Source organism: Sminthopsis crassicaudata, chromosome 2 (assembly GCF_048593235.1).
Source record: "Sminthopsis crassicaudata isolate SCR6 chromosome 2, ASM4859323v1, whole genome shotgun sequence".
Classification (NCBI taxonomy): Eukaryota; Metazoa; Chordata; class Mammalia; order Dasyuromorphia; family Dasyuridae; genus Sminthopsis; species Sminthopsis crassicaudata.
Genome location: NC_133618.1, coordinates 258378849 through 258517165, shown reverse-complemented (window position 1 = coordinate 258517165; position 138317 = coordinate 258378849). Strand labels below are relative to the sequence as shown.

The 138317-nt window shown below is 43.7% G+C and overlaps 5 protein-coding genes and 1 long non-coding RNA gene across 11 annotated transcripts in view; 1 reads left to right on the top strand and 5 right to left on the bottom strand.

Annotated features, from left to right (window-relative positions):
- Positions 1 to 32120, bottom strand: part of ABCA2 (ATP binding cassette subfamily A member 2) — a 64654-nt gene extending 32534 nt beyond the window's left edge. Inside the window, 11 exon segments of the mRNA XM_074284758.1 lie at positions 218 to 688; positions 690 to 713; positions 1714 to 1932; positions 2016 to 2201; positions 2740 to 2853; positions 3530 to 3657; positions 4125 to 4288; positions 4489 to 4600; positions 6376 to 6378; positions 7124 to 7217; positions 31547 to 32120. Coding sequence (XP_074140859.1) covers positions 218 to 688; positions 690 to 713; positions 1714 to 1932; positions 2016 to 2201; positions 2740 to 2853; positions 3530 to 3657; positions 4125 to 4288; positions 4489 to 4600; positions 6376 to 6378; positions 7124 to 7217; positions 31547 to 31612 — 1581 coding nt within the window. The 5' untranslated portion in view covers positions 31613 to 32120.
- Positions 32121 to 50713: 18593 nt separating this feature from the next.
- FUT7 (fucosyltransferase 7) lies at positions 50714 to 53847 on the bottom strand. 2 transcript variants are annotated; one of them, XM_074289090.1, is made up of 3 exons: positions 53763 to 53847; positions 52968 to 53129; positions 50714 to 52385 (listed from the first exon to the last, which is right to left on the bottom strand). In XM_074289090.1, exon 3 carries the CDS (start codon positions 52328 to 52330, stop codon positions 51305 to 51307), a length of 1026 nt encoding a protein of 341 aa, XP_074145191.1. In that variant the 5' UTR covers positions 52331 to 52385; positions 52968 to 53129; positions 53763 to 53847; the 3' UTR covers positions 50714 to 51304. The 2 variants fall into 2 exon arrangements, with proteins under 2 accessions (XP_074145191.1, XP_074145190.1); XM_074289089.1 differs by lacking the exon at positions 53763 to 53847 and having other exon boundaries at positions 52968 to 53169.
- Positions 53848 to 64021: 10174 nt separating this feature from the next.
- Positions 64022 to 68385, bottom strand: LOC141555824 (uncharacterized). Of its 3 annotated transcripts, none has more exons than XM_074289085.1 (5): positions 66626 to 68385; positions 65449 to 65560; positions 65043 to 65173; positions 64671 to 64835; positions 64022 to 64547 (listed from the first exon to the last, which is right to left on the bottom strand). In XM_074289085.1, the coding sequence occupies exons 1-5, from the start codon at positions 67367 to 67369 to the stop codon at positions 64302 to 64304; spliced, it is 1398 nt and encodes a 465-aa protein (XP_074145186.1). In that variant the 5' UTR covers positions 67370 to 68385; the 3' UTR covers positions 64022 to 64301. The 3 variants fall into 3 exon arrangements, with proteins under 3 accessions (XP_074145186.1, XP_074145187.1, XP_074145185.1); XM_074289084.1 differs by having other exon boundaries at positions 64167 to 64547; positions 64671 to 64862; positions 66626 to 67515; XM_074289086.1 differs by lacking the exon at positions 64671 to 64835 and having other exon boundaries at positions 66626 to 68052.
- Positions 68386 to 71862: 3477 nt separating this feature from the next.
- On the bottom strand, positions 71863 to 91625 carry NPDC1 (neural proliferation, differentiation and control 1). Of its 2 annotated transcripts, XM_074289087.1 has the most exons (9): positions 91317 to 91625; positions 79021 to 79164; positions 75099 to 75218; positions 74796 to 74948; positions 74498 to 74564; positions 74160 to 74250; positions 73534 to 73613; positions 72841 to 72949; positions 71863 to 72241 (listed from the first exon to the last, which is right to left on the bottom strand). In XM_074289087.1, exons 1-9 carry the CDS (start codon positions 91396 to 91398, stop codon positions 72035 to 72037), a joined length of 1053 nt encoding a protein of 350 aa, XP_074145188.1. In that variant the 5' UTR covers positions 91399 to 91625; the 3' UTR covers positions 71863 to 72034. The 2 variants fall into 2 exon arrangements, with proteins under 2 accessions (XP_074145188.1, XP_074145189.1); XM_074289088.1 differs by lacking the exon at positions 75099 to 75218.
- A 61-nt stretch (positions 91626 to 91686) lies between these two features.
- LOC141555822 (uncharacterized) lies at positions 91687 to 106134 on the top strand. Of its 2 annotated transcripts, none has more exons than XR_012486348.1 (3): positions 91687 to 91849; positions 97645 to 97710; positions 105668 to 106134. It is a non-coding gene; the product is annotated as an uncharacterized LOC141555822 (long non-coding RNA). The 2 variants fall into 2 exon arrangements; XR_012486347.1 differs by lacking the exon at positions 105668 to 106134 and adding an exon at positions 101088 to 101523.
- Positions 95641 to 123637, bottom strand: ENTPD2 (ectonucleoside triphosphate diphosphohydrolase 2). The gene is made up of 9 exons (XM_074289083.1): positions 123327 to 123637; positions 120819 to 120936; positions 113852 to 114002; positions 111988 to 112147; positions 111080 to 111307; positions 109216 to 109470; positions 108586 to 108705; positions 97319 to 97453; positions 95641 to 96862 (listed from the first exon to the last, which is right to left on the bottom strand). The coding sequence occupies exons 1-9, from the start codon at positions 123441 to 123443 to the stop codon at positions 96659 to 96661; spliced, it is 1488 nt and encodes a 495-aa protein (XP_074145184.1). The 5' UTR covers positions 123444 to 123637; the 3' UTR covers positions 95641 to 96658.
- Positions 123638 to 138317: the final 14680 nt, after the last annotated feature.

Here is a 138317-nt window from a genome sequence, read left to right as displayed (position 1 = left end):
GGGGAGATGAAAGGAGACAAACCGGCTCCTTGCCCGTTTCCCCTGGCCCCATTCCAGCCCCAGCCGGACTCTGTCCTAGTCCCCATCCTGGGGCCTTCCCTCTCCCTGGGCTGGCAACAGGGGACCCCACTCTCACCCCGCTTCTTGCCAAGCCCTGCTGCCATCGTAGAGAATCGGAACATTAACACTGAAAGGTTCTAGATTAAAGAATGCCCACCAACCTTCTCACTGCACAGATTGGGAAGGCCAGACTCCGGGGAGCTCCGGGGGCCTCAGGCCAGTTTCCTTGCCCCTCTGGCTTTAATACTTGGGCCTGCCTTATCTGTGGGTACCCAGGGCCCTCCCCCAGCCCCCGTCCGGCCTCATACCGGTTGTTCCCGCAGAGGATGGGCTGCAAGCCGGCCCAGAGCTGCACAAAGGCAGAGCACTTTCCGTGCAGGCCGTCCCCTCCCAGCTCGCCCTCGCCTTCCCCATCCTCCGCCGTGCTGTTGCCGTTGCTGCCGCCGCCGGTGGCGTTGGTGGCCCAGCTGGTGCCGTTGGTAGTCTGGGGGGGGGCCCGGCTGGCGCAGGCCCCCTGGGGGAGCAGGCGAGCCAGGGAAGACAGAACATCCACATCCCGAAGCACCTTCTCCACGCCGAGCAGGTCCCCAAGCAGCACCTGAAGCCTGGACCTCCTCTGAGAGGTGGGGGCCGTTCACTGCCTCCAGGTGGAGCTGTGGGGAAGGAGAGGGAGCGGAGAAAAATATGAACGAAAAGGAGGAAATGCTTGGGACTACATACCAGCCTCTCCCCACACTGTGAGGGAGTCCCTATAAATCAGGTCCCTCACAGCAACTTCCCCTAGCTCCTCCCTCCAGGCCATTCTGTGCTGCGGGTAAATGTTTAACTACCCAGCTCTCTGGAAAAAACACAACAAAACAAATCAAACTGTTACCAGGAAGTACTCTGCATTTAACCTGCCTTATTCCCATTTTCCTCCATCACTTTCTTCAGTCCGGCCAATCAGTGAAACAATATATCAAGAAGCCCTGGTTTGCAGCATTTGCCGATTTTTAAGGTGTCAATGCTCACACTTTCCAACCTCTGCAGTTGTCAAAATCCCCAGCTCGTTCCCAGTCCCCATCCAGGTTCTCTTCTACCGCCAGCAAGGCCCCCACCCCAGCGCAACTTCCCGGCCCCCTCCCCAGCATGATAAACATGGACATTTGTTTAGAAGGATTGCACATGTTTAACCTATATTGGATGACTTGCTACGGGAAGGGGCAAGAATTAGGAAAAGCATATGGAACACAAGATTTTGCGAGGATGAATGTTAAAAAACTATCTTGGCGTGTATTCTGAAAAATAAAAAGCTATTATAAAAAATAAATAAAGTCAAAGCCTTTAGTTTGGCTGCCAAAGGCTTCTCATGATCGAGTTCCAATATGTTGATTTCAGCTTTACTCCCTCAATATTTCCCCTGCAACCAAATTCATCTCTTGGTGGTCACACCGGTATCTTCCCCCAGTAAAAGAAGGGGAAAAGGTTCCCCACAGGAATTCCAAAGATATTTGACCTCAAATTTCTAAACATTAAAAACCCACGGGGACTTTTAGATAAGAATGGTGGCGACGAGGCAAGAGGAGGCGGGCTCAGAGAAGAGCTCCCCATCCGTGCCTCCCGCCGGGGGGGCTTCGGGGAGGGCAGGAAGTCGCTGAGCCCCTCGGCGCTCACCTGGCTGACAATCTTGTGCACATCCAGCTGGTCCTGGAGCTCGGAGGCCAGGCGGGAGAAGCGCTGGGCCCGCGCTCCGGCCTGCCCGCTGCACACTGCCGCTCGATAAGCCTGCAGCCGTTCCCTCTGGCTCTCGGACACTGTCAGAATCTGGCCCAGCTCCTCCGAGCCCCGAGCGCAGGTCAACTGCTCGAGTAATTTAGGGGCCAGCAACAATTCCTGAAGGGGGAGAGGGCGGGGTTGGTGGCTCCCACCGACCCCCAATTCTCCTTCTGCCCCCTACTTTCACCTTTGCCCCTCACCTCCATCTCTCTGACCAGGGCTTGGGGGCTGGAGGCCTCGGGGTGCTCCAGGGGAGGACCGGCCAGGCCCAGGGCCTGGGACAAGAGGCGGAAAACAGCTTGCTTGTTGGCGTGGCGGGTAGGTTCCTGTAGAGCATGGGGCACTAATCCTTCCTCAAGGTCTCGCCAGCTGCCTGAGATGCCATCCTGGGGGAAGAGAAATCCCAGAACAGAGGGGAGCACAGGGATTCAAAGAACTGCCCCCCTAGCAAGCACATCTCCTCTCTACCCCCAGATTCTCTGTATTCCATCCTCTTCCTCTCCCGTGCCTTTCTCCCATACTCCACTTTCCTGACCTTTTCCCTAACTCCCTTTCCCCCCCAGGTTGGGGTTAAGTGACTTGCCCAGGGTCACACAGCCAGGAAGTGTTAAGAGTCTGAGACCAGATTTGAACTCGGGTCCAGTCCGAGCTGGTGCCCACTGAGCCACCTAGCTGCCCCCTTTTCCCCTCACTCTTAATAGTTTTATCTGTTCCTGTTGCTCCAGCTTCCTCTGACCTCCCCCCACCCTTACCTGAAGTGATACCTAAATAAGCCCACACCGGCCAGTCACACTTGCTGATACAACCCTGTTCCTCACCATGCCCATTAATCCCTGCACCAACGCCCTGGGGCACTGACAGGATTTCCTCATATCTCTTACTCCTTCCCACTTCTCAGACTTGATCTTGATGTGGAAACCTCACCTCTAGCCGGAACTTCTTCTCACCAACCCCTGAGCGGACCCAGGGTTCCTTCCCCTTCTTTGACAACATGCCCTCGGAAAGGGTGGGTAAAGGACCAAAAAGTAGCCTATAAACCTGCAATTGTGGGGAAGGGAAGGAGGAAGGGAGGGAGGGAAGAAAGGAGGGAAGGAAGAAAGGAGGGAAGGAAAGAAGGAAGGAAGGAAGGAAGGAAGGAAGGAAGGAAGGAAGGAAGGAAGGAAGGAAGGAAGGAAGGAAGGAAGGAAGGAAGGAAGGAAGGAAGGAAGGAAGGAAGGAAGGAAGGAAGGAAGGAAGGAAGGAAGGAAGGAAGGAAGGAAGGAAGGAAGGAAGGAAGGAAGGAAGGAAGGAAGGAAGGAAGGAAGGGAGGGAGGGAGGGAGGGAGGGAGGGAGGGAGGGAAGGGAAGAAGGAAATATTTATTAAGCACAATACATGATGCACTGGGCTAAGAAGGGGGTCCAGACCTAAAGTACAGCCTCACATTGAAGCCCTGGGGCTAGCCACATGAAAGCCGTAGCCCAGGCTGGGAATACTTCCACACTGCCCACTTTCTCTAGGCTGGGCTGTTCCATGTGGGATGACTGTAAGGGGGCTGGGAAAAGATCTTCCTAAAAATAGACTCCACATCTTGCTCCCATACGTTCCTTGAAAGCAAGCACCTCACTTTCTGCTTCTTTCTCCCCACGAAGAGGCAAATCAGTCTATGCTGAGAGAGCAGCTCAGACCAGCACCTTGCCAGCCCTCGGCCCCCACTGCTCTCCACAAGCCACTCACCTCATGCAGGTTGACCTTGGAACCCAACAGCATCTCCGTGGTATCATTGGACAGGGACAAATTCTGGGAAAGGAAATGGTAGAACTCCTGCCTGTCCTTGGCTGCTGAGCCCAGAGTGAAGTCAGGCACTAAACAGAGTGGGGAGAAGACAGGGCTGTTCTGTGAGAAGGCCCATCATCCTGGAGAGGGGAGCTAGAGATGAAGGCGTGTCCTCAGAACCTGGGAGCTCTGGGGGGGCTTCCATTTCAGTCACACCTCCAACTCTGAGGGTTCTCTTTGACCAGGCCACCCCCTGCATTTTACAGTTGAAGAAACCGAAGCCCAGAGAAAATCTGACCAGTGTCATCCAGGTGATCTTGTCAGACTGCTCAAAGTTATGCTGGGAAGGGCTGGGATTCTTCTCCAGGCTTTCTAAATCTACGTTCAATGTTCCTTCTATCATACCACATTTCTCTCAGCATCTCTAAGTACAATGGGGAAACTGAGGCACCCAGCACGGAAAAGGTTAATTCTCCTTTCCCTGAGTTGCGAGTTTGGGTCTAAGAACCCAGAAATCGTACTTCTACTCCCCATGTCCACAGGCTCAGAGGCCCACCTGTTTGGCTGTCAAAATGGCTTTCCAAGGTCCCAGGGCCACTGCTAAGGGATTCCAGATGACTCCGGACAGACTCCAACTCCTCCTCGAGGCTGGGTCTCGCAGGATCGAACAGGTTGCTCTCCTCCACCACCCGGTTCAGCTGCTCTAGGAGCTGGGTCACCCTGTGGGAACAGCACCTGGCTGGTTACCCATCTTTTTCTTGATCAGGCCTCGGATATAAAACGTGGGAGAGGAAAAATGACACGGGGACATTTCCTGGGCAGGTGCCCTCCGAGGAGAGGCTGTCAAAGGCCAATGGAAACGGGTACCCTCTGGGGGCTCGCCTCTAGGGGCACAGACTCCGTCTGCAAGGAGTACTCACGTGGAGTTTGAATACTGGAGGAAGCCAAATTCATCCCGCTGACCATCGGGGCAAAGCGACTGCATAACAGGCAGGATGCCCGCGGAGGTGAGGGGCGATGCTGTGTAATATGCTAGGAAGGGAGGAGAGAGATGAGGAGGACAGGGGAGAAGTGAGAGTTTGTAGAAAAGAGAAAGGGAGACACACAGAAGGAAACAGAAAGAACAGAGAGGGACAGAGACACCAGGAAAGAGAGCTAGACACAGAGGAAAGAGTCACAGAGTGAAAGACGGAGGAAAGGAGAAGACAGAGACAGGGGCAAAGAGACAGAATGCCCAGCCCAGAGCGGTACAGCGGGTTAAGTCACAAGATTGGGGCCGGGAAGTTGTTTCAGGCACAGCCGGTACAAGTCAGAAGTCAGGGGGCTTACGGCCCAAGGGGATCCCTTACCTGCAGGTATAAGTGCGGGCTCACCCTCCCCGGGAAGTCAGGGGTGACCCTGCTGCTTTTAGCATGGCCAATGTGAAACACAAGGCTCTTGGGGGCCGGGCCAGTGGACGCGTTCTAGGGGTACACAGTGACTTCTAACTTCTCTGGCTGACTAATTAGCTGAGCAGTGAGTGCAGTTTGTCAATGGAAGCCCATGTCCCCTCCCCCAGCCAAGCCCCTCGGTTTATAGGGAAGAAGAATTGGGGGTAGAAAATTGGAAGGAAAAGCTGCCTCCCTTTAGCACTAGGATACTGTGTAAAGGATATAACCAGGGCCCCTCTCTCTTCCCCCAGGATTCCTGTTTCTACCCTGCCCTCCCCCTTCTGGAAATTGCTCTATACCTGTATCCCCATTGGGGGAGGCTGGGAAAAGGATGAATAATAATCTTATCTCTCCTGAAGTTTGGATTCCAATTTTTTTCTCTCTCATGAGAAATGCAGCTATTTCAAATAAGCTCCTCAGGAAGCCCATGATTATGGGGACTAGGGACCCAGACGGGGATACTCTCATGGAAACTGGGCTGAGTAGGAAAGGGGTGAGGAGAGAAGGCTCTGGTGGACTCCAGCCCCAGGGCAACTCTTCCTGAGAGGGAGTCGGCTCTTCCAGGATGTTTGCCAGACTGACCCGAATAAATGGCTCATGTCCCTTCTCAAGCACAGAAGTTGTCACTTGGCGTATAATGATGTCCAAGGGCACGCCCCTTCCCCTCCCTACCTCTGTGTAGAACTTCTACACGTTACCTGGCAGGAGGGAAAAAGGAACCAGTCTAGTTTAGGGGCATATCTGGAGAGTGCCTGGTCTGGCTAGTTCTGTGGATGATTTATGGCTCCAATATAAAGGGAGGCTCCCCCAGGAGGAAGAATGGAAACAGCAATGGGACGTCCCAGGGTAGGATTTTTAAACAACCCCAAAGGCTTTCCCATAGTCCTACAATACCATTCCTGGGGCTCCTGCAACAAACTAAAGAAACCCTCAAATCTCAAATTTTCTTCGGTGTATTCCCTACTTCATCACTTTTGCTGGGGAAAGATCCAGCTCCCCTAAATCTGACATTTGCACAGAGCTGGAGCCTAACCCAGAGAAGGCTTAGAACTGGGTCTGCATCCCCAAAGCCTGCCTTCCTTAGATCTTGGGGAGAACTGTGAATAATCAAGGAGTTAACAAAGAAACTGTACAAACCAGGAAGCAAAGGTGAGACCGTGCAAGCAGCAGAAATGCCCAGGCTAAACTGTAGAGTAATATGCCAGCTTCCCAAGAGTATATCCCACCTAGCCCCCCATAACCATCCCAGAGCCCTAAAGAGGGGGGAGCAAACAGAAGGGGGAGGTATCAGAGAAGCAGCCCAGAATCTACCAGCATTTCCCAGACTAGTTAGGGGGTCATTGGAAGGGAAGGGGGCAGAAAGAGGTTGGAACTTACAGACTGGTCATGCAAGGGATTCAGACGGGCACAGAAATGCAGAGGAAGAAAAGAAGAGAACATGCATGAGAGAATGGAGGTGGGGAGGGAGAAGAGAACCAAAAACACAAAAAAAAATGGTGAATGGGAGGTGAGGAAGCTGAGGCAGGGGCGTCTTGGCCCTGAATGCAAAGCAAATGGTGGTGACCCGAAGACAGCTCCTCCGGCACGCAGCCTGGCTGGCCATGTCCACTTCATTACCTGGGCCCAGGCTGAGGAGATGCTGAAACACAAGTTCCTGTGTGCACACACATGCACACATGTGCATGCATGGAAAACACGTGCAAATACACCGTTATGTGAATAGACATGAAGAGGACATTTCTCCCCACCTCCTGGGCCTTCCTGGAGCTCCTCCCATCTTGATTATTTTTCCCTCCCCCATCCCTCCCTTCTTTCCCTATTCCGAATCCTTCCCCCTTGTCTTCCCCCTTTTCAACACCCCCCAACCCTCTCAGATATGCACCCTGGGCTGAATTATGAGTGGGGTAGAAGCACACTTTCTCCTTCCTACTGATAAGATGCCTTGGACTTTGAGGGCTGGAGGGGAGTCTTAATAATTCACCCAATTCAATCATCTTATCTTACAAATGAGGAACCCAAGAGTGCTTCAATAACTCACCTAAAGTCACCTAGGTGACAAATGACTGAAGCAGGATGTGAAGTCTCCAGCGCCCCCCCCACCCCCAGCCAATGGCTTCTACCTCACCTTCTTTCACCGAGATGGTCGGTTTCTTTTGCCGCAGCCCAAGGAGGATGAAGAAGAGCACGAGGGGGATGAAAATCTCGAAGGCCAGAACCCACTGTGGACAGAGAGATAGGGGGAGTGAGAACCAGGGATCCGGGACGTCCCAAGGCACAGAATTCCGATAAGAAAGGGGAAAGGCCGGCTAGAACAAAAGCTTCCCGGGATTGTTACACTGAGGGCCAAGGGGGATCTGGGAAGCAGTTCTGGAACCAGAGCTTAGCTTCAATGTAGCCAGGGACAGAGCGCTGATACTTGAAAATTCCCTCTCCACCCCCTGGCTGTTATTAATATTTTCCCATCGCCAGTTGGATGAACAGAGCTAGAGAAGGGAAAGATGTTCCAGGATGGCCAGTCATGGGAAACAGAATAGGATTCAGGAATTCTGACAGGCAGGTGAGCTTCCCTCCGACCTGACCTCCAGAAGTGTTCTATCTAAATACCATTGGCCCCTCCCCCCGAGATGGGTTCTCTTCCAAGATACAAATAAAGAAGCTAAGAGGCTCAAATCTCTAAATATCCAGCAGTAGAGTAGAAAAGATTGATTGGAGTCAAAGGACCTTAGTTCAAATCCCACTCCCAATGCTTACTCCCTGTGTGACAAATCATGTAACTTTCCTGACTCAATTTCCAATTTCCTCATCTATACAATGAGAATATTAAATGGCTTTTGGGGAGTCCCTTCTAGCTACAGATCTATTAGCTGAGGGAATGGACCAAGACTCAAGTTCTCTGCCTCCAAGTTTTTGTTTTTGTTTTTTCTGAAGCAATTCGCTTTATGTGACTTGCTCAGGGTCACATAGCCAGGAAGTGTTAAGTGTCTGAGGTCAGATTTGAACATCTAGCTGCCCCCAAGTATACTTCTGTACTCAGCAGGGAAGAGTTAAGGGCCTTTACCTTGTAAGTTTCTTATAATACTTTCACCTTTTTTGTTGTTGTTTGTTTTTTCCCTTTTTTGTGTTTTTCCCCTTTGAGCTGATTTTTCTTGTGCAATAAACGAATATGAAAACCTTTAGAAGATTTGTACATGTTTAACCTATGTCAGATTGCCTGCTTTCTTGGGGAGGGAAGAGGGAGAAGAATTTGGAGCACAAAGTTTTGCAAAAGTGAATGCATGTATTTGGAAAAATAAAATACTATTAAAAAAAAAAAAAAAAAAAAAGAAGGAGGTGGGGGACAAGTTTCTCTTTAGAATGGAAGTTCCTTGAAGGCAGAAACTGTTTAACTTTTGCATTTTTATCTCCAAGCCATGCTCATTAACGGGTACTTGGCAAATATAAACGAAATGCTTATGGAAGTTAATTAATTTGAATCGAGGGCAGTTGAGGTTGGGCTCCCACTGGGACCCAAGCAGATGGATCGGAGAGATGGTGCTCAGGCCTTAGGTTTTCCCCTCAGCCTCTGCCCTTTCCTTTTGCTCAAATTTGTCCTCATTCTATTCTCTGTGCTCTCTACATTGCCCTCTGTCCCTGACACACCCAGTGCTAGCCAATGCTCCCCCTGCCAAGATGCACTCCACAACAGAAAGCTCTTTACCAGCCCTGACAGCATAGACAGTTAAACCATAAATCACTTTCTGATAGGTAGCTTCCAATAACAAAGTTCCTGGCCCGAACTCTACTATTTCCCTATCAGAGGGAAACCTCTGTTCTTCTCCAGGCCTGGGGAACTGTTCCAGGCCGAGGAACAGATGCCTTTAAAGACCAGAGAGTCAGCTGGGGGAAACTGTAAAGGGAGTTACAGAAGGAGCTAATAGAAGAGGCCACAGCTGCCTGGTGACCCAGGATATGTACTGTGGGCAAAACTTAGTTATTGGTGGGCAGTGCCCTGCTATTTAGATTGGCACCTGACCAAGGAATGCCAGGGCCAGCTGAGACAGTCTGGAGAACACAATGAGAGCAGTGCTTGGCACACGAAGGAAATCCACAGGAATGGGGGTTTTGAAGGAATACAGGGCTGTACTGGACAGAGGAGATGGACATTCCCAACCACGGCCTTGGGCAGTCTGGTGTTAGTTCCCATTCTTGGGACCGCCCATGTCCACCTTCCTCTTAGGGAGCCGCGAGGAGTGCATACCTGGCTCCTGGTCACAGACAGACCCAGTTTTCTCTGCCAGGGCACAAGGCAGGTGCTGGCCACACTCCTGGCAGTGCCAGGAGACAATGCTCCCAGCCCTGCATGGGTAACCAAAGATCAGCTGCTTCATGCTGAATGCGACTGAGTGCCCTGGGGCAGAGGCCCAGAGATGGTCAGCAGTGACCACTGACCTTGACATGGAGGGGGAGGAGTCCCAAGACAAAACCAAGATTTCTCCTCCAGTTTCCTCAGCATTAAGAAGTAAAGTGTGACATGTATTGTATCTAGACTATATTGTAACACATGTAAAATGTATGGTATTGCCGTCGTCGGGGGGAGGGAATGGAGGGAGGGGGGGTAATTTGGAAAAATGAATACAAGGGATAATATTATAAAATATATATATATATATAATAAAAAAAAAAAAAAAAAAAAAAAAGAAGTAAAGTGTGTTTGTTGGCAGCGAAGACCCATACCTGAGATGGAGACCAGGACATCTTTTTTTTTTTTTTAAACTTTAAAAAAAACATTAATTTAAAGGAATTATTCAAGGTTAGTGTAAAAGCTGGAACCGGAAGCCAAAATTAATAACATCTAGGTATTTGCTCATTTTGGTACCCCACACTGCTCTTGGCCAAATGAGAGTGTCAAATACCTGTCTCAAGAACAGTGAGATGGGAACCAAGTCTCTAGTGATAACTTTTTGTTGGTGGTGGTGTTTATTTTAATTTTTTAACATTTGTGTGTGGTTTGTTTTTTTTTTTGAGTTCCAAGTTTACCTCCTGTCCCTCCTCCTCCTTGAGAAGGCAAGCAACATGATACCAATTAATCATATGAAATCAAGTAAAATATTTCTGTATCAGCCATGTTGAAAAACAAAAACAAAATAAGATAGAAAAAAGCATTCTTCAATCTATATGCAAATTTCATCAGTTCTATGGAGATTGGTAGCATTTTTCATCATGAGTCTCTTTGAAATTATCTTGGATCACTAACTTGGTTAGCAAATTCTTTCACTGGTATTTAACCATTCTTACAAAACTGCTCTATGTTCTGTTTCTGCTCACTTCACTTTGCTTCAGTTCATGTAAATCTTTCTAGGTTTTTCTGCTCACCATTTCTTAAAACACAGTAGTATTCCATCACCAATTATATGCTATAGCTTGTTCTGCCATTTCCCAACCAATGGGCATCCCCTCAATTTCCATTTCTTTGCCATCACAAAAAGAGCTGTTAGAAACATTTTTTGTAATCTTTCCCCCTTATCTTTGATTTCTTTGGGATATAGACCTAATTATGGTACTGCTGGGTCAAAAGTTGTACACAGTTTTATTGCCCTTTAGGTATTATTCTAAATTATTCTCCAGAATAGTTGGACTTCCAATTCCATCAGCAGTGCATCCCCTTTAACATTTGTCATGTTCCTTTTCTGTCATGTTAGCCAATCAGATAGGTATCTGACGGTATTTCAAAATTGTTTTAATTTGTACTTCTTGAATTACTAGTGACTTAAAACATTTTAGGTAACTATTGATAATTTGGATTTCTTCTTCTGAAAACTACCTGTTTGTATCTTTTGATTATTTATCAGCTGGAGAATAACTCTTATTTTTATAAATTTGACTCAGTTCTCTATATATTTGAGAAAAGAGTACTTTATCAGAGGAACTTAGTGTAAAATTATTTTCCCAGTTTCCTGTTTTCCTTTTAATTTTGGCTGCATCAATTTAGTTTGTGCAAAAACTTTTTCATTACATGTAATCAAAATTATCTACTTTATTTCCCATGAACATCTATTATTTAGTCATAAACTCTTCCTTTTTCCATAGATCTTACAGGTAACTTTTTCCATGCTCTCCTTACTTGCTAATGACATCATCCTTTATGTCTTAATCATATACCTATTTTGATTTGATAAACAGTGGGAAATGTTATAGACCAAGGATTCTTAACTCTTTGTATTTGGCAGTCTGATGAAGCCTACAGATCTTTCAGAATAACTTTTTAAGAGCATAAAATAAGACATAGAAATACAAAAGAAACCAATGATATTGATATATAGTTATGAAAAAAATATTTTAAAAGTTCACATATTCCTGGTTAGGAACCCTGTTCTCTGCCCTTCCTGGGCCAGAAAGTTCACTGCATATAGATCCCCCCTCACTCATTTAAGTACTTCATAGTTACCAAATCTTAGTCAAATAATGTCAGAGTTGCAAAGGACCTCAGAGACCATCTGGTCCAATTTTATAAATTGAGTCTCAAAGAGCAGCAACTTATCCAAAGTCTCATAACTTCAATCATGAGTGACACAGCTAGGATCAGAATCCATTCATCTGACTCCTAATCTAAAGCCAAATCTTGAATGTTGTTTTTTTATGATTATCAATTTTTGATCCCACAGCCTCAATTCCAGGAACATGTAAGGTTTTGTTTTTTTTTTTAAGACTTTTTTTTAACCCCTAAAGATAAGAAAGAAATTTGGAATTATGCTAGAAAAAAAGGCAATAACATATCCATACCTTTTGATCCAGAGATCATCCCACTCCAGTGCATGTACTTGAGAAGGCCAAAGACAGAAAGAAACATCCTACTTCTACCAAAATGTATAAAGCAGCCCTTTTAGTGGAAGCAAAGAACTGGAGAATGGTAAAAAAAAAAAAAATCATGCTACATAAACATAATAAATGGGCTATTAGTAATACTCCATAAGAAATCGATAAACGTGAAAAATTCAGAGGAACACAGGACGACTTAAAAGAAATGTAGAATGAAGTAAACAGAACCAAGATAACAATATACCCAGATGATTACAACAATGTAAATAGGGGAAAATGAGAGGGAGGGAAGGAGAAAGGAAGGAAAAGAGAGAGAGATATTAGTAATTACAATCATCAAAGAAGAGATGAGAAACTATTACCACAGAGGTGGGAGACTATAGATATGGAATTAACATTCTGTCAGATATGATCAATGATTTTGTTAAACTGCTTTTTTTCTCTTTGTTTTTTTAATCTGTCACAAACCCTGTTAGATAGGGAATGAATAAGGGTATGTTGAGAAAGAATTATAACAAATGTTAAAATATCAAGAATAAATTTGGTTGTTTTTTTTTCTTTAACTGAAAGCTAGCAAGTTGAATGAAACTGGTTTCCAAAACAAGTCTGATCAGGTTCAAACAATCAGCCAAATCTAACATGCTGAAAGTTAACTATAAGAACAGGATAGGTGAGATACAGGTGGGCCAAAATTTGTGTGGAAAAGACCTGGGGGTTTAAAGGAGAGCCAACTCAATAGGATACAATAAGATGAAGGCGATGATGATGATGATGATGATGATGATGATGATGATGATGATGATGATGATGATGATGAAATTTGAGAGGAAGAGAAAGGGGGAAGGGAAGGGAGAAAGGAGGCGAGGAAGTCTTCTAACCCAGAGTTTGGGCAGGACAAGCTGTTGCACACTGCAGAAGCAGCTGTGGTGGTCTAGGAACCTGAAATCAGACCACATAAAAAGAAGACTCAGAGTAGAAGAAGGGGAGGAATGGTTAAGACTTTGAAAGACTGTCAGATAGAAGGGGGTTAGCCTTGTTTCGCTGGGACCTAGAGGGCAGAACTAGGAATAAGAAGTAGATGTGTTAGAAAAGTAGATTTCAGCTCAAATATGGAAAATCATCCTAACTACTGGAACTGTAGAAGAATGAAATGGGCTGTTTATCCTCCTCAGGTTCTTCAAGCAGAATTGAGACTTCCATCATCCACCAAGCTGGTAGACTAGAGAAAGCATTTTGTTGAGCTCTCTCTATATTTCCCTCCTGGAAACTTTAAAGTAACATTTTCTTTTTATTAAAGCTTTTTATTTTTCAAAATATACGCATGGACAATTCTTCACCACTGTCCCCTGCAAAACCTTGTGTTCCAATTTTTCTTCCCTTCCCCTTCCCCCTCCCCTAGATGGCAAGTAATTATGTTAAACATGGTAGAAATATGTTAAATCCAATATAAGCATTCATATTTATACAATTATAAGGTAACAAATTAATAGAATCCTGGAGTAGCAGAGCCAACAAAAGGTCAGTGAGACATTCTTCCAGCCTGAGAGAACATAAGAGATCAGAGAGATCTGTGACCCAAAATAGTTGAAAATCTGCCTATCAATACAAACTCAGAAATTATAGGAACATAATTGCAAAAGACTGTTCACACGATTAAAAACAGAAGTAAACAACTGGGAAAATATTTATTGTTCATGGTATACTGAGTTAATGTAACAAAACTGACAATTCTACCTAAGTTGATTTATTTCACTGCTATACTAATCAAACTATCAAAAATTAATTAGCTATTTAAAAAATGGTAACAAAATTCATTTGGAAGAACAAAAGGCCAAGAATATCAAGAGAATCAATGAAAAAATATTAAGATTCATGGTACCAGATTTCAAACTATGTTACAAAGTGCTAATTATCAAAATAATCTATTACTGGCTAAGAAATAATCGTGGATTAGTGGAATAGATTTGGTACACAAAATAAATACACAATAGTAAATTACCAGAGTAATCCAGTGTTGGATAAATCCAAAGATCTAAGCTTTTAATAAAAATTTAATAAAAATAATAATTTAATAAAAATTGCTAGGAAACTGCAAAGCAGTTTGGCAAAAAGTTGGCATAGACCAACACCTCATATCATATATCAAGAGAAAGTCAAAATCGAGACATGATTAAGACAAATAGTGATATAAGCAAATTAGGGGAACAAGGAAAATTTACCTATAAAACCTACAGAAAAGGGAAGAATTTATGACCAAACAAGAGATAAAGAGGATCATGGTTTTCTTTCACAACTTGACTTTTATGGAAATGTTTTGCACAACTTCATATGTAGTTTCTTAATTGTGGGTGGGGATAAGGGAGAAAAACTAGAACTCAAAAAATTTAAAAACAAATGTGAAAAAATTGTTTTTGAAAGTAATTGCCCCTCCCTGCTTGGCTGGGGGAGGGGCCGAGGACCAATAAGTTCATTCATAATAAATAATATATACAGGCAAAAAAAAAAAAAAAAAAGTAACTGGAAGAAAAAAATATTAAATAAATTAATAAATAAGATTTCCTAACCCTAGGGAAAAGATTTCTAACAGCTACTGTACATTGCTCACTCATCTAGGATTATACAATACAGGCAAATGAAAATTTAGCATTCAGTCCATTATTATCAATTTGTGAACAAGTCTTTTGACCAAAGTTTCATCACATGAAATGAACTCTATCAGATGCAAGCATCATTAATATACAGTATGCAATGAAGAACTGTGTGCTGGTGCAAAAAGACCAAATTTCAGTTCTTTTTACTATCTGTGTGGTCTCAGGCAGTTAATTTGGCCTCAATTTTTCTTCTGGAAAATAATAGGGTTATATCTAATGGTATCTGAGGTCCATTACAGAACTAGATATAGGAAATGCTTTAAAAAAAAAAAAAAAAGGAAAAGAAAAAAAGAGGATCATGGAAAGCAAAATGGATAATTCTGATTACATGAGATTTAAAAATGTTTGTGCAAACTAAATCAATGTAGTCAAAATTAAAACGAAAACAGAAAACTGGGAAAATAGTTTTATAGCAAGTTTCTCTGATAAAGACCTTATTTCTCTAATATATAAGGAACTAAGTAAAATTTATAAAAAATAAGAGCCATTCCCCAGTTAATAAATAGCCAAAGGATATGAACAAGCTCTTTTTTGGAAGAAGAAATCAAAGATCTCAATAATCACATGAAAAAATGCTCTAAATCATTACTGAGATAAACACAAATTTAAATAATTCAGAGATATCACCTCATACCAATCAGATTGGCTAATATGACAGAAAAGGAACATGACAAGTGTTGGAGGGGATGTGGACAATTTAGGATATTAATACATTTCTGGTGGAGTTGTGAATAACCATTCTGGAGAATAATATGGAATGATGGCAAAAAGTCTATAAAACTGTGTATCTTTGAGCCAGAAGTACCACTATTAGATCTGCAACCCAAGAGATCAAAGACAAGGGAAAAGGACCTATATGTACAAAAATATTTATGGTAGCGCTTTTTGTGGTGGCAAAGATTTGGAAATTGAGGTGATGTCCATCAGATGGGGAATGGCTGAACAAGTTGTGGTGCTATGATGCTATCAGAAATGATAGGCAAGATGGTTTTAGATAAACCTGGGAAGATTTATATGAACTGAGGCAAAATCAGGGGGGCAGAACCAGGAGTAATAGCAGTAGGTAAGGATGATCAACTGAGAAAAACTTAGCTACTCTGATCCAAGATAATTCCAAAGGTCTCATATTAAAAATGATATTCTCCTAGAAAGAGAGAGAACTGATGAACTCTGAATTCAGATTGAAGCATACTTTTTTTTTAACTTTCTTTTTGTTGTTTTATTTTGTGTTTTCTTTTGCAACATGCTAATATGGAAATATTTTACATGATTTCACATGAATAATCATGATCAGATTGCTTGTCTTCTCAAAGAAGAGAGAGGGGAAGAGAATTTTGAACTCAAAAATTTTAATTGTTAAATTTCATATATTTTCACATATTTAACATGTATTGGGTTACCTGCCATCTGGGGAGAAGGGGGAAATTTGAAATACAAGGTTTTGCAAGAGTCATTGTTGAAAAATTACCCATGTATATGTTTTATAAATAAAAATCTTTAATTAAAAAAAGAAAAAAAAATTGTTAAATTTACATGTAATTGAGAATTGCTTAAAGAAAATATTTTTTTTTTAAAGAAAAAGTGGGGCTATTCCTTGTAAGGGATCTTGGACGCAGTAGAGGAAATTGCTGCTCAAATATAGCTTGGACTAGATCAACTTTGAGGTCCCTACTAACTTTGAAATTCTATCATTCTAAGATTCAATAGGAAGAAATCATAAAGCTTGTGGTCTACTACGACCCTCTTACCCCGCCCTTTCAAAAGACTTCATACCTTACCCCTTTTCTCCTCTATTTAGAATGAACAAAGCTGGTTCTCTCATTTACCTTTCACCCTCTTCTCCCACGCTCAAGCCCTGCAGATATTCTCCTGACTTCACCTTTTTTCTGATGAAATTCAGTTTGTTTTTATGAGGTCATTTCTCTTTGAATAAGATCACTCTGAAATCTATCCCAATCTCTCCAAGTATTAGCAACACCTTCTGCAAACTTAATGAAGAGCCTCCATTCTGGCTCCCAGGTCACAGATGGAGATTGGGTGACACTGGCCTTGGGGACTCCATTCTGACTAAGCCGGCTCAAGTGACTCGGCCTCCACAGAGCATTCCCCACAGTAGGGGCAGCACTGCACCCCCAACCTCTACAAGTGAAACCCCCCACCAGCTGGCTCCCTCCAGCTCACTGAAGAGGGGAATTTGATTTGTCAACATTGTAAACTAAACATTAAGCATCTACTGTATACAGAGCACAATACCAGAGGCTAGGAAATTTAAAATATTTAAATATTAAATGTAATATTTATTATCAATTATTTTATACATACACACACGAATAATTAAACAAGCATCCATGTGAGGTCTTTACAGGGAAGTTGGATCAAGGAAGACTTCTCAGAGGAAGTAGCATTTAATTTGGATTCTATTGCATAACTATCTGTGCATTCCGGCCATTACAAGTAGTTGCTCCCACACAGGTTGGACGAACTGGTCCCTGATGTCTTTTCCAGCTCTGAGATTCTATGATTAGCACAAACAACAAAGACAGCAAGGTAAAAGGAAGGACACAGTGCATATTCTTGGCACAAAGTACTTCAGTTTGGCTCAAGCACAAAGGTACACAGGGGAAAGTAACATGAGATAAGGTAGACAGGGTGGTCAGTAGAAAGATAGGTAGAATAATACCCTATTAGTAGAACTAACTGCAAACTGGTCCAACCATTCTGGAAAGCAATTTGGAATTATACTTAAAAATGACTAAAATGGCTACAGAGTTTGACCCATAGATTCCACTATAGGTATATCTCTTAAGGAGATAAGTCAGAAATAAAAGTTCCATATATTCTAAAACCTTCATAGCAGCACTTTGTGAGGTAGCAAAGAACTAGAAACAAAGTTTATAATTATTGATTGGGGACAAATTCCAAATATATTGGAAACATTAGAAGACTGATATGAACTGATTTAACAGTAAAGTAAGCAGGACCAAGAAAACAATATACATAATGATCATAACATAAGTGGAAAGGAAAAAATATTTTAAGGCAACTGGATGCTGTGTAATTATCACGATAAAAGTTGGCCTCCATAAGGAAATAAGGGAATACAGTCTCCCTCATCTCTTTTTTTTTTTTTTTCCTACTTTATTATAAGGATTGGCTTTCTCAGGTAGGGAGAAGAAAGGGATAAAATTTAGGAAATTAAGGTTTACAAAAACAAAAAGTCAGTTAAAATGCAAAATAAAACCAAAAAAAGATTAAAGTCCAAGTGAATTTACAAAATATAAATTTTTAAAAATGTATAGAAATAATGATCAACTGGAAGAATCCAGAGAAGCATAGGAAGACTTACATGAATTGATTCAAAATAAAGTAAGCAAAACCAGGAAACTAATATATTCAAATGATCACAACAATGTATATGGAAAAAAATAAAAACAGCAATAACAAAAAATAATGGCCATGTTTGGTTTTAAAGTAGAAATAAGAAAATGAATCTCCTCTTCTTTCTGGAAATGGGGGAGTGAGTATAAATATAGAATTTTCATAAACTATTACTTTACTAAATGTCAGACTCCATTATTAGTTTCACTGAACTGTTTGAAAAATTTTTATCCTGTGTGGGATGGCTCAATGAGTAGAGAGAAAAGGATGGATATATTTGGAAATAATATTAAAAATATCTATTAAAATATTTTTCAGGGAATTGTAGAATGGAATCATATTATTGAATTCCAGACTAATGAGGTAGAACTTCATTTAGTAGGCAAGAATAAGGCAGGGAATGTTTCTAACCACAGAAATGAAACCACCAAATCTAAGCATAAAAAAAGATCTTTGATTCCCACCTCTCTATATGCTTCCAGACATGAAAAAAAGGAAATCGCACTGGTTTTAGCCCTTATCATGTCCACATTCTGTTCAATAAACCCTCGGTAGCTACTCTCTACATAGCAAATCTTGAATATCTCACCTTGCTTCACATCAAAGCCCATCAAACTGAACTACTTCCAGCTCTAAATCTAAGATCCTATGATGCTTGACGATGCCAAATGCTGTCTCCCTTCCTTGCCTTTGCTCTTCCTGTCCTGGATACCTGCAGTGACTTCCCCCCATCTCTATGGGTTGAAATATTTTCTTTCTTTTGAGGATCAGATCAAATGCCACCTCCTTTAAGAAGCTTTCTTTAAACCACCCCCAGCTGAAAGTTCTCTCTCTTCTCAGCCCTCTGATAAAACTTGGGCCATACTTTTCCTGTGTATTTTTGCCGTTTCATATTATAGTTATTTGGATAGCCTTAGCTTATTTCATCATTTTGTCAATAAATTGACTAATCTGATTAATCTTGTTAAATTAAAAATTTTGATTTATAAATTTTGAATTATAAATTCTTAGCCTGCTGTTTGAGACTCTCCACAATCTGGCTCTAACCTACCTTTCTGACATTATTTCACATCGTTCTCTTTCATGTACTGGAATACTAGCTATTTTCCAAATTCAGTATGAAAATTTCCCCCTTCTGTGAATTTCCATACTCGGAATGTAATGCCTTCCTCCCTTTTCCCTCATTTTTTAGAGTGCCTCTCCTCTGTGAGGGATCAGAGGAAGGCCTGATGTCATTTTCTCCAGCAGCCCTTCCCTAATATCCACAATGGAATGAGATTCCTCCTGCATCAAATATTTCTAAAGACTATTGTTTGGCTATTAGAAATAATCCATATATATGAATATTATGGGATATTAATGTTCTGTAAGAAATGACCAGCAGGATGATTTCAGAAAGGCCTGGAGAGACTTATATGTACTGACGCTGAGTGAAATGAGCAGGACCAGGAGATCATTGTATACTTCAACAACAATACTATATGATGATCAATTCTGATGGACGTGGCCCTCTTCAACAATGAGATGAACCAAATCAGTTCCAATCAGAACCAGCTACACCCAGCAAAAGAACTCTGGTGATGACTATGAACCACTACATAGAATCCCCAATCCCTCTAATTTTGTCTGCTGCATTTTTTATTTCTTTCACAGGCTAATTGTACACTATCTCAAAGTCCTATTCTTTTTGTACAGCAAAACAACTGTTTGGACATGTATACATACATTGTATTTAACTTATACTTTAACATATTGAACATGTATTAGGGAAGGGGTGAGGGGAAGGAGGGGAAAAGTTGAAACAAAAGGTTTTGCAATTATCAATGCTGGAAAATTACCCATGCATAAAATTTTTGTAAAAAATAATTAAATAAATAATTTAAAAAAAAAAAAGACTATTATTTGAACCCATCTTATTTTATATCTATCTCTGGACATATCAGAAAAAACACTTTCATCCCAAAGATTGTCTTTTTTTAATCTTCAGTGCTTAGTATAATATCTCATATGGAATGAGTGATAAATATTTGCTGAAGTGAATTATTTACCTTGCTGGGCTCTGCATCAATAATGTTTACTGGATGAATGTGTATGGATTTTATCTTCTCTCTTATATTGTAAGTATTAACAACGTTTACTGAATTACTGAGGGAAAGGATGCAGATAGATTGTATTTTCTCTATTAGACAGCAGGCTTTCCAAAGGCAAAGACCATATCTGTGTGGATCCTTTTCATTCTGTAAATAGCGGGCTACCCCCCCCCCTTATCCCCATGCTTGGCATATAAGACAATCAGTAAACACTTATTAAGCTGACACATAAATTAAGCTAAGACTCAAGCGATTCAATCTTTGTTCAGCCAGACACTGTCCCTTCCCTCTTCTCCCTGCCTACAGCAAGGGTTACAAAACATGGAGAGTGACTTAGGTGCTTGACCCTTTGTTTCAGAAAGTTCATTATATCAGGCATCTAATTCAAGAAGGTCAAAGGCAAAAAGAAAGGCCTCCTATGTGCCATAATACTGGTATTTGAGCAACCCTTTTGTAGAAGCAAGAAACTTGAAACACAACGGGTGCCTTTCGTTGGGAAATGGCTGAACAAATGGCTCACCAACTAGGATGTGACTCTGCTACCAAAAATGAAAACCCCGAGGAATTCAGAGGAACATGGGCAGGTTTACATATGGAGTGAAGGAATGAAGATCAGAAGAATGATGTTCACAATGGGTTTTTTTTTTTATTATTATAGTTTTTTATTTACAAAACACATGCATGGGTAATTTTTCAACACTGACCCTTGCAAACACTTCTGTTCCAACTTTTCCCCTCCCCTAGATGGCAGGTAGTCCCATACACGTTAAACATGATAAAGTATATGTTACATAGATGTTCACAATGTTTACCGAAATTGTAATAACATCTTGGTTTCAGAGAGGAAAAAAAATCACATTTACATCCTTTTTTGTGGTAAGGAAGGGGGAACTACAGATATGGAATGTTGTATACACTGTCAGATCCAGTCACTTTACCAGCTGGTTCTGCTTGCCTGGGTTTCTTTGTGACAAGTAAAGAGTAAATAGGCTGTGTCCAGAAATAAACGCAGTATGAAAACAGAGGCAATGAAAACATTTATTTTTTAAAAACGGTTCCATGAACATCCCAAGGGCCAGGGCCATCCCTTCTATGTGTGCACCCTACTCTGTCTCATCTCTTCAATAGGGAGGTCCAACCCTGAATTATGTATACAGTAGGCTGAGTGAATGCCACACGAGTGGCACAGAGGGCAAACCTAGTGAGTGCCCAGGAAACACCACACTGTTCTGATGGTATCTCTAGAGTTTCAGGTAAGAACGGCTCCTGGCATCGGCCGCCTGAAGGATGGACAGCACGATGCCCCTTAGAAGGCCCTTCTCCAGCACTAAGTGGGATGCCTCGGTTCCTCTAAATCAGAAATCCTGCCTCCTGCTCGGTACTTTTCCTTGCATCACAGGTACAGGAGGAGGGGACTGTGCTTCTACAGCACTAGAGTAGCCCTGCCTCAGATGCTGAAAGGGCCTGCTCCCCAGCCCCTCCAGCTCCTTGTTCCACAGAACAGAGCTCGCTCAGCGGATTTCCTAAACTTTCAGCTCCTCCATGTCACAGGTCACCCTCCTCCCTGCAGCCTCCTCATCAGCCCCCACCGGCCCCTCCCCAAACATCTCTCCTATCTTCATTTAAATCAGACTGACTCATAACCCAGATGGGGGGAGGCACTGTGCTCTAGCTTTGCCAGGAGCTGGACCCTCACTTAATCTCGGAGTACGACCACTAAGCCCGGCACAGGTCTGAGCCTGGCCACAGGAGAAGCCCTGAACCCGGGGGCCACAGCGGCCCCCCAACGCCACACAAGGAAGCCCCGGGGCCCAGGTCCCCGAGCCTGGTATGAGTCGGCTCCCCTTCCCTCCCCATACATCCCCCATCCCCCTTTACCCTGCCAGCTTAGATTCCTGCCTCTCCCACCAGGCTGCCCGGCCTCCCCCGCCCCTGCACGGGGCCTGTTTACTGGCCTCTGACAATGGAGCTTTGTGGCAAGAACCTTCAGAGCCTGTCCTCCCCTCACCCCCACACAGGCCTATCACCCCAAGTCTGAATCTCCTCTGTCTCCCTCCTCCCGAAGGCCCGGCCCTGGCCCACAGCGGTACCAGCCTCAGAGCGGCCCCACGCCTGGCCCAGATAGAACGGGACTGTGGGGGGCGGGGTCCCGTCCATGCAGGTGTCTGCTCCAAGCGGTGCTTCTGATATGTGCGCAGGGCCGTGTGCGACCATGTGGGATCATAGAGACCGGCTCAGAGGGCAGAGTGTGGGAAGTGACTGTGTCCGTGACTGTGAGGCCGCGTGCGTCCGTGCAGGCGTGTGCATGTATGTACGTGTGTGTTTCTAAGCACACATGTCTGTGACTGCATGTCTCTGACTCGGGTGCAGATACTGTGTTGCCTCCGGGAGGGAATGGCCTCATGGGCACTGAGGAGCAGAGGCTTCCAGGGCCCTTCCCCCACCCCTGCCAGCCTGGGTACCAGCTTTTCCCACTGCCCACCTTAGGCTCAGGGGAGCCAGCCTCCTTCCACTGCTTCCTCCCTGCTTCCTGGCATTACATGGCAACCACAGCTATGCTTGGGGACAAGGAGAGGGCCAGACTAGCAGAGGGGGCACAGGGGCACAGGACCAGCATCCCCAGGCCGGGTGCCAGGCGCTGCCCACGGCCCTGGGCCAGGGGCTCAGGAATGTGCCATCTTAAATGGGATTCCCCCAACTAGCACGCAGTTCCCAACCCTTCCTGCCAGGGTCTGCCTGTTCTTCCTTCAACATACCGACCCTGAGGAAGGGGCTTCTGGATCATGGGTCTCTCCCAGGCCCGTCCCTCACCACTGCTTGCCACCAGCCAGGAGGGAAACTAGGTGAGACTAGCTCAGTCGCCATGGAAACCAGAGGGCTCATCACCATAGCAAGCAGTGGCGGCGGCTCTTCCCCCTCTTTTCTCCCCTCACCCCCAGATCTGGGTGGGCAGTTCAGGAGCAGTCATTTCCCGCCCTTCTCCAGAGCTAGCCAAGAGCACCCTGAGCAGGAGGAGGTGCCCAATGGGCAGGCCTGGGCCCCTATGAGGGCTCCGGAGGGACCATATTGGGGCACAGAACAGTCTCAGGCCCCATTAGCCGGGCCCCCTCTGACCCAAGGTCACAGACTCCGTCCCCAAAACGAGACAAGCCGCAGCCAGGTAGCAGGGGCCCTTTTTGTGGGGTGAGCCGGGACCCCCTCTCGATCCTGACCCTTCCATCTCCCACACACACTGCCCTGTAACAGGACACCTGGGTCTGCAGCCTCCCCTGGCACAGAGGCCAGCTGGTCAACATGACAGCAGAGGCGGGGATCCCAGGGCAGTGCCAGGCAGCGCCAGAGATGAGGAAGCAGACAGGGGCACAAAGCGGACCTGGGACACGACGGGGTGCAGTGGGTACAGTGAATAGTCAGGAGGACCCGAGTTCAAATCATACTTCAGACACTTGACACTTACCAGCTGTGGGACTTATAAATGACAAGCCATTTAATCTTGATTGCCTTGTAAAAAATAAATAAATAAAGGAAAATAAGAAGAAGCTATATCCAACTTTGGGGTTTGTTTTACAACTCAGTCTTATAGGATAGTGTAACAGAAAAGAGCAATGACCTGGAAGTAAGAATATCTGACTCTTATCTCAGCTCTGCCATTAGCTGGTAATGGCCCTGGACGAGACGAGACTAAGAGTCTTTCCCAGCTATAAAACGAGGGTGGAGGAGAGTAAACTAGGTAGCCTCCAAGTTCCTCTTTAACTTTTACATTTAATGGTTCGTGATTTTTCCACACTACCCTCCATCCACTCAGGTCAGCAGACACTGCTATCTCTGCTCTGTCACACCCCGTGCCTTGGGGAAATGAGGCAAAACTGGACTCCAGTTACAGGACCGCAGAACTTGGGAGCGGGAGGGCCTCGGAGGCCTGAAACTAAATGAGAACCGTGGTGACAACGTTCCCAGGGTCCACTCTTGCCCAAAGAGCTCCACTAAGAGAGCACCCACTCCCTAGCAAGGTGGCACACCCACTTTTTGTACAGCAAGCCTAAACATGCTTCTTTGGGATTTACAGTCCGTGTTCCTAGTTTTGTGATGGAGTTTCTTCCTCCTTCCATGTTTCTCTAAGATTATAAAGTCTCCCAAAGTCCCCAGATTTTCCCCCCGATCCTCATCCATCATCCCCCTTTCACCTTCCTGAACTTTTTGAGCTTATCAGTGTCATTCCTAAAATATGGTATCAAAGATTGAGACAGACCTGGGGGAGTGGGGAGGTGGGGGAAGGACATTTCCAACATGGAAACTTATTTTGCTTGACTATATACACTTGTCATAAGAATTTTGTTTTTACATGGAAGGGGAAAGATAGGAAGGAGAGAAGATAGATTTTCTTTAACTAAAAAAAACCAAAATAAAAAAATGTTGTGCCCAATTCTGGGCACCCCGGCCCAGATGCGGCCTGAGCAGTACAGGCTATCAACCCCCTCATTTTCTAACTCTGGCTCTCTTAATACAGCCCAAGATGGCATCAGCTCCCTCAGCTGCTTGCTCAACACTATTGATTCACACTGAACTCTCATTCCACTAAAAATTACAATTTTTTTTCCAGACAAACTGCTTCTTCAGTCACACCTCCCCCATCTTGTCACTGAGCTCATGGTCTTCTTGGGGCCCTGAAATGGTGAGACAACTCTACAACATGAGACCAAAATGTGGCTCACTTCCCATTAGAGTTCTGAAAGGCAGTGTTGGAGAGGGCCCTAGGAGACTCCTGGACCCTCCCTCATAGGCTCTGGAGAGCCCCAGGTTCTTCAAGTGTCAAGTGAGTGGGCCGCACCAGACTAGGCGATTCGACATTCCCGGAGTCTGATCAAAGGAGATCGGGGATGAGAAAGCCCGGTACATTTACCTTAGAGCGCTCCAAAATGAAAAGGAGCAAAATTATTATTACTTAGGCTTCTTGGGGCCATCTCTCCCACAGTCCCTAACATGGTGCCCTTCCTACACTTTGAAGTTATTCCATAGATATTGGATGAGTGATTCCGGTTAAATTAAATCACTGTTTATTATTAAGAATACAAAGCAAGGGAAAGAACATTGCACTGAAATTGAAAACCCAGATTTCAGCCCCAGCTCCAATATTTATTAGCATGTGACTCTAGACAAGATACTCTGGATCCTCAGCTCTTTCATCTATAAAATGGAGATAATACAATTTATATTACCTATCTCCCTGGGCTGAGTGTTTTTGAAAACTTTAAAGTAACCTATGGGGCAGTTAACTGGTGCAGTGGATAGAGCACCAGCCCTGAAGTCAGGAGGATCTGAGTTCAAATCTCAGACACTTAATACTTCCTGGCTGTGTGACCCTGGGCAAGTCACTTAACCCCAATTGTCTCAGGAAAAGTGTGTGTGTATGTGAGAGAGAGAGAGAGAGAGAGAGAGAGAGAGAGAGAGAGAGAGAGAGAGAGAGAGAGAGAGAGAGAGAGAGAGAGCGCTCTTATTTTTGAAGAAAAGACAAATAGAAGAACCAAGCCATCCGTTTTAGGGGAGACTGAACCTGAACTAAGTCCTGAAGAGTGTGAGGAAAGTGATGATGGCATTATAAATAGGACAAAGCATCCATGCGCCTTTTCTCCTCCCATTCTAGCGATGGCCAAAACAAGAATTCCTCCTTTCCTAGAACTTTTTTCTTGGGCAACAAGAAAAGGGAGCTCAGGGTATAGGAGCCTCGGACTAGTGGTAAAGTCCCTATACCTGTGTCTTGATCTATTGCCGATGACCAAGGCAAAGTAGCATCCCCCACCCTAGCAGCCTCCAGACTTCTCCCACAGGGCCCAGGGTGCACCTAGTCTAGAACAGTGGAAAGAATCCAGAGTCAGGGCCATTGGTTGGAGTCCCAGCTTTAATCCCTTGTTAGTTATAAACAATGATTTAATTTAATCAGAATCACTTCCTCATCCATAAAATGAGGGGGTCGGACTAGACCAGGGTTTCTTTGGGCACAGATCATGTCTTTTGATCATTTATCAATTAGGGCATGGCTCTTATTTTTTTTTTAAAGATTTGATTCAATTCCTTCTATGTTTGAAAAATAAGGCCTTATCAGAGAAACTTGCTTCAAAATTCTTTTTTACAATTACTCTTGCTAACTGTATTTCCTCCTATTTATTAGACCAGGTCTTCTTAAGCTTTTTCCACCAGCGATCCCTTTTCACTTAAGAAATTTTTACATGATTCTAGTTATGTAGGACATTTACAGACTAAAAAAAAAAAAAAAAAAAAAAAAATTAAGCATTAACTGATAACAAATCATAATTTTGCAACCTCCATCTTCATGGGATTGCGATCCACACTTTAAGAAGCTGGGAACTAGTTCACCTAAAATTCTTTCCTCCTCTTAGTTACATTATAATGACATTTGAACTTAATTGATTTCACCAAAGAGGAGACTAAAGCCTTAAAAGGAAAGTAATTTCTTCTTGGGCAGGACACCTGATCTTTGAGACTGACTATTGGTCTTCCTGGCCTACTCTTCCTAAAAATAAGGGACAGAGAGATGAAGGGAGCTTTGGAAGCCACTGCACTTCTGAACCCCAAAATCTGCCCATTTGCAGCAACAAAACCCAAGCTCTCTCAGTGTCCCTAAAGGCCTCTAACTTCCTCCTTTTGGCACTTTACTCCACAGGAATTCAGGGGTTATGGCTCTCACTTACAAAAGGTAAGACCGGGGTACTAAACATTAAGAGAGGGGTAGCTAAAAAGGCCAAAGCCAGTAACTCTGGTCTGTGGAAGACGACATTCAAACATGGCCCAGACAAGCTGGGACAAATATCTGGATAGCAGATCCATATAAAGGAAACCACAGTAGTTTGAGCATATCCCTGACCTGTGAAAGGAAGGCAGGGAGGTTAACCACAGAATAAGCCAAAAACAATTCACATCCACAGCCTCCCGGACCGTTATTTAACAGGGGACTGAGTTTATACTCTGCCAGGGGACAGAACTGGAGAGATAGAACAAGCTTGTTTCATCCTCCAGTACCAGCTCATCCTGGGACCCTGGAGACTGTCAGATAAGAAAGAACTCCTATTTTTCAGAGTGGGGGCTTTATTATGGATCCAGCCCACTGATAGGGTTGTGAGGTATGGTCCAGTCTATTTCTAGCCTAAGCAACCTTTATTTACAAGGCTTACAAGGGGAGGGATGGGGGAGGCTGCTCCCTCCTTCTAGTTTAGAATGGCCCTGCTTTGCTGTCACCAACAGGAGAATCGGCCCTAGTATTAAAGCCCTACATGGAACCCACACACACATATACGTCCCATTCTCACTTTCAGGCAGGAAGTTCAATCTAATCTAAATTTGTCCTAATACAGTTCACTTTTTTCTTTGAAAGCCATTTCTCTCCCAGTCCTCCTTGTACTTGATTCATCGCTCCCGATTATGATATTCCATCCTAGCCAGATTCTTCTAGTCCCCGACCCCTACCATCCCTATGAAAGATGAGCTGTGTTTACCCATTTTTCAGAAGGGTAAGATCAGAGCAGCCTAGCTTTCGGGTCCCAGGATCCCACCTCCTGACAACACCCACAGGAATCTCATCCACAAATGGCCTTAGCAAGAAGACTGAGACTGAATTCTGCTCCCTCCTGGTCCCTTGACCCACTCCTGAAATTAGAGGGAACTCAAATGACAAAGACTTCTCTAGATGTCTTTCAATAGATTATTACAGGATGCTCAACGATGGCTTTTACAAAGGGTCTTCAAGGCATTCAGCTCCAGGGGGCCAAGGTAAAAAAGCCGATTTCTGAATGCCGGCCCCAATTCAGGACCTGTGTACCACCAGCTGGCAGGCACGTGCCAATTTGGGAGCACAGCCAGAGCTGCAGCAGCCAGAAGGGGGAAGCATGGGCTCGGACCCTGGGACAAGGGTGGGACCCCAAGACCAGAGAAGCGGGCAGAAGAGTAACCGTCCTGTGTTGGGGGGTTGAAGCAGACTCCCAAACCCTGCATTCAAGGCTGGCCATAATCTGGCCCCAAGCTACCTCTGCAGGTCTCTAACACATTCCCTCTGCTGCAGTGGGGCAGTCTCCTCAGCTCCTGCATGTATTATGATCATTACCATCTCTGTCCTTTTCCCTCTTCTTCTCTTCTATCGAATCAATAAAGTATTTATCCCTCCAGGCCCAGCTCCAGTGGCCCCTCTGTCCCAGAACGCTTCCCTGATGATTCCAGCTCATACTGAACATCAGTTATATTTTCAGTCTTATCTCCCGGGTTAATATTTAGCCAAAAGCTTTGCCTTGTCTCCCCAACCTCCTCTGGAAAGAAGAGACCTTGTTCTTGCTCTCCTATGTTGCCCAACCCTGGACATATAATAATGGACCCATTAATCCCTGGTGATTGATTGAAACTAAGACATAGGTGACAGGAGAAATGATGAAAAGAAGCTGACAGAATAAGGCAAAAAGTGCCCCAAGGTCACAGGTCTGACCCTGGGGACTTTGTCAGCTCTGGGTCACAAAAGAAATCCAGAGGCAAATAGGGATGTTCCAAGTTTCAAAATGCACCTACCCAGAGATCTGGGAGGCTGCTCTGCGCTCATTCATCCCTCCTTCCTTATGCTGGATGGAACTGAGCTCCTGCCCCTCCCCCTAATGCTTCCCTGCCCCCTTCCTCCTCCAAACCCCTGACCCCCTACCTCTTCTTCAGAGCCTGCCCCAACCTCCCCACCACTGCAACCCCCACACAGCTCTTCCCTGCTCCTGATCACACTACCACTGCTTCATAAGTCTTAGAGCGTTCAATAAATCCAGGTTATTCTCTTTCCTAAGCCTGGGTTAGAGTTCCCTTGTGAACAGGAGCCATATATTCTCCCGTCTCCCTCACCTAATCCAAGTACTTAGCTCTGGTTGCCCCATCTCACAGCTTGGACTAGACAGGGCTGGCCACCAGCAGGGCCACAAATACTTACGGAGGGGATGAGGCAAATGGGATGCTCTGAAACCCAATCCCAAGTAAGCTGGCTGGGGGTGTGCTCATTAGTGCTAGAGACAAATAAGGTGCAGGTGCCAGTGGAGGGTCCTTTCACCCAGACACAGAGACTCCTGGGAAGCTGCGTGGAGGAGGCTTTTCCTTCCTTCTTCCTGAAACTTAAAGCCCTAAGCCTACATTTCTGGTTCTCGGGACCTCCCAACCCAGCCCCACGTCCTCATTCCCATTAAGAACCAGGCAATAGGGGGCAGCTAGTTGGCGCAGTGACAGAGCACCGGGCCTGAAGTCAGGAGGACCCGAGTTTGAATCCGATCTCAGTTACTTAACATTTCCTAGTATAATTCTGGGCAAGTCACTTAACCCCAGTTGCCTCAGCAAAAAAAATATGCCCAGAAAAGGCGCAAGGAGAGACAAGGAGTAGAAGAAAGGAGTGATGGGAGCCAGGTTGCTGGCACAGACCCTCTGATGGAGAGCTAGCTCCAAAGAAACCCCACCGGGGCCGGCTGCACCACCCAAGGTCCACCTGGGAATCCAAGCTTCTGCCCAGTCTCCCTGCCACAGCTACCCCGACTAAAGCTGAGATGTCTGGGCCTGGACCCGACAGGCAGGGTGGGGGAGAACCTCTGGATGTGGCACAGAGTTGGGGATGGGAGAGGGGGAGGGGAACAACTGACAGCAGCTGGCCCGGGGTGGGTCAGATGGTCCCAGCTGTCCTCTCCCCACCGGGGGTCAGCACTCTGGCACTCCATACCTGGTTTGGATCAGAGAAAGACAGAGCAGGACAATGTCTCCATGAAAGGGAAGGTGTTATGGAGGAAAGGGAGAGAGAATCTAAGAGTTACCAAGGCTGGGGCTGAAAAGAACAGAAAATGGGCCTGAAGTGAGAAGTCAGAAAGGGAAAAACCCAAACTGAGGAATTTGGCAAGGGGGGGTGGGGGCGGGACTGGCCAGGAGACTGGGCTTAGAAATTCTTGGTGCAGAACCTTGCCTCATTAGGAGATACCAGAGGAGGAGGCCAGCCAGCCTCCCTTCCACAGAGCTTCTCTGGGAGGCCTGCATAGCCTGTTTCCCTGGTGGAGGTACATCTCCATGGAGACTTCCCCACCCAGCTCCTAAAGTAGGGAGCCCCGACTCGCCCTCTCCATTCCGGGCCAGCTCTGGGGAGGGGGGGACGGTGGGGGCAGGGACTGGCTTTTAAAAGAAGTGGAGGAGCGATTCCCAATGGACCGGCTGAGCACGTTCAAAAGTAATTAAGAGTTCATGAAGCGCAGACATCCCTAACATGCCGTGCCCCCTGACCCGGGAGGGCCAACGGGAGCTGGGCTCCCACTTCCCAGCCTGCAGCCTGCTGTCCTGAGCGGTCCGCCTGTCCCGGCCCCCCCTCTGCCCCAGGGCCCTGTGACCAGTCCTGGGGGAGTAGCCAGAGCTCCACTCTAAGGGAGCCTCCAGCGCTGATGACTCAGCCAAGAAAGTAGACAGATGTCACCCCGAGGAAGGGAGAGGTCACGGGCAGACCCGGGCCGGCCTGCATCCTCGGCGTCTCCTCCCAGCCCCGCTGCGGGGGCAGGGAAAGCAGCAGGTTGGCTTTGCAGAGAAGGGGGGAGAACGGCCTCGGGGACTCGTCCGTGGAAAAGGGCGGCGGAGCCCCGCGGCTGACAGAACCTGCACTTCTAACGCTCTCATGGACAGCGGTCTGGGGACCCTCCCGCACCGGCTGCCTTTCATCCGCGCCTGGGGCCGGGAGGAGGGGGGAGTGTGGGAATGCTGGTCCCCCTGCAGGCTCTCCGGTACATCCCGGCGGCCCCGGGCACACTTAACCCCATCACTGCTGAGACCCCGGCCCTCCCGCACCGCTCTACCAGCGAGCCTTCTTCCCCGTGCCCTCCTTAAACGCCGCCCCCTCCCCTCTGTAACCACGGGCGGCCTGCCCCCAGCTGGAGCAGCCGAAGTGCTCTCAGCCCCGGAGAGGGAAGGGCCGGAGCCCGCTCCATCATCCCTGCTTCTCCCAGGGCCCGACGTCAGGGCAGATGCGCCTCTGACCCACATATGCTCTGGACTTCCTATAAATAGCGCGAGCACACGGTCCCGGCTGCCAGCCCCCCGCCGCACGAGCGCTGGCCCCGGGCACGCGCCCGATCAGCACCGACCCCCCCCCCCCCCCCGTTCGAGCTGTTTGTTCTGACCCGTGCGAGTGGGAGCAAGAGAAGCAGCTCCGGCTCGCGCCCGGCCGGGGGAACATCCGAGGGGACGGGGAGAAAATGGGCGCAGAGCGAGGCTGGGCGTTTTGTTCGGAGCCGGGCCGGACCCCCGGGGCCGCGGGGCTAGCTCCGGGAGGCGCTCGCTCCTTTAGCGCCCAGACACAAACACGGATGCGCGCCGCGGCCGGCTGCCCCCCGCCTCCAGTGCACACACACAGCCCGTGGTCACACAGCCCTCTGGTCAGTCAGCAAGGCCTGGCCTGCCCGGGGCTGGACGTCCAGCTCCTGCCCCCTGCCCTGGCTGTCTCCCGCCCCGCCCCGCCGCTGCCTCGCTCCTCTCACAGCCGGGCCCCGGTCCCCGCCGGCCCCCTTCTCCTCGGCTGGATGCTCCCTCAGCTCTCAGCCCCGTATTCTGCCGTCTCCCCGTGCACTCCCCTCCCGCCCCGCTCACCGGGCTGCGCCGCTTCAGCGTTACGTTCTTCCAAAGCAGGAGGTGCAGCTGGTGCAAGAAGCCCATGGTGGGGCCGGGGCAGGGGCCGGGCCCGCGGCCGAGGATGGGCTGTCGGGGCTGCAGTGGGAGCAGGGAGGGTCTGGTGGCCGGGGTGCAGGGCCGGGTCCGAGCGGGTCGGGAAGTACAGGAGCCGGGCCCGAAACTGGGCTCCTAGAGCCGAGCGGCGCTCAACGCAGCGGCCGCCACCGCCCTCCGCTCTGCAGGCTCGGCAAAAATTGCGGGGTCTCGGCGCCGGGCCCTCGGTTCGGCATCGCCCCGGCCCGGTCCGGCCCGAGGGCTCCGGCTCGGCCTCTGCAAAGCGCTTCAGAGAGCGCCCATGCCCGGGACAGGAGGTTCGGGGGTCACGGGAGAGCGCGGAGGCCAGGGGTCAGGGATGCTGATGCTGATGCTGGGCCCGGCTCAGGAGGAGGCGGCCCGACGGGCGCGCAGCGCGGAGGGGCTCGGCGGGGCGGGAGGGCAGCGCAGCGCGGCGGGGTCGGCTCGCTAGCCTCCTTGGCCACCTCTGCTGCATTGAGTTTCCGAGCGGAGAATGACCCGCCCCTCGGCTGGGGCCTCCCCCTCTTAAAGGCGCACAGACGCAGCACCCCGTCCCTTCCCCTGCACTCCAGAGGGCGCCCCAAACCCCGGGCTAGCGCCTCCTCTTCCCGGACTCCCCGCCGGGGTCTCGGCCCCTGCACTCTCCCAGAGCGGCCACGTTTCCCCATAGTGGCCAGGGGCGGGTGCGGCCGCGAGGCTTTCTCCCTTACAGAGGGGGCCCCAAAGCGTCTGGGAGGAGGGGAGCTGCTCCCGGGGGCGCTCGGACTTCCACAACTTTCCCCGCGGTGACCCCTTTTCCCCGAGGAATGTTTCTGTGACCCGGAGCACGTGGTGAATGAAATAGGCGCGCTGGGCACGTGCTGGGCTAGGCCTGAGACGGGACGGAAAGGATGGACGGGAAAGAAAGGGGCTCGAGAAACCTTGTAAAGGGCCATCTAATGTGTAGTAATGTTCTGGAGTGGAAGGTTAGCGGGAGGAGAGATAGGGGACCGGGCAAGAGCAGGGGGAGTGCAGAATGGCATGGAGGGAGGTAAGGACGGATGAACGGAACCAAACAATGTTCCAGACATAAGGCTGGAACTCCCCGGAATTACCCCTCTCCCGTTCTGGGAGAACCATGAGAGAAATTACATTTTTTGGCCTGTCCCATCCCCCCGCTGATTCACATTGACTGTACGGCTCACAGTAACCTTTAAATCACCCATCGTGACCAGGAAAGCTCCGGAGCGTCGTCCAGAACCCGGCAAGCGCCCTCATGAAAGTGACGCGCTCTGCGCATGATCCAATCTGACCTAAGTTTCCACAAGCCTCGAGCCAAGGCAAAGGCCTAGGTTAGCTCTGCCGCCAGAACGGCCTGTGACACCTGCACAGTGTTCTGCCCGCCAGGAAGCCTCATTATTTCCATAAACTGTCTTAGGGGAATTCTGAGGTCACCCGGCAGGAGCACACAGACCCGGAGCCCCTCCCGTGGACTAAACTGCCAAGCATCGAACTCTGCAGCAGAGAGGGCCACCCGGGCCAGGCAGCCGGTATTCTGCTGCCCATGAACGCTTGCCCAGGCCAGGCGCGCCCAAAGTCCAAAAAGCGCTACAGAGCACTCTTTTAGGGCTGATGACGTGGGACGCACTGGCGCAGGATGTCCATCACGGCGGGCCCTTCTAGGAAGTGAAGAAGAAATGTGAGCTGCCCAAAGTTAGGGAATCCACCCCAAACGTTCGTAGGGACTATTTGTTTTGTTTTTTAATAACTTTTTATTTACAAGATATATTCATGGGTAATTTTTCAGCATTGACAGTTGCAAAACTTTTGTTCTAATTTTTCCACTCCTTCCCCTCCAGATGGCAGGTTGACCAATACATGTTAAATATGTTAAAGTATACATTAAATACAATATATGTATACATGTCCACACAGTTGTTTTGCTGTACAGGAAGAATTGGGCTTTGAAATAACGAAGGAAATAAAAAATGCAGGTGGATAAATTAGAGGGATTGGGAATTCTATGTAGTGGTTCATAGTCATCTCCCAGAGTTCTTTCACTGGGTGTAGCTGGTTCAGTTCATTACTGCTCTACTGGAACTGATTTGGTTCATCTCATTGTTGAAAATGGCCACATCCATCAGAATTGATCATCATACAGTATTGTTGTTGAAGTATATAATGATCTCCTGGTCCTGCTTCTTTCTCTCAGCATCAGTTGATTTAAGTCTCTCCAGGCCTCTCTGAAATCATCCTGCTGGTCATTTCTTACAGAACATTAATATTCCTTAATATTCATATACCACAATGTATTCAGCCATTCTCCAATTGATGGACATCCATTCAGTTTCCAGTTTCGGGCTGCCACAAACACTCTTGCCCATACAGGTCCCATAGGGACTATTTGTGTCTGACCTGTGGCGGAGCATTCCAAGCTTGTCTTATTCTGATCAATCACATGCTTGACTCTAATATAGTGATGTCATTTTGATCCTTTTTGAGAACAAAGGACAACAGCCAAAACCAATCAACCACATGGATTTTCATTGTTATCTAAAACAGGGGTTCTTAAAGTTTTCCATTAGTGACTCCTTTTTCAAACAAAAAATGTTTGTGGTCTAGAGTATATAGGTGTATAAAATAGACACAAATCAAACACTTACTGATAATAAATCAGAAAAGAATTTATTTTTAAAAATTCTTTCTTTTATAATTTTATCATGTATTTGCCAGTTATTTCACCATGTTTACCATTTATTACCATATGTTACCATTTATCATTTATATTTGTCTTATTAAAGACAAAAGCAAATTTACATTAATGAGTTGTATTTTTACATAAAGAATTAAATCTTGGCAGAATATTTGATACCTTTCGCTATTGCCAATTTTTTTTACAATTCCCACATACAGTGGGAGTGCAACCCCACGTAGGGCTGAGACACACAATTTAAGAAACTGATCTAAAAAAAAAAAAAAAAAAGAAACTGATCTAAAATAAAAAAAGGGAAAGGACCCACATGTGCAAAAATGTTTGTCTTAGCCCTTTTTGTGGTGGCAAAGAACAGGAAACCAAATGGATGCTCATCAATTGGGAAATGACTGAATAAGTTATGATATATGAATGGAATGGAATATTGCTGTTCTATAAGTGAGGCGTGGTGAGACTGACATGAACTGACGCTAAGTGAAGTGAGTAGAACCAAGAGAAAACGTTGTATAGAATAACAGCAAAATTATGTGATGATCAACTATGATGGACTTGACTCTTCTCAACAATGAGGTGATTAAAGGCAATTCTGAGAGAGCTATGGGGACTGCATATGGATTGAAGCATAGTATTTTCACTTTTTGGTTTTTTATTTTCTTTCTCGTGGTTTTCCCCCTTTGGGTCTGATTTTTCATGCACAACATGACAAATATGGAAATATGTTTAAAAGAAATGCACCAAAAAATGTTTGTAGCAGCCCCTTTTTGTAGTGGCTAGAAACTGGAAACTGAATGGATGTCCATCAATTGGAGAATGGCTGAATAAATGTGGTATATGAATGTTATGGAATATTATTGTTCTGTAAGAAATGACCACCAGGGTCTAAGTGTACCTGACCTAAAGCTATATTATATAGCAGCAGTCACCAAAACCATTTGGTATTGGCTAAGAAATAGACCGGTAGATCAGTGGAACAGATTAGATACAAAGGACAAAAAAGGGTACATCTATAGCAATCTAATCTTTGACAAACCCAAAGATTCCACATTAGGGATAAAAATTCATTATTCGGAAAAAACTGTTGGGAAAACTGGAAATTAGTATAAATTAGATATGGATCCACACTTAACACCATATACCAAAATAAGATCAAAATGGGTCCATGATTTAGGCATAAAGAGGGAGATAATAAATATTAGAGGAACAGAGGATAATCTACCTCTCAGACTTGTGGAGGAGGAAGGAATTTATGACCAGAGGAGAACTAGAGATCATTATTGATCACAAAATAGAAGATTTTGATTACATCAAACTAAAAAGTTTCTGTACAAATAATACTAATGCAAACAAGATTAGAAGGGAAGTAACAAATTGGGAAAATATTTTTAAAAACAAAGGTTCTGACAAAGGTCTCATTTCCAAAATATATAGAGAACTGACCCTAATTTATAAGAAACCAAACCATTCTCCAATTGATAAATGGTCAAAGGATATGAACAGACAATTCTCAGAGGAAGAAATTGAAACTATATCCACTCACATGAAAGAGTGTTCCAAATCACTACTGATCAGAGAAATGCAAATTAAGACCACTCTGAGATACCACTACACACCTGTCAGATTGGCTAAGATGACAGGAACAAATAATGACAAATGTTGGAGGGGATGTGGGGAAATTGGGACACTAATACATTGCTGGTGGAGTTGTGAAAGAATCCAGCCATTCTGGAGAGCAATCTGGAATTATGCCCAAAAAGTTATCAAACTGTGCATACCCTTTGACCCAGCAGCGCTACTACTGGGATTATATCCCAAAGAAATACTAAAGAGCGGAAAGAGACATATATGTGCCAAAATGTTTGTGGCAGCTCTTTTTGTTGTAGCTAGAAACTGGAAGATGAATGGATGTCCATCAGTTGGAGAATGGTTGGGTAAATTGTGGTATATGAAAGTTATGGAATATTATTGCTCAGTAAGAAATGACCAGCAGGAGGAATACAGGGAGGCCTGGAGAGACCTATAAGAATTAATGCTAAGTGAAATAAGCAAAACCAAGAGATTATACATGGCAACAACAAGATTATATGATGATCAATTCTGATAGATGTGGCTGTCTTCAACAATGAGGTGATTCAAACTAGTTCTAATTGTCCAGCAGAGAAGAGAATTAGCTACATCCAGAGAAAGAACTATGGGAAATGAGTGTGCACCATAATATAGCATTTCCACTCTTTCTGTTATTGTTTGCTTGCCTTTTTGTTTTCCTTCTCAGTTTTTTCTTTCTAAATCCAATTTTCCTTATACAGCAAGACAATTGTATAAATGTGTATACATATATTGGATTTAACATATAATTTAACATTTAACATGTATTGGACTACCTGCCATCTAGGGAAGGGGGTGGGAGGAAAGGAGGGGAAATGTTCTAATAGAAGGTTTTGCAAGAGTCAATGTTGAAAAATTACTCATGCATATATTTTGTAAATAAAAAGATATTTAAAAAATGAAAGAAAAGAACTGCACATATTTAACCTATTTCAGATTGCTTCCTATCTTGCAGAGGGGCAAGTAAGGGAGGGAATGAGAAAAATTAGAAACACAAAACCTTGTAGAAAGGAATATGAAGACTATATTTACATATATTTGGAAGATGAAATACTATTAAAAATTTTACATTTCTCGTTATATAAAAAATACTCTAAATCACTATTGATTAGAGAAATGAAAATTAAATCAGTTCTGAGGTACTACTTCACACCTCTCAGATTGGCTAAAAAATGCAGGAAAAGATAATGATAAATATCGGAGGAGATGTGGGAAAACTAGGGCACTAATACATTGTTAGTACAGTTATGAACTGATCCAATCATTCTGGAAAACAATTTGGAACTATGCTCAAAGACTATCAAACTGTGCATACTCTTTGACCCAGGAGTGTCTCTACGAGTCTGTATCCCAAAAAGATCACAAAAAAGGGAAAAGGACCCACATGTGCAAAAATGTTTGTGGCAATAGTGGCAAGGAACTAGAAACTGAGAGATGCTCATCATTTGGAGAATGACTTGAATAAGTTATGCTATGTTATTTTCTATAAGAAATAATCAGCAGGATAACTTCAGAAAGGCAGGAGAGATTTGCATGAATTGATACTAAGTGAAGTGAGTAGAATCAATAGAACATTGTATACAACAGTAACAAGATTATGTGATGATCAATTGTGATGGACTTGGCTCTTTTCAAAGATGAGGTGATTCAGGACAATGCTAATGAACTTGTGATGGAGTCATCTACATCCAGAAAGAGGACTATGGGGACTGAATGTGGATCACAACGTAGTATTTTCACCTTTTTATTGTTGTTTGCTTGCTTTCTTTTTTCTTCCTCATTTTTGCCTTCTTGATCTGATTTTTCTTGTGCTGCATGATAAATGTGGAAATATGGATAGAAAAAATACATATGTTTAACACATATTGGATTACTTGCTGTCTGGAGGAGAGAAAGGGATTGGAGAAAGGAGGAGAAAAATTTAGAACACAAGGTTTTGCAATGGTGAATGTTGAAAACTATCTTTTCATGTATTTCCCCCCCCCTGAGGCTTGGGTTAAGTGACTTTCCCAGGGTCACACAGCTAGGAAGTGTTAAGTGTCTGAGATCATATTTGGACTCAGGTCCTCCTGAATTCAGGGCTGGTGCTCTATCCACTGCGCCACCTAGCTGCCTCCTTTTCATGTAGTTTGAAAATAAAAAGCTATTATTTAAAAAGAGAGAGAGAGAGAGGTTGTTAGCAGGAAGAAAAAAAAAGTTTTTATCTAAAGTATTGGGTATTTTTCTTAGCTTTATTTACACCCACATTCCCCAGAAGCCTCCATCCATATATAATGGAAAATTGGAAATCATAGAATTTCAGAGTTGCATGAAACTTCCTGGTCAGGCCATATGACTGAGAATGTTATAATAACATAAACAAGTGGTCATCCAACCCCTTTTTAAAGACCTCTGATGAGAGAAAATCCAGTTTCCTGAGTCCATTCTACTTTTTAAGAAGTTGTTTTTCTGGACCAAGCAGGATATAGTTAAATCTCTTCTACCTAAGAACTCTTCAAATACTTGAATGCAACTAGTGTGTCTCCTTTTCTCACTACCCACTCTCTCCAGCCCAATTCTTTTTTTCTCCAGGATAAACATAATATTAATCCAACATGGTGGGTGTTTGGGATATTTGGAGACAAAAGATTAGTATAAACCCTGCCTTTTTTACTACATTCTGACCTTGAACTCTGATGCAGTTTCTTCATTTGCAAAATTAGGAGATTGGATTAGATGACTTCTTAGAAGTTCCTTTCTATCTCTAGCATCCACTCATGGTCTATATCAGAGATATTAAACTCAAGTAGAAACAAGAGCTTAAATTAAGTCATACAGGAGGATCCCTAGCCCCAGGGATCTGGTCTCAGATACTTGCTAGGTGTAGGTTGCTGGATAAGTCACCCACCCTTGTTTAACTCAGTTTTCTCATCTGTAAAATGGGCAGAGGAAAGAAATGCCAACCCACTCCAATATCTTTACCAAGAAAATGGAATCACGAAGAGCAGGACACAACTGAACAAGACCAAGGCTATAGCACAGAAATAGGATTAGATCCTCCTGCTTGGTCCAGAGGCAAAACTAAAAAGTGTGATAGAAATTGCAAAGAGGAGAATTTAGATTCCACAAAAGGAAAAACTTTTAAATAATTAGAAGTATCCCAAAGTAGAATGGGCTGCCTTGGGGACATAGTGAGCTCCCTTTCCCTGGAGGCCTTCAAGCCAATCTGGATGACCACTTGTTGTAAAGGAGATTCTGAGATTCAGGTACCTCTGAAGTTTCTTCCAATTCCTAGAATTCCATACTAGAATTCTGATGAACTGGGGGGAAGGAGGGCTCAGAGTAAAATGAAATGGGGCCACAGAAAGTAACTCCCGACATGCTCAGTCCTGGATGGGGGCCCGGACTGCACCCCCTCCTCGCCTCTAGACATTCTTGTGTAACATCTGGGCCATTGCTGGCTGGAAGGCCTCAAAAGGATTGGCAGCAACAGGCCCTTTTCCTACCTGCTGCTGCTGGGCCTGAGCACAGCCACTCCTGAACCCTGCAATAAGGGCTGCCACTGCCTTCTTTTAGATCTTTCAGCCAAGGGGAAGGGTGCAATGGGAGCAACAGCAAAAGGCCCTGCCCCATGCACACTAGGCTGTTTTCCTTACAAGGTATTGAAAAACAAGCTGTAGGTAATGAAGATCTGAACTCTCACACACAATCCACTTTGCCCCTTCTCATATGTACAGTCAAATGCCTTTTTGCTGTCTGTTAAGGTCAGAATAGATGTTACAATTAATTCTTTAAAGCGACAGAAAGCGTGCTCAGAGAAGTAAAGACCTGAGCCAATGTCAGATCACAGTGCTCTAAGTACAAAAACCAGGGGATAAATAATCACTGGCTCTTCCTTCAAGCTTCTGACCAGCAGACCATGTGTGCAGCACTAGTCAGAGAAAATGGAGTCAGCCAAATCAATTCCATGTCCTTGATGAATATCCTTTTTCAAAAGGGGAAAGACTTAATGAGCTCATGTTGAGTGAAGTGAGCAGAACCAGGAGAACATTGTACACAGTAACAGCCAGATTGTGGGATGATCAACTGTGATAGACTTAGCTCCTCTCAGCAATACAATGATCCAGTTCCAAAACTCATGATGGAAAATATTATGTACAACCAGACAAATAACTATGGAGCCTGAATGCAGAGCAAAGCATACTATTTTCACTTTTGTTTTTGTTTTTTTCCTTTTGTTCTGATTCTTCTTTCATAACATGACTAAGATGGAAATGTTTTTAAGATAATTTGTACATGTATAACTTATGTCAAAAAATTGGGGAGGAAGAAGAGAAAGGAAAAATTCAGAACTCAAAGTCTTCTAAAAGTGAATGCTGAAAACTGTATTTACATGTAATTAGAAAGAAATACTACTAAGTGGAAAAAATAATGAAAAAAAGTTTTTAAAAATCCTTTTTCTATCTGAATATCCTAACCTTCTTATATCTAAAAACAAAAACAAAAAAGCCCCTTTTTTTGGAAGTCACATGTGCAATGAGTGTCCCATTTTGTCCCAACTTCAAACCGGCAGGTATCATATGCAGCATGCTATGGCACTTGAACCACTTTAGGAAATGGCCTGAATTTGTTCCATGTGGCTCTTTGAGAGGGACATTGAAGGAAAATCTGTTTGTTTTACTGGAAAGATCATATATCTCCCTCACACACACACATATTCTCCCAGCTGCTATTGTCTTTCCCTCTGGGATTACTTTCCATCTATTCTGCACAAATACTTTTACAAACATGTATGTATATGTATATACTCACATGTATGTATATGTGCATATCACATGTATACTACATACAGCATATGAGTTGCAGTCTATATATGGTTACATAGAGTATGTAGGCCATGTATTGTATTGTGCACGTGTGTGTACATGAATATATGTAGTATGTATATGTACTTGTCCATAGCTATGGCTCCGGAGGCACCCACAAACAGAGAGCCTTGAGTTGTGCTGGGGTAAGCTCGCTCTGCTTTGATTTATGCCCCTTCAGAAGCAGGGGCAGCACACCAGAAATTGCTCCAGACCCCAGAGCACACTGAACAAAGGACTGGACACTGCAGAAGTCCCAGGGTGGGGAGAGGGGGGATTACCTCTCATACCAAACAGAACCATGGTCCTTTGGAAGCATCAGCAGCGGTAAGCTTTCACGGGGCTGGTGAGTCAGAAGCTGAAGGTCATGAGACTAGCTCCTCCTTTCCTCATGACACATTAAAGCAAGGTGTTGAGGATGGTTTCTCCTTTAAACAGTCCTTTAGATGTACTAGGAAATGCAGGGAGCTAGAGAAGAAAAAGGCAAAGCTCTCTGCTATCTTTGCCAAAAAATCCTAAATGAGATCATCAAGGGTCTGAACTCTCTGAACAACAGAGAAACTGAGTAGGAAATAATGAGATTTCACCTCTTACTAGAGGTGTCAGGGCATATCTCTCCAGACCTCTGAGGTGATCCAGACTCTGACCCATTTTGTTGTTGTTCAGTCCTCTCCCTTATGTCCAGCTCGCTGTGACCTCAATAAGGGGTTTTCTTGGCAGAGAAATTGGTGTAGTTTGCTGTTTCCTTCTCCAGCCCATTTTACAGATGGAGAAACTGAGGCAAACAGGGATAAGTGACTTGCTCAGAAGTCTAGTAAGTATCTGGGGCTAGATTTGAACTCAAATGTTTCTAATTCCAGAGTTGGCACTACAGGACCACTTAGCTACCCCATATACTGAAATATATACAAGTGGTTAATCTATACCAATACCTCTTGCCCCATTCTCTCCCAAATTGTACTCCATCACTTTCTGAAGTCGAGAAAATTAACAAAAAATAAAAATAGGGGCAGCTAGGTGGCGCAGTGAATACAGCATCAGCCCTGAAGTCAGGAGGACCAAATCCGGCCTCAGCCCCTTAACACTTCCTAGCTGTGAGACCCTGGGCAAGTCACTTAATCCCAATTGCCTCAGCAATAAATAAATAAATAAATAAAGTCCTGATTTGTAGCTTTTGTTACACTTACAAAGAGTTTTCAAGAACCTTAGAATTAGTTGTGGCAGACCCCTGACTCCCGAGGGAGGAAGCTTGGTATGCTCAAAGCTCTGGAACATTCTCATTTACCTAAGTAGCTAATAACCTAGTCCTGCTTAGGCTTTATTTATTCTCTTTAAATTGAATTATTTTGGGGCAGCTAGGTGGCGCAGTGGATAAAGCACCAGCCCTGAAATCAGGTGGACTTGAGTCAAATCTGACCTCAGACACTTAACACATCCTAGCTGCGATCCTGGGCAAGTCACTTAATCCCAATTGCTTCAGCAGAAATTAATTAATTGGATTATTTTATTAAATTATATTTAAATGTATTTTAATATAAATATTTTATATTAAATTGTTTTATTTTAAAATTATTTTCATATCCCTTTAAAACTTCTCTTTTGTATATGTTTTATGATTTACATATCATATATAAAGCATTACTCTTTCCAGGAACAGAGGACTTAATGAGACCACAAAAGAGTAGTGATAGAGAAGAATATGAGAAGGAATGACAGAGCTATCCATATCGAATTAGTGAAGGAGAATTGTATGAGATGAAGCTTGTGAAGAATTTTGAATGCTAGAATCTGGAGTTCTGGTAGATAATAAGCATCCTCTGAAGATTTCTGGGTACAATCAATAGTAAATAATATTTTATTTTTTTCAATTACATGTAAAAACAGTTTTAAATACTCAATTTTTCTTCCTTCCTCACGCCTCAACAAGGCAAGCAATCTCTTTTAGTCAACTTTGATATAGTTTAACCAGGCCTGGTCACTTGAACTAATTAAGAAAAGTTCAGAGATTTTTTCTTTCTTTCGATTCATTTATTTTTAGTTTCAATGTCCTCTTCCCCATTTCTTGTTCTACTTGTATCCTCTCCAAACCAAAGCTCCTTCTCTTGAAACAAGCTCCTTGTGGCCAATCACCCCAGTAATCAATATATTTTATTGAACCAAATGATTTGTTGAATCTTGCTCTTCGGCATTAGGCCTTGGGATCTTTGTCTTTCTAGGTATCAGAGTCCGTTTTCAAAGAGCAAGGAATAGGTGAGTTTGAGGCAAGAGAAGCTAGGGAACAAGGAAGCCTCCTTTCTCTATAACCCCCTAATGTCTGTGGCCTCTGACCAGATTCCTCACACTCCCAAACTCAATTATAACCTCATTTTCTGTATTTAATTTTGTAGTTGTTGGCTGCCACAGCCCACCTTCACTCTGCCATCTCCACTCCTCTCCTGGACAGGGCTTGCTTCTCCCTGTTAAAGTAGTAAAAAATGAAAAGGGAAAAGAATAACTCCAGATGAGGGGAAGAGGGAATCTATTCCTGTAAGACCTGAGTGTCCTTTCACAAAGTGGGCAGATGGAGAGAAGAATTTAGGTACTCAGGTAACAGGTGAAGCTGTGATACAGTAAGATTTGAGGGGTATGTGTTACTCAGGTGATTATCTCCATACAAACACACCTTTGAGATATTTCAGGTTCACTTACAGATCACCACAATAAAGCTAATACCCAATAAAGCAGGTCACTCAAATTTTTTGGTTTCCCAGTGCATATAAAAGTTATGTTTACACTATATTGTAATTAAGTATGCAATAATACTCTCACCAAGAAAACTATATATATATATATATATATATCTTAATTAAAAAATACTTCATTGCTTAAAAAAAAAAAAAAAAAAAAAAAAAGCAGATCATCATCTGGGCCTTCAGTGAATCATAATCTTTTTGCTGGTAAATGGTCTTGCCTTGATGTTAATGGCTACTGACTGATCAGAGGGTGGCAGTTGCTGGAGATTGGGGTGACTATAGTAATTTCTTGAAATAAGACAACTGTAGAATTTACTGTACCAATAGACTCTTCCTTTCACTTGAACACTTAGAGGCCATTGTAGTATTATTTGAAATACCAGCCAAATGGAGCACTCAGAACACACACAAAAGTTATCAATTAAATTTTCTATATTATATGGGGTCATAGTGCCCCAAAACAATTACAATAGTAACGTCAACAGTCACAGATCACTGTAAGAGATATGATAATAATGAAAAAGTGTTCACTATTATGAGAATTACCAAAATGTGACACAGATACAGGATGTGAGCACATGATGTTGGAATAATGGTGATGATGGACTTGCTCAAAATACAGAGTTGCCACAAAACTTCAATTAAAAAAAAAAAGTAAAATATAGTAAAACAAAGTGCAATAAAACGAAGTCTGCCTGTATGTGTTTGTGGTTATTGTTAGGGAATGAGGAGGGATCAGGGAAGAGGGAGCACCAACTATCTACACAATCCCAATCTTATGAGACTTAGAAACCTTTCTTCTCACAGAATTTTTAACTTACAAAAGAAATTTTTTAAAAATAAAATAAAAACCAGGCCCAGATCCTTCTTGAATCTAGACACAGGCAGGCTAAGGTAAGGAGAAGGAGACTTCAGGGACTAAGATCCCATAGTTTTCTTCTTCTTTTTAGCAGTGTTCTAGTGTAGGGCTTCTAAAACTTTTTCCACACTTTCTACCAGAGAAATTTTTATGTGACCCAGGGTATATAAGTGTATAAAATAGGTATACAAATCAAACATTTTCTGATAACAAGTCATAATTTCACAACCATGTGTCCTGCATTGAATTATAAGACCTTCATGGGGTCACAAACCATAGTTTAATAAGCTGGATTATAATGAACCAAGAAGGCTCTATTGGGTATTTAGAGTGAGACTCAGCCTGTCCCTAGCCCCAGCTTTCCCATTTGTATAAAGGGAAGGAAAATCACACTAGGAGTTATAAGGCTACCATCTAGAATCAGCACTCTAGGCTGATAATTGTGCTACTTTTAGCCAATCATAGTCAAGAACAAGGGTCAGCCGAAAATGAGAGAGAATAAGAGGAAGTAGGAAGAAGGCAATAAGTATGGTTTTATAGAAAAGGACGAGATCTACTTATATATAGAAAGGAAATGCCTTGTCTCCTTTTAAAGTTAACTATATATATTTTAAATCATTCTTTCTTGTTCAGAGTCCTCAGAAAGGAGTTGAATCCTGAAACAGGGTCAGTAGGGTCTCTTAGATGTTCATCGGAAGAATCTTAGGACTTCCAGCTAGATTCCTGGTATAACTTGCTCAGGACCTTGGATTAAGCTTCTCAGGGTCTCAGAACCTCCTAGCTAAGCTTTCTTCCAGCCTAAGGTCTAAACTTTTCAAGCTTTTCAAAAAATCTATGAATAGAGGAGAGTTCTTTTTTGGGGGGATTGGGGAGACAAAATAACATTTACTAAATGATCCCTTCTCCCAATTCTTTAAAAAGTAATAGAATCCACAAGATCTAAAGGCCAATTTTAAGTATTCTGTCTGTGCTTCCTAATTTCTCCCAAAGGGATCCTCTGCCCCAATCCCTGCTGCCTTGAATTCAGCACGCCTCCCCCTACTCCTAGAAGTTGGCTGATGGAAGCCAGGTCTGCCATGGGTGGGCTGAGATGAATAGCAGGATTCCTGGGGCCTAGACACAGGAAAGGCACTTGTTTGCCTGTCTGGGCCCCAGGGTAACAGCAGGGGAAGCTCTTTGAGATCTGAGACTCTCTCTGGCCTAGTCTCTCCTCTCCTTCCTAGCCCCTCCCCACTTGGAGAGAGCTTTGAGGCAGAATCCTCTCATGGACTTCACGTTAGATCTGGAAATCGGAAGACCTGAGTTTGAATGCTGTCATTTAGCTTCTAGGTCTCAGTTTTACCCCTTGTAGATAACTACTTTATAGTGTTCTTGCTTCCAAGTGAAATCTTAGAAGGACCTACCACAAAAGGAATGGGAAAGGGAAGGAGTCTTTGGGAAATGACAGAGATGGGGGGAAAATGAGCAATAAAACATTGTTCAAAATACACAGGAGAAAACAACCAGTTTATAAGGGATCATGAACTAAGCTGTTTTGTTACTACTTTGGGCTGTTCCGAGTCTGGGATTCTTTCCCTCTTCCTCTCCATTTCTTCCATTTCCTAGGCTATTTTCAAATTCCAGATTAAATCCCATCCTTCTATATCCTTTCCCGATCCCCATTAATGCCAATGGCTGCCCCCTATTTGTTGATCGTCTCCAATTTAGCCTGTACATATTGTTTGTACATATGCTTTATGTATTATCACCTCTATTAAACTGGGGGCTCCTTGAAAACAGAATTTTTCCTTTCTTTGTATGATGCCTGGTACTAAATATCCTTTAATACACATTTGTGGATGTGACTTAAAGTTAATATATACTAAAAAAAAAAAAAGTAACAATTTTTTTTTTAGCTAAGGAAATTGGGGTTAAGTGGGTCACACAGCCAGGAAGTGTTAAGTGCCTTAAGCCAGATTTGAACTCACATTCTCCTGACTTCAGGGCTGGTGCTCTATCCAATAAACCAACAATATTTTTATATTCAACCCCTTTTTGATTCAATACTCCAGAATATGAGGCTTATAGAAATAGTTGAATTTGTTAATGATGTCAAATGTATACATATCTTTAAAAAGAGAAATCTCAAACATTTATATAAATGTCAACTATTATTACATATTATTATTTCCATGGAAGGTGAAAGGAAGAAAGACTTAGAGGTGGAGTGAGTTACTTTTTAGTATAACTATGACTTGGGCTCTCTAAACTCTGAGCTCATAGATTAGATCAGATTTTAAGGGGGCCCAGAAAGATCGATATCTCTTTTTGGCTCATTGCTTCCCCACAGAATTTATTCTGGGAAAATCTCCAAATATAGCTTCTATAGAAGTTATCTCTAGGTTTCCACCAATGTGCTGCCCAAAAAGGGTGTATGGGTGTTGGGGGAAGACCAGCTCCTCTGCTGTGGGGGCTTGCTGAGCCCTTGCTCATCCACCTTTGTGTCTACCTGGCCTCTAGCTGTCCCCTTTGGCTCCAAGAAGCTGTACCAGGGGCGGTGGCCACATCCTGGTAAACTCTCAGCAGATGGGCTAACCCAAGTTGAGGGGAAGGGCTGAACAACAAATCCATTGGTGAGTTAGGGGGGTCTACCCCAAGCATGTGAAGATTTCTCCTAGTTTTACAGGCAGGTGGGAATAGTTTGTTCCAAGGGCATTGTGGAGTGCTTAGAGCTTGGTCAGACATCAAAAACACCAAGGTCATTCACCGCCTTCTGGGCCATCCCAGGCCTTGCTGACTTTCATCTGCCACTGGACTTCTTGGAAAGGGAGGATGATGACTTTGGGCACCTCTTCCTCCCTAGTGAAGTCATTGATCCTCTTTGAAAATAAAAAGGAAGGGCAAACAACAACAATCCAGAAAGGGCAACCACTCCCTCAGTACTTAAGATAATAAATGCATATCTAGTATTGATAGGGGAAGAGAAACAAATATTTGTTAAGTACCTGCTATCCTACTATGCTCCAGGCTCTATGCTAAGCACTTTACAAATATCTCTTTTGATTCTCACCAAAATCCTGAGAATTGGATGATGATATTATTATCTCCATTCCAGAGGCTAAATGACTTACTCATCTTTACATAGCTCCTAAGTATGGCCTTTCTTCCTGATTCCAAGCCCAGCACTCCACTTGAACACTTACACACTACTCCCAATAGTTCTCCACCTTTTCTTTAGAATCCTAGAGCCCAACACAGTGCCCTTCTGTGATTTAGATTCTCTTTTCTTAAGGGAAATTTAGGGTTGTGAAGAAGCAACATTCTGAAATTCTGATGAGCCTCTCGCTCTCCCAGGACCCTCTCCTCTTCCTCATGGAGTCATAGTGCCAAGCTGGGATCCAAACTCCTCGTGGAAGGCAAACAAGCTTAAGAGCGGATGGGCAATGCCCTTTCCCTCAGGCTGGCACCGTCTGGAAGACTTACAATTAGAGCATCAGGGAATGAGGACAATTCTAGCGCTTCACCAGGCTCTGGCTTTAGTCCCTTACATCTCCTTCATGGGGTAGGAGACACACATGGACCATCTTCATCTTTCTCCAAGAAACAGATAACTTAGATCTCTATATAAATGTATATCTCTTCCAACTCTAGAATTTGGGGGTTACTTGTGGAAGCAGAAATTGCCCCTTCTTTGTCTCCAGAGCTAGCTTCTGACATCTCCCCTTTATAATAATCTTGTTCATGACCTGCCCCCCCAGATCTGACCAAAGTGGGCCACAAGGCAGAGGTGCTTCGGCAAGGACTCGTACCCGGAGCTCGGAGATTGTAACCCCTCCTCCCCAATCCCAATCCACTGAGGGTGGGCTTTAGTTCCCCTTGCCGCTGGTAACTGGGACAGAATTTGACTGTGTTATATATGAGGAGAGGATGAGGAAAAGAGGCAGAAGGCAACACCTGAACTCCGGCCTTCCTGACTTCAGGGGGGAGAGGGACTGGGTGCCATTGACACCCCTTGGGACTCACTCTGCAGGACCCTTTCCTTAGTCACCCATCTTTCCTCATTTCCCCAGGCCAGCAGACAAGACCACAGCAGAAAGGGGGGGATTCTCTCCCATACTTCCAGAAAAGGCTGGGTTGTTTGGGGCGGCCCAAAATGGGATGGGGAGACAATATTCATTTCCTTCTCTGTTTTCTGGTACCCAAAGGAGAAAGCAGGGGTGGAAGGCTGAAGGATGGCAGGTTTTTATCCATCCTGTCTTCTCTTTTAGACTCAGGAAACAAGTCTGGGGGCCCAGGGGACCCCGGAGCGAGCACAGGAAAGATGGAGACTGTATTAAAGCTCTGCGCAGTTCTCAGGCTAGCCACCAGAGAGCAGGGCCAGCTTGCTCGGAGCTAACCCGGGGCTGAGCAACGCTCGGGGAGGTGAGGGCAGAGGAAGCAGACTTCCTGGGTTATCCCCCGTGGTCTGGCTCTGGCGGCTCCTTGGGCTCCTCGGTGTGTGGGTGGGACCCGGGACAGTCTGAGAGGGGAGGACCTGGGGGGCTCCTGCTTAGGAGCTGAGAAAGCCCTTCTTGCACTCCCAAAGACCACTCCTCAGGCTGCAGATTTCTCCCACCATTCTATGGACCCCAGCGTAGATACTCCCACGTCCCCAAGCGTCTCTGTGACCTGGAGCTCCCCCGGGTGTCATGGGGAGGGGCCAGGGGATACTCTCCTGTTCAGGGGGTCCGGGCCTTAGTCTTTCCTCACCCTCCCTTTCCCTTTCAGGAAGAGACACGTGAACAAAGGAGGAACCTCCACACTCCCCAATCTCCTCCCGAGACAGATCTTTAAGAAACACATCCTGATGGGGCGTGTGTGGGCAGAAACGGCTTTTGTGCCCGTGCCCCATGACAGGTGCAAAGAACCGCAGTAGCCCTGAGGGGGCCCTTCCCCAGTTGTTCCCCGCTGGGCCTCTGCCTCTCCCTGCCCTTTATCGGGTGGGGCGGACTTGAGTCTCCATTGTTCATTGCGGGGAGAGGGCACAGGGCACGGCTCTCCTGCCTGCCAGACCTTTTGTCCTTCTCCCCTTCTTCAGCCCCGCCACGGCCACCCTGGGGAGCCCGGCCCGGCCCACTTGAGGGGTGTCCGCCACTCTCAGTATGACTAGCGTTCCCAGGGTCACTGAACTAGTCTGAGAGGAAGCTGGTTTAGCACTTGTCAGAGAAGCCTCAAAACGGGTTCAGCCCCAGGGGATCTCTATTTGGCTCCTTTCCATCCCTGCCACCCCCAGGGACCTCCCAGAACCTCCAGGGGACCCCACCCCCATCCTCAGAGGTTTGGTAATCATTCCCGCGCTGGGTCCTCTGCTTCCCCAAAGCTCCCACCCCCCACACTTGCCTTCCCCCAGTTCCTCTTCTCGGTTCCCATTCTATTTACTATCCAGGAAAGGGGGGTAGGGGAGCAAGCAGCGACCGCAGGCCATCCATCCCCTCTCGCCCTGCCCCTCTCTTCCTCCAGCCCTCTTCCAACACCCTCCAATCTGTTCCAAGCACAGAAACCACAACTCAATCTGCCAGCTTCCCTGCGACTCTCACAGTCATAACAAGCTGTGCTGAAGAGCACCGCGGAGCTTCTCTTTGTTTCAGACATGAAGAAACTGAAGTGCACGGAAACCGGTGGGAGGCTGGCCCCAAGCCACACAACTAGGGGAGCTTGGCTTCCAATCTAGCTCTCCGGGTTTTAAGCCAAGTAATAGCAATTATTATAAATCAACAAAATATTATAACGATATATATATTATTAATAGCAATTGGTAGCCTTTAAATATTACCTACTGGGTGCTGGGTCCTGGCTGAGCACTTTATAATTACCTCATTTGGTCCACACATGCTATAATTATCCCCGTTTTACAGCTGAGGAAACTGAGGCAAACAGCGCCCACACTGCTAAGGAAGCATCTGAGATTAGATTTGAACTCAGGACTGTCTGTCTCTGGCTCTTGGGCTCTACCCAACTCTGGCCCCAGCCCTACTGCTGGGCCACCCTCTCCCACTCTACCCCCCATTAACACTCGTACAGGGACCCCTGTTGCAGCTTCAAACTCCTTTGACACCTTCAGAACGATTTTAGACTGTTATCCACCCATACAGGTGGTCTTGGGGTCATGTAAATCTTGTTGGGGAAATGAGGTTCACAGGTTTCTCATTTCCCAGGCGGTTTGTTCTGTTTTTCAGCAGACATCATTCTTCCTGAGGGCAAGAATCATGGCTTGCCACGCATGTCTTCCCCCCTCCTCCCTCCTCCCCTTTATCATCCTCCCTCCTCCCTTTACCCTCCCCCCATTGACTAAGCACTTGCAGGAAAAATCTCTGCGGTTTCAGGTTCAGTTTGAGATCTGAGGTTTTTATTTATCTGTCGTGTTTCCCTTACCATTACATGGCACCATTGAATCAGTTTCTACTTCTCATACCGAGAATCTGCCTTCTCTTAAAAGTCCCCGGCATGCCAGGAGCGGGGATTCAGGTTTTTATTTTGTAGTAATGTCGGTCAGTGAGAGAGATGTGCCCCGCCGCCCCATCTCACACACACACACACAGTGTGGAAGGCCGGGGATCCAACTGTTGGGCTGTGAGACACAGTAAAGACAGTCTCATCCCAACCGTTCTTGGGGCAGGGACGGAGAAACTGAGCATCACAAAGGAATGACTTCTCCAGTCACATATCCACTCGGTGGCCTGCCTTGGACCCAAGCCCGTCTTCTCCCTGCCCAGCCGAGTGTTATTTTTCAGGGTCGAGCTTGTTAACAGATGCATCTGGGGAAGAGGAGCCGGCTGAGGGAAGAGAACAAATAGCAGGTTCTGTCTCTCAAGGAGACAGAGAGACATGTGGGGGATCCGGAGGAGTGGGCAGACTTCTGGTCCCCAACGGCGGCCCTGCGTTTCTCGGGCACCTTAGCAGCTAAGGAGATCAGCATCACGACTTAAACCAGGCCTCTAGGTCCCTGTAGACCTGGTCCTGGGGCAGACGGGGGTAGTGGGCGCAGATGGCGCAGAAGCGCTCCCTCCAGTCGCTGTGGAGCCGCACGGCCAGCCTCTCACGCCAGGCGAAGAAGCTCTGGTAACGGCTGGAGTTCATGCCCTTCAGGAAGGCGGCCAGCTCCCGGACCGAGCCGAAGTCATCCACGTGGACGAAGGAGTCGGCTGGCAGGAAGGCCTCGTAGGTTGAGCGAGGAGGGCCTAAAGCCACGGGCACGGCCCCTGCGCTCAGAGCGTTTCTCCATAACTTCTCCGTGATGTAGTCCCGGTGCTGGGAGTTCTCAAAGGCCAGGTAGAATCGGTAGGGGGCAAGGGTGGGCAGGAGGCACTCAGGGCACAGTGGCTTCCTGCTGGCACGGCCAAACACGTCCACCTGGAGGTGTTTAGATAGCTGGTTGTAGACCAGCACGCGCTTCTGGGTGCGGTGGTAGTTACTGACGACCCAGGCGGCCGTCCGGCTCTTGGCGGGCACGGGGGGAGCCGCCCCGTCCCGGGGCACCAGCTCTCCGTAGGGCACAAAGATGTCCGAGTCCCTGCGGTAGGTCATGACCCAGTTGAAAATGTTGCCATAGTGGGAGAGTCCGTGGGTGTTGCTGGGAGATTCAAGGTTGGTCCACACCCAGGGCTGCCTGAGGGGCCGGCGAGCCAAGGGCAGCCGGACGGCCCCTCTCTGGAGCTCGTGGTGGTGGAAGACCACCGCGCTGGCCTGGCCCAGCAGGCTGTGGTTGGTGCTGAGCCGGCAGTTGGCCACGCCGTAGTGAGCGCAGACATCCCCGTCCAGAGGCAAGGGCTTCCCGAAAGGCCAGTGCCAGATGAGGATCGTCAGCTTAGAGTGCGGCTGGAAGCCTCTGCGCAGGGACCGCGTCCCAGGACGCCAGGCCCTGCTAGAGACCAGGAGCCAGAGGGCAAGGAGCAGCGCCATCCCAGCCACGGCTCGCTGGAAGAACAGCCTGGAGCTGGGCATCGTCTCGGGCACCGGGACCGGGCCGTGTCTGGGCCCATGGGACTCCCACTTGTCTCTAGGACAGAAGGACATGGCTAGTGTGAAGTTATTCTAGAGGTGGGGGATCGGAGCGGGGACTGTGGGGCTAAATCAATAGAAGGGGACTGGGGAGTGATGTGACTGAATCAGAACACCGGGGCCCTGTTCTGGGGATTCAGTCTTCTCTTCTGTAAAACGGGGATAATATTCATATCACTAATCTCACACGAATGTTATGAGAAAAGTATTTTGGAAAACATAAACTCTATGTAAATATGGGTTGTTGTTATTACAATTATTGTGGTGTACTTTTGTCCTTAGACTTCCAGAAGCTAGGGGTAAGGAAGCAAGGTGGAAAACTTCATGAGGGTCCAGGAGAGAGGACCCCCAGCTCCTGGTTACAGACATTAAGACCCAGGAGGACGGGAGATGGAGGTGAAGGAGTGGCCTTCCCTAATCCCATGGGTGCGCCATCCACCAGTCCTCCTCTCCATCCAGGCCCAGTCCCCTCCCCACACCCGGCGGTGCACCCGGCTCCCTCTCCATCCCCCTCCCACCGCCCCCTCTGCCCCAGAACCCAGTCCCTCCCTTGCCCAGCAGAATAGTCTAGTAGACTCACTTTCATTGTGCATTCACAGGCGTCCTGAAATCACAGCCATCCTGAAATCAATCACAGCCGTCCCAGAATCACTGTGGTTCGCCCTGCCAACCTGCTGCCCCAGGTGTGCCTGCCGGCTCCCTGCGGCTCCTCCGTGGGGACTGGAGGTCACCTCCCTGCAGTCTAGAACAGTCACCTCCAATGCCAGTCACTCTTTTCTGTCTGCTGGCCACACCTCCACCCCCCCAGCCCCGCCTCAGCCCTACCGGGACCCTGCCTGGCTGCTACTGGAATGAAGAAGAAGGGGGGAGGGCCTTCTGGGAACAGGAGGGCCTGAGGGGAAACTGCACCCCTGCCCCTGGACTCTAGCCCCCTCCAGGCAGACGGGGACCTTGCACGGGAAATCCTGGCTTTTCCCACCTGGGATCATCCCTTCCGCCCTCCTCCTCATTGCCCAGGGTGGCAGGGGAGAGTCTCCAGATGGGGCCCCAAAGACTTTGGGAAAGGGGCAGTTAGGGAATGAGGGGCAGGAGCTCTCCACCTTCTCCTCCAGCGGAATGGCTCCTGCCACCACCCTCCCTCCCAACCTGTCCCAGCTACTTCGGCCTGGGCAAACTCCAGAGGGGATCAGCAAAAGGGTCCACGGCTGTCAAAGGAAATGCTCCGAGAGCGCAGCTTGCTGACTCAGCCTGTCGGGGCTCCTCTGAAAGATGGTCTGCAAAGTTGGCTCCCTGCTTGCCCTCAGGCCAGGGGGCAAGGACTGGGGCAGAGATTGCTAATCAGAAATGGGAGCACCCAGAGGTTCCTGGTACTCACCTTCCCTCTCCCTGAGTCCTCCCTTGGGCAGGGGAAGGGATACTCTTCCACCCCCCCAGAGGCTCCAGTTAAGCTCAGCCCCTGCTCACTTCTTCCTTCTGCTATTTCATCACCCACTTCCCCCTCCTCCCCCATTCGTGGGTTCCCATACCCTCTGCTATTCTATTAAGAGGTCAACAACCTTTTTTTTCCTCTCTCTTAGCTCGGGCCCTGCCTCCTGCCCAGAAAGTGCCCCATAGTGGACAGAGGAATGGGCAAGCAGGGCAACGCTGCCTTCCCGGGCACCAGAACAAAGGGGGAGAACTAAAAAGGACTCCACCGTTCAGTTACCCTCATTGAACAGAGGGGAGATTGTGGCTCAGAGAGGCGGCCATTTGCCCAACAAGGGGGGATTTGAAACCAGGTCCTCTGACTCAGAACCCGATGTTCTTTCTTCTGTACTGCACTGCCTTTGGAGCTGGAGTTTTCCAGCCCCATCCCGCCCCCCTACAGAGCACGTGTGGGCAAGGGATCAGGCAGAAGGCACGGTTACCTCCTCAGGAGTCCCTGACCCAAAGGCCTGCCTACCTGAAGAAGCCCCTGCACAAGGACCAAGGAGCGGTCCCTTACCTCCTCAGCAAGGCTTCCCAGGCTGTAAAAGGCCTTAAAGGCCCGAGCCCCTGCACTTCTGGGGAGTCCTCCCAGGCCTGAATAATCAGAGTGCTCCAGAATCAAAGCATGAGACTGAGAAGGCGGCCCCTGAGTGAGGTCTCATAGGGCAAACCTGATGTGGGGACAAACAGGGCGATGGTGGAGAGCTCCTGCCATGCGAAGGCCCAATGCAGGAGGGGAAAGGCACAACCTTATAGATCCCCAGTGAGTCCCAGTTTTGGGTCAGGGACCTGGCTTTTTTTTATGTGATCTATGGGATTTTGAGCAAGTCATTTTACTATAGTATGCTGGCTCAGACCCTCAAAATGCCTAAGATCTTATCAGCTCTGAATCTGTAATTCTCTGATCCTATACGATGCTTTACTTTCTCCTCCTTCCTTTTCAGCTCTCCTTTAACTGCAGCTTTCCCTCATCAGTATCTTAGGTCCTTGAGGGCAGAACTACCTTGCATGCTTATATTTATATCTCCAACATTAGTACAATCTTGAGTTTTCTTTTAGTAAAAGTTCCCCAATAAACAGACACTTATAAAAAGAAGAAATATATGTCAGTACACAGTTAAAATGTTATCTAAATTATCATAAAATCAAAGAAATAAAAATTAAAGCTGGTAACTTAAAAAAATAAAAATAAAAAAGGTGCCTCTTCTTCTTCTCTCTGTCCCCCTGTCCCTCCCTTCCTTTCTCTCTCTGTGTCTCTTAGTCTCTGTCTCTCTTTCTCCCGTCTTAATCTCTCTGTGTCTCTTTCCTCCTCCCCTACCTACTTTATCCCAAGGGCACACAGGACCATCAGGAGATACCAGCATAAGAAACCTCAGATCCTAGAAGGGGCAGGGAAGACCTGGCAAGAGTTCAGACTAGGAAGGTGGTAGTAATGACTCAGGCATATTGGCTATTCTTCAGGGGGCTGCAAGACTCGGGGGCTTTCCAAACTTGGGAAGGGGAAGGAGACACTCTGTCCCCGTGACGCAGCGAGGGGCCCAGTTGTCCTGCCAAAACTTCCCCTGGGAAAAATTACAGAAAAACTACTTACCCCTCGGCCCTCTGCCAAACAAATGGCGGGAGATAACCAGTAATCACTGACCCTTCTTTTCTGTGTCTCCCTGTCCCTTTTTCAGAAAAAACATCTCACACATACACACACACACACACACACAGAATTGGAGGTCTGGAAAGTTCCGGACTATAGGAGACTTATGGCTGGAAGGGACCTCAGAAAGCATCAAATGTAATCTGGGCATTTTAAAAATGAATAGGCACAATACCCTTTGACCCAGCAGTGTTACTACTGGGCTTATATCCCAAAGAGATCTTAAAGAAGGGAAAGGGACCCACATGTGCAAGAATGTTTGTGGCAGCCCTCATTATAGTGGCCAGAAACTGGAAATCGAATGGATGCCTGGAGAATGGCTGAATAAATTGTGGTATATGAATGTTACAGAATATTATTGTTCTGTAAGAAATGACCAGCAGGATGATTTCAGAAAGGCCTGGAGAGACTTACATGAACTGATGCTGAGTGAAATGAGCAGAACCAGGAGATCATTATACACTTCAACAATGATGCTGTATGAGGATGTATGCTGATGGAAGTGCATATCTTCAACATAGAGAAGAGCTAATGCAATTCCAATTGATCAGTGAACAGAACCAGCTACACCCAGAGAAAGAACACTTGGAAATGAGTGTGGACCACTACATAGCATTTACACTCTTTCTATTATTGTTTGCTTGAATTTTTGTTTTTCTTCCCACCCTAGCTCAGCCCTTCCATTTTACAGATGAGGAAGTTGAAGCAAAAAGGGTTAGACTTTTTCAAAGTCCTACACGTTAAAAACAACTGAAACTCAGGCTCTTCTCCAAATTCAGGCTCTTTCCATTATACCAGGATGTTTACTAAAGCCTAAAGAAGCAGGAGCAGATAGCATGGCTGGAGTTGGCAGGAGTTCACTTGGGAGGACTGGTTAACTCTTCAATTAAAATTGAAGTCCTCAAATTCTCCTCACCCTTATCACTGGGGCTGTTACCTAGACCAGAGGCAGACGGAGCTAGAATGGTGGAATAATGGGAAAGGTAACTCTTTGTCAGTCCTCACCACCCAGTTCCTTAAATTGTCCTACAGGACAGCTGATTGCTAAATTGTCCAACATGTTTTTACACCTTTGAAATCAGCAAATGCTACAAATAGGCTGGATTTATGCTTGGTTTTGTCTTTTAAATTGATTAGATTTAAGTGATGCTCTTTGTTATAGTTTAGTTGTGATTCAGTCACGCCTGACTCTTCATAACCCCTTTTGGGGTATTTTGGCAGAGAGATACTGGAGTGTTTTGCCATCTCCATTTCCAGCTCATTTTATAGATGAAGAACCTGAGGCAAACAGGATTAAGTGACTTGCCCAGGGTCACATGGCTAGTTAAGTATCTGAAGTCAGACTTGAATTTAGGAAGATGAATCTTCCTGACTCAAGGCCTGGCACTTTGTTTGCAGTGTCACCTAGATGCTCTAAGCAATGGAAGAAAATGTTAATAATTCAGATTAAACTTAAAAGTATGTTGAGTGTACATTTTTTTCTCCCCAGAGAGCCAGTCTTTAAACATTTACGAGCATATTCCTGGATCTCCTAAGCAGGAGGCTCAGGATGAGGAAAAAAGTGGTATTCTTTTTCCTCTCCTCTCCCAGCCAACAGTAACCTGGTGTAAGGCTAGGTGGTCTCCCCCTATCTTTTGGGACTCCAAGTAGCATCATGTACGGGGAGGGGGATAAATGAAAGAAATAACAGACAGGCTCTTCTTGACCTAGGTGATGTGCAAGAAAGACTTTGAACAAGGTGGTGCGCACAATTGCCATCTGCCCCTGCCCCTGTTAATTACCTCGCTGAAATTTGCCAGGCCCAAAGGGAACCTTCCCTTCAGGGAAGTTTTGTTGGCAAGGTACCCAGCTGGCTCATCACTACCTTCTACCTTGCAAGAACAGAACACCTAGTCCAGAAGATCCAAGAGCTTCCAGGGATCCGTTGTGCAAGATCAGAGATAATGACACTAATTCTCCCAGACTGGAACATATAGATAGCCACTAGGCATACAGAGACAGAAACTAGAAGTGGGAGGTTGGTTCCCCTCACTGTCCGAAAGTCACCTCTGACTCTTCATGACTCCATTAGAGCCTTTCTTGGCAAAGATACTGGAGTGGTTGGCCATTTCCTTCTCCACCTCATTTTACAGATGAGGAAACTGAGGCAGAATAAAATGATTTGTCCAGGCTCTCACAGCTGGTAAGGGTCTGAGGCCAGATTTGAGTCTCTAAGCTCAGTACTCCATCCACTGTAGCACCTAACTATCCTTAAGTAAGGGACTGCACCTTAAACTTCATCACGACCCCTGGGCAAATTGTCTAACCCTGTGGTTAGGCTGCCAAGTCCCTGCCCTCCCTGCTATGGCTTCCAACCTGGGCTCCAGATCTCAAAACTGCTTCATCCAGACTATCTCCTTGCCATGGAAATACAATCATACCCCATCAAAAATACTAATCAAATCAGTAACACTGCTGTACCTAGAAAGAGTATATTTTTTTAAAACCCCAAAAACAAAACCCTAAGGAAGGTGAAACTGGCCCAGGTCAGAAAAGAAGCAGCTTCTGGGATAATCAGAAATGGGATCAGTGCCCCATACATTTCTTTTTTTTTTTTTTTTTTTTTTTTTTGATTAATTTTATAATTATAATTTTTTTTTGACAGTACATATGCATGGGTAATTTTTTTTTTTTTAACAACATTATCCTTTGTACTCACTTCTGTTACGAATTTCCCCCTCCTTCCCTCCACCCCTTCTCTCCTCAATGACAGGCAGTGCCCCACACATTTCAACCTGGGTAGGATAAAGAGCTCAGTCTCAAAAACAAATAAAGCCCACCTAGCTCCAAAAAACATCTCAGGGTAGTGATAGCCTCAGGCATACGGATTTCACCAGGGAGGACCTTCCTAGGGTTTCACTTATCATTCCTGTGACATTCTAGACCAAACCAACTCTCCTAAATATGTGTAGTTTCTCCCATTAAATGTAAATTTTTTCAGGGCAAACACTATATCACTATTATATTTTCTATATCTAGAGATGAATAAAGAGCTTAGGCTTGTAGTCAAGAAGATCTCATTTTAAATCTAGCCTTGAGTATTAGCTGTGTGATCCTGTGCAAGTCATTTAACTTGTTTGTCTGTCTTCAACTGTAAAAGGGGGATAATAATAGCTCCTACCTCAAGGGGTTACTGTGAGGGTCAAATGAGATAAAAGCACTTAGCACAAAGTCTGGCCTCCCAGCCGGTACTTATTTCCATCCTGCTGTTAGCACGGTGCCTAGTACATATTTGTTTCCCTTCTTTTATTTATTCATTCACTGTCTGAGGAAAAAGTTTTTAGGTAAATGAAGGTAACACTTCTAGGTTGGAGATGATTGGAAATCCTTAGAGTTAGGGGAATTTAAGGATAGTATCAAGAGAGCCACCTGGGAACAGACACCCAACATAGGTCATTAAAATTCTAGATTGTATATTCCTGCTTTGATTCCATGGAAAGTCATACCTCTGAGACAAACTCCATTTTACCTTTTAGTATTGTTAAATTGTTCAAGTACCCCCCCATTTTAAGAAACTTTAACTTGGATATAGAATTATAAATACTATAGAATGCATTGTAGTAGTTTATTTTGTTACTAGGACTTATTGCTCCCCTTTCCTTTGTACTGGGGACATAGAAGAGTGACTGTGACTTGGGTTCTGGAGTTCAGAAACGTCACCCCAAACTTTGGCAAATTATTTAGCTTATCTGGACCTCAATATCCTAATCTGAGGTTATCACTACCCCAGGATGCTTCTTGGGTCTATGTTCTTTTTTTTTTTTAAGACTAATTTATCTTGCCAAGGTTGAAGTGTGTGGGGCACTCAAAGGCTTGATCCCATTCCTGATTATTCAGGAAGTTTAGCCTGCTCCTTCCTTAGGCAATCTCTGCTCACTAGATTAGTACCAGGGACTTAGTGAGGAATCCCAATGGAATCTGGTCCAAAAGCAGCTCTGAACCCCCTAGCTCACAACAAACAAACAAACACCTTCCAATTTTGGCAGTAACAGGTATTTCAGGCATTTGCTACTATGCCCACTTCAGGTCCACCCATGTCTAGAGCTGAGTCTCTATCGGTTAGTTATCTGAGACCATAAAGGCCTACAATCTTGGAATTGCTAAAAGAAAAAAGAGGAAGAAGGAAGGGGCTGCTGGGGAGATACTTGGTGTTCCTCAGGGTTCTCTGAAAGGTTTCTGCAACCAAAGATAGCTTTTCACTAGTCAGAAGCCTGCCATCAGCTGGGGGAAGGGGGAAGAAGGTTGGGGGAGGGACAAGTATTTGAGCTCACCCCAGGTGTCTGGACTGATGGCTATTGAGTAGGAAGGGAGCAATTCTGGTCTGGGTGTTTGCATCCCAAAGTGTTAACACCAAAAATGACTTTCAAGCTTTCCTTTTTTCCTATAAACCCAAGTCCCATTTAATGGCTGGCATTTACATAGTACTTTAAGGTTTGCCAAGTGCTTTCTGAATGTTCTATTTTTGGATCCTAGTAAGTTAGATGCTAACGTTATCCCCATTTTACTAAGGAAGAAAAAGATTGAGGGAGATTCAATGACTGATCCAGGGTGACAAAAGGAATAAGTAAGGAGTAAGAGAGATTTGGATTCAAGTCTTTCTGACTAAATCCAGTGCACTACCATCCGTACCACCTGAATGAATTAGAGCTATTTCTTGTTTCTGTTCCCAGGGACTGAAGGGTATGGCTTGCCCAAATAGAACGGTGAGAGGGATCTGCAGGTTATTCTTTCTATCTCTGTTTATGTAATAATAGTTAATATTTATATAATGCTCACTAAACTTCAAGCACCTTGTCCAGCATTTGATCATTACAAAACCCGAGGAGTTAAGGCCATCATTATCCTCATTTTACAGATAAGGAATCAGAGACAAACAGGGGTTAAACAATTTGCCCAGGGTCACAACATTGTGTCAGAGGCTGAATTTGAACTCAGATCTTATTGACTCTGCATCACAACACCTGGGATTCAGGAAGATCTTTGATCTATTGGAATCGGAGAGCTAAAGAGAAGGAGGGCTGGGCAGGGCAGAATCACAAGTTTGCAAAGAGGGAGAGATCTTCACAATAGTTTAGTAAAGTAAGGCAAAAGGCAAGACGATAATAAATAGTATAGGTAAAAGAAAACTGAGCTAAGTATCCTTAAGAGGTTTCTGGGTCTAATTAGCATGACCAATACCAAGAGGAACAGCCTGAAGGAATGTTCCTCGAGGCGATAGTAAGAGTCTTCAAGGAGCTCCTTACTGCTTTCTCTTAATACCTTTACTAGGATCGCATTTGTAATATTGAGGGATAACAGACATGATCATATATGAATTATGAACTATAGCAGGGCTTCCTAAACTTTTTCCACTGGCAACCCCTTTCTGCCCAAGAAATTTTTATGAGACGCCAGATATAAAATAGGCATACCTATTCCAAACCAAACATCTACTGATAACAAATCATAAAGAAATTTCTTTTAAGACAATTCTTTGGTCTACCTATAATTTTATTATTTACAAAGATGAAATTTGCATATTAAGAAGGTGAATGTGTTTATTTTTACATAATTAAATCTTGGTGGAATATTTGATACTTTCACTTTTGTAAAATTTTTTGAGGACCCTCGCCTCATTTTAAGAAACTTTAACTTGGGTATATAAAGAGTATTATAGAATGCATTGTAGCAGTTGGTTTTGCTACCAGGACTTGTTGCTTCCCCTCCCTTTGTACTGGGGATATAAAAGAGTAGTAGACTAACAGGTAACTTGAGTTCTGGAGTTCAGAAACGTCACCCCAAGCCTTGGCAAATTACTCAGTTTATCTGGATCTCAGTGTCCTAATCTGTAAAATAAGGAATTTTTGACCCCTTGAGCTTTAAGATCACTTCCCATTTGGCATTCCATGCTTACATGTCTTGTTCCCTCATCCACCAGCCAAAGCTAATTCAAGACAGATCAGAGAAATATTGCCACACGCAAAAAAATCAGGAAACTGACTAACAAAAAGCACCTAAAATCTAACCTTGAGAGAAGGGATTATTGTGAAATATTCACTTTCCAGGCAAGCACAACTTGGCCAGAGTTACTTCAGGGTAGATGCCAAGAAAGTTAAATGGTATCCTTCTAGAGGCTCTGTACCAGGATGGGATCTGTCTTCAGGGATAAAATTCACCGCAGCTCCAAAGAAGCCTAAGGACTTGGGCGCTGTCACTGGACAGGGAGCATCCTACCTCTTCAAACATGCCAAGCAATTATTAAGTGTTTCCTGTATGCCAAGCACTGGGGTTCCAAAGACAGAAAGGATGAAGTCCTTCCCTCAAGTTTACATCCAATAGGGAGACATGTGAACAACACAATTACATGGTAGTTTCACCGAAGGCAAAGCCCTCCTAGAGGTTACTCGAGCTGAGCTTTGAAGGGAGCCAGGTAAAAAGGGAACGGATTGTGGACAGGGGAAGCAGCCGATCAATACCAAGGCACAGAGCTGGGAAAAGGGGAAAAGCCTGGCTAACACAGAGAACGCAGCGGAAAAGTAGGTGGGGGCCAGATCGGGGATGTTTATAAATGTCAAGGGGATTTGTATTTGATGCTAGAAATATAATGAACATTGGGGACCCATGGAGTTTATTGAATGAAAGAGCGCCAGAGTGATATTCTGGTAGCTGGGTTAAAGATGGACAAGAGACTTGATGCTGGGAAACCAGTTAGAAGGCTCCTGTTTTCCCCTTTACAGGATGGGCATGGCAGCTCTGGCTCCCAAAGGGGCCCCTGCAGCCAGAGGAAAATAAAAAAAAGCAGCCTTCAACCTATCTTGTCTTGGGCCCACTGGGGATCTTACTAGGCCTGGTACTCTTCCTGTTTGTGCTGCCAACCAGGCCCAACGTGCTTCCCGCAGGCCCCACCCTGTACCCACAGACTGGCCTCTTCCCCTGGCACGCCCTGCTCCTCAGCCTTTTGGGGATCAGTCAGCAAACACTTCCTGAGAGGCCCCCAAATGCATCGGCTCTGGCCTGGCCCGGAGGGGAAACGACAGACCTGGGTGTCACGAGGAGCTTTCTGAACAGTTATGGGGCACAATGCAAAGGGCCAGCCAGAGGGGACAAGCTCCTGAGAGCCAGGGACCCCAAGGCACCCAGGTGGCAACATATTCGGAGCAAGGGGAGTCCGGAGTTGGAATGTGATCAGATACTGACTAGCTAGCCGTGCGAGCCTGGCAAGTCACTTATCCTGACTGCCTGTTTCCTTTACTGTAATAGGGATGACATCTACCTCCCAGATTGTCTTATGAATCAAATGATTTTATTTGTAGAACACTTTGCACAGTGCCTCGTACACAGCAGTCACAGTGCTTCTTCCTTCCCTAGATGTCTTTCTAGAGCTCCTAGTTCTCCATCCTTCCATGAAAACTGCTCGTTTTTAGATCTCCTGAGCTGGGGAGATTTGTCTTTTTCCTTCACCTTTAACTCAGGACTGATTTGACCTCTGCTCTGCTGAAGACCAATGACTGGTAATTACTAGACCTATCATGCAGCAAGACGTTAAGACTTGCACCCCATACAGGAACAGAACAGCCACAGAGGCAGAGACTTCAGGGTAAAAGGCGTCTGTTTCTGCAGCGGTCAGGCAGGGAGCGGGGACTGAGTCAGAATCAGACAAAGCAGACCACAAAACCCAGGGCTGACTACTTTTTGTATGGGCCACCGGGCCTACCTGATGCAGCTTTTGTGCCCCCCAGTCCTCCGGGGTCAGGAGGGGAGAAGAGGGCTCCCCTCGGGCAGCCGACAAGCACTTAGTGAGCCCGCTTTGTGTCTGCTAAGCACCAGGGGCTGGGAGAAAGGCAGCTTAGGCCGTCCCTGCCCACGCCGTGCCCCAGCGCCGCCTCAGAGTCCTGGAAGGTGCTTAAGCCCCTCAGTGGCACAGCCAGATGGCACAAATCCGGCCGCAGACCCTTATCAACTCTGGGGAGAAGTATCAGTAGTGTGAAGGGGCGAGGGACGGACACAGGGCAGGAACACTGAAGAAGCCCCGGTCAGTCAGTTCCCCAAAAAAGGCAACATCAGGTCCGGAGGGAGATGAGCGGGGAAGGGGACAAACATAAATATTCCTGCATGATGTACCTCTGAGGAGAGGAAGACTTCTGTGTGGATTTGAGACCAAAGGAGGTGGAGATGTATGGAGACTGAGTGTCTATCAGAGCCCCGAGAGGGGTTAAGCCATCCAAGGATGAATGGTCTTTCCTCTCATGTGGAAAGTCAATGTTGCCAGCCCCATTACCACCCCTCGAACAAAAAAATGAATCAGCCGGGGCAGATTCGTGGGTGAGATTGCCCCCTGGTGGAACCGAGGGTAGCTGCCAGGCACACATTACCCGGGGTCACTGGAGACAACACCCGGGCTGGGGTCCCACGAGGTGCCCTCTCCCAGGGCTTCCACAATCCCCAGCCAGCGCCAGGCCCCCCCACATTCCGTCCCAAATTAGTTGCAGAGACCAGTCCAGTCAGTTACCACCCAACTTTTATTTCCAAACCAGCTCCCAGCCGGAGCATGGGAGCCTGAGGTGAAAGAAGGGGGAGAAAAAAAGACCTGAATATTGTTGTTCAGATGCCCAAAAACCTAGGTGTGGGCATTGGGGGCACGAGGAGGATCCAGGGCCGGGAGAAGGCGAGACCATCGTGGTATCAGACAGCGGGCAGCGGCCGGCCGCCGGGACGGGCCAGGGCAGGAGGGGAAGCGCGGAGCCTTGAGCCCCCTTGAGTTCCTACAGCGCCGGCCCTGGCTCAGAGGCCCCCGTTAGGCATGGGCATGCCTGGGATGCAGGGCTCCCCCTTGGGGAAGGCGGGCATGTAGAGGGCGGGGGCCACGGGAGGCGGGGGTGCTGCATAGTTCTGGGGCACAGCAGCGGTCGGCAGGACGAGGGCAGTGCCCGGGGCCAGCTCGTAAGGCAGTGCTTCCGCTTCCTCCCCGTAGGGCAGAAGAAGCCGCTTACCCTTCTGCCTGCGGTTGCAGAACCAGACTCGCACCACCTGGGAGGGAGAGAGGAGAGCGGTCAGCGCTTGGGCCCACCCGCCGGCCCCCTCGTAGTCTCACTAGCTAGGGTTGCGCCTCCTCCCCGGCACCGCCCCAGCCCATGCCCGGGGGCCACGCACATCTTTGTCCAGGTGCAGCTCTTCTGCCAAGTCACAGATTTGCTGTGGAGTGGGCTTCCCACACCGCCTGAAGAAGCCCTCTAGGGTGCCCTTCACACTGGTCTCAATACTCGTGCGACGTTTACGCTTTCGAGCCTGGGCTAGCACTTGTTCCATACTGCACATCTGGGGGGGACAGGGCACAGCTAGAGCCTGGGGTGGGGGAAAGAGCAGCCTGGGCTTTGAAAGCCCCATTCCTTCCCCGTCGTCCTCCCCCCCACTCAATCTACATAGAGGTCTCCGCCCCACACGGGGATCCGAGCGCGGTGAGGAGGCTACTCCTGGGGGCGACTAGGGGGTACGGCGCGGGCAGGGGACACGCGGCTTACTTACCTCCTGAGGGTTGTCCGTGTTCTCCACAGCCTGCAGCCACCTCTGGAGGAGCGGTTTCAATTTGCACATATTCTTAAAACTCAACTGCAGAGCTTCGAACCGGCAGATGGTCGTCTGACTGAACATCTTTCCTGGGGGCAAAGGCGGGGTGGGCTCAGCTTTGGGCTCCTGAAAACGGGGGTCCCCATCCCTAGCTTCTAACACCACTGCTCCCCCTTCCAATTCCAACCAGGGGACTGGAGGAAAAGCCATGGGGCAGGGGAGCGACCAGGAGGCAAAACTTTAACCTATACAGCCTCCTTTTCCGGCCAAAGAAACCCAGAATCCCCGAATCCCCTTCACTTTGTCTCACTTGTCCCTGGTCTGTACTTAAAAGCCACCCCCGCCCCCACCGTCCGCTTCTCACCATACAATGTGCCCAAGGCCATGCCCACGTCAGCCTGAGTGAAACCCAAAGAAATTCGCTTGTGTTTCAGTTCTTTGGCAAACAGCTCCAGCTCCTCGGAGGTCGGGGTGTCCTGCAGAGGGCAAGGGGTGGAGGAAGTTTGAGCAACTAAAGGGTCCCAGTCAAAGGGTCAGGGAAACTTCTAAGGCCTCCTATTCTCCCCTCCCCGCTCACTTCAGGGAAGCCTCAAACTCCAGCACAAGGCCAGTCATCTGCTCTATTTGGGGGTAAAAGTGAGAAACGACCACAGACTATGGAGTTTCTAAAGGAAATAAGGGGAATCTTTGGCCCAAAATGTACGACTCAGGGTTAAAGAGTGATCATTCCACTATTTTATGAACAGAAGTGAAACGGTGTGCCCAAGGTCAGAAGGCTGGTAACGGGCAGAGATTAGCTGCTCCATTCCCCAGTCAGTTAGGACCCACAAAGTCCTGGTCAGCACCAGGAGGTGGAGGGAACAGAAAGGAAGTTTCCCCTCTCTTTGCACTGAACTATGCGGACATGGATATACGATATACACCTGGCGTGCACACCGGACTGGGCGCCTCAGGACCAGTGTACTCCTGGATAGGGGAAGGGCCCGAGAATAAGAAAAATGACCAAGGGGCTGAAGGATGTTCTGTGAGACAAAAAAACTAACTTCTTTATGTCTAGAAGGTCCACTGTGGGAATCTGCACAGCCCAGAGGGGGCTGGTTTATTTCCAGAGTTACAGAGTACAAAAAGAAGGCGCCACACTGATGGGTCAGCTCTCGTGAACCTCGAGGCGAGGTGGGCTGGGACCCCCATGAAACTGGCTTTGTAACAGAAGTTGGGGGGTTTTCCGGCCTGGCTAAGTGTGGGCTTCCAGCACTCTGGCTGGGGGGGAAGGGCCAGGTAGATAGGATCTTTCCTCTTGGGACGGTGGAGGGCTTCGAAAGCTCCAGGATCTGATGCTCCCAGATGTTTCCCTTGCCCAGTAAAAGACTCGACCCTGAAGGGAGATGCTATCTCCCGGTGGCCCAGGGCCTCTCCTGTCCCCTTTCCTTCCCTTTCTGGGCAGGCCCCAGGCGAGTGAGCCCGGGGCCGGGTGGATCTCAGTCGACAAGCCGAGCTCAGCCGAAGCCAGTGGAGAGCCGGGGCCAGGCCGGCCTTCTTACCTCCTCCCCGCTGTCGCTGGACGGGACGCCCTCCTCACTGGCCGCCCCGCTGGACCCACTGGTGCTGCTGACACTGCTGCTGACATTGCTGCTGCTGACATTGCTGCTGCCGCTGCTACTGCTGTTGTTGCCGCTGCTGTTGCCCAGCCCGGCCTGGGGCTGCTGGAGGGGAGCTGGGTAAAGAGGCCTGGGACCAGAAAAGCTCCCCAGAGCCTGCAGAGGGTGGGGAGGGAGAGGAGGCCCCGGCAGCGCCGCGCTGGGAACCGAGCTGCTGCTCCCCAAGCCCGGCCAGAAGGGCCCGGTCCAAGCAGGGGCGTAGTAGGCTGGGCCCGGTCGGGCGCAGTACTTGGCTTCAGGGACCACGGTGTCCCTGAGGTCCCGCTCAGGAGCTCCGGAGGACGAGGAGGACGGGGAAGAGCAGGAAGAGTCTTCCTCTTTGGGAGGCAGGAGGTGAAGGTTGTGGGGGGCCGCGGCCTGGCCGGCCTCGGCCGGGGGTGGCGGCGCTGCGAAGGCGTACCACCCCTTGGTCTGGCTGGAGTCGGGAGCCGAGGGTCCCTCCAAGCTGTACTCGCTCTTCACTGCCGAGGGGAAGGGAAAGAAGGTCTGCGACGGCGGCTGGGGCTGGGACGGTCTCGCGGCGCTCCCCCCGACGTAGCCGCCTTTGCTGTAGTGGGAGGACGCGTCGGGCATCGAGCCCTGGCCCAGGCCGAAGTTGCCCGGAGGAAGCCCCTCGTGGTTAAACATGCCCAGCTTGACTCGGCGGGCTGCAGCTGTGGTCGGGACCCAGACCTCCCCCTCGGCCTCGGCTTCTTGGTCCTGAAGACAGATGTGCCGCCGCAGCTAGCGGGGGACCGGACTGACCGTGTAGGCACTTGGACCTCAGAGTACACAGGGGGGGTGAGGCCCCCTCAGACTTTGAAGAGTAGACTGTCCTGGAGGCTAGTGCTGGGGGACAAGTCTCATCCCTCCCCTCCCACCTAGGGCCCAGAGCTTTCAATCATTATGTTAATAGCATCCCAGCTATTGGCCCTTTAAAACAATAGAGGGGGGGGCTGAGAATGAACTTGGGTATCCTTTGGCTGGGGTGGGGGCAGAGATCCATCGTGTGGGGGGGGCTTCGACGCTTCTGACTCCACCTCCGCCCCCGCCCCCTCCCCCCACCTAACCCCTGCCCTGGTGATAGGCAAAGAGGAGGCATTATTTACTGGTGTTTAGAACTTTGCTGGGCCTCCGGACTCCTAAAAATGCAGGCTCCCGGAGCCCCACCATAAAGGCGAGTGCCAGTCAGGGACAATTGCTGGGGCTGTTCCTGGCCTTTCCCTGACACACTTGTTAATGCAAATAACAATTTGTCTAATGGCCCTGAGTAGCTGGGGGGCTGACCTGGGAGGTGGGGAGAACTCACAACCACTTTTCCCCCAAAATCCGAAACATATTAAAAAATCTGAGGGCCTCTCGGGGGATCTGTGGTCAAGGCCAGAAAACGCTTGTGACACAGAGGACAACCTTGCAGACATCCCCATAGACGTGACAGACCCACACACAAACACAGGCACGATAGACCAAAGCACACGCTCACGTACACGGGCACTGACCCATGGATTCATGGAGACTCACTAGCACAAGCGCAGACAGATGCACACAAATACCCACGTACTGGGACCTACACAATCAACACGACCTATAATCCTTCCCCATCCCGATCAGAAGCAAAACTTCACCACTCAATGACTGCTGTTCCTTGATTAAAAAAAAAAAAAGAGGTTCCTCTCCCCCCTTCCCTTTTTCCCTGCCAAGATGGGGTACTGAGGCAGCAAAGGGGCAAGGGGCAACCCAAGGTCACGGGAGGAATTAAGGGACAAGAGAATGGGAGGGAAGGTGAGGTGGCTAAAGGGAGGGGCAGATCCGAGCAGATACCTCCTTCTCCCTCGGGGAAGACTGGGTGGGGCTTGCCACCTCCCAGAATTTCTCTCCAGAGGCCAGACAAGCTGCTGATAAAGTTCCTTTAAATCTCAGAATCATTAACCTGGGTGGAGGAAGACCCAGACACAAAACTGGCGGGCCCCAGAGATCCTTGGAGACTTCCCAGGACTTCTTGTACCCTAAATATCCCGTCCTCCAAGACCATCTGTCAGGCCTAACTTTCCTCCATAGTTCGGGGCAGCATCTCCACTACTCAGAAATCAGTGTGCCTCCAAAACTCTTGTCTCCCACCTCCCCAAAACTCAAGCCACCTAACTCTTATCTGCACCAAAGCCAGCTAGCCTCCTTCCTCTGCTCCCCTCCACCACCTCCCCCCAATCTAATCACTTGTCTCTAACTTCAGCAATCTTAGTAGACATCCTGAGGCAAGCTTCCTAAACAGGCCGCCCCTTCCAATCTCCCCTGCACTGGGGTGGCCAGATTACTCCTCCTCCAGCATAGCTGTGATTACATCATTTCCCCTTTTCAAAAACCTATGGTGGCTCCAGAACAATTACCAAAATCTCAGTCCGGCACTCAGAGTCTCCCAGAACCGGCCCGATTTCTCCAGGCTTTCCTACCACAGCCAGGTGACTCAGCCAAACTGATCTACTCACCATCCCTAAAGGGACTTAATTCAATGAAAATTATTAAAATTATTTAATTGTTAAATAAAATTATTAAAAGCCTATTTGGGTGCAGAACTCTAGTCTTTGAGAAGCTCCAGCAAGTTTAAATTTAAATAAAATCGCGTCCCTAGTCAAAATGTAGAGTAAGTGCAATACGTGGTGCCATTTGAGATCCAATCCAACAAGCATTTACTAAATGCTACGTGCAATAACTGGGCAAGGCCTGGAAATACTGCCCCTCCGGGAGCTTACAAAATCTTGCCTTTTGCAAAGTCCTCCACCTCCTAATCTCATTCTATTAACATCATTCTCCACTTCAAGATGTAGCCATAAAGTCCTATCTCATTCAGCCGGCCACCCAGATCCAGGCTTGATCTCCTACTCCACTTAGCCGCCTCCACCCAGGGAAGGGAGGCGGTTTGGTGCAGTGCAAATTCCAGAGCACAGGGACACCTAGGTTTACTAGCCATGTGACCTTAGAAAAGTCATTTACCTCTCTGAACCTCTTAGTTTTTCCAGTGGCCGACCAACATTTGCACTACCCACCTCACAGAATTGTAAAGAGAAAATGTGAAAGTGTTTTGTAAATATTAAAGCACTATATAAATGTAATCCACCACATGGCACTAATCTCACACTATCCCTCTTGTGATAGGAGTCTTATCTCTCAAATTGGATTGTGAAGCTATTAAGGAATAAGGAATCAAAGTTCCTGCCCGAAGCTCATTTCTGTCCAGTGTCCGGGTGCCTGGTCTCCCCTAAAAGCACTTCAGGCTCAAAGGGACCTATGCTTCTCCCCACCCCCACCTGTCCGAGGGTTTCAGGTCCGAAACGCTTAGCTCCGGATGGGCCACAGTGACAGCTTTAAAAAGTGACTGCCTGGTGGGGGAGCAGGCTGTAGCCCCAGGTGAGGCTGGGGGAAGGGGCAGGACTACAAGCAAAGATTTAGGAAGCAACTCCACCTCCTCAAGTCCCACAGAAAACTGGAGGCCTCTCCTTTCAATCCCTGACTGACACTATGAGCTCTGGGCCTTTGAAGGCTGACTCGCAACCCCCACCATCTCCTTCACAAACCCTAGGGAGCCCCCTTTCATCCCGCCTCCTCCAGCCTAGGGACAGTCTTTCATATCTGGAGGAGGCCAAGTTAAGCCCTGCTTCTTCCACGCATACCTTGCCTCCCCGTCTCAGAGCCAGCTAGTCCTGGTGGGCACTGTCTAGGGGCTCAGGCCGGTGGTCAGCGTGCCCAGGCTAGGGCTTCTGACCTCACCTACTTCTGGCTGTAGAAGGGGAAATAAAAAAGGTTTCTAACTCCCCTTCCCCAAGGTGGTGGGGCTGGGGGCCGGTATGCACAGGTCATCACTTTCTCAACTCCCCTCTAGACCATCTCAGGGCTCACCCCGGGGGAGGGGTTAATCCCAGACTGCACTTCAAGGAAGCCAGGCTACTGGACTTCCCCTGGTCCCCCAGTGAGGCCATTAGCATGATAACTATCCTACACCCCCACCCCCACCCCCGCGGCCAGTCCACCCAAAAGGGGAAGGCTGATCCCCAGAAGCCTAGTCTACAAATGTTCCAAGTCTACCACAGATCCTAAAACCTCTGAAGATCACAAAGCAGTACCACCCACCCATCCCTAAAGATTCAACCCCCCAAACCTTGCACTGAACACAAAAGATCACACAAAAGTACACTCCTCCCCTCAAGGATTCCAACATCCTGCGAACCCCGGTTCCCAAAGACCCCCAAACCAGACACAACACTGCAGACCAGACTCCACAAATTAAGGCCCTAGACCTGACAAGAGATACTCAGAGCCGAGGGCCCAGACTCAGCCTCCAGACTGTGCCAGCCACAGCTCACTCCAAACCCATCCCCGTCAGACAAGAGTACGAGAGCCGAAGGCCCCCCCCCCCAAGCTGGTTGAAATATTGTTTTTAATAAAAGTGAATTTGTTTCAAAGTGAATGTGGATACAATCCCGGCCCCAAGCAGGAGGGGAAAAGGAGGTCTCACAGTGAGAGCTAGGTGCCAGAATCAACAGGACAGGGCACAGGCACAGACCAGGAGTGGGCACGGGCGCAGGGAGAGGGAAAGACGCAGGCACAGAGAAGACAGGCCTGGAGGATCGAGAACCTCCCGGGCACCTGCCCCAGGCCCTGGCACCAATGCCCACCTCATCCAGTTTGAGATCCTGAGCTAGAATCACTTTGGTGGGACTGGGGAAGAAAACTGGGAGGGCAGAATGAATAGGGCCCACACACCAGGTTTGCAGGCTCTGCCACTGGGAGAGGGGAATGATAAATGGCTAATCCCCTGTCCTAGAGGCTCTGAGGGAGGCAACCTGGAGACTAAAAATCCAGCTCTGTGTCCCCAGCGTGCCAGGGTCCTGGCTACAGGGAGGGCTGGACTGGGTGAGGGGAATGTTACAAAGCGGATTTCCCTATCCCTTTTTAGAAGAATCCCAGCCCCATAAGCTGAGGAAGGAAAGGGGCTTGGGGAAGGGATAGACAGACTCCCTTCCTTCTGGGAAGATGGAGAGGGGAGCTCATGGCTTACTCACTTCCTTCTCATCTCTTTCCCAACACTGGGAGAGTACAGGGACACCAAACAGGAGGGGAGCAGCACTCACTGCAAACAGCAAAACTTAGGATTTCAGAGCTTTTTTTTTTTGTTTGTTTGTTTTTTGCTTTTTTTTTTTTTAATAGGGGGAAACCTCCTAATATTAGCACCCCCACCCCTACCCCTACCCTGGCCATCCCCAGCCCCTTTAGAGCTCCTTCCCAGGCTGGAGTCACTGGCCAGGAGAAGGCAGTAGGCGGTCATTGGTGAGATTTGGGCGCCACCAGCCTGGAGGGCCGGGGGCTGGAGCGAGAGCCAGTCCGGGACCCACTAGGGCGGGAGCCTGAACTGACACGGGGCCCAGATCCAGATTTAGAGCCAGCTCGAGGGCTAGAGGCAGCGCGTGGGCTAGGGTCCACCAGAGCAGAGTCATCAAACATGGGGTTCTTCACTTCCATCTCTCCAGTCTGGGAAGGAGGGGAAAATAGGGGAGTCAGGATCCAGACCTCTCAAAGAAAAAGGAAAAAAAAGAACATTCCCCCTCCCACAAGCAGAGAAGGAGCTGAGTTAGAATCTATTCTTAGAAAACTCCCATTTCATTGACCATGAGGGGAGATGTTTACAGGGGATTCAGAACTCATAGGATAAAAAAAACCCAACAAGGATCCTTAATCTCTAGAGGAGCACCCCAAAAGTACTCTATGAGAAGGGGGTCCCACAGGAAGCAAAGGCTTCAGGGGTTGAGATAAAACTTCTTGGCACCCTGCTGGGGGAGGAAATGGTTGTGTGGAGAAGCTCAAGCCAGGAGCAGCAAAGGAGGGGGGGGTGGGGTAGACAAGTGATAAATAGCCTTTTAATGGGCCTGTAAAGACCACTTCCATAAGAAAAGACCCTTCACCCTCCCTCGGGGCTAGGGATTGGGGGAAGGGAAGGACAAACCTGTAGCTCCCTCTAGGAGGCTCTGCCCCTTCAATTCTCTTCTTCTTCTTCCCCTCCCCACCCCCCAGCCAGTGCTTTGTGCCCCTCCCTCTCATCCAACCCCAACTCCCAAGAAAAGGTTCCCTACCAAGGCATTCATAGGGGCCAAGCCGGGGCACTCATAGACAGTGAAGTCTCCATCCTCATTCTCTTCTTCAGAAGACCCAGAGTCCATGATTTTAGGCTGCTCTTTATGTCTGAGAAGAGGATAGCAGGCAAGGATTGGGAGAGTCATAGCTTAAGACACCCAAGGGGCTAGAGTGTGTGGGGGGCACCTCATAATTTCATTAATGTTTCACCTCAACCCATTGAAAGCCGAGTATATCTTCTCTCCAAATCATTTTAGGGTCCTGACCTCTGGCTTCCAAGGTCACCATCCTTCCAGCCTCAGTACCTCATTTTCAATTCCTTATGCCCCAGAGAAGAGCAGACTCTTCCTTGGTGATTCTAAAATTAATAGTCTGAGGAGGAGGTGAGGGAGAAAGGAATACGGGAGGGAATTGTCTGGGTTATTCCTTCTTTTTTCCCTGGACACACAACACGATAAACCTTTGATTTATTGAGTAGGACTAGGAGACTCATCAGATCTGACATGGCAGGGGAGAACCAGATTTCTTGGGGTCCTTGTTCATACTGGGGATCAGGCTTACTCCTCTCCTCCAGGAGCCTGAGATTCTCTCAGAAGTCTGGCGATGTGCCAGTGTCTGGTCTCCCCACCCCACCCTGTGTTTGGGCTGCACCCTTCATACCCTCGTGCCTATGGCACATGGTAAATACTCACTTCTCTAGAGACAACATCTGCTGCTTCTGGTGCTGGTAGTGATACATCTGGGCACTCTGGGCGAGCTTCTTGTCCCCAGGCTGTGGGCAGAGGGCCATCAGAACAAAGTAGCCCAGAGCATCCCCATCCCACCTGTCTCCCAGGAAACGGGATCTGGATTTGAAATCTGATGGCCACTTAACGAGGTGTGTGATCTTAAAGCTCTCTGGACCTCAGTTACCTTATCTGTCAAATGAGCAAGGGTTGTGCTAATTGATCTCTAAGGTCTCCTTGAAACTCTAAATCCATAAGGCATGCCAGTTTCTTCACAACCTGGGGCCTAGAAAGATTTCAGGGAGTTTGTGTGTGAGCTTGGGGAAGAATGACATCCTTATTTGAATTAACCTGTAACTGAAACTTCAATTAGGAATTAAAAAACAACAAGAAGGGGTCCATACTCTTCCCCAGACTGTCCAAGGAGCCCATGACACTAGGCCAAGGACTCAAGGCAACTGAGTTCAAGGTCAATGTGGCCTAGGGAGGCAGTGGCCAAATTTCAGGCTGGAAGACTTAGCCCCTGGATGTCTAAGCTGGAACTCAGTTGCCCACAGGCCCTCCCCATTCCCAGAGCTCTCCCTCCCCCATACCATGCTTCTGCCGAAGGCCGGGGAGCTGGTTATTTTCTGGGACTTGGATGAGTAGTCCGTTTTCTGAGCCAAGCGGATTTCCTTTTGTAACCTGAAAGGCAGACAGTCTCACTGATCCCAGGCCCAGCCTTGCCCGCCCTCCCACTGTCTCAATCAATCTGAAGCCCGGTTGGGACAAGGCCGTCCCTCCCCAGAGCCAGCCAGAGTCAGACCCCACGTCCCACCCCCCTCAGAGTCCCAGCACGTGCACCCGTGGGTACTCAGGGAGCCAGCCTCATTTCCCTGGCAGAGCTCCGGGTGCTTTGCCCATTGGAGGTGAGGGTCTCCCAGGGCCTCACCTGCACCAGCAGACAACAGCCACAATCAGCGCCGAGAGCCCGGCCACCGCGCAGACCACGATCATCACTGCGGACAAGGACAGGGGCCCATCACAGTCATGACCACCTGAGAGCTCACAGGCCTTGTCTTGTCCAAAGCGAAAAGCTAACCAGTGCTGGAGCAGGGACTTGAACCCTTCTCTCCCGAGGTTACACTTTCCAGTATTCCACACTGCCTTCCAACAGAGGGGGGCTGGATCTTCCCTCCTCCCCCCCTCCCCGTGCCTCCCACCACCCTTAGGAGCCCACCACTACCTACTGAGAACAAGGACGTCATTGGACGGGTGTGGGGGATCCACAGGTGACATCTCCACAGGCCTCGAAGATGAATGGGAGGCTCTGATGGTGGGAACTTGTGCGCCCTGAGGGGATGGGGTTTCGGGCTCCTGTCCTGGGGATACCAGGGTGGCTGCTAAAGAGGAAGAGGAGAGGGTCTGGCCAGGAGGTCATGAGGGGCCAAGGGGCCTTGGACTAGTAGAGGGAAACTGGGAGAGGGCCTGGTGGTCATCAGTGGGACTGGGGTGTCAGGTGTCATTGGAGGGATGCGTCTGGGGGAGCTCACCAGGCCAGCGGAAGCGCTGGGGGACAGTGTCCTGGCGCTGGGGGACAGTGTCCTGATGGGCCAGCATGTTAGCCAGTAAGTCGATTTCTTCTTCCAGGTTGGGCCAAGGCTGCATTTTACCTGAGGGGGTTGAGGGGCAGTCAGACCCTGCCAGAGCTCCCTGGACATTAGATTGTAGGGGCCGCTTCTGGTAGAGGGAAGAGGGGGTTGCTCAGCATTCTCCCAACCTTCCTTAGACAGAACATCCCAAAAACTTGGGTTTAGGGAGTTTACAGTATATTTACATAGTAATAACAATAGTTAACATTTATATAGAGCTTTAAAGTCTTGATCTTATTCAATCAATGAGCAGTTGTGGCAAAAATGTGCCTTAAGCCAAAGTTCAGTCAGTACTCAGACTTGGGTGATTTGTGTTTATGTGGGGAGACACTGAGTCCACAATGATGCCCTTTGGGGGGGCCTCAGAGGCAGGCAGATACCAGGAATGGTTTGGTGGTTTGAAAATAGAAGGGAGAAAAAAATTAAGGGGTCAGCCAGTCCAGCTCCTCCAGTGACACCATCTGCAACAGGCTTAAAAGCCCCACAAAACCCCACCTGTCATTCCCCAACTCCAAGGACTGGCGGGAGAAAAGGATCTGGTTAACTGCAGACAAAGCTGGAAAGGAAGATTTTATAGGGGAATGATAAAGAGTTTGGGAAAATTAGACAGCAATAGGAAGAATAGTCCCTCCCCCAATTCCTTCACTAGTATATTTTTCGGTATACCTCAATGATCACTGAGGATTTCCAAAAAGGAAGGGAAATAGGTCACACCCATCTCCTTTTTCTCCTCCACTCATTTATTTGTCCCTTTTTTGAGGACAGGAAACTGAAGCAAGCTAAGTCCCCAGAGTACAAAGAGGTTCAGGGACCCAGACACAGGAATTCCAACTCACCAAGTAATTCTCTATTGAGCCAACACCACCCCCTGCTGTTCACTCAGTTCTCAAGGGTACTTGTTACCAAAAGCTCTGTTGGAAATCTTCCAGGATGGGACTCTGGATATCACCCCTCCCAGGAAAAGAAAGGAGACAGAAGTTGCTTCTTCCCGACATGGTTTCCTGTCTTGCTCCCTGTTTGGTGCTACTTCCCAATTACCAAACAGTGACTTCATTAATAAAACTAATTAAATGTAGCTTCTGCCATCTCAGGACTTGAGGATGCCCTGGAGATTTGGGACATAGACATCCGTGAGGACCTGGGTTTCTGTCCTGTAGGCCACCAGTTTACTGCCAAAGTGAAAAGGGAAGAGGGGCATCAGGAGGTGATCCAGGGAGAAATAGGGGAAGCACGCAGGGGAGTGGACAGAGCTGGATAATGTTTGTAAAGCACTTAACCCCATGCCTGTCACAGAGCTAGCACACTCCTCTCCCCACTGGGACCTAGAGACTCAGCCAACAAGAACGTTTGCATTTAGAAAACATTTTTAAGGCCTGAGAAATATATTCACCGTTCCCTTTTACAGAAAACTGAGGCTCAGAGGGGACATGACTTACTTACCCAATGGCTATATGGAAAAATCAAACTATGCTTTTCAAAACTCCATTCCCACTGTGGTAACACAACTACTATTATTACTGCTACTATTCATTTCCATATTGGTTTTAAAATGTATAAAGTGCTTTTCTCTAAGAGTTCTGAGGGAGATTATAGTAGAAGACTCCTTTCTGCCAGCCAAGGCCTTCTCAGAACACTGAGAACTGAAAACCCATAGTCAGAAGAATCTTAAAGAGATCATTTTGATACAACCCCATTTTATGCAGAGACACAAGTATAGGCAGAGGACTATCCCAACAGGTCAAACCACTTCCCTGGGCACCATGCAAGCGTGCTGGAGCCAGGCTGAGGCTCTAATGAGTTTTTGGTTGGTTGGTTGGTTTTATGAAGGCGACTGGAACCCGGAGTCCTTTCTTTAATATGGAAGAGAATGGCCCATCAGCAGTGATGACCAGTCCTCCCATTCAATCTCTGCTCAGTGCCCGCATCCCACAAACAAAGGAACAAAAAGCTGTGTTTCTTTAGGGGTCTGACCTTAGCTTAGAGCAGGGGAAATGATCCCTTCACCTCTATTTTCTGAATTTCCTCCAGACCTCTAGGGGAGGGGAGTAACCAGGGCAGGTTGGATTCCCCACCCCCCCATGCAGTAGAAGTCAGCTCTGGGGTTGCCATGGTGACCACCAGAGCAAAACCATCTCGGAGAACAGCTCCTAGGAAAAACCCACTAATTGGAGGTGAGGAGTAGAGAGTAATTGTGTGACTGAGGCAGAAGCTCAGAGATTAAGCTTCAGATCATAAATTATTGACCTTTTCTCTACTGCTCCAGGCCCTCTTCTCTTTATTATCTATAAAGTAGTTGTTTTGCAATCTGATTTGGCCACCAAATACACTTGAGCTGTATAAATATACTGACAGAACCCAGAAACACTAATTACTACACATCTACAATGTCCCCAAGATACAATGAAGATAGGTTGGGGGGTGGCCTGGAAATTTTTAAAAACAAAAATAGAAGAAACTGAACTTATTTTTATTTTGAAAAATTGCCACAGGTTATTTCTGCATATAATCTTATGTATAATAGGGAAAATTACAATCAAATAGTTAACATTTTCTCATGGAATCCCTATCACTGCTTGGGAAGCACCACCACCAAAAGAAGAAACTACCAGTTATTCAGCCCTCCTGACGTTCTTCCTTATCCCACACATGGAAACTGAGGCACAGAGGAGAAACAAAAAAAAGCCAAAAAACTGGGAAATAGAATCCATGCCCTCCAGCTCTGACAGAGATGAGCTCAGAGAACATTACTATGAAGACAGTCAAAAGTTTCCACTCTGTATCAAATCCTCCCCCCAACCTTCCCCACACCCAGTACCACCTGTCACTGCCCCAGCGGCAAAAGATCAAGGCTCTCAAAGCAGAGGCTGTGTACTAAGCCATGCCCAGGACGACTGGAGAGAAGCAGGAGCTCCCTTCCCCAAGCCTAGCTTTTGGTTGCTCCCTAGATCTCAAAGACCATCTGGGCACAGATATGTACACGTTTCACCTTGGGACACTTGGCCCTCCCTGATTAGAGAGCTGCCATTTCTTCCTCCTCCTTCCTAATGAAAGGAAGGTTGGGAAAACTATTGTATGTCATCATTCCCCCCCAAAATAGCTTCTGGATATTTCAGAAATAATGGCACTGGGCAGAGGGGAGAGGGCAGGCAGACAGCAGGGGTAAAAAGCTTTGTAGAATGATTTAAGGCAGGAAAAAAAACTCTTCACTCCCCAACTTGGAAGAGCTGGGAAGTGGTGGAAGACTGAGGACAGCCAGCCAGCCTCAGGAGCCGAAGCATAACAAACAGAAGGTGTACCCACATACCCACGCCTCTGTGCCCCCCACCTCTACCTATTGGCCTCAATTATTTCTTTCTCCTTCTCCAACTTCCTAATGGGGGTGTTGATGAAAAACAGAAGACACACAAATTGCTTTAGATCCCAACACACAGAAGCCACTTCTCTTAAGCAAAAATTGGGTCCTGTGACCCCACAAAAGAACAGGGTGGGAAAGGGAACACAAGCAGTGGGCCCATTCTCCTGGCCCCCAAAGCACACACACAGTCCTCACCCAGGATCCTCAGTGCTAGCTCCAGCGACATGGAAGCTGTCGGGGGAAGAATCAACCCAGAACAACATGTTCCCCAGAGAGGTCCATCTGTACGTGTGTGAGTTGTTTCTATTGAACTGTGCTTGTGTGTATGGAGTTGAGAGTGAGGAAAGGCACAATTCATGACAACTCAATCCCTCGTCCATCCCTGCTGTCCAGATCACACAAGCTGAATTTAGAACCCCAGAATCCAGCCATGCATACACCCTACTCCTCCGCCCCCATCCCACATACCTCTTGGTAGCTGTTTTCTGGGAATACATCGGCCAAGATCATCCTCCACAAAGGGCCTGAGGCAGGGCCCACAGGCACCAGAGCCTGGTGGACACAAGGCCCTCCTTCTCAGGGTACAGTCCAAGCTTCGGGGGCAGGCAGCATCTGGGGAGGAAACAGAGTTAGAACTGGTGAGATAACTAGAATATCTCCCAGACAGCTGTGGGTCCCAGTTTCGTGTCCAACATGTCTTAGTAGGACAATAATTAAGCAGGCTAGAAAAGGGATATTGCCTTCTCTTCCTTCCCCTGCTCTAACTCAGGAGTATCAAGGGCTTGCCATAGGTACGGACTAGTACCTGGCCCAGTTCCAGAGAACAAGAGGAAATGTAAAAAGAAGCTGGCAGGTAGGGGAAGTCTTTTCCTAAAGTTCCCCCCTCCCTTCCATCAAACACCAGTTATTTACTGATCAAAATATCACTGAGAAAGGCCTGAGGGATTCTTGCCATCGGCCTCTTTCCTAAACTAAAAAGACCAGAGGAAAATTCCACCTGGATACCTGAGCAATGATATGGAGTTGTTTCCTCAGAGGAAGCAAAGAATAGGTGTTCTATCTTGAAGTCAAAGGTGTGAACCCAAAAGTTCTTTGGCTAATCAGTCAGGAACCCAGGAGGCCTGAGGCTTACTCTGGACTCAGAGTCCACTTTCAAATCTACTTCCTATTCAGGCCCCTATTTTGGAGCAAAGAGTTGGCTCAAAATTATATCCGGTTATTGTTCAAAAGACCCAGCCCTTCCTTCCCCATAAAGGGAGCTGGTAGTGTATATGATGGTTGTGGTAGCTGGGAGGGGGGAAAGAGTCACATAGGGGATAATAGAAGGACTAGGCCACTTTTAATCAAGGGTTCACTTAGGGTAGATACCCCAAAACTAAATACTGCAGTGCCATCTGGTGGCAGGCCAAAATTTACTTACAAAGCAGGGAATAGGTGGCTGGAGAGTAAGGGAGTCTGGACAATTAACATATTTCTAGGCAAGGTCAAAAACCCTAAAATCCACTTTGACCAACTATCAAGTACTAGAAGCAAGGATTTCTGCATTTCTCCTTCCGAAAGCCTGTGCTAAGCAGTATTATTAATGAACAAATAGACGATGAAGAATGAGGAAGACAAATAAAGACTAGCCTGCTCCCAATAAGATCGCATTTATTTAATCAGAACAGGCTTCCCCACCTTTAACATACATCACAGACCGAGCTCTGGCTGATTGTTAAGATTTTGAGGTTTGGGCAGAAGATGCCCATCAGTTTGGATGTCTATTTCTTTTTTTGGACAAGAGTCCCCGAGGTGAACCATCACAGATATCCTCCATGTCCTTGTCTCCTCTAGTTTCAATTTTAGCCAGATGGAAAATGCAGGGCATAGTGTTCCCTGTACCTCCTAGGCTGGTAAATATCCATAAACCAAAGCTTCAGGTTAATTCAAATATTACCAAGAAACTAGGACTAGGACCCAGGAGATAAGGAAGTCCCATCTCTTTGGGGGCTATTTTTTCCTATACTCATATACTCCATACGTATAGAAGGTGCCTTCCGGAACTTAGTCTATCCTAGTTAGGAATCAAGAGACTTAGGTTTTAAAGCCTGGATGTACATTAATTCACCCAAGGTTTCTACTCACTTTTCCCTTTGAGTTTCAGTTTCTTCATCTGTCAAATGGGAAGAATCCCATAGGGCTGCTATTAGGAGAAAATGAGTCACTTCCACCTCCTCCTTCCTCAAACACCTTCTATGACTCCTTACCATCTGCTAAAATAAAGTCCAAACTCCTTGGGCCTTCGGAAGTCAGGCTCTCCTCTTCAGAACCCAGTTTAATCTCTCCCCATGCCATGCTCATTCTCTTTACTGAAAACATTCCTCCCACTTAGAATGCCCATGCAGCCTTCCTACTTTGACACTTATTCAAATACCATTCATCCCTCAAGGCTCAACATAGTTTTAACCACTTCCAAGGGGGGCTTTCCTCACCACTCCACACACTATCTTTTCTTCCTCTGACCCCCTCCTGTTGTCTAAAAAGCACTCCATGTTCTGTATTGCTCTCTGTTCCATTAGTTCAAAAGTGAGACACAAATGGGAGCAGGAAGAAGTCTTTCTGATCTAATAAGCCTGTAATTTTATAGAATAAAGCCTAAGAGAATTGAAATGATTTTTCTAAAGTCATTCATCTGATTAGGGCCAGAGCCAGGACTTCTGATATTCAAGCCAGGGCTCTTTTGACTGTACCAAGTACCTTGGGCTCCTCCTCCTCTTCCCCTGGGGACCGCCAATACACAAACAGGGAAGACATCCGCCAGGAGTAACACAAAACAAACAGAGGATCCCTGGCTCCTGTGCTAATGAAGCCTGGAGACCAGGCCTCCCAAACTCTCCCAGGCAGAGGGCCCTCCCCCTTAGAGAGGCCCAGTCTGGACCAACAGATGCTGCTGAGGTCAGCAAGGAAAACCCAAATCACTAAAGAAAAGCATTAACACCACAGTGATTATCAACCAGGATTAAAGACACAAGGCACATATGGCCTAGGTGAAAGATGACTGATTTATCCTGGCTCTGAAGAGAATAAAGACATGGGAGATAGTGAGTGTGAAGATGGATAAAGTGCACCAGAGGGAACTAGAAGCTGCGAGAAAATTTTATCTCTTCCCCCCTCCCCCCAAACAGCTGATAGGAAAGAAATCAACTGAATTCTATATTTCTATTCCCAACCAGTCACTGGGGACAGTGAAATTTGCCTCCTCTTCTCAGAAAGATCCAAAGCAGCTGGCATAGGAGAGCATCTATATATGCCATAAACCAGAAAGTAGGATTGGGGAAAGGATAGAGTTATAGAATCTCAGAATTGGAAGGGACCTCAAAAATCCACCTAGTCCAATCCATATATACCTGAACAAGAACACCCCTATGATATACCTAGAATGGACCTTTTGCCTCAAAGACCAAGATCTATTGGTCTTACTTATGGCCTATGAAGCAAAATGTTTTAGTAAAATTTTTCATCCAGTTAGCCTAGTTTTTCTTATTGTAACTTCTACTCATTATAAAAGTCAAATAAAGAGATCAAATAGAATAGGACAAAGATAATCCAGAATTTCCATTTTTTACAAAAATAGCCTTCCAAAGCCTTATTTCTTATTTCTCTGACTGAGATTTTCTGCTGTTTATATTCTTTTTCATAATTCTACTTATCAAGACTGTGGTGGGACTGAAGGTAGTGAGGGTCTCCTACAGCCTAGCACCTTTTTATACTTCATATTGCCAATCCAGATCCTATAGTTGGTTCACTCTTTGTCAGTGAAATTAGATGTAATCTATCATTGCCATTTCATGTTTCTCTTGTAATAGCTCTCTAGTCAGCAATAATTTTTCTATAAAGTACATATCTGACCACATCATCCATCCTACCATTTTAATTCAACAAACTCCAATGTTTCCCTATTACCTCCAGAATCAAATGTAAACTCTTCTATTTGGCTCTTATTCCTTACTCTCTTCTAATTGTCTTACTGGATCCGGTGTTGGACATTGAGCCAGGAAGACTTCCTAAATTCAAAACTAATTGCAATTACTTAATAGCTGTGTGACTCTGTGCAAGTCACTTTACCCTATTTCCTCATGTATAAAATGTGTGACGAAAGAAAATGGTAAACTACTCTAGTATCTTTGCCACAAAACCAAACAAAAAAGTACCCCAAAAAGGGGAGATTAAGAGCCATACACAACTTCATGTAGAGCCTACACTGGCTTCCTTGCTATTCCTCAAACAAGACATCCCATCTCTGCATTTTCACTGGCTTTTCTCCGTGCCTGGAATGTTCATGTTTTTCTTCAAATCCTTGCTAAAATCCCAATTTCGGCAAAACCCCTTTCCCAGTCCCTTCTAATGTTAGTGTCTTCCTTCTGAGATCTACTGCAAGTGTTCCTGTTTATACAGTATTTGTACATGGTTGTTTGCACGTTATCTCCCCATTTGCCTTTATTTATTACTCTGCACATGGCAGGCACTCAAATCTTTTGTTGATTTGACTCCAGAGGAAAGCTCCTACATAGTACCTCCTCTTTGGGCCCTGACCACTTGTATCAGTCAACTCAAGAGTATATACCCCCACAAGACAGTCTAAGAAAAGATTAATTAATTTGTTACTTTAAGCTTTGAAATGTACTTTACATATTATCTCATTTGTTTTAATCCAGGTTGAAAGATTCCACCCTAAAGTATTGATGCAGTGTCAAGTCAGCAAATTGCCTAGGGCTGGGTACTCCTGGGTCAGTGAGTTCCAGTGTCCCCAGGTGGCTATTTCCCACAGGTACAAGTTCCCCTCCTTTTCCTTCCTCTCCCCTCCAGGGCCAGCATAGTCTATGCTGGTTAAAAATTAAGCCACAGACCAGTAGGTTCAGTTCATCACCTGATCACCTGACATCTGGGTTGTTTGTCTCAGAGTTAAGGACAGAAGACACAAAGCTAGCATGTTACTGGCTGGATTACCTGTTCTCTAATTATTCATACCATTCTCTCCTTCCATTTTCAGGGACAATGAACAATTAACTGTAACCACAATCAAGAGAAGGAAAAATAAGGACCTAGAAGATCTATACTCTGGATAATTTAGTAATCAAAAGACAAAAACATAGGAAGTGAAAGAGTCCCCAAATCACCCCTTGTGGAGAAGTTATGGGTGAGACCTCAAGTGTCAGCTTTATGTAAGGTAAAAAATTTAACATCTGAACCTGTTAACCACCCATCCACCCAGTTAGCCTTAGGATAATCTGCATTAAGACAAGGAAAACACTGGATTTAGGATGAGAAAACTTAAATTCTGACTCTAATATAACCTGCTACATATATGTTCTCAGGCATGTTGTGGAAATAGGATGAAATGATCTACAGACCTTTTTAGCTATAAGTTCTATGATCATTGTTCCTACAAGGACTCCCTATAACTAGGATCTGAGCTCAAAGCAGCCTTTTCTAGCTGATGACACTCTACTCCCTAAAGACCAAGCAGGGTGAAAGGAGGCAATAACAGCTGCTAATGTTTATATCAGAGTATAGCTCACAAAGTAGTTACTTGACAATCCTATAAAGTAGGTATCATCCTTATTTGGCAAATGAAGAAACTGAGGTTTGAGGGAACTGAGTAATCTGCCTGTGTACTTTCACAACTAATGTTTGACCCAAGATTTGAATCCATTTTTTTACAATAAAACTGCTGTTCTTTTCAAAATACCCATAACTTTCTCCATATAACCTATGGCACCTCTCAATGGGTGCAGTTTCGGCTCCTGAAGCTTATTCAGACCTACAATATGTTAGTTCCTTCCTAGCCTAAGAGTCAGATCCAACAATAAACAGTAATTACTTTTATTTCCCCAGGGCCATAAAGCCCATCAAACTTTTCTAAATTTTCATCTCTGATCAAGTCAATTCAATTGCCTGGTGATAGGGAGCTAGAATTGATTCATCTAACAAGGACTTATTGACTACCAATCTATTAATAAGTTCGTTAAGCTCCACTTGTGCTAGGTCTAGGAGAAACAAAAAAATGAACCGCTTTCAGCATCTAGGAACTTATATACATTAAAAAGACAAGAGGCGGATAGAGCACAAAAATAATTAGTTTGAGGAGAAAAGGAGTTGACTGGAATTAGGAAAGGCCTTTTAAGGTAGGAAAGGGAGAGGTTTATCAGTCTTGATGGAAACTAGATTTAAATAGACTGAAAGATGAGGAGGGAGTTCATTTTAGGCTTGAGGGATAGCCAAGTTAAAGGCCCAAAGACAGGAAGTGGATTGCCATATACCAGCAACATTATATGACAAGATTCAATGCTTGGAACTTGCTCTCTCTTGGCTTACTTCTACCTTTTAGCTTCCCTGGTTTCCTTCAAGTCCCAGCTAATATCCCACCTTCTCCAAGTCTTCAGTTTCCCCTTGATCCTTTTCTTAGAAATTATCTCCAACTTATTTGTACAGGTTTTTTTTTTTTTTTGTTTGTTTTTTTTCTTTTGCAGGTCTTCTCATCAGTAGATTGGAAGCTTCTTGAGGGCAAGAACTAGTGTTTTCCTTTCTTTGTTATCTCCTGTATTTAACACTGTGCCTAGAAAAGAGAATATACTTACTGCTTTAAACTCATTTCTAAAAGTTTTTTTTTTTTTAATCCCTTCTAATTCGGATGCTTAAAACATAAAGAAAGATTTAGAGACTTAGGAAACTTGAGTCACTCTTAAATCTAACCCATCTCATCTTTCCAAGGTAGTAAAAAACAACAACAACAACAACAACAGTATACTTGGGGTGAGAAGAAATGGATTAAAATCTCATCTCCAACTCTTACAAGTTGTGTCATTATGGACAAGTTTTTTGACCTTCCACTACTGGTTTTCTCATCTGCAACATAGGGATAATATCATTTGTATGAGGAAGATAGTTTTACCTTATAGGATTGTTCTAAGGCATGTCATTTGCAAACCTGAAAAGTATTGCAGAAATAACAGCTATTTGTTATTGGTACTATTGTTATTAAGTCTTATAACCTGGCACCAACTGCAAATTCAGGAGGCCCTCAGGGATCTCTTCCACAGAGGCTTTGGGAGCATTGGCTGACTGCCAAGCATTGTTGACTTGTTGCCGGATGGGAGGAATTCAATGGAGAGGTGATGCAAGCAGAAGGAAGGTAAGGAACATCTAAATGGTCAGTCTACACTGCTCTAGAATTTGATATGCCAGGAACATCTCAGAGTCAGAGAAGCAATGATAGAACTGGAGAGCTAAGAGGCAAAAACAATCTGGGTGGGAGGGGGGGACACATGCCATTTCCTCCCTCCCTCCCTAATGCTCCCCACTCCAAGAAATACCAGGCTAGACACTGAGAAATATCTCTTATTGCAGTGGGGTACCAAACAGACGGGGAATTCTCCATTTAAATGCTCAAGTAAGTACAGTTCTAGAGATAGGAATGGAAGAGGTAGAAGCCTCTGAAAACCTCAATTTGGTCACTGTCCTCATTTTTCTATACTTCAGAGAAAAGAGGATGGGTCTTACTAAATATATTATTATATTTACTTACTAAATATATTATTCAGGCCCTACTGGAAATCCTCATTTCCCTAGAGAGCTATTTGTTGTCTGCTTTCTAGACCCTATATCCCTTTTCCTCTGAGGTATCAATCAAGTTCCTTCAAGATCCTAGCACTTTCCCTTTCACTCCAACAACAGGTAAAGGCTCCTTTACTTCCCTTGGCAGTCAGGTACCATAATTTCATAATCACTCATATCCATTCCATATCTCTGGTATCAACTTGACAGAATCAATTTTCTCACAAGAAGCAACCCGTAATAATCAGAAAAGATATAAGATTTGAAAGATTTGTTTTTTATCTACTTAAAAATATTACATTACTCCTATGACTGCGCAAATCATTTTTCTGAGTTTATTATGTCATCTCTAAAATTATGGTCCCTTCTACTCTAAGCTCTTTGTTCTTAAGATAGTCATTCAATAGAATCTTGCTTCCACAAATGCTTTTTCTTTTTTTCACTTCCTTCTTTAGAAGATTCTTCTGCCTACTAATTCTGAGCTATGTTAATGATGACAAACCAACTCCAATTAAACTATCTTTGGGGCAGAAATGTAAAGCTACAAGTCCTAGGTTGTTCTTGAAAAGCCACCAGGACAGTAGTTTTCTATTTCCCCCTATACTCCTTTTGCTAATATGTATCTAATACTTTAAGGTTTAATAAAGCTCTTTACAGATATTATTTTCATCTAATCCTTGAAAAATAGGCATTACCCTTTTTATATTGAAGAGGAAATGGGATGAGCCCAGGGTCACACAGTGTTTTCCAGAGTGCAAGCCTTTAAAGCTCTACCCACTCCATCATCTACTGGTATATGAGGGCCAAGTTTCCTCATGTAATCCATACTATATAATATAATTATTATAACTGTATTTGTAGTTTAAAAGTATTAGGCTGGAATTCTGGCTGATATTTTGTGTTATTTTAGACAAGCCCAAAAAGCTTTTTTCCTCAGTCCATAAGAATTGAAGCAGATGATCACTAAAGGTTTTTCTAATTCTAAATACCAAGAGATGTGGGATTAACAAAAAGAGTTCTCATGGCCCTGATAGAAGAATAAATATTCATGCAAAGAATGGTTTCATAGCATTAGCTGATGACTAATAGGGACAAAGTCTTCCATGTCCCCACAGCTGAAGACTGGAATATGTATCTATCCCAAATTACATGATTCTTGGTAGTGAAAAACTCAATAGATCTAAGATGAGGCGGGAAGATTCAAGAATGAGGTTCAATTTATGCAAAAATAGCTGGATTCACAAAATAGGTGAATGAATTTGTTCTCAGGAACATTAATTCATTTATTCACTCACTGAATATCTAGTCTGTGCATTCCACATTGGGATACTTCATCCTCAAAGTGCAGGGGAGAGTAGTAGGAAGAAATGGAAGAAACACTGAACTTGAGGTGACCATGAGCACTTCATTTCTTAGCCTAGGTTTCTCTATTTGTTAAATATGGCTAAAAATTACTTGTGGAAGATTGTTGTAGCAAAAGTGATTTTTAAATCAAGTAAAGATTTAAGTTTTCTAGCTTTATTATGTATTAGTTCTTTTCACATGTGCTATATGAGACTCACTCCAATGCTTTCTTGTTGACCCTTACACATAACACTGCATTTACTATCTCTGTATCTTTGTATAGGTTGTTCCCTATTTTTGGAATGTCCTTTCTCTTAAATCTGTCTCTTCATCTTATATATGAGCATCTATCTTCCTGGTTGCTGTCCCACCCATCAAAATTAGTTTATTTTTTTGGGCTATCCTATATTTGGAGTCAGAAAGACCCAAGTTCAGATCTGACACTTACTTACCAAACTGTGTAACCTTAGGTCACTTAATCCTGTTTTTCTCAGTTTCCTCATGTGAAATGATCTACAGAAAGAAATGGCAAACTACTCCAATATCTTTTCCAAGAAAATCCCAAATGGGATCACAAAAAACAGAAAATGTCTGAAACAAGTGAACAAAATATCTATACACATTGTCTCCTCCCCACCCCCAGATCTTTGAGGGGGAAAAAAAAAACACTTCATTTTTTGTCTTTGTATCTCCATTAACTAGCATAATGCTTAGCAAATAGATATTTTGTAAAGTCTAATCTTATCTGAAGATAAGATTTGCACACGAATAACTATAATACATGTTTTTTGTGTTATGTACAATATGCATCAGACCCAGTTACACTGAGATACAGTTGTGATACAACTATACCTGGGTTCTTCCTCCTCCAGATACCACTCCTCAGGATAGTTCCCTAAAGAATCATCTATTTATCTAAAGCTAGAGCTTTTGAAGATAGCTTGTTGTCATGATTAACAACAGTTAATGGAGATTAGAAGGTACTGGTACCATCCAATGATTAATTTTCTCTAAACCTAGAGTTTGTTGATCTTTTTTCCTTTTTGAAGTTATTGAAGTAAATAACTTTTATCGTCCACTGCCCAGAGAAGCTCACTAACCACAGAATACCGCCCCTCAAGTTGAAGCAATGATCACGGAATGATCACGGTATGATGAAACTTATATGGAGCACTGAAGAATTTGTTTACAATCAGTACAGGAAAAACAAACATAAACATTAGTAAAAGAATGGAGTTAGAAAATGCAACTGGAGAATGGAGGAAGTTAGTATAGGTGATGGTTGGTATTTATAGAATGTATTCAGTGAAGGAGATCTGAGAAAGTATTTTCAGAAAATGAAGGCTGAGAATGTAAGATTTGGGAGCAATCTTCGAAAAGCTATCCAGTGAACGTAGGATGTTGGTCTGTCGATATTGGTATAGGTCCTTTAGTGAGGGGAGAAGTCTGTGGTGGGTATTTGCCTTATCTATCAGGAGGAGGGAGATTATAGATTAGATAGGTATCTATGGAGGGAGATGGTATTGGTAGAGAATAAGAGGTGGGAAAAGGAAGATCCTATAAAGAATCATGAAGGCGGGGAATGTTCCAAAGGAGAGGAGGTCAGTATTGCAGGGATGGAGGGGCGTGGTACTGCGGGGACTAAGAGGCGGGTATTGCAGGCTGTGGGGTGCCATATTATAAGAGGTGGAGGGGCGGGGTACTGCAGGGATGTAGGGGGCGGTATTACAAGGAGGGGGGTGGAGTACTGCAGGATAGAGGGATGGAGGATGGAGGTATTAAGGACTGAGGGGTGTGGTACTGCAGGCCTCGGGGGAGCGGTTTTGCAGGGTTGGAAGGAGGGTCTCCCAATATTATCAGATGGAATAATCTCCCTATCTCCCCTCTGCTCCACCCCCACTTCGCCATAGTTCTCCTCCTTTCTCCCTCTTTTAGTGGACCGTGGATCTCCACTCTTATTACCAGATAAAAGGGCAGCCACATTAGTAGAAAGGTTTCCCGGTATTAAGGAGCTGCATATTCCCTTCAGCAATTTAACTGAGATAGTCTCCACTTTACTCCAAGAGAAAAGTGCCTGTGATTAGAGACAGTATCCTGGCATTACTAAATGCAGAAAATGTAATTTTAGGCCAGGTTGAAGGGCTACAATAGGTAATCGGACAGCCTCATCACCTTAGCAGATAGAAAGTCAAACTGTTAATGGGGAAGCAGATCTTACAGCCAAGAGATGTGGGATTAACAAAAAGGGTTCTCATGGCGCTGAGGGATAAATATTCATGCGAAGGAGGGTCTCACAGCAATAAGCACAAGGAGAAGTACCCATATTAATGGGTAGGAAAATAAAGGGACTAGTGGTATTAATGGTTCACAAGATCTCACGACTCCAACCACGCAGCCACCACCGCCACTACCGCCACTGCCGCCGCCGCCGCCGCCGCTGCGGCGGCAAATACGTGCTACCTTCGTATTAGCGGAAAAAGGGTCCCATGGGGTTAGCAGATGGAGGGAAGACACATTTTTAACAGAGAAAAAAACATTTTATGGAGTTAGCAAATGAAAGCATCTATTTTAGCGGCAAGGAGGGATTTGGGGCGGGGGGGCTCATGGCTTTAACAGAAAGGAGGACATGTGGGGTCTTATGGCGTGAGAAGGAAGGGGAGGGGTCTAATGGCGTGGGAAGGAGGGTCTCATGGCGTTCACTGCTTTAGAAGGAGGTGGGACACTTGGAGCATGGAGTGAGAGGAAACTGAAGGGTCCTCGTAGTATACAAATGGGGGTCTCAAAACGTGTTAGTGAATGGAAGGACTCTCCAAATTGGCAGAGCTTGCGTTTTTTACATGAAAGGGGGTGGTGGTGTCTCGTAGCGGAAGGGTGGAAGGATTCTAAGTATTAGCGGGACTTAAAAGGTCTCCAAGAAAAGGGGGGGGAGGGGGGCTCGTAGCCTGTATAGATAGGGCGATCCTTGATATTAATGGACCCTATGGCACTATACGGAAAGATCAGGGGTTTTATGGTGTTAGTAGATAGGTCTAGTTTTAGCTAGGAGGGTTCCACCGCATTATTCGTCAAAAAGATATATCTCATGGCGCTGTTTAGCTGAAGAGGGTCTCTGTGTTAGAGAAGAAAAGGGGGGGGGTCTTTTGGCGTTAGAAGATGGAAAGACCCATTGTAACGCATTAGGGGAGGGAGATCTCACGGCATTAGCAGATGGAAAGACCCATTTTAGTGGGGAAAAGCTCTCATAGTGTTATTAGCAGGAAGGAGGGCTAGCAGGCGGGGAAAGCGGTATACCCAGGGAATAAGAATCTCATAGTTTTAGCAGATGGAAATGTGTTTGTGGTAGGGGGGAGTTATGGCGTTTTTAGTGGAAAGGAAGGTCTCGAGACTTGAGCATATGGAAGGACCTGCTTTAGCGGGAAGGAGGGTCTCAAGATGGTAACCTATTGGGGGGAGGGGTATGATCAGGGAGATACAGGGTCTCTCCCCACCAGATCTCCCAGACCAGATGGCGGCAAATCGCAGTACGGTGAGAGAGGCTCTTGCGGCATCGGGCGACAGAAGGATCCGATGTTGCCGCGGAGTAGGAAGGGACGGCGCGGTCCGGAGTTTGGTAGTACTACAAAATGGAGGGGGCTCGTGGTGTTAGCGGGATAGGGGTTTGGCGGCAGTAGGAAATGGGGCACAACTAGATAAAATCTTGTGCATTTCCAGGTTTTATGCTGTGTTACCACAGTGGAGCTGGTACTACCCAACTGTCGGGACTGAGGTGGGGGGCCAAAGTTGAGGGGAGCCCAGGAGTGAGGGGGCTGAGGAGCAGGGCTGCTCACCTGGCTGGATGGCAGTCGCACTGAGCAGGGCCCCACTGAGGAGAGTCCCGGAGAGCAGAAACCAAAGGGTCGGGTACGCCATTCTTCACCACCTGCGGGGCAGCATCGCACCAAGAGGGCTGAGGAGCGCTGCGACCATCCGCGCCGCGTACGGACCGGAATGGAGGCACAGAAACGCAGCGGACACCCACAGCTGCCGGAGTCGGAGGGTGCTGGGCCCCGAACTGCGCGAGCTGGGCTACTGACCGCAGGAGCAGCTGGAGGGGGCGGTGCCCTGGGCCCGGGCCCGCCCCGGCCCCACCCCGCCCCGTGCTCGCAGCTCCGCCCACGCCTCCCTCCTTCCTCTTCCCACCTCTGCTTTCAGGGTAGTCACTAGGGGAACCCGACGCTGGGCTCCCTGCGGGGAAGAGGAAGCCCCTTCCGCACCCCCTGTGGCCCCAGCACCACGGTTCTGGCCCCGGGGCTCCATTCTGGCCCAAACCCGGGGCCTTCAAGAAGACGTGACCCTGGGAGCGAGGTCAGAGCATGGCGAGGTAATCTCTGCTTGGGGTCTGCCCCGGCCGCGTGCCCACCGAACCCCCGGAGTGAGGAGCCCCCCAACCCCACCACCCAGGCGCCTCTGCCACCGGGCACAGACAGGCCAAGGCTTACCGGGGCAGCCAAGCAGCAGGCCTCCTTGCAGCCACTAGGGGGCGAGGGCGTACCTTTGGGCTTGTGATCCAACCCAATTCTATCCAGCGACCCTTAGCTGGCTGGGGACTGCTAGACACCAGCCACAGTAGTGAGGGGTCAGGGGTTTCAAAGACAAAGCAAAGGGCTCCCATTCTACCGGGGCTACAACATAAAAAGTAGCGCACCGGGCACCCCCCCAACATGAATCAGGGTCCGGCTCGGGGACACCTCGTGCTTTAGACGCTGTCACACGGACTGATCCCCCAGCTGGAGCCAGCTGTGCAGCGCCGTGTGAGGACCGCATAAGGTGACACGTGCAGTGCGGCTTTTAGACCGTAAAGAAACATGCGTGTTAGTAGTGCGGTGGTCCTTGTCTTCAGAAGAGAAAGTGGGGCCGGGGGCGGCCTTCCCACGGGAGGCAGTGAGAGCTCATCTCTGAGGGCACGCCTGAGCTCCCAAGTTAGAAGGGAAGAAATACAGTATCTGAAGCTAGGGAAAGAACGGATACACGAAGTATCTATAGAGTATTTCACAGAGATACATGTATCTATCTCTGTCTAATAGTAGCCATCTCCAGGGGGAGAGATAAATCTACACCGTGATTGTATTGTATGTTTGGAAGCAGTAACAGCGCAGGCACAGGTTCGCAGTTTCATGCACGACCGCCTTGTTGTGGTACGTTATGAAAACGCCTGGTTTATCCCATAAAGGAATGACTTCAGTGGTCCCCTATCTGACCTCCTTCCCCTCTAACACCAATGAAGTCACTAAGGTCTAGAGAGAGTAAATGATTTATTTAAAATCATAGGTAAGTGCAAGAGGGAGGACTGAATTGAATTTTAAATTGGTCATTCCACTCTACAACTGTAAATCTACTTGTTCTGCGGGCCAGTACATTTACTAGGGTAGATGGGACCGGGTTTGGACCAATGACTTCACTGAAGGATGAATGGCCTCAAGAGACCATCCCTTTACCCTAGCAATCCTTTGTTCTTGAAGAGGCCCATGATGCCTAAGTGAGCCAGATTTAAAAGAGAGGGCCAGGCGAGTCACCTGCCTTACTGCCCCCAGACCTATCTGGTCCAGGTATAGATCAGGGCGCCCTGAATGAAATCAGACTATGGCTCTTTTTAAGCTAAAGTCTTCCCCAGGTCTGTTTGTGAGGTGGAGCCCATTCAGAGATTAAGGCTAAGTAGCAATTGAGGCAAAGAATCTCCTCCTTCACCTAGTCTAAAAACAAAAACAATAACTAAATAAATGAATCTGGGAGGGGAAGACCTTCAGGGTTTCTGCTCCAAGCAAAAAAGATTTACTATTTACATCCAATCTGAGTCAATCTGGAACCAAAAAGTTGCCTGGGGCTTTGAGAGGTCAAGTACCCAAGAACTCTCATTCCCAGTAAGAGATGTTCCTAATAACAGAAGGCCACTAGAAAAAAAGACTAATATAGCTCTAGGATCCAGTTCTAAAGTCCCCCTGCTTCCTATCTTGGAACACTACTAGCCAAGCTACAAAGCCCCGAGGACCCCCTCCCAAGGTATTCCCTATTACAGTTCCTGATATCTTTGTTAGCATACCCTCAAATCCCTTTCTAGTAATATTCCCAGTGCCCTTGTTATAATACTCCCTATGTCCGCCCATAAAGCCCCAAGGGTCTGCTCTAATAATCTGTGTCCTTGATACAACCCACTGTGTTCCCTTCTTATAGTTTCCCCATTATATTTTAGCTCAGAATCACCCTGCTGTAACTCTCAGTAGAAGATATTGTATGGCTAAACAAGAAGGGTTTTTGAGAAAGGGTGGTCTTATCCTTTCAGCTCAAAGAAGGGTGTATTTCCAGTCCTTCACACTGCAGAAATCCTTGGCTCACAAAACAAACTGCGGGTCTGCTCTTGGCCAGTTTTCTACATCTGAGAATCATGGCTGTTGGTGAGGGCTCACTCTTGGAGAATCTGCCCCTTCCTCATCGTGCCCACCCCCTCTCATCTCTGAAGGTCAGCCTAGCCAGACAGAAATAGCATCTGAGCTCATTTCCCAGAAATGGGGGGGGGGGAGGGAGGGAGGTCGGAGAGGAGAGGAGTGTCTAAGATGAATCATTCCAATTGAGGTGGGGAGCAGGACCTACCACCTGGTCTCCTCTACTAGCTAAGGTTACTGGAAGTAACCAGTATGATTGTGAATGCCCAAGAAACAATGCTAGTTAACAAAGCCTCTAAGGTGGGCATTCTGAACTCTTGTGTCTGGGTCCAGTTGCATATGCCCTAGAATGTAAGATTAATAATTTAACAGCAAACACCACCTAGTCCATCCACACCCAGAAGTAGCATTAGTCTTTATTTTTCAAAATTTAGGAAAATAAGATAAGGTTTGGAGTAGAGGCTTTATTTATTTATTTTTTTAATTCATAGTCTTTTACATTAATCTGGAGCTTCCACCTACTTTTCCCAATCACCCAACCCTCAGGGCAGTATTCTAAGACCAGAATTACAATACCTGTTTATTGGCCTAGGAAACTGGGGATTGGTCTCACAGCCTAGGCCAAAAATACACAGAAATCACCCCAAGGGCAAGACTGGCTGAAGGTGCTCCGGATCTCGAACTTGGCCTAAACTGCATTGCAGGGGACATGGAAAGGTTTTAGGCTGGGTGTAATCCTGGCTGGAGGAGGTGGACAGAGGGCTGCTTGCCCACTGCGCTGCAGACACGGGTGTGTCCATCTTCTTGTGGACTCAAAGGGGGAGAATACAGGAAATAGAGAATTCATGTAGTAACACTGGAGACTGGCAAAAATCCATGTTTTTCTTTTAAATTCAACCCTCCCAAACATTAATCTTTGGAAGTATCTTCCTGAAGGTAATCTTGTCAAAGAATGTCCTTATTTAAAGATAAAGGTGGCCTCCCCCAGGAGCTGATCTGAAGCTGAGCATCCTATACATCAGATGTAATCTCTATGGGTGTGCTGGCTCCTCTCTCCCCTCCCTCCTTTCGGCATATCAAACCTGAGTCACCAGTGACAACAGCTTCTCCAGCCTTCCCCTCTCCCTCCACCTCCAAGCATGAGCCAAACATCTGCCTGGGTGGAGATTAGAGTACAGAGACTTAGGCCAATGTGCACTGCGGCTTCCTGCAGCCTGGGACTCTCCCACTCCACAGAGGTAAAACTAGAGAGATGGGATGGAGCAGCAGCAGTGAGTGCAGAGTGGAGAAAAAGCCTACACAGCAGGGGAAGCTCCAAATGGAGTTAATAAAACACTGTGCAGGTGACACATACATTGGCACATACCCCCAGTGCCCACTCTCACAAATACCTATCCTTTCCGGAAAGTTTAATGTGTTTCTTGTTTGGGAAAGATAATATTGATTCTTAATTAAAGAACAATGTATTTGAATCCCTCTGCCTTTCTACTTTTTCTACAACCTCCACTCCTAGCTCAAAATAATTCACTTTCTTGAGGCGGATTTCTCCAAGAAGGGCTCTATAAGGAACACTCTCTACATTTGCCCCTGCCTCTTTGTCAAGGTAACCATTCATTCTTCTATTTGGCCTTCTCCTCAGCAATCATGTTTCTGGGACTGTAAGCTATAGAAAGTGCATGTGGGCCAGGGATCAGCCAGGGACTCACCCCAAAGAGAAATGAGCCTCAGCACTGGCTAGTTATCCAGGATACATTTTATTACAAGCTTTTTTCTTCTTTTTAAAAAACAAATAATGAACGCCAATGGCACAGATAGAGATGGCATCTCGCTCTCTTTCTGCCTCTTCCCCCTCCCCCCAAAGTTATACAAGTACCACAGGGAGAACCATATGCATGCTGGGGACCTCTGGAGTTTGAAATTAAGAACATGTTCTCCAGGATTTATTTTTCCCTTTCACTGAGCCCAATCTCTACTCCCCAACCCCAAGGCTCTCCATTAGTCAAGCCTTGTCTGCTTTTCTATAATATAGCACTTCTGCCCTCCATGGAAAGGTTAGACTTCATCCCCATCCCATAGGAAAGGGTTACCTGAGTATCTCAGTCGGTACTGTCATCCCAGAATGCCAGAGGCCACAATAAAGAAAGGGTCTGGCTCAAGACAAAGATGGAGGAGAGGGAGTATCAGGTGGAGAATTGGGTTTGCTAAAGGTTAGGATGTGCCACGCCATGACACACATATCAGATATGGATTTCTAATTAATTACCTGGCTGTGTCTTCCCCAAAGTGTCATTGGAAGTCAAGTTGCCCAAGCCCATAACAGGCCCTACTAACACCAGCTCAAATAGATGTGTGGACTAAGGTTTGGGGAGCATTCTGGGTTACAGGGATCTTTAGCTCTAGAGGCCTTAGGCTAAGTTTGGTGAGAAACAATCACCTCTGCCAGTATCTACTTTTCATACAGTACTTCTCAATGAAACTATCAGTAATGAGATGAGATTTCCCCAAACTGAGGAGGGGAAAACCCAAGTTACCTAAGTTATTCCTCTGCTCTAGTCTCTTCCTCCCCTGCAATCCATCCATACAACACCCCCCATCCCCAAATGCCTCGAAGAGGCAGTGAATTGTCCTATCTGATAAAAACTAGGCTGGAAGGGCAGACAATCCTGCTGTTTTTAGAACACTAGGAAGGGGTAGCAGTGCTGGGGGGAGCATAAAAAAAACAGGACTTGACCCATAGGAGCCAGGCAATTAATTTAGATGGCACTTTGTGTCTTGGAAGGTCGAACAAAGCAAAAAACCATGGCCAAGGAAATAAGTATGATCACAATGAAAAGCAGAATTAAGGCTATCCAAATAGCATATTCTGTGCCCTTATGGAAATACTGCCGGTCAGGTGGAATCATGTTGGTCAGGTTCAGCATGTAACCTAGTGCCCAGCCAATAGATGTGTCTCCAGCCTAAAAAGAAAAGATGAAGAATCCACAATCAGACTCTGGGTCAATGAGTTTTCTGAAACACTCTCACAGCCCTCACCTTCTCCCTTAATAGAGTGAGCAAATAGCCATCTCAATTCTAATTTCTTTTTCTGCCCAAGTCTCTGGACATATACTTTCAGAAGGAGCCCAAGCCATATATCCCCTTCTAATTCCTCTTGGTCTAATAAGTAGAAGACTATAATGGTAAGAGTGGTGTGGGGACACAAGTGCTAATGAGGCAAAGAACACCAAGGTGGGATGTTCTTACCTGCTGATGTCCAACCTATAGCCACACAATCTAAACCTAACCTCAAGGAGCTAACTTTGAGAAAGCCCTTCTCTCTCCTCCCATCTTCTCCCTTCATCCCTGTCACCCTCCCTTCTACTTTTTTTCCCTTTTAAAGTTTCACACACCACCACCCCCAATCTAATGCATACCTTCTTCTGGAAAGCAATTCTAGGAAAGGTATGTTCATCAAATCTGTAGCCTTGAACAAGGAGTTGATATACAAAGGTGGCAGAGGCACAGTAATCTGCCAGTCGGGACTTCTGACTAGGAGCTAACTCCAGCAGCTGGAGATGGGAAACAGAAGAACACTCAACAGGGCCATTGTTCAGAGCCTTGACTCCCCACCCCTATTCCTTTTCCCAGCAAATGTCTTATTTTATAATCAAAACTTCAGATTTTATGGGAACTTTGTATATTTTCTCATCTAATTCTTCCCTCTTATTCCTGCCTCTCTTCCACCTCTAAAATATTATAGATGAGGAAACAGAGTCCCAGAGAAAGAAGAGGAGCTGGTTCCTAACACTTGTTGATTAGATTACAGGTAAGATATCCAAATTCCCAAATTCTATCTTTTTCCTACTAGACCAAAACCCACAAGGAGGCTAGCCAGAAGTCTGCCCTTTATTAAAGGAGGCCACAGAGTGACAAGAAAGTTCAGTTAGATGGCCTTTGGGAGACCAATACATTAACATTTGTGTGTGAGGCTTCCTTGCCTTCAAACTGGGGTGGGGGTAGGAGTGCCAAGCTGGCAAATTAACATTTTGACAGAAAGAGGAAGTTTGGGTCTCTAAGACCAAAAAAAACCAACCAAACAAACAAACAAACAAAAAACCACTCATAGGAAATTTAAACAAAGGATGGTTTTAAAAATGCTGAAAGGATCTTTAACCCAATGTTAGCTTAGACTAGGTACAAATAATAATCAGTTACAATCTAATTAACCACAAAATATAGTGTAAGGTCAAAAAGCCTTATCTCTGGGGAGTCAGGAGTTCTTTCTAATCCTGGTTCTGACATTAACTCAGTTTGTGTAGTTTGGAAAGGTTAAAAAATTGCAGGCTCTCAAGAATTGGAAAATGGTTCTAAACAAACCCAAACATCCCAGCTTTTGGGATAAGAACTCATTGTTTGACAAAAAACCACTGGGAAAAACGAATTGGGTTTACAACTAAAATTGCTAGAAAAGGAACAAATTAAAAACCCCCAGACAAACACAAAACTTGAAATTCAAAAAATAAAAGGTGAGATTAATAAAATTGAAAATAAAAAAACTATTGAATTAATTAATAAAACTAAGAGTTGGTTTTATGAAAAAACCAACAAAATAGACAAACCCTTAGTAAACCTGATTAAAAAAAGGAAAGAGAAAAAGCAAATTGATAGTCTTGAAAATGAAAAGGGTGAACTCACCACTAATGAAGAGGAAATTAGAACAATAGTTAGGAGCTACTTTGCTCAACTTTATGCCGATAAATTCGATAACTTAAATGAAATGGAAGAATACCTTCAAAAATATAGCTTGCCCAGATTAACAGAGGAAGAAGTAAGTAGTTTAAATAGTCCCATCTCAGAAAAAGAAATAGACCAAGCTATTAACCAACTTCCTAAGAAAAAGTCCCCAGGACCAGATGGATTTACAGGTGAATTCTACCAAACATTTAAAGAACAACTAACTCCAATGCTATGTAAACTATTTGAAAAAATAGGGATTGAAGGAGTCCTACCAAATTCCTTCTATGACACAGACATGGTACTGATACCTAAACCAGGTAGATCGAAAACTGAGAAAGAAAACTATAGACCAATTTCCTTAATGAATATTGATGCTAAAATCTTAAATAAGATATTAGCAAATAGACTTCAGAAAATCATCCCCAGGATAATACACTATGACCAAGTGGGATTTATACCAGGAATGCAGGGATGGTTTAATATTAGGAAAACTATTAGTATAATTGACCATATTAATAATCAAATTAATAAAAACCATATGATCATCTCAATAGATGCAGAAAAGGCATTTGATAAAATCCAACATCCATTCCTACTAAAAACGCTTGAGAGTATAGGAATAAATGGACTATTCCTTAAAATAATAAGGAGCATATATTTAAAACCTTCAGTAAACATCATATGTAATGGTGATAAACTAGAACCTTTCCCTGTAAGATCAGGAGTGAAACAAGGTTGCCCGCTATCACCATTACTATTCAATATAGTACTAGAAACTCTAGCCTTGGCAATAAGAGCCGAGAAAGAGATCCAAGGAATTAGAGTAGGAAATGAAGAAATCAAATTGTCACTTTTCGCAGATGACATGATGGTATACTTAGAGAACCCCAAAGACTCTGCTAAAAAGCTATTAGAAATAATTCAGAATTTTAGCAAAGTCGCAGGATACAAAATAAATCCACATAAATCCTCAGGATTTTTATACATTACCAACACAATCCAACAGCAAGAGATACAAAGAGAAATTCCATTCAAAATAACAGTCGATAGTATCAAATATTTGGGAATATATCTACCAAAGGAGAGTCAGGAATTATATGAGCAAAATTACAAAACACTTGCCACAAAAATAAAGTCAGATTTAAATAATTGGAAAGACATTCAATGTTCTTGGATAGGCCGAGCGAATATAATAAAGATGACAATACTCCCCAAACTAATCTATTTATTTAGTGCTATACCAATCAGACTCCCAAGAAACTATTTTAATGACCTAGAAAAAATAACAACAAAATTCATATGGAAGAATAAAAGGTCGAGAATTGCAAGGGAACTAATGAAAAAAAAGTCAGAGGAAGGTGGTCTAAGTGTACCTGATTTAAAGCTATATTATAAAGCAACAGTCACCAAAACCATTTGGTATTGGCTAAGAAATAGACTAGTTGATCAGTGGCATAGGTTAGGTTCACAGGACAAGATAGTGAATAAAAATAGCAATCTAATCTTTGACAAACCCAAAGATCCCAAATTTTGGGATAAGAATTCATTATTTAACAAAAACTGCTGGGAAAACTGGAAATTAGTATGGCAGAAACTAGGCATGGACCCACATTTAACACCACATACTAAGATTAGATCAAAATGGGTCCAAGATTTAGGCATAAAGAACGAAATCATAAATAAATTGGAGGAACATGGGATGGTTTACCTCTCAGACTTGTGGAGGAGGAAGGAGTTTGTGTCCAAGGGAGAACTAGAGACCATTATTGATCACAAAATAGAACATTTTGATTACACCAAATTAAAAAGTTTCTGCACAAACAAAACTAATGCGAACAAGATTAGAAGGGAAGTAACAAATTGGGAAAAAATTTTTACAGTTAAAGGTTCTGATAAAGGCCTCATCTCCAAAATATACAGAGAATTGACTTTAATTTATAAGAAATCAAGCCATTCTCCAATTGATAAATGGTCAAAGGATATGAACAGACAATTTTCAGATGATGAAATTAAAACTATTTCCACTCATATGAAAGAGTGTTCCAAATCACTATTGATCAGAGAAATGCAAATTAAGACAACTCTGAGGTATCATTACACACCTGTCAGATTGGCTAAAATGACAGGAACAAATAACGATGAATGTTGGAGGGGCTGTGGGAAAACTGGGACACTGATGCATTGTTGGTGGAGTTGTGAAAGAATCCAACCATTCTGGAGAGCAATCTGGAATTATGCCCAAAAAGTTATCAAAATGTGCATACCCTTTGACCCAGCCATACTACTACTGGGCTTATACCCCAAGGAACTACTAGAGAAGGGAAAGGGTCCTATATGTGCCAAAATGTTTGTGGCAGCCCTTTTCATAGTGGCTAGAAGCTGGAAGATGAATGGATGTCCATCAATTGGAGAATGGTTGGGTAAACTATGGTATATGAATGTTATGGAATATTACTGTTCTATAAGAAATGACCAACAGGAGAAATACAGAGAGGCTTGGAGAGACTTACATCAACTGATGCTGAGTGAAACGAGCAGAACCAGAAGATCATTATACACTTCAACAATGATACTGTACGAGGATGTATGCTGATGGAAGTGGATTTCTTCAACATAGAGAAGAGCTAATCCAATTCCAATTGATTAATGATGGACAGAACCAGCTACATCCAGAAAAAGACTGGGAAATGAATGTAAACTGTTATTTTTACCTTCTGAATCCAATTCTTCCTGTGCAACAAAAAATTCGGTTCTACACACATATATTGTATCTAAATTATACTGTAATATATTTAACATATATAAGACTGCTTGCCATCAGGGGGAGGGGGTTGGGGGAGGAAGGGAAAAAATCTGAATAGAAGTAAGTGCAAGGGATAATGTTGTAAAAAATTACCCATGCATATGTACTGTCAAAAAATGTTATAATTATAAAATAAAATAAAAAAATAAATAAATAAAAAAAAAAAAAAAAAAAAAAAAAAAAAAAAAAACCACTGGGAAAATTGGAAACTAGTATAGCAGAAACTAGGCATTGACCCACACTTAACACCATACACCAAGATGAGGTCAAAATGGGTTCATGACCTAGGCATAAAGAATGAGATTATAAATAAATTAGAAAAATACAGAATAGTTTACCTCTCAGACCTATGGAAGAGGAAGGAATTTATGACTAAAGAAGAACTTGAGATCATTATTGATCACAAAATAGAAAATTTTGATTATATCAAATTGAAAAGCTTTTGTACAAACAAAACTAATGCAGGCAAGATTAGAAGGGAAGCAATAACTGGGAAAACATTTTTACAGTCAAAGGTTCTGATAAAGGCCTCGTTTCCAAAATATATAGAGAATTGACGCTAATTTATAAGAAATCAAGCCATTCTCCAATTGATAAATGGTCAAAGGATATGAACAGACAATTTTCAGATGATGAAATTGAAACTATTTTTACTCATATGAAAAGGTGCTCCAAATCATTATTGATCAGAGAAATGAAAATTAAGACAACTCTGAGATATATATATATATATATATATATATATATATATATACACCTATATACCTGTCAGATTGGTTAGTATGACAGGGAAAGACAATGCAGAATGTTGGAGGGGATGTGGGAAATTTGGGACACTGATACATTGTTGGTGGAATTATGAATACATCCAGCCATTCTGGAGAGCAATTTGGAACTATGCTCAAAGAGTTATCAAAATGTGCATACCCTTTGATCCAGCAGTGTTACTACTGGGCTTATATCCCAAAGATATTTTAAAGAAGGGAAAGGGACCTGTATGTGCAAGAATGTTTGTGGCAGCCCTCTTTGTAGTGTCCAGAAACTGGAAACTGAGTGGATGCCCATCAATTGGAGAATGGCTGAATAAATTTTGATATATGAATGTTATGGACTATTATTGTTCTGTAAGAAATGATCAGCAGGATGATTTCAGAAAGATCTGGAGAGACTTACATGAACTGATGCTGAGTGAAACAAGCAGGACTAGGAGGTCATTATATACTTCAACAACAATACTATATGATGATCAATTCTGGTGGACATGGCCCTCTTCAACAATGAGATATACCAAATCAGTTCCAATAGAGCAGTAATGAACTGAACTAGCTACACCCAGGGAAAGAAATCTGGGCAATGAGTGTGCACCTCTACATAGAATTCCCAATCTCTCTATTTTTGTCTACCTGCATTTTGTATTTCCTTCACAGGCTAATTGTACACTATTTCAAAGTCCTATTCTTTTTGTACAACAAAATAACTGTATGGACATGTATACATATATTGTATTTAACTTATACTTTAACATTTTTTTTTATTTTTTCCTGAGGCTGGGGTTAAGTAACTTGCCTAGGGTCATACAGCTAGGAAGTGTTAAGTGTCTGAGACCAGATTTGAACTCGGGTCCTCCTGAATTCAAAGCTGGTGCTCTATCCACTGTGCCACCTAGCTGCCCCATACTTTAACATATTTAACATGTATTGGTCAACCTGCCATCTGGGGGAGGGGGTGAGAGGAAGGAGGGGAAAAGTTGGAACAAAAGGTTTTGCAATTGTCAATGCTGAAAAATTACCCATGCATATATCTTGTAAATAAAAAGCTATAATTAAAAAAAAAAAAAAAAAAAAAAAAAGTTAAATGGCTCCAGAGGTCAACTAGTCCAATCCGTAAACTGAAATTTTAATCTCTTCAAGTTACTTTGCCTCTCTGAATTTCAGTTACCTCCTCTATGAAGCAGACCTTAGTGTCTTTGTTTGCTTTCCTTTGGAAGATCCATTGGAAAGATACAAAATGCTTGAGAAAATACTAAAGAAACTAAAGGTTTGTCAAACTACAACCTTGGGTTATTCCTTCGTACCTCTTCCACTCCTATCCATGGGTTGCTGAAAGGAGCAGAAGGAAATCACAGGATGAAATCAACAGTGTTTACTACAAATTTATATTATCTAATCTCAATTAGGCCCTCTCATCAGCAAGGGAATTCTTTTACTCCTCCCTAACTGATTCTCCATCCCACTTCCCACACAAGCCATTCCAAACTTTCCTTTCTCTCCCCAAGCTTCCCACTTCCCTATCTCTCAGGTAAGGATCTCAAGGTTTACTTTGTTGAGAAAATAAAAACCATTGAGATCATTTACTGCAACATCAACAATCCTTTTCTCCTCTCTATCTCAAAAACTTCTAGACATTAATCCTCATGTTCTCCTCCCTTGCTTCATTCAGTCCCTGGAGAAGATGATCCTTCTAAACCAGCCCAGTCCCTGTAGAAGTGCATTCATTTTCCCTCCAGTTCTCTTCAGCAAATCAACTTCACAATAATCTTCCTCAAATCTTAGATTTCACCCTATCTACTGATTCCTTTCTGGCTGCTTACAAAAACATTCAACCCTCCACCTTCCAAAAACAAACAAACAAACTCTTCCTAGACCCTAGTTTTTGTTGAATCTTTTCTGTGTCTGACCCTCCTAACCTTATTTGGGCAAAGATACTGGAGCAGTTCACCATTTTCTTTTCCAAGTCATTTTTCAGATGAGCAACTGAGGCAAATAGGATTAAGTGACTTGCAAATATAAAGTGTCTGAGCCCAAATTTGAACTCAGGTTCTCTTGACTCAAACTTTTAGTGTTCTATCCATTACATGATCCAACTGCCATTTCCAGACCCTACTCTATTCTCAAGCAATCTCTCCCCCCTTTCACAGCCAAACGCCAAGACAAAGCTATTAGTACTCTGTGCCTCCACTTTTTTCACTCACTTCTCAACCCTTTGTAATCCAGCTGCCTCACTCAGTTGAAACTACTGCTGTGGTCAGCTAGATGGCACAGTGAACACAATGCTGGACTTAAGAGTCACAAAGACTTCATGAGTTCAAATCCAACTTCAGGCACTTGCTAGCTCTGCGACCCTGAGCAAGATACTTAATTCTGTTTTTTGCCTCAGTTTCTTCATCTGTAAAAGGAGCTGGACAAGGAAATGACAAACCATTCTAGTATCTCTACCAAGAAAACCCCAAATGGAGTTACAAGGAGTCGAATCTGACTCAACATCAGCACTTAGCTGAAACAAGTTTCTCCAAAATTACCAGAGCTCTCTTAACTGATTGACCTTCACTCTTCATCCCTCTTTGCTTTCTCTGAACTATTTGGCACTGTTAACTATTATCCCCTACTGGATACCCTCTCTTCTTTAGGGTTTCCCTACTTATGTGATCCCTCCTCAATCTTCCTTGTTGGTTCATCTTTTATATCATACCTCCTGATCCTAGGAAAACTTCTATTCTCTCTTTATATTCTTTCACTTAGTAACCTCATCAATTCTCATGGATTTAATGATCTTTTCTCTGAAGATCATTCCCAAATATATAAATCCAATCATGTTCTTTTCTGAGAGGGAGACCTTTCAACTGCCTACTGAATATTTCATTTTTTTGTTTTGACGTTAAGTGACTTGCCTTAGCAAGTTAGGAGGTAGCTGAGGCTGACTTTGAATCCAGGTCCTCCTGAATTCAGGGGAAGTGTTCTGTCCACTGACCCATCTAGCTGCCCCCTTATTTAATATTTTAAAATAGATATTTCATAGTTTATTATGCTATTTTCAATTTCTTCTTTTACAACATAACTAATATGGAAATATGCCTTACAGGATTGCTCATATAGAACCAATGTCAATTATTTACTGTTTGAGGAAGAGGGAATAAGGGAGACAATTCAGAATTCCAAAATTTAGAAAATAAATGTTAAAATTTGTCTTTATATATACTTGGAAAAAATAAAATGCTATTTTAAAAAACCTATTCTTTGTTGGAGGGGATGTGGGAAAACTGGGACACTGATACATTGTTGGTGGAGTAGTGAAAGAATCCAGCCATTCTGGAGAACAATTTGGAACTATGCCCAAAAAGTTATCAAACTGTGCATACCCTTTGACCCAGCATTGCTGTTATTGGGATTATATCCCAAAGAAATACTAAAGAGCGGAAAGGGACCTGTATATGCCAAAATGTTTGTGGCAGCTCTTTTTGTTGTAGCTAGAAACTGGAAGTTGAATGGATGTCCATCAATTGGAGAATGGTTGGGTAAATTGTGGTATATGAAGGTTATGGAATATTATTGCTCTGTAAGAAATACAGCAGGAGGAATACAGAGAGGCTTGGAGAGGCTTAAATCAACTGTTGCTGAGTGAAATGAGCAGAACCAGAAGATCACTATACACTTCAACAACAATACTGTATGAGGATGTATTCTGATGGAAGTGGAAATCTTCAACATAAAGAAGATCCAACTCACTTCCAGTTGATCAATGATGGACAGAAATAACTACACCCAGAGAAGGAACACTGGGAAGTGAATGTAAATTGTTAGCACTACTGTCTATCTACCCAGGTTACTTATACCTTCAGAAGCTAATAATTAATGTGCAACAAGAAAATGGTATTTACACACATATGTTGTATCTAGGTTATATTGTAACACATGTAAAATGTATGGGATTACCTGTCATGGGGGGAGGGAGTGGAGGGAGGGAGGGGATAATTTGGAAAAATGAATAAAAAAAAACAACATGCATTTATGTAAAATTGTAGTTGTAATAAAGAACACCAATTATTAAAAAAAAAACAAACAAAAAAAACCCTATTCTTTCCACTCTATTCATAAGGCCACTCTACTCATAGTTAAAGTCCTCATCACTTCTGAATTACTGCATTAGCTTCTTAAAAATGCCTTTAATTATCAAGTCTCTCTTCTTCACTCTAATGTACATTTAGTTACCAAAGTGTTGTCCTAAAGTGAAATCTGACCCTTTCACTTCCTAATTCAATAAATTCTTCTAAATAAATGCCTTTAGCATCAAATATAAGCTGCCCTATTTAGTTTTCAAAGCTCTTCATGACTTGGCCTCTTTCAATGTTTGTTATACATGTCCCAAAATTCCTAGTCTCAATGAGGCTATACATATATACATACGTATATGAGTGTATATATATATATATATAGATGTATAAATGTACACATGTTTATGTGATAAAGGATAATAACTTCTGGAGTATAAATATTACAAATTTACAAAAATAATATATAAAAACTTATTTACTAAAAAACTTAATTATTTTAATTTTCCCATTTATTTACTTTTATGAATTTTGAATAATCAATTTTTAATTATTTTAGCAAGGTAGAGTATTCAACCATGATATCTATTGTGTGCCGTAATTTCTTTATGACTCTTTCTCAAAGCCAGAATAATGTTGCTTTTGCTTGGTCACTTTGGTTACCTGATCTATCCCATTAGACTTTTCTCTGAGGAAGCTGCATCAGATGTGTCATAAAGACATCAAATCCTTTGTGAGACTTCTCAACAATGAGAGGATTCAGAATGCAGATCAATTACAATAACCTTGTGATGAAGAGAGCCATCTACACTCAGAGAGGAGACTGTGGGAACTGAGTGTGAATCACCACATAGCATTGTCACTTTTTTTTGTTGTTTATTTGCATTTTATTTTTTTCTCATTTTTCCCCCCTTTTTGATTTGATTTTTCTTGTGCAACAAGATAATTATATAAATATGTATGCATATATTGGAATTAACATATATATATAAATTTTTTTTTTTTACCATGTTTAAAATATATTGGATTACTTATTATCTAGGGGAGGAGGTAGGGAGGAGAGAAAAAATATCCATGCATATCTTTTGAAAATTAAAAAGTTTTAATAATAATAATAAAAACAAATCAAGTCCTTGTTCTTTGGATGACCTTAAGGTTAGAATTACAAGTACAATTCTTTCAATGGGCGAGTAGCAGTTGATGAAATTGTCTACCAAGTTCGAAATCAACTAGGGTCTTGGCAAAAGATGGTGGTTATGTTAAATTTTAACAAGAAACATATTAATATTTAAAAAACAGAAATAATTTTTCTAATTGTGTGTCTGTGTGTGGCTGTGTGTGTAAATACAATGTCAGACACTATCTCTCTTTGGGCAAGTCACTTAACCCTATTTGCTTCATCTTCTCATCCGTAAACTGAGCTGGAGAAGGAAATGGCAAACCACTTTAGTACCTTTGTTAAAGAAACTCCAATTGCTGAAAAGGACTGGAAATTTTTTGCTAAATTTGTAGCATTTATACTTTTAAATTTTTTTTAAATTTAAAACTGCATTAAGACTTTAGGGACCCCCTGTATATTATTTGCTTCCCCATATTTCATGACCCTACCAAATTGGTCTTCTTTCTGTTCTTCAAATAGATGACTACATTAAGCTCCTGGACTTTGTAATGACTACCCCCCAAACCTGGACAGCTTTTCCCACCTCAACTCCTTTAATTCTACTCAAATGACACTTTCTCCAAAAAGCTACTAATCCCTTTCCCCCCTAGTAAAGAGTTAGGAGAATCCTTCCCAAAGCCACCGCCGCCATTTACATTTTATTTTGTACACCCTAATTTACATATTATCTCTTCAATGGAATGTAAGCTCCAGAGAGAAAGAACTATAACCTTTTTACCTCCCTAAGGCTACCACCTAGCCTTGCCTCTGGCATAAAGGAGGTGCTTAAATTGCAGTTTAAATAATAGAGAAGAGATAAAGCATTCCGTGACCTCTGGGAGCCATCGTGATTAAGAGGATGTTCTTCAATTCATTTTCTAAGGTAGTCTAGGAAATTCTATTCCTTCAACTGAGGGATATCTAGTATCTGGGCTGAATTAAAAATTTCTTGTTGGCTCTCAAATGAATGGGATGAAGGGCTTAGGAGCAGGAAGATGGGCCAGAAATATTCTCTCACTCTTGACCTTCAATTCTATTCAAGATGGAATTGGGAGTTGAAATTATTGACAGAGATGGAAATGATTGATAGAGATATATTGTTAACATCCTGTCTGTGGTCACAAGATTTTGTACATACAATCTTGTACCCTCTGTGCAGACATTGAAAAGGCCTTACTTTTTCCCATGACTCATTGCACAAAGCCTTGACTGCAGACCCCATCTTCTTTGTAGAGGTCACAGGCAGCTTCATCACTTTCTGAAGGAAGTCCACAATGTAGTAGAATGCAGAGAAGGCCTAAGAACAAGTATAAGATATAAGAGTAGGATAAGGCCACAGATCTCTGGCAAAGATACAGTTGTTCCTCATTCTTCTACTTGCCTACCTTCAGTTATGACAGCCACCCCATCTCCAGTTCCTGTGATTTTAATGGCCCTTAACTACCACATTTCCTCATCACTGTTCAAGTCCACTATGTCCCTACCCTTCAAGATTCCCTTATAGATCATCATCCCTGTTCATCTTGAGCCAATCACTTTCAGAAACACTTCTATGGAGGTAATTTAATTTCCTCAACTTAAGGATATCTGGTGTCTGGGATGAACTAAGGACTACTTGTTCTCTCCCAAAGGGAGAGGGTAAAAATATGACACAGGGGTGAAGTTAATATCTGGGATAAAATCCAGAAGAGTAAGCCACAGGCCTAACCCTGTGGATAGAATGGGTTTTAGCTGCAAAATGAATCCTGAACCCCCAATGGCCCTACCCCATGCTCCAAAGTGAAATAAATGATTCCCCAAGACTCACGATGAAGTTCCCAGTCACAGGAGGCTGGAAAACGCCATTGAAGGAGCATTGGGAAAAGGAGCAGGATGAGAAGTTGAAAAGGTCTGAAACAAGCTGCTGGCAGAGGATAGGATTTCCACTCCCCAAAAGGGTCACCTCAGCATTGCCATTATAGTCTGGGGGTCTCTGGGCTGAAGTACAAGGTGAGCTGTACACATCCTTCAGGAGGACTTTTGCCGAATAGCCTACAGGCCAGCAGGGGTGTGAACTATGTCTCTGGAAAAGAGGAGATGCATTTATCAGTTAATATCCTGGCCCCATCTTCCCTAGTAGCAGGCCATCAGTGTTTCTGATCTTAGCCCACCTGGCTCCAGCAGAAACATCTACCAAATTAATCACCTTCAAGCCTAACTTTTTATCACATATTCTCCCTCCTGAAGAACTTCTATTGAGTTCTAAGTGATTATAGGATCAAGTTTAAATTTCTCTACTTGGCATTCAAGGTCTCCACATGTCTGAAATAACACTAATAATCCTAGGATTTCCCCACATTCATTCTCCTTTTCATTAAGCCTATATAGTCATCATTAATTCCTACATACATTAGATGTGTTTCTGTCTTCATACTTTGTTTAATCTATTTTCCCCACTTGAAATCTACATTCTACCCACCCATCCTTTAAGTAGCAGTTCAAATTTAATCTCCTTTTTTACAAAGTCCTTCCCACATAGCTCTTGCCCCTTCTCTGAATGTCTTTCTTTCTTTCTTTTAATTATGCAAATGATCTTTGCATAACCTTTTGTTGCAAATTTTCCCTTCCTTCCCCCCACCCCCTTCCCCATCTGGCAGGCAGTCCAATACATGTTAAATACATTGAAATACATGTTAGGTCCAATATGTACACATGTTTTTACAGCTGGTTGTGCAAGAAAAATCAGATCAAGAAGGAAGAAAAAAAAACTAAGAAAAAAAGACATAAGCAAATAACAACAGAGAGAGTGAGAATGCTATGTTGTATTCCACCCTCTGTTCCCATGGTTCTCTCTCTGGGTGTAGAGGGCTCTCTTCATCACTGCACAAGTGGAATTGGCTTGAATCATCTCAATGTTGAAGCCTTCTTTGAATTTTTATAACACACACTACACCCTTTCCTGATCATATATTGCCCTAATTCTTAAATAAGGGAGCTAGAAGAGGATAGAGTGAAGGACCTAGAGTTAGAAAGATATAATCCAGTTTGGCCTCAGATTCTAGACATATAACTCTGAGCAAATCACTTAAATATTCTCTGCCTCAATTTCCTTATCTCTCAAATGAGGATAATAATAGTACTTATATCTCAGGGTTGTTATGAGAATGAAATGAGATGATATTATTTATAAAGCTTTTTATAAACCTTAAAGTACTGCCTAAATGGTAGTAATATGAAGGATAGATGGATGAATGGTTCTCATTTGCCCAAACATCTTATGAACTTTAGGAGAATAAAGATTGCATCTTCTCTCATCCCCTTATATTTCACAGGAAACTTAGTAAGGGCTTGTGTAGTAATTGAGCAAATTCAGGTAAATCAATTACTTTACCTGAATTTGCTTCCCCTTGCTCCTACCTGCTCAGATAACCAAGAAAGACTACAGAAGTTGCTGTCTTTAACTGGTGGGGTGCAGGAGGCTGGAAGGCAAAAACCAGCAGACCCACCTAGACAAGAGATGGATACCAAAGTCTGGCAGTCATAAGAATAGAATTCCTGAAAGAAAGAATTCCTTTACTGGCAAGAGTGATACTAAGCAGCAATGGAGATAGCAGATAGGATGAAAAGAAAAGTACTTTTGGTGAGCAATGGAGGTTTCAAGGGGACCTTCCCCTTCAGAGGGCTAGCCATACCTGAAGGACACCAGCCAGTAACTTCTTAAGCATTTGGTCTTTACCATAGCACAGGAAACTGTGAGTGTAGACTCTGTAGCTCTTGCCATAGAGCCGCAACCTGACCTCATTGGCAGAATCCTCAATCTGGCTGGTTGTCTCAAAGGTGATCTGTGTGGATGCTCCACCTAGGTCCATGGCCCCCACAGTTCCCCGCTTTGGTTGAAACCACTCCCCTGTTAAGCCATACTAGGAAACAGGAAGAAGAGAGAGGGAAGGGGAAGAGGAGGAGGGGGAAAAAAAGAAAAACAATACAATAAGTATTTATTAAGCATCTTATATCTGTCATAGACTTTGCTCTCTAAAATCAATAATCTTCTTCCTCCAAGGGTTTCCAGACTGGAATGAGAAAGCACTGGGAGTCTTGGAGTAAAGTATTTCTTATCCAAATGAGCAAAAATTTTAATAGTGGGATTAGGTACCACCAATGGACCCAGCAGCCTGTCTATCCATGGGGGATCCCAATGGTAGTAATCATGGGTGTTTTTGAGTATCCAGTTAGGTTAGAGTTAGGAGTCAAGGGCTAGATGGTTTATAGACTTGTGGTATATATATATAGATTTATAACATTTAATACATCGTATAGAGACTAAATAGTATATAGACTTAGAGGGATGGGTTATAATTTACTAATGTCAGCAACAAAGGCAAAGAGAGATTTCTCTTTTAAAGGAAAAGACCTATATGTACAAAAATACTTATAGTGATTCTTTTTGTAGTGGCAAAGAATTGGAAACTGAGGGGATGCTCATCAATTGGGGATTATTTGTACCTTGATGGGGGAACATTGGGACATTGTCCACTTGGTGGCAAGATAGGGTATAAAGAAATACCACCCTCAGAAAAGGTGAGCAGTCCCCAAAACCCACCTTGATGAAATTCTCCAAGAGATAGTTGGCAGTGACCCAGCCAAGGACTCCCTCATCCTGGCCAGACAAAATCCGGGCCCCTCCGAACTCAAAGGGGTATTTTCTTAACGTCTCACTCACTGATGAAAGGACACTGGTTGAAGCACTTGGATTGGTCAAGCTACAGGAAATATAGAAACCCTTTAATGTCTTTCCCTGTCCTTCCCAACAGGTTCACCAGCCCTTCTCATGGAAGTAGCTAAAAAAAAAAAGGGTGAGGAGGAGCATTAAAAATAATGGGTTTGTAAAACAACTCTGAGGTACTACCTTGCACCTATCAAATTGGCTAATATGACAGAATAGGAAGATGACAAATATTGAAGGGGATGTAGAAAAATGGAACACCAATGTATTACTGGTAGAGTTCTGAACTGATCAAACCATTCTGGAGAGCAATTTGGAATTATGCCAAAGGGCTCTAAAACTATGCATACAGCAATACCACCACATGATCTATATTTCTTTTTCTTTTTTAAAAATTATAACTTTTTATTGACAGTACATATGCATGGGTAATTTTTTACAACATTATCCCTTGCACTCACTTCTTTTCCCTTCCCTCCCTCCACTCCCTCTCCTAGATGTCAAGCAGTCTTATACATGTTAAATATGTTATAGTATATCCTAGATGCAATATATGTGTGCAGAACTGAACAGTTCTCTTGTTGCACAGAGAGAATTGGATTCAGAAAGTAAAAATAAACTGGGAAGCAAAACAAAAATGCAAACAGTTTACACTCATTTCTCAGTGTTCCTTTTCTGGGTATAGCTGATTCTGTCCATCATTGACATAATCTATATTTCAAAGAGATTTTTTTTTTAAAGGAAAAGACCTATATGTACAAAAATATTTATAATGATTCTTTTTGAAGTGGCAAAGAATTGGACATTGAGGGAATGTTCATCAATTGGGGAACGACTAAACAAGTTGTGGTATATAATTGTGATGGAATGCTATAGCAAAAAAAGATGAACAGGATGCTATCAGAAAAACCTGGGAAAACTTAAATGAAGTGATCCAAAGTAAAGTGAGCAGAACCAGGAGAACATTACACACAATAACAACAATATTGTAAGTGAATGATTTAATAATACAATGATTCAAGACAATTTTGAATGATTTATGATGAAAAATGCTATCTACTCCAGAGAAAGAACTAATGGAGTCTGAAAGCATATTGAAACAGACTTTTAAAACTTTATTTTTTGGTGGATTTTCTTAGTCTGTTTTCTTTGGCAACAGAGATAATATAGAAATATATTTGCATGATTGCACATATTTAGTTTATATAAAATTGCTTATCTTTTCAAGGAGAGGGGAAAGTGAAAGGAAAGGAGAGAATTTGGAATTCAAAAATTTTTTAAAAGAATGTTAAAATTGTTTTTACATGTAATTGGAGAAAAAAGCATTAAATTATTTTTAAAATTTGATTTGGTATTTATAACAATTCTTTCAGTGGTAGCAAAGATTTAGGGAATGCCATCAATCTCTTCCAGCTCTACATCTATAATCTTTTGATGTTATGCATATACGTAATAACTGGATAACCAGAATTCATCCCTGGTCTTTCACCAGAAATCCAGGAGAGTGTTCTACAACAGATATGGGTATCCTTCAACTAGATTAAGAAATCCTATGATGACTGAAGGGAAATTTTGGAATGGATTTTGACATCTCTAATCTAAAATGGATCAACAAAAAAATAAGACTTGCTTATATGAATGGCTGACTGAGGGAGAGAAATAAAGGCACACAGTTCAATGCCAGACATTCCAAAGGCAAATTGGTAGGCAGAGCAGCAGAAACAGGGGGACCCAAACTTACTTCAGAAGTCTCATGCCTGCAGTGGCACCCAGATAGAGGGGAGTGGCTGATCGTCTCTTCTTGGGCACATCTTTCAGGGCTTGGTCGAGACAGTCCTTTAGGCTTTCACCTGCCCCAGAGGGATTTTCTGCATAACTGGAGATACCACCACCTAGAAGTAAGATATAAAGGGAAGAAAAAAAAGAGAACATAACCAATGTTTATTAATGTCCTTAAGAGAATGGACTGAAATCCATCTCTCCTATCCTTTCTCAATAAACATACAAAACCAAGAATTTGCATATGGCAGAATGGTATAGGTGACAGGTCAAGAGACTTGGATTTCAGCCTTGGCTCTATCATAAACTTATTAGGTGACCTTTCATAAGTTTCTTATATTTCTGGGTCCAAGATTTATCATCTATAAAATCCATGATTTGGGCTAAATGGTTCCTAAGGTATTTTTCACTCATAACAATCTATAGTTAGATATATAATCTGAATATTTAAAATCCCACCACAAAAAAATGAGAACAAAAATAGGTCAAGTACTTTTCATAGCTAGGAGGAAAATTTGTTTTGTTTTGTTTTGTTTTTTTTTTTAATTTTTGCTGAGGCAATTAAGGTTAAGTGACTTGCCCAGGAAGTGTTAAGTGTCTGAGGGCACATTTGAACTCAGGTCCTCCTGATTTCAGGGCTGGTGCTCTATCCACTGCGCCACCTAGCTGCCCCTGGGTTTTATTTTTTAAAGAATATATATGTAAAACTTTTAGAGTACCCTGCTTGAGCCTCAGATATAGACCCACATAAATTATTAGCATTTCTATATATTACCAACAAAGCCCAGCAGTAAGAAATGGAAAAATAAATTCAATACAGACAAATGCTATATACAGTGTTCCACACTCAGCAAAAATATGAAGCAGGCAGCAAAACCTTCTCATGTTTTCTCTTTAGGGGCAAGTGTGTTCAATGTTATTTCATAGTATTCAATTTTAATTTTGTTTCAATTGCTCTCTCCATTTACATTGTTGTAGTTAGTGTATATATTGTTTTTTTTCCCTGGTCCTGCTTACTTAATTTTGTATTAGTTCATACTACTTTTCTCAAGTTTCTTTGTATACTTCCTATTGATTTCATATAGCACAATAATATTCCATTGTACTCAAGTAAAAAATTTTTTAGCTATTCTCCAATTTAAGAGCATTTACATTGTTTCCAGTTCCTTGCTACTTCAAAAGGAAAATGATGATAAGAGCCTTATACCAATTTAAATAGCTTTATAAACCATGTATTAGTGTCTGCCTTTCTACAAATCCTACCACCTTGACTATTCCAATATTTTAACACACTTATCAATTTAGTGAGTGTGAAGTTTGATTTGCTTTTCTCTTGTTATCAGTGATTTGGAGAAGTCTTCTATATGGTTGTCAGTAGTTTGAAATTCTTTTAAAATTATTTATTAAAAAAAATTAAAAAAAAAAAAAAAGGAATTGTTTATTCTGGGCAGGAAAGTGGCACATTGGATAGAGCACCAGCACTGAAGTCAGGAGGACCTGAATTCAAATATGACCTCAGACACAAATCACTTACCCTCACTTCCATCTTTACAAAGGGAGAAACAGAGACAGAGAGAGAGAATTGTTTATTCATCTCCTTTGGTCATTTATCCATTGAGAAACGGATATGTATATAAATATATATATATACATATATACATACAGATAGATAAAGATATTACCAAAGCCTGCTTATTTTAGTTCTGCATCATCTCTCAAATATGCCCCTTTTTCTCTTTTGACATTACTACCATTACAAGCTCTCACCATTTTACACTTAGATTATTGCAATGGTCTGCTGGTGGGCTTGGCTGCTTCAAGTCTCTATTTCAACCCATTCTTCACTCAACTACTAAAGTGGTTTTCCAAAAATGCAGGTCTGATCATGTTAACCTCTTACTCAGTAAATTCCAGTGGCTTTCTGTTGTCTCCAGGAGCAAAATTCTCTTTTTGGCATTCATAATAACTCCTTTCACCTTTCTTATCTTCTTATACCTTACTCCTTGACATGTAATGATTCTGACCTCCTGCCTGTTCCATGAACCTGACTCTTCATCTTTCTTTTCCAGGCATTTTCTCTTGCTTCTACAGGAAGCCTTCTTCCCTAACTCCTCTTTATTTCCTGTTTATCCTGTATAGATCTTGCTTTGTGTAAATTTATTTGCATGTTGTCTCACTTAAGGGCTGGGAATCTCTTGTGTCCTTTTTTTGTATGCCCAGCATTTTTTTTTTCTTTTTTTTTTTTTTCCCCCCTGAGGCTGGGTTAAGTGACTTGCCAAGGGTCACATAGCTAGGATGTGTTAGTGTCTGAGACCACATTTGAACTCCGGTCCTCCTGAATTCAGGGCTGGTGCTCTATCCACTGTGCCACCTAGCTGCCCCCTGTGCCCAGTATTTAATAAGTAATTCCTGGCATATAGTAAGTGCTTAATAAATGTTAATCAAAGAAACCAGTTTAATATATACATAATAGCTACATTGCCAAGCTCTGGCAATGTTATATTTTATATATATATATATATATGTTTGTATGTATGTATAAAGCAGCTTAGTACAATGACTAGAGAGCCAACATTTTAGACTTAAGTAAGGTCTGGTTTCAATTCCTACCTCTAATACATCCTGGCTCTCAATGCTCTAGGCATTTCTCTCTCCCTCTTTTTTTGAGGCAACTGGGGCTAACTGACTTGTCCAGGGTCATATAACTAGGAAGTGTTAAGTATCTGAAACTAGATTTGAACTCAGGTCCTCCTGACTTCAGGGCTGGTGCTCTATCCACTAGGCCATCTAGCTGCCCCCACATGTCTCTAAGTATAAATTGCAGAGACAATTCTAACCTACATTAATGAGGGAGTTTCATCTGAAAGCTCTTTTTACCAATTAAATTACGGGTCCAATCCTCACCTCTCTATTTAAGTTCTTAGATAAAAACCCCTTATTGGTGATATTTGACGTAAAAATTATTTTTCTGATAGCTTTCTTTCTTGTCATAATTGCATTTATTTTGTTGGTATAAAAACTTGTTAATTTCATGTAGTCAGAATTACTTATTTTATCTTTGTAATCACTTTGATACTTTATTTGGTTAAGAATTTTTCTCTGAGACTATGAGCAAATGAGACTAAGGAATAAGACCAGGTAGGGTATAGGTAGTTAGGAAGAGTTCTATTGAAGGATGATTAGACCCTTCAAGGTCCAACCTCATGACAGAAGATGACATTGTGTTCTCTGCAAATTAAGGAGCCTCTCCTCCTAACAAGTAGGCAAGATTTTCAAATGCTTGTAAACCATTATTTTAGAAGGTGTAGAAACTTCTCTGTGCCCACTGGACACAATATAGTTAAGGACTAGCGCAGAGGGACACAGTCTGAGGGAAAGAGCAACTTTCCAGAAGATCTTGACATAACAAGGAAAAATGATTCCATATCATATTCTTAGAGGTGCCTTGTCTAGAGACAATGAGGGTCCACTTGTCTGATGCAAGCTCCTTTCTTTCATTTATCTGCTCCTATCCCTGGGAAGAGAATGTCCAGCTGAACGAAAAAAGAAAGAAGGTAATTTTTTTTCTTTTAAAAAATCTTTGTTTTAAGGGATGGCTCTCTGAGTGGGGCAGAGGGAAAAGAAAGAGATATATTGGGAAATACAGATGATGTAAAAGCAAAGAATGTTATTTTTTGTTTAAAAAAAGAGAGCTAAAAGTAGAAGAATTACTCCTGCCCTCAAACATAAAGCAACTGAATACCACCTTCTATGTGGGTTTTAGCACAGGTGTCCAGACAAAGAGGGCTTCCTGAGTTATGAAAGACCTATTAAGATAAAGGGGAAGGAGGGAGGGGAAGAACATTGTTTGAACCTTACTTTCATCAGATTTGGCTCAAAGAGAGAATAACACAAACATTCAATTTGGTAAAGAACTCTATCTTACCCTAAAGGAAAGTAGGAAGGGAAGGGTAAAAGAAAAGGAAGGAGTGATAAGAGGGAGGGCAGAGTGATGAAAGTTGGGGTCAGAAGCAAAACACTGGTGAGTAGGGATAAGCTGAAAGGAGAGAGAGAAAAAGTTATAAATAGTGGAAAAATAGGATGAAAGATCATAACTAGAATAAGAAAACTACTAATAAAATTGACCATGTCAATAACAAAACCAACAGAAACCATATGATTATGTTACCAATTATTTTTACATTTCAATTTTTTTTTTTAATGAAATTTTGAGTTTCAAATTTTTTTCTTTCTTCTTCATTCTGGTCCCCATTCCCCAAGATCGGAAGCAATCTGATATAGGTTATATATGTGTAACCAGGTAAATGTATTTCCACATTGTTGTTTGTCCTTTTTTTCTCAAATAGGACTATATTACTAGGGAGGTGATGCCATGATATGGAAATGAGTTGGATTTAAGTGAGGGAGGGCTTTCAAATTCTCCTGAAGCCATCTGCTTCTGACAAATTACATCACCCATTCCTACTAAAAAACACCAGAGAGCATAGGAATAAAAGATAAATATCTATCCAAAATTATCAGCAAATGTTATCTATAATGGAGATAATCTAGAAGTCTTCAAATAAGATTAAAGGTGAAACAAGGATGCCCGTTATCACCACTATTATTTAATATTGTACTAGAAATATTAGCTTTAACAGTAAGAGAATAAAAACAAATTGAAGAAATTCAAATAGGCAATGAGAAAACAAAACTATCACTCTTTTCAGATAAGAATGTATGGCCATAAAATCCTCAAAATCATTTGCATACCCAACCACAGACAATGATGAGCAGATGAACTGAAAGCTAGGTACAATTTCTGCTCCTTGAGTTCTATAAGTTTTAATTTTTCATAACCCACAAATGACATTGTAAATATCCAAAATGCCTACCCCACACAGAGAAATACTCATTGTTTGGACCCAAATAGACTCAGAATGAATGTAAATGGCAATTGTTTCTGTATTGGCCAAAAAACCATAAAAATCTTCCCCTCCCAGATAGATTTTTTTTTTTTTTTGACTAGGTAAAAGAAACCATTCTCTGCCTCATTTCTTATCTAGCCTTCATCATTTATTAGATTTAATCTCAGTCAAACGGAAACTTATTAAACACCTTAGCTAAAAAAGACCAAAGTCTCCCACAGCATCTGGGCCATCTCTAGTAGTCCTGATCTATATCTTGCCACTGGACCATATGCCTGCAGGAGAGAGTGAGACAGGTGAATTTGAGGCTGGTAAGCCCTCCCTCACTTAAATCCAACTCACTTGAATATCATAGCATCACCTCCTTGGTGACATGGTCCTTTTTGAGAAAAAAGGACAAACAATAACAATGTGGAAATATGTTTACTTGATTGCACATATATAATCTATATCAGATTGCTTGCTATCTTAAGGACAGGAGGGAAGAAGGGAGAAAACAATTTGGAACTCAAAATTTTATTTAAAAACGAATAGTGAAAACTATATTTACAAATAATTGGAAAAACAAAAAAAAATTTTTAATGGCTTCCTTGGGGGGAAAGAGGGAAGCTAGGGAAAGTTCAGATCTAAGCACTCCTTTATCCCTCCCACCCCCAGTCTTGTCCTACCCCATCCTATACAGGAAGAAAGGACCTAGGCACAGGTGGTGTGCCACCTGTGAACTTAATGCTACAGTCTCATCAGCTCTGTCCGATTATCTAAATCACCTGGTTTAGATCGGAAACTCTTGTAAGATAAAAGGAACTTTGAGGTCATCAAATAACAAATCCCCCATTTTATAGGTTAGGATAACTTGTCTGAGATCACACCTTTAGGTCAGGGGCAGAGACAGAAGAAATTTTCTGATATCAAGATGTAAACGAATATGATTTCTGAAGGACACCACATCCATAAAGCCCTGACTTTAATGGTCTTCATTGCCCATCTGTGTTCACATGACAATGGAAGAGAAGGACAAAAAAGATAAAATGTTTGGTACAGTGAGTGCAATAAATGCTTTTTCGTTCATTTATTCATTATCCTTCTTCCCCAGGAAAGTAAAGCATCATCTTTAGCACACTTCTCTCATGTTCTCAGTTCTCCTGTTTTCCAAGCAGCCCCATTCATTTAGGCTTTACCACCAAAACCTGAGAGCCTTTGTAGTAATTTAAAGGAATCTAAAGTACAAGGGATTTGTATTTGTATTTGTAAGGAATTAGGAATCTTGGATTTTAGAATCATAGAATTCAGAAATGGAAGCCAACTTTCTGGGTGATCTAGTCCAACCTCCAGTCTCAGAATGAGTGAGCTGAGATGTAGAGGGAAAAGGGAGAAAGTGGTGTGACATTACCACTAAATGGTTGTGTAACTTTTGGCAACATTGATTCTCCTGAGCCCTAGGTTTATTTCTCTATATAATGAGAGGGTTTTGGACCAGCTTGCTAAGGGGCTTTGCAATCTTGACACCCCATAACTTTATAGTAGTGATTCTTAATGTGTGTTCCATGGATTCTGATAGGGGCACTGCAAAATTTTAGATGTCATGACATTTCAGATAAAATAATTTTTTTAATTTAAAATTTTTGTTTAATATAACTGTTGTTTACCTAGCATATGGAATGTTATAAGTACAGTATATATAAAATAGACAGAATTTGCCTATTACAGGCACATTATGTGCAAATCTCTAAAAAGTCAGATCCTGAACTCACAAATAACTCAAGAAAAGAAGAGAAACTGAACATGTGAGTCTCCCAGCTTTTCTAATTTAAATATCCAAGGAGTCATTCCATTCCTCAAAAAAAATTGGAAACCAATTCCTAAAGAGAAATCTTGAGAAGGGAGGGTTAGGTGTTTGACTCTTGGGTTCCAAACTCCATAGCTGTTTCTCTCTGGGGATCTCTATTCCAATGTGCCTCAGTCTTGTCCATCCCATGGTAAAACAAACAAAAAGTTTATAACCTCTGCACAACTTCACCTCACCATGTACATCACACTTGCTGTGCTGGCTCACGATGCCTGTATCATTTTCCTTGTCCGCTAGCCACTTGTAGACAAACATAGATGTGTGGGAAGAACCAGCATCTAGGACTATGCCATACTGGGGAGAAGAAAGAATATGAATAGGGAATTAGTTCCAGGAGGTTCCTGAGGAATTCTTCCAGCTCACAGATGGCTTGCAGATGGCTCACAGACCTCTCAAGCCCTGGAAACTGCTAGACCCCAAAATGCCACTGGAAGAGAAAATGTCTCCCTCCACTACACATACACACACACACACACACACACACACAAGACACAAGCAAATGTAGCTGTGCCTCAGAAAGTTACAGTTGAAAAGTTGAATAATGTCATGGCTAGGAGTAGGGCCACCAGGACTGAGGTACAGGTGGCCCAGGGTTTCAGGTTCTGGCATGCCCTGGCAGGCTGCTTTGCTAACTTAGAAGTAGCATACTAGTCTAGGACAGAGGATGAGGACCGTTAAATTAGCATCAGCATGAGCTCAACTTCCACAGACACCTGAGACAGGCTGGTGCTAGAACCTGAGAATTGAAGGGAGCTTACAATAAATATTAGCAGGTGAGGTAGTGATGGAAAAAGAATCATGCTTGAATACTATCACTTCAAAGCCACTCCCTTCCTTCCTCCTTCCCCTCTACCCTAACACTTCTTTAATGTCAACATATTTTGAAGATGAGAAATTGAAAGCCATCAGAGGAAGTGAGACTATAAGTTCACTGTTGTTTCAGGGGCACTGAAAGAACACAGGTTTCCATCACAGTTTTTCCTCATATATATAGGCCACCAACTACCAAAAACCAATGAAAGATTTAGAGAAAATAAAAGTAGTCCCTAACCCTACTTTTGGTCTGTAGATCTCTAAAACTTATGAGTAAAGGAGTAGAGCTGGGAGCATCCTTGACTCCCACTCTTTTAGCTGAAGAGAAAGGGATAAAAATGGTTGGGGTAATATCCTTGAAACCATGGCAACAGATATAGAAAAGAGTCAGGCTTCCTCAATTATTTTGTTGTCATTTCATAAAGAATTAATCAAATAAGTTCAATTATTAAATAGTGAGAGAATACAATCTTTGGTGTCATCCATGGATGAGTACACCCATTGCACAGATGGACACACTTATGCCAAATATTCCATTTACTCCCAGAACCCCTCTCTATGTGCTTTGTTCTAGTGGAAACCCCATCCAGAGACAGGCAAAAGAAGGTTCCTCTGGAAGCCAAAAGAAGGGTGAATCGATACATGGATTGCTTACCTACTCTGAGAAGATCCCTTTTTCACTTTCCCCTTATATCTCCAGGCTCCTACCTTCCCTGAATCCCCTCCCAGAAAAAAAACAAATTCAGGAAATCCAGATGCTGGTCCAGCCAATTCAGGAGCAGATGAGGCAATTTGTGACCCATCCAAACATCTATTTAGGATCTTGGAATTCTTAAGACTAAACAGCCCAACATCTGGGTCACTTTTGAGACAGTCAAATATGAGGGAGAATTCAACAAAAGGTCAGTGGTTAAGTTTGCAGAATCTAAAGATGAATCTGCTCTCCCTCAAATCCCACCCTCCAAAGCTTCACCCCAAGCAGTTTGCTGAAGAGCTCACTCTTCTCTTTGAAGGTATTTTGGTTCCAAAGTTTAAAAAAAAAGTTTGGACCAGATGACATAAGGAAAAAAGGTTCCTGGACATGCAAACTAATTTAGGCCATGTTAGCTTTAGCTAAAACTTTGGTCATACTCAGATCTGGTCACTGCACTCCCCAGTTTGCTTTATAGAGATCCAAAAAATATCTATTCATCCCACATTCAAACTCCATGATACTTAAGGGATCTGGTCACTTTCAAGAAACTCGTTTGATAACAGGAGCTGGACTACTAAGCCTAATGAGCCTTATGACCTGGCCCTTACATCCACTTGTCAGACAACTGAGGTGGTCTTGGCCATGGCCTCCAGAGGGGTTAGGCTTCCCACTATGTTTACAGATACATGTAAGACTTCATCATCTTTGTTCATATGGGGGTGGGCACCCCAAGGAAACTCCCAGAAGAAAACTTGGCAGCCACTTTGCTGTTTCAATCATTTCTGCTCCTCCCGGAAGCAAAGACAGAAACAGGGAGGAGGGGAGCCTCAGGCAGTCCTGCCCAGCCCTGTCTCTGTATGGGAAAAACCTTGGTACCCGGCCTAAAAGAATCTTTTGAGGGGTTGGGGAGGAACTGCCACAACCTCCCATCAATAGCTCTGCAATGTGGAATAGACTTGGGTCTTGGACCGGGACTCTAAAAGAGCCCACTGCCTTTTCCGACCTAGTGGGTTTGTGGGGAACCCCATTCCTCCTCTCTGCCCCCGCCGCCCAAAACTCTGCTCAGCTAGCTAATGCCAGTGATTGTCTCATTGTCCAGAACCGTAACGAATGCGGACTCCTCCTCCCCCAAAACAGCGGCTCCAGATGGCAAAAGGGTAGGACCGGGGACAGGTACCTTATAGGCGGGCGGCTCCTGGATATCCCTGGTAGGGATGCTGAGCAGCAGGAGGCCCGCAAAGCTGATGATACAGAGCAGCAGAGGCAGTAGGACCGTTAGGACCTTCCGGGCCATGATCCCACCCGCTTAGCGTCCCGCGGATCGGAACGAGGGTTTGCTAGAGTGCTAGCGCGCTTGAGTAGGGGAGCACGGTTTCGCGGCAGCTGTCTAGGCATGGGAGAAGGCGGAGACCTTGTTTTAGAGGGTGGGGCTAACTTAATTCATTGGACAAGATCTTGGTTACTGCCCCCGCCCTCTCCCTGCCCCCCAATTCGTTCCTCCCTTCAATCTCTGGGGCGCGCAGATGAAAAAGAACTTGTATGGCTGAGTCACCCTAGAGCGTCCGGGCGGGACCTAAGCTCCCCAGCCCCTTTTCCAGACCCTTCATCCCCTTTTCCATTCTGCTTCCTTTTTTGCTTCATTCCACCAGTTTCCATTCCTTCAGTTTCTGCTACCAGACCTCAATCTCCTTTGTGTTATCGTTTCCTTCCTTGCTTTCTTTCCATTACCCTCTTTCTTTACCTTTTTCTGCTTCTTTTCCCAAATCTGTTCATCTATTCTAATCTTCTATTTCTTTTGCGGGGGGCAGGGGAGGAAGGGGAGAGGAAGGAACAGGGAGAAGGGAGAAGGAGGAGTGGGGGTGGTGAAGAGAGGAAAAATTGTTTCAGATTTGTAATTTCACTCTTGTTGCCTGGAGGTGTGTGTAGGTAAGTAACTTAGAAGGGAAAGCAGCTAGTGTATATCAGAGCTAGGATGTGAATCGGTATCTTCCTAACTTTAAGTCCAGCTCCCATGTCTCATTTTATCTTTTTCCTATTTAATTAAACCCGGGGCCCTTAAATAATAGTTGTACTTTGTTCTCCAAGGGAACCAAAATGACATCACTATATTAGAGTCCAGTTACAGCGGCCGACTGTAGCTAATCAGATCAATTCGAGCTCAGAATACTCTGCCACGGGTGGGACACAAATAGTCCATATGAACATTTGGGGTGGCTTCTCTAATTTTGCATATTTCGAATTTTCTTTGGACTAATTCAATTCTGCTTTGCTCATACAGCACAGCACCTTCTCTGATGAAGGCATGCCGTGCTGAGCAGCCCTTGAGCCAGTGTCTCCCATGTCATACAATCCATTCTAAAGTTCTTTCTTTTTTTTTTTTCTCTTGTAATCTTGTTTTATTTGTTCAAAAACTAATTCATTTAATATAATCAAAATTATCCATTTTGTGATGAAATGTATTTTTTTTTTATAATATTATCCCTTGTATTCATTTTTCCAAATTATCCCCCCCTTCCTCTACTCCCTCCCCCCATGACAGGCAATCCCATACATTTTACATGTGTTACAATATAACCTAGATACAATATATGTGTGTAAATACCATTTTCTTGTTGCACAATAAGCATTAGATTCCGAAGGTACATGTAACCTGGGCAGACAGATATTAGTGCTAACAATTTACATTCACTTCCCAGTGTTTCTTCTCTGGGTGTAGCTACCTCTGTCCATCATTGATCAACTGGAAGTGAGTTGGATCTTCTTTATGTTGAAGATTTCCACTTCCATCAGAATACATCCTCATACAGTATTGTTGTTGAAGTGTACAGTGATCTTCTGGTTCTGCTCATTTCACTCAGCATCAGTTGATATGTCTCTCCAAGCCTCTCTGTCTTCCTCCTGCTGGTCATTTCTTACAGAGCAATAATATTCCATAACCTTCATATACCACAATTTACCCAACCATTCTCCAACTGATGGACATCCATTCATCTTCCAGTTTCTAGCTACAACAAAAAGAGCTGCCACAAACATTTTGGCACATATAGGTCTCTTTCTGCTCTTTAGTATTTCTTTGGGATATAAGCCCAGTAGTAGTACTGCTGGGTCAAAGGGTATGCACAGTTTGATAACTTTTTGGGCATAGTTCCAAATTGCTCTCCAGAATGGCCGGATTCTTTCACAACTCCACCAACAATGCATCAGTGTCCCAGTTTTCCCACATCCCTTCCAACATTCATCATTATTTGTTCCTGTCATCTTAGCCAATCTGACAGGTGTATAGTGGTATCTCAGAGTTGTCTTAATTTGCATTTCTCTGATCAGTAGTGATTTGGAACACTCTTTCATATGAGTGGATATAGTTTCAATTTCTTCATCTGAGAATTGTCTGTTCATACCCTTTGACCATTTATCAATTGGGGAATGGTTCGGTTTCTTATAAATTAGGGTCAGTTCTCTATATATTTTGGAAATGAGACCTTTGTCAGAACCTTTGCTTTTAAAAATATTTTCCCAATTTGTTACTTCCCTTCTAATCTTATTTGCATTAGTATTGTTTGTACAGAAACTTTTTAGTTTGATGTAATCAAAATCTTCTATTTTGTGATCAATAATGATCTCTAGTTCTCCTCTGGTCATAAATTCCTTCCTCCTCCACAAGTCTGAGAGGTAGACTATCCTCTCTCTGTTCCTCTAATCTATTTATTATCTCACTCTTTATGCCTAAATCATGGACCCATTTTGATCTTATCTTGGTATATGGTGTTAAGTGTGGATCCATATCTAATTTCTGCCATATTAATTTCCAGTTTTCCCAACAGTTTTTTCCAAATAATGAATTTTTATCCCTAATGTTGGTATCTTTGGGTTTGTCAAAGATTAGATTGCTATAGATGTACCCTTTTTTGTCCTTTGTATCTAATCTGTTCCACTGATCTACCGGTCTATTTCTTAGCCAATACCAAATGGTTTTGGTGACTGCTGCTATATAATATAGCTTTAGATCAGGTACACTTAGACCACCTTCCTCTGAGTTTTTTTTTTTTTTTTTCATTAGTTCCCTTGCAATTCTCGACCTTTTATTCTTCCATATGAATTTTGTTGTTATTTTTTCTAGGTCATTGAAATAGTTTCTTGGGAGTCTGATTGGTATAGCACTAAATAAATAGATTAGTTTGGGGAGTATTGTCATCTTTATTATATTCTCTCGGCCTATCCAAGAGCACTGAATGTCTTTCCAATTATTTAAATCTGACTTTATTTTTGTGGCAAGTGTTTTGTAATTTTTCTCATATAATTCCTGACTTTTCTTTGGTAAATGGATTCCCAAATATTTTATACTCTCAACATTTGTTTGGAATGGAATTTCTCTTTGTATCTCTTGCTGTTGCATTTTGTTAGTGATATATAAAAATGCTGAGGATTTATGTGGATTTATTTTGTATCCTGCCACTTTGCTGAAATTTTGAATTATTTCTAATAGCTTTTTAGCAGAGTCTTTGGGGTTCTCTAAGTATACCATCATGTCATCTGCAAAGAGTGATAGTTTGATTTCCTCATTTCCTACTCTAATTCCTTGAATCTCTTTCTCGGCTCTGATTGCCGAGGCTAGCGTTTCTAGTACTATATTGAATAGTAATGGTGATAGTGGGCAACCTTGTTTCACTCCTGATCTTACTGGGAAAGGTTGCAGTTTATTTCTATTGCATATTATGCTTACTGACGGTCTTAAATATAAGCTCCTGATTATTCTAAGGAATAGTCCATTTATTCCTATACTCTCAAGAGTTTTTAGTAGGAATGGATGTTGGATTTTGTCAAATGCTTTTTCTGCATCTATTGAGATGATCATATGGTTCTTATTAATTTGATTATTAATATGGTCAATTATATTAATAGTTTTCCTAATATTAAACCAGCCCTGCATTCCTGGAATAAATCCTAATTGATCATAGTGTATTATCCTGGAGATGATTTTCTGAAGTCTTTTTGCTAATATCTTATTTAAGATTTTAGCATCAATATTCATTAAGGAAATTGGTCTATAATTTTCTTTCTCAGTTTTCGATCGACCTGGTTTAGGTATCAGTACCATGTCTGTGTCATAAAAGGAGTTTGGTAGGACTCCTTCATCCCCTATTTTTTCAAATAATTTATATAACATTGGGGCTAATTGTTCTTTAAATGTTTGGTAGAATTCACATGTGAATCCATCTGGTCCTGGGGATTTTTTCCTGGGGAGTTGATTAATAGCTTGTTCTATTTCTTTTTCTGAAATGGGACTATTTAAGCAATTTATTTCCTCCTCTGTTAATCTAGGGAGCCTATATTTTTGGAGGAAATCATCCATTTCACTTAAGTTATCAAATTTATTGGCATAAAGTTGGGCAAAGTAACTCCTTATTATTTCTCTAATTTCCTCTTCATTGGTGGAAAGATCCCCCTTTTCATTTGTAAGACTAACAATTTGATTTTCCTCTTTCTTTTTTCTGATCAAATTTACCAAAGGTTTATCTATTTTATTGGCTTTTTCATAAAACCAACTCTTGGTTTTATTTATTAATTCAATAGTTTTTTTACTTTCAATATTATTGATTTCTCCTTTTAATTTTTGTATTTCAAGTTTAATTTTTGGTTGGGGGCATTCTAAAGTTCTTAAGAGATACCTTGAGAGTGTTCTTTTATTGTTTTTTTTGACCACCTTATGAGTATTTTCCCAGTGTGAGTGCTCCATAAAACATTTATATTAGATAGTATTGGAATCAGGAAGACTTGAGTTATTTGACCTTAGATACTATTTGTGTGAACCTAGGCAAATCACTTAACCTTAATCCAGTGGAGAAGGAAATGGCAAACTGTTCAGTATATTGTCAAGAAAACTCTGTGTGAATATAATAGTCCATGAGGTCATAAAGAGTCAGACACAATTTCCTGTCCCATTATTTTTTTATTCTTCATCCCATAGCCAATACCATTTCATAAATTCTTCTTCCTTGAAACCCCCTAACCCCAAGTTTTTTACTTCACTCACAGGTCTCTTAAGCCTCTGAACTTCTCTAGTTTGAGCCACAAGTTTTAATACAGAATTATTCTGTTCCACCAACGTGCCAGTGAATTTCTAGGCTCCCCTAAGTTTCCCCTGCCTTCTCTTGCTTCTGGCACATAGCTCACTATGCTTCTGGACATATATGCATGCTGTTGAATGATTAATCTCTGAAAGAATCCAAGGGAAATAGTTAAATATGAAAAGCAACAGGGGAAAGGATGGAAATTTGATAGGTTTTTTTGGGGGAAGGTGAGAAAGGTTTTTGGGGGAAGGTGAAAAAGGGTAGGATGTTCCTCATTTCTCACACAAAGCTAGTCAAAGCTGGACTGAGAGCTAGTCTAGTTACTGCAATTCAATGACTTTTATGTTTTGTTGCTAGCATCTATTTTTATACTATAATTATTTAAAATTATTGATGCTTCTCAATTTAAAATCACTTATTTTTCCCAATATATTCTCCCCTTACACTTCCTAAGACTCCATTCCTCATTACAAAGAATAACAAAAAGAAGGGGGAAAAATTAAAAACCAACCAACACACTAACCAGATCTAACAGATGCAATGTTCCGTTACTACAGACCTTCACCTTGACAAAGAAGGAAAGGAATTACATTCTTATATCCCTTCTTTGGAGTGAAATGTGATTATTTCAATTTTATAACATTTAGTTTTGATAATAGTTTAATATCAATTTGCTATTGTTTTTATTTCTCTTGTCTTGTATAGCATTTTCCTGGTTCTGCTTAATATCAGTTCATATAGATTCATCGCTGACTATATTATCTTCAAAATTTCTTACAGTTCAATAGTGTTCAATTACAATTATGTATCACAATTTATTGAGTCATTCTTCGATTGATTGGACATCTTTTCTTTTTCTTTCTTTTTTTTTTTTTAATTTGGAGACAATGGAGCTAGTTAACTGACTTATCTGAGGTCACACAACTACAAGTAACTGAGATCAGAATTTGAGTCCTCTGAACTCCTGGTTTTGAACTCTTTCCATTTTGGCTTGCTACTCTAAGCAACTAATTTCTAACAAATACACCTTGAATACCTACTATATTCAAGGCACTATACTAAGTGTTGAGGAGATAAGGAGGGAGCCCAAAGATAATGAGATTCCTTTTGCTTATCATTTTTCTTTCCTATATTCATGATTCATGTCTTTCCAACTACACTACTTCAGAATAATAATTATATCTTTTCTTACTTTCATCTCCTTGCATAGGAGATAACAATTAATTGAATAAAGGCTTGCACTCAAATAACCTAGGGGATAGGATGAAATTATGATAGAATAGGGGGGGGATCTGGAATTCCTCTACTAAAGGAATTTAAGAGGTTGGAAATATTCTCTATCAATGCAAGTTAAACCTTCTCTGAAATTTATAAATTATTGTCTAAAGCACTGAGAGATTAAGTGCCTTTTTTAAGATTTGAAAAAATCTCACCTCAGATCTTCCTGACTCCAGACTCATCACTCTATCCACTGCACCACTTAGCTGCTCTCATGATGTAAAGGAGTGGTCGATAGATGCAAAATGTAAGTTCAGACAAAGTGCTATGAGAAATTCTTGGGGAATTCTTTGAGCCGAGTTTTCCCCACAGCCTCTCCTACTATTTTCCTCAATTACATCTATCCCACCTTATCACTCTATCCAGGGGATTCTAGACTGTGTAGAGACAGGCTCAACTTTCTTAGGGTCTGCCTAGAGACATGGGGGTCTCAGAAAAAGAGCCTGAGGTCCCTGGGATAAAACAAACAAACAAACAAACAAAACAAAACAAAACAAAAACTGTCTTGTCCTTTTCAAAAATATTTTCAGAGCTATTGATAAGAGTCTGGTCAGATACTCCATCTCTAGACTTCACAGGGGATCCCAAAGCTGAGCCAATCTATCAATTAATGAACATTCAGATAGTTCTTAACGCTGAGTGCTTACTTCCTACTAAGGGTATATGATAAAACACAGATAAATACAAAAACATATACAAAATAATTTCAAGAGTAAGGGCATTGATACCCGGAAAGGGATCATGATAGGTTTTCTGTAGGTAGTGGTTTGATGCTAAGAGGTAGAGGTGAGGAAGGGGTACATTCTTGGCATGGGGAATTACAAGTACAAAGACAGAATTTTATGTGTGGGAGAAAGTCAATCAGGACTGGCAGAGGAAATATGTGAAAGGGAGAGATTGCTTACAAGTCTGTGAAGACATGTGGGAATCAGATTGTAGAGGATTTTAGCTCCCAAGGTGAGGATTTTCTTTTATCCTACAGGCAATTGACTTTTAAGTGTGATGATGTATGACAGAGACAAGTGGATCATTCTAGGCAGAGATAAAAGGGCCAAAGTGTTAAAGGAATGAAAAATATGGAGGTAGTAACAAGTATAACTTATCAATTAAAACAAAGGAGACTAATCTGACTAGAGGGATGAATGATTGACAGGATTTGGAGATGAGACTGAATCAGCCTGGTGGAGCCAAATCTTTTAGGTCCTTAAGTGGCTAGCTGAAGAGTGGGAAATAAGTATATCAAGCAATCTAAAGTTTTTCCGCAGTGGTCTCAAATAAACTGGAAGCTCTGAGAAAGCAGGGAAAAATGTGTTTTATCACATATAGAGTCCAGTTCAGTATAGTATTAGCTCCAGGGTCTACCTTTATTGAACTTGGAAAAATTTTGTCTACATCCTTCTTCTCATACTCTCTTATACCTTACAGTATCCAAAAAGACAAGTGAATAATTTACTCTGATAAAGAAGTCCTTTCAGAGGAAGTTATCTTTTCCTTTTTCCAGGTTATACTTGCATTTTGAATGGGTTCTCTGAAGACAATATGATTTTATTTATCAGTCAATTTCAGGATGCGACTTTCAAGCCAAAAAGGAGTTAGATAAATATGACTTTGTAGGACAAACCTATGGGAAGGCATTTGTGAGAGAGATGGGATTTTATAGTCATTCCACTCCAGCTGCCTGCCAGGGTCTTTGGGGCTGAAAGGAGAGCAGGCAGAGGGTGTAAAGACCAACCTACTGTTTTCCAATGCTTAATCAGCTATTTCACTTTGTGCTCTTTTCCTCCCATCCAACCAGACTTTCAGTGGAGCAGTTTCACAAGATAGTTTCTACAACAAGGTTTTTTTTTCCTTTAAATTGTAGTAAATTTATTTGTTTTTAATACACATTGCTTTATGAATCATGTTGAGAGAGAAAAATCAGAGCAAAAGGGAAAAACCATGGGAAAGATTAAAAAAAAAAAAGTGAATAAAGCATATGTTGGTTTACATTGTCTCCTTGTTCTTTTTCTGGATGCAGATGGTATTTTCTGTCCAAAGTCTATTGGGATTACTTTGGATCACTGAACTACTGAGAAGAAACAAGCTCCTCGAACATTCTTACTGTTATTGTGTACAATGCATTTCTGGTTCTGCTTGTACAACAAGGTTTAAAAAAAAAAAAACAAAAAACACCCATAGTATGCACCCTTATCCCAAGTGCTTCTACCCAGTGTCCTCAGAAACCTCTCCATCTGAGATAAGATGCCCATTCCTACTTAGCTTTTCCCAAATAGCCCATCTCCAGGGGACTATTCCTTAACCGCCTCTTTGCTTTTCTTCAAAAAAAAAAAAAAAAAGTTTCTTCTCAATTGCCTTTGTTCCCAGGGTCAGAGTTGTAGATCTTAAACTGAGGAGTAGAGAATTTGGGATCCAAATGTCTTGAAATGGGAGAATCCCGAGGAACCTTCGAAGAGAGGACATCGTGAAGGGTATACACCAAGAATTCCAACTATGTTCTAGCGATGGTAACAGTCAGGGATTCTGTTAGGGTGACTGTAGGTGGAGCATTAGGAGGGGGCAGGGAGAGAGGAAGGAGAGAAATTGAGAGAAGGGCTGTCTTTGATAAGGGGGAGAAAACAACCCAAATCTTGGCTCCAATCCCAGCAAAGAGACATGAAACAAGCTTTCTTTGCCAAATCGACTAATTCGGAGATAATAAAAGATGGGGTGGGGTGCCATGCCTCTGAGGGTCTGGAAGAATTAGCAAAGGCAGCTTTATTCTCACTCAATGTCTGCTGTCCCTTTCTCCCCTCCCTTTCCCTCAACAGAGCAGAAACTTTTCTGGAAGCCCTCCCTCCGAAAAGCCCTAGCCCTGAGATCAGTGGGGGAGGTAGAGGACACAAGGTACCAGACCACTGAATATTACCAAATAGACTAAATCTGTGCCAGACTCAGCTGTCCATGGAGTTCTCCCTCAGGCTATCTTGTACAACCCTATGACCCTTACCCATCCCCACCCACTACCACAAACCCTTTCTTCTTCCAGAGTTGAAAGAGCCTATGGACCAGAAGAAGGCAAAGGATTTCACCACTTCTGATGGGCATCCAGTGAAGACAAAGGCAGCCTGCAGTGGCTAAGGCTGGGGCCCCAAAGCATGACCCCAAAAGCCTGAGCCTGGGACATAAAAGTGCAGAAGGATCCCATATGTATGGTTCCTGCCTGGGACAAAGGCAGGCACTATGTTCTGCTGGAGTTTTAAGACATGTTCTCACTGTAATTCATTGCTCTCACAGTCTGTCAGAGGGTAGAATAAAACCATGGGTGGCCTGGTCCCCAGAGAACTGCACCTCCCTCAAGGAACTAATGATATCATCCAAAGAGTTTTCCCACCTGCCCAATTCTCTGCTCCTCCCTCATACCCCAAGGTTGCCAGAGTTTCAATTCACCACTCAGGGAAGAACCAATTAATCAACAAGCATTTATTAAGTACCATTTGTATTTCAGACACCTGGTGATACTGGGAATAGAAAGAAATAAAATAATTTCTGCCTTAAATGACTTATATTACATAGAAGACATTGTGTGTGTGTAAGCACATATAAAATCAACACATAGTAATTACTTCCTATCAAAAATAGTACTTGATCTGATTTTTAAAGTAAATGAGGGAATCTAAGGAGTGGAAGTGAGAAGGAAGTGTCTTCTAGTCATCCAAGGCTAGCCATTGCAGAAACCCAGAGATAAGAATTGGAATGTCACAAGTGAACAACAGAAAGAACGCAAGTTTGGTTGGATTGTAGAGTGAGTAAAGGAGAGTAATTTATAATAAAACTGGAAAAGTAGGTTGGAACCAAGTCATGATGGGTTTTAAATGCTAATCCTGGATTACATTTGATCTTAGAGGTAATAGGGAGCCCCTGGAATTTTTATTGAGCAAGGAAGTGATATGGTCAGACCATTGCTTCAGTAATATCAATTTTGCAGGTTTATACACAGAGCTGAAAAAATATGGCTACACACAAACAGGCATAATTAGTAACAGAATATAATCAAAGCATTCAAGTATTCTTTTTTTGGGAGGGGGTGAATAGGATGAACTATAAGTGCCATGAATTATTAGAGAAGATAGAAATGGATTATTGGAATCTGAAGTGGTCAGACAAGGCTTCAAAGAGGAGGTGGGCCTTGGTTTGGACTTGAATGATTGAAGAGGTAGGATTTTTAAAAGCTAGGGGTGGGGAGAGGAGGACAGGAAGGCATTGCAGAGTAGAGTGTAAACAAAGTTTATTTTGGGAGGAACCTTGGAAGGAGAACCCTTGGGGAGAAGGGTTGTGCTGGGAAAGACATGTTTTCGTACTTGGATAGTAAGTACTTTAGGAGTTAGTGGGGAATACTGGCCAGGAAGGGAAGGGGGAAAGGCTAAGAGAGGACAGACAAGGCCCCTCCTTTCACTCTGGCTCCAACACTTTGCTCTATGGCATAAAAAGGGGCCCCTCGGATTCCTGTATCCTATAGATTGGAATCATATGGTCCCAGATGTGTAACATATGCTTCCAAAGCCATATTTTCTCTCTTTTTCCAATGAGGGAAAAATTCTGGAATGAGACACAGTATAAAGAGGCTCTTATCCTGTTGGCAGAATTGGAAAGAAAAGTCTAGGGGGAAAAGAAGGAGGAGGAGAAAGAAGGGGCTTTCTGAGGCCCCTAATGAAAACAGCATGGATTAGACTTTTTCTTGCCAAGAAAATACTTTTCCAGTCCTTGGTCACTAGACCCATAGTTCAGCATTGCCTACCCTTCCCCTTCCCATATCTTAGCAAGGAAAACTCAAGCCATTGAATTATAGCTGGAGGGCAGCCTTGACTCTAGGAACAAACCACCGAACCTTGTATCAACTACTCCCCTAAACTAATTTGATCTAACTGAGGAAGAATTTAACAACCCTAGGTTAACAACAGCAATATTGACAATAATTCCCATTTCTTTAGGATATGTCTTCATGATTCATAAAATACAATCAGCTAAATATATCCCTTTGGTAGATGTTATAATATAAATGAACATGGTAACAATCAGAAGTGTAAAATCATTTGCCCTTGACCTCTACAGTTAGCAAAATACTATCACTACAGAAAACAGAAAGACAACATTCTTTTTCATGTAAGGACAAATACCCTGGAAAGAATATTTAATGGCCTATAGATCACCAGCATCTTTGGCTCCCAACAATCTTTCTTAGGACATTTTTCTTCAAATCAGACCTTAGTCTCTGACTAATTTCTCTTGCCTAGTCCTCCCCAGAAGTGGAGACAACTGACCTGACCTGGGTGAACCTCCCAGGTTCTCTAGGGAGTCTTTTGTTCTTCTGACCAATCCTCTTCCATGATCTGTGTTTTCAGGGCCTGTATCCAATGCAGCTGGAGTTATTCAGATTTCATAGCTGGTTGTGTTCAGTCATTTCATTTGTATCCATCTTTTTGTAATTTCATTTTTTTTTTTTGCCAAATATACAGGAGTGTTTTGCTATTTCTTTTTCCTGTTCATTTTACACATGAGTAATTGAGGCAAATGATTAATAATTTGGGCAGGGTCACATAGCTAGTAAGTGTCTGAAGTTCAAATTGAACTCAGGAAATTTTTTCCTAAACTTTAGGGCCAGCTCTATCTACTGGACTACCTAGTTGATACTAGATATAAAAAAGAAATTGGTCCCTGATTCAAACTACCCTTTCAACACACAGGACTCTCCTCATTACTCACATTTGATTCCATTGGGAAAAAATATTGCCTGGGTCTTGTATAGTATCTGTTTCACTGGTTCTATTTAGACATCTAATTCACTTCCTCTAAATTCAGCAAATATTTATTAATACTGTCTCCCCCTTCTATAGGTCCTTTCAATGAGCTTGGCAAACTACAGTGTTAAGATCAGATAATCTCTCTCTCTCTCTAAGATTAATGGTGTTGTTGTTGTTGTTGTTGTGTGTGTGTGTGTGTGTGTTTAAATAAAGCTTTTTATTTTCAAAACATATGCATGAATAATTTTCCATCATTGACCCTTGCAAAATCTTGTGTTCCAAATTTTCCCCTCCTTCCCTCCAAATACCCTCTCCTAGATGGCAAGTAATCCAATATATGTTAAATATATTAAAATATATGTTAAATGCAATATATGTATATATTTGTATAATTATCTTGCTGCACAAGAAAAATCAGACCAAAAAGGGAAAAAAAATTAGAAAGAAAACAAAATATAAGTGAACAACAACAAAAAGAGTGAAAATGCTATGTTGTGATCCACACTTAGTTCCCACAGTTCTCTCTCTGGAAGAAGATGGCTCTCTTCATCACAAGATCATTGGAACAAGATCAGATAATTCTCAAGGCTTGAGGAAAGCTTAGGACCTTGAAGACAAATATATGGAGTGATCCCATTTTCCAAACTACAGCCTCTTTCTGCCAGCTTATCAAGTTTTATCAGAAATAATTTTCTTTTTTAAAAAAAATTGAAGCTTTTTATTTTCAAAATATAGACATGGATAATTTTCAATATTCACCCTTACAAAACCTTGTGTTCTAATTCTTCCCTCCCTTGCTCTCACCTCCTCTCCTAGACTACAAGTGATCCAGTATGTTTTTTAAAGGTTTAATTTAATTTAATTTAATTTTTTAAAGCTTTTTATTTTCAAAATATGTATGAATAATTTTTAACACTAATTCTTGCAGAACCTTGTGTTTCACTTTTCTTTCCCTTTCCCCAATTCTCTCCCCTAGATGTCAAGTAATCTAATATATATGTTAAACATGGTAGAAATATGTTAAATCCAATATATGCATACATATTTATACATTATCTTGCTACACAAGAAAAATCAAATCAAACAAGAAAAAAAATAAGGAAGAAAATAAAAAGCTATAATAATAGTTTAAAAAAACATACAGGAGTGTTTTGCTCTTTCTGTTTCCAGTTCATTTTACACATGAGTAACAGAGGCAAATGGTTAAATGGTCTGGGCAGGGTCAAACAAACAACAACAAAAAGAGTGCAAAAGCTATGTTGTGATCCACACTCAGCTCTCACAGTCCTCTCTTTGGATGTAGTTGGTTCTCTTCATCACAAGATCATTGGAACTGGTCTGAATCATCTCATTGTTGAAAAGAGCCACGTCCATCAGAATTGATCGTTGTATAATGTTTTTGCCATGTACAATGATCTCCTGGTTCTGCTCGTTTCAGAGATTATTTTCAAGTGACTTATTCAACTACAATGGATTTTTCTGTATTACTGCCCAAGCCCCACCACATTTTTTTCTATTACTAAGGATGGTAGCCCTTTGTCTCCCAAAGCTTCTACTGATCCCTTATATTTTGGATTCTAGGCAACTAAAGATCTGGAGGACAGCTTCCTTTTTCCTTTTATTTTTTCTCATTTTCTCTTTTGGTTTCCTCCTATTCTTTCCTCTTCTCCACCTTTACCTCTCCCCTAATCCTTTCCTTAATTTAGACTCAAGACTTTTTCTACTATACTTATCCATACTATAGTGGAAAGAGAATAGTTTGTTAGCCTTGGAAACTATAGGTTCACATCTTAGTTCAGCTATTTATTTATTGTGTGACCTTGTACAAGCTATTTTATGTCCCTGAATTTCATTACCCTATCTCTAAAATGAAGGGATTGAACTAGATGGCTTTTAAGGTAGCTCTCGAACTAGGTTCAACTAAAGGACTATATGTTGCTAAAATGGAGGCTTCATTTTACTGGGAAAGCACATCTGGCAGAGAGAACATTTCCCCAGAATTTGAAATTAAGAGACCCACACCCCAATTTGGCTTTTCAGAGGTAGGGAAGATGTCCCAAGCCTAATTCTCTACAATACTTCTGGGTAGCTCAGCATTTTCCTGGTTAGATCTGGTTCACTTCAAAATACTGAAAGCCCTGGGTCTGATTTTGAGGGTGGTGGCCACTCTCCTCCCTTTTTTCCTTTTCCGTGGGCTTGCAGTCAGCCCACAGAGATCCCCAGAACTATCCTTTTGCAGCTGGGACGCCACATCTCATTATATCCAAGAAATTTGTCCTTTCCTTTCTTTTCCTCTTCATATTCAACCCTTCAAACCTCACATATGCTTTTTCCTGACTTTAAGTGAACTCAAAACCTGGAATTCATTTGAAGCCTTCAGCCTAAAGCATCAGAGATTGAATGCAGTAGACCTCCTACTGTCTGAGAATTGTATTGCAGTCCTGCTCTTGATGCCCTAAGTGTTTCTTTCTGGACTTCTGGTCCCCCTTTTCTGGACCTTTCTGGAGGTGATGCCATGATAGGCAAATGAATTGTATTGAAGTGAGGGAGGACTACGCAAAGCCACCATCCTCACGTTCTTCTCCAGAACCATCTGGGTCCAGTGGCAAGATAGAGATCAGTACGACTGGAAATGGCCCTGAATGCAGTAAAGACCTGAGCCTTTTTAAGCCAAAGTCTTTCCCAGATCTCAGTTTATTTGAAGCAATGATTTAAGCAGGGGCTCTCAAACTATGGTCCTCGGGCCAGATGCAGCCTGCTGAGGATGTTTGTGGATCCCCGCCCATGGCAAATGGGCTGAGGGGCGGAGACAGAGTGTGAACTTTTGCTTTTACTTTAGTCGGGCCCTCCAACAGTCTGAGGGACAGTGAACTGGCCCCCTATTTTAAAAGTTTGAGGACCACTGAAAGGTTAAGTTTGAAATGAGGCAAAGAATGGCCGTTTTTTTTTTTGTTGTTTTTTTTTTTAAACATAGTTAAAAAAAAAAATTAGGAGGGGAAGATTCTCAGGGTTTTGGGGCCAAAACAGAAACAAATGCCTTTTACT

Bases quoted from the DNA above. Each gene is read 5' to 3' on its own strand.
- LOC141555824 (XM_074289084.1), bottom strand. From the start codon at position 67,369: ATGTTTAACCACGAGGGGCTTCCTCCGGGCAACTTCGGCCTGGGCCAG. The intron at 64,863-65,042 runs GTAAGTAAGCCG...CCCCCACCCCAG, and splicing joins ACACGGACAACCCTCAGGAG to GCTCTAGCTGTGCCCTGTCC. The intron at 64,548-64,670 runs GTGCGTGGCCCC...TCTCCCTCCCAG, and splicing joins AGCTGCACCTGGACAAAGAT to GTGGTGCGAGTCTGGTTCTG.
- NPDC1 (XM_074289087.1), bottom strand. From the start codon at position 91,398: ATGGCGTACCCGACCCTTTGGTTTCTGCTCTCCGGGACTCTCCTCAGT. The intron at 74,949-75,098 runs GTGAGCTCCCCC...CTTCCTCTTTAG, and splicing joins CCAGCGCTTCCGCTGGCCTG to CAGCCACCCTGGTATCCCCA. The intron at 74,251-74,497 runs GTGAGGCCCTGG...TCTGCCTTTCAG, and splicing joins GCTGTTGTCTGCTGGTGCAG to GTTACAAAAGGAAATCCGCT.
- ENTPD2 (XM_074289083.1), bottom strand. From the start codon at position 123,443: ATGGCCCGGAAGGTCCTAACGGTCCTACTGCCTCTGCTGCTCTGTATC. The intron at 111,308-111,987 runs GTGGGTTTTGGG...CCTGTTTCCTAG, and splicing joins TCTTGGAGAATTTCATCAAG to TATGGCTTAACAGGGGAGTG. The intron at 109,471-111,079 runs GTATGGCTAGCC...CCTCTTTTCCAG, and splicing joins TACTGGCTGGTGTCCTTCAG to AGACATAGTTCACACCCCTG.
- FUT7 (XM_074289090.1), bottom strand. From the start codon at position 52,330: ATGCCCAGCTCCAGGCTGTTCTTCCAGCGAGCCGTGGCTGGGATGGCG.